The sequence below is a fragment of the Tachypleus tridentatus genome, chromosome 1 (assembly GCF_004210375.1).
Source record: "Tachypleus tridentatus isolate NWPU-2018 chromosome 1, ASM421037v1, whole genome shotgun sequence".
NCBI lineage: Eukaryota > Metazoa > Arthropoda > Merostomata > Xiphosura > Limulidae > Tachypleus > Tachypleus tridentatus.
In genome coordinates this window covers 58,792,404-58,905,778 of record NC_134825.1, presented here as the reverse complement: position 1 = coordinate 58,905,778, position 113,375 = coordinate 58,792,404, and the positions used below count along the sequence as shown (strand labels likewise).

At 33.0% G+C, this 113,375-nt stretch overlaps 2 protein-coding genes across 3 annotated transcripts; one reads left to right on the top strand and one right to left on the bottom strand.

Moving 5' to 3' along the window:
* The first annotated feature begins 47,038 nt into the window (after window positions 1–47,038).
* On the top strand, window positions 47,039–70,913 carry LOC143249512 (nuclear envelope phosphatase-regulatory subunit 1-like). Of its 2 annotated transcripts, XM_076499504.1 has the most exons (7): window positions 47,039–47,279; window positions 57,040–57,111; window positions 60,071–60,144; window positions 63,809–63,918; window positions 65,268–65,322; window positions 65,777–65,835; window positions 70,744–70,913. In XM_076499504.1, exons 1-6 carry the CDS (start codon window positions 47,252–47,254, stop codon window positions 65,816–65,818), a joined length of 381 nt encoding a protein of 126 aa, XP_076355619.1. In that variant the 5' UTR covers window positions 47,039–47,251; the 3' UTR covers window positions 65,819–65,835; window positions 70,744–70,913. The 2 variants fall into 2 exon arrangements, with proteins under 2 accessions (XP_076355619.1, XP_076355612.1); XM_076499497.1 differs by having other exon boundaries at window positions 47,041–47,279; window positions 65,777–70,913.
* Window positions 70,914–79,504: 8,591 nt separating this feature from the next.
* Window positions 79,505–91,052, bottom strand: MED10 (mediator complex subunit 10). Its single transcript, XM_076499483.1, has 4 exons — window positions 90,800–91,052; window positions 87,299–87,382; window positions 86,453–86,555; window positions 79,505–82,334 (listed from the first exon to the last, which is right to left on the bottom strand). Exons 1-4 carry the CDS (start codon window positions 90,919–90,921, stop codon window positions 82,236–82,238), a joined length of 408 nt encoding a protein of 135 aa, XP_076355598.1. The 5' UTR covers window positions 90,922–91,052; the 3' UTR covers window positions 79,505–82,235.
* Between the last annotated feature and the right edge of the window lie 22,323 nt (window positions 91,053–113,375).

Sequence of the window (113,375 nt, the reverse complement as noted above, 5' to 3'; positions counted from 1 at the left end):
GATAAGCGTAAACTAATAAAAATCCTTTTGCGTCTCTTTGAGCTTTTTATGATATTAAAGTTTATTTCGGTAAGAATAATGTGTTAACACAATGTGATATACCACTTTGTTCAGCAACAACAACACAACACGAAGGAAGATGCCAGGAAAGATAAGATAAATCACTTCCGCCGCAGATTCAGCACTATACGAAATTACATGTCCTGTCTACACCTTAAATGTTTTTGTTTTATGTCTGGCTCAAAACTTTGGCAAATATTCTAGTGAAAGATGGCAGAAAACGGGCGTTTCATGAATGACTGCAAGTATTTCTCTTAATCACATTTATTACAGCATCAACCATGGTAACTGTTTAAACAATAAGTAGATTATATAAGAAATTTTATATTATAATAGACCACTGAAAAGCACATATCAAACTTAACAACCGCCTGTGAGCACCACTTTGAAATGTAGTACTCTATCCTTACTCTAATAACATCAGTCTCTTGAATGTGAAACCTTCTATATAACAAATAGTGGTGTGAACAACTCGTTCTGAAAAGCGAAGGTTGTTTAGGTATGTCGAGAATGACGTTATTAGAACTATGTAAAAAAAAAAACAACAAATACAAATATGCACTATTACACCAAGTCACCTTTAACGTTTCGTTTCCATTAGTCGTTAGGAATTCAATGAGACAAAAATATACTTCGACACCTAACCATAAAATAAATGGACCTACATGCATTTGTTACACGTCAAATAAACATGGAAAATATGCGAACCAAGTTGCAGTTTGTTGAGTAAGGTTGTTTTGTTTTTGTTGTAAAATTTCGTGCAAACAACTCGAATGATATTCGCGGTATCCGAACCTAATTCAGAAGTGATAAACTAGAGAAAGGTCAGTTATTAAACAATATCCACAACCAACTCTTGGGTTATTCTTTACCAAAAAAAATGTAAGATTTGACGGTCACGTTATAATACTCCTATGGTTGCAAAAGACAATTTTCGGACAGGGTTTCGACCTCCGCTAGTACAGCGGTATGTCTTCGGATTTACAAAGCTAAAATCAGGGGTTCGATTCCCCTCGGTGGACTCAGCAGATAGCTCGATGTGGCTTTGCTATAAGAAAACACATATATAGACACACACGTGATAGGTTTCGATCCCGCGTCGCGCAAATTATGAATCAAGCACTCTAACCACCAGATAATCTTTGAAGACAGCATTAAGAAGCTGTATATTAATAATCCCTTAAATATCGCGAGACATTTTATGATTAATAAGAAAGTTTAATGAAGCAGCCTGTGATGAAGTGATTCAGTATGTGATCTAGACTAGCAATAGCTACAGAACTCAAGATATAAAGTACAGTGTACAATAATAAATAAGCAATTACATACAGCAAGTTAAATACTTTATTATCATAGAAGTTATATGGATAAACATTTGTAATCTAAAATATTTGAATATCTGTACTGTTTGAGGTATTCAACTGAAAAAATAATGCATTCTAATCTATTTGAAGTAAGATTCATTCCCAAGAAAACTAATACATTTAATTAGTCATAACTTCTTGCCGAGCTGAATTTTAATCTCCATTTAAAGCATAGATAACTTGCTCTTATAGGAAATTAATGTTAATCAAAATATGGAATCACATTTGAGCACAAAAATTTATTCAAAACAGCCTTTTCTTGATGTATGTTTACTGTTAAATACAAGATTACACAACGGGCTCTCGAAAACCGATTTTTTTAGTATTGTGAGCCCTCAAGATTGACCACTGAGTCATTGAAGGATTTTCTTGGCACATAAGTGCATAACATGTAACTGCGGGTTTGAAATAACTGTATATCATTATCCACAATTTTGTTTTTACCTTAATTGTGTTCGAATTTCTTTTACCATTGTTTAAATTCAAAGTGTTGATTAACAGAACAACTGGATAATAAATAAATTAATTAATTAAAAACGAATTCGGCGTAATGTCCTTGCATTATTCACATACCTAAATTAACTTAGGTTACTGTATAGTGAATTAACAAAAAGGCTTAAACACCAAATATATTATGTATACAGTCCACCATTTTAAGAGGTCTAACTGTATTTCTTTAGTTTGCTGACTCAAGCTATGTTGATAAACCTTAAATAGTTTAAACTGCAGTCCAAGACAGAGAATATGGCCAGTCAAGAAATGCATTAAGGTTTTACGTCACAGACTATCTTTTAAATTTGACTTCTGGTGAAAAAGAGTATGTGTGTGTTTTCTCATAGCAAAGCCACATTGGGCTATCTGAGGAGCCCACCGAGTGGAATCGAACCCCTGATTTTAGCATTGTAAATCTGTAGACATACTGCTGTACTAGCGGGGGCATGGTGAAAAAGAATATAATTCTTTAAACACATATGCAAAGTGGGAAATCGTTTAGTTAAGGTTGTAACCCTAGTTTCTAAATTTCATAGTTCCCAAGATAAATGAATGAAACAAAAGAGGTCGTTTTGCAATGCACGTGATGACTATTTCTACATTCACAAATAATTTAGGTTTTTCTTTTGAATGAAGTAAATTCGCCTATACACTTCAGCTTTATACGTAAATATCTTCTCACTTTATAGAAGGTATCCAAAAGTAAGTACTGATATGTGGTCTACAAATTTATGTCTTGCTTTACACAAGAAATATTATAGATTTTCCAAATGAGACAGTAGAGTTCCGAACGAATATCGTATTTTCAACAGGTTGTCAAAGTAAGGATACGATGATTGTTTATTTGGAATAAAGCACAAAGCTATACAATGGGCTATCTTTGTCCTCTGCCCACAGCGGTGTCTAGCGTTGTAAATACGCTGTGCCACTGGGAGCAGGATACGATGAAACGAATAATTCATAATAAACATGTATTGCTCGTCTGAAGGATTTTTTTAGCATCAACACCACACATTTTTTATTGAAATAAAGTCACTTTGAGGTATTTAGTAGCCTTACTTTTTTTTTTACACCACCATCACAAACTTATAATGTATGATTGAAGCGTCTCATAAGACCTCCTTTCTAAGTTTACACGCATTTTGCTCTAAAACCTGAGATTCGATTGCTCGCGGTGAACAGAGGGCAGATAGTTTATTGTGTAGCTTTGCAATAAGTAAAAAAAAAAAAGTTTTATTTTGCCGTCTGTACTGTAACTGATGGAATATAACTCATCACGCGCTTTCAGTCGTTCACTTGTCCACAGTTGAAGTAAACTGACAAACAATGATTTATAAGCACATAAAGGCGGTTTTACTTTACAGAACATGGTACATGTTTCGACAGAACGTTTATCAGCCTTCTGTCAAAACATTTACTATATTCTCCAAAATAAAACCAGTTCGTGATGCTCATAAATTTTTCTTTGTCAATTTACTATCACATTAGCATTATTTGTTTTTATACACAATTGTCTATAGTCATGCTATAAACACTGTTTCAAGCTGTATTTTTTTCTTTTCTGTCTGATATAAACATTTTCGGACTGACTGTTGATAGCCATGTTTCAGTTTTTGTAACACTTTTTGCAAGGTATTGTTCACGATACATTCTAAGCACTTAAAAAAAAATCAGTCAATCATAACACATTCTGACTTCTGGGGTATTCTATGAAATCGCCTCTCGACTGGCCTGTCAGTAGCGGTTACAGTTCTCTTAGTAACAGACGTATCCCTTAGCGATTACTAATGTAATAAACAGTCTTTGAGCAGCCGCTCATATAATAGTAGCAGCCTTGGTTGTTGGGCATGCTATATTTCATAAATTTTTAAATGTTTAAAAGAGCGTTGCACCTCAACTTTGTTTTGCAGCCTAATCATGTTACGAAAATACATCTACGAATTCACAAGGCTCAGACAACCGTCTGACATATAATACGACCTGTCTACTTTGCATATTAAACTCATGTAGTTTTCTACGATTGTGTACAAGGAGAAGGGATGGACTTAATAAAGTGGTCTATCTACCTCTTCTGTATCCTTCAAAAAATAATACAAATGTTTAATAGTATTAATCTCAAAACTTCAATAGCTTCCTATCTGTTTGGTATTACACATGAATTATGTCACGAAGTTACAACATAAAAATATAAATAAATACACTATCATGCATTGGACGCCATTATTAACAGATCTGAAGTTACGCTATATTCTGTGTAATATAATGACTACTAGTACTGCGTTGTCAGTCGATATACACGACAGCTAAAATATCATTTCTTACAAATCTCATAATAAATCGTTTAAAAAGTCTGTATCACAAGTAACATGATATGCAATCTTTAAGTATTCATTAAAATATGCACAACTGCATATTTTTAAAACGGCAACTACGCCTTTGACTATAATTAGTTATTATGAATAGAAACCTTGTATTTTTCCTGATAATTAACTCTAATGCAACAAACAACAAGCTCAACAATCAAGATTATTTTAAATCTCTCTCTCTCTCTCATTTACTAGGAGTTAAGTTTGGTTTTTGTTGAATTTCACGCAAAGCTACACGAGGGCTATCTACGCTAGCCGTCCCTAATTTAGCAGTGTAAGATTACAGAGAAGACAGCTAGTCATCACCACCCACTTGGGCTACTCTTTTACCAACGAATAGTGTGATTGACCGTAACATTATAATACCCACACGGCTGAAAGAGCAAGCATGGTGGGTATGATGAGGATTCGAACCCGCGACCCTCGGATTAGGAGTCGAGTGCCTTAACCACCTTGCCATGCCGGGCCTTGGAGTTGAGTGGACTTTTGGTTGAGAATATTTAGACAGAAGTTATACATAAGTATAAAATCAAATGACGTTTGCAAGCTCAACTTTTCTATGTGGTGTAAAATAAAAAGGTGTTGTGCACATTATGTATGAATATGAGATTCGTAGCATGTATAGCAAATACTTCATACCATCATATTATATACTTCTCGAACAGGTTGGTGGACCTTCTATAAAATTTATCTACTTCATTGCATTAAATTTCAAATCTTGCTTTTTCCTTTTTCAGGTATAATAACTTACCTGTCGTCTCTGGTCAGTTTTAGAACGACTAGAAGGAAAATATCGCTCGTTATAACTGTTAATAGCCCATCTGCTGTGAAGGTTTTTCATTAACTATGCATTCGCATTGACCGTTTTTCTTGTGAGTTTTAATATAAAGTGGATTAACTTCAACTTAGCACTAAATAATTAAATGTTAACTTTTATTTAGATACAGCGTCTCACAAATAAACTCTTAAAATTCACGGCCCTTAAAGTTTTTCATCACGCAATTCACAGTAATGTTTCATTCCCAGTGATGATTTTAATGAAACTTTAAAAGGATTTGGTACGAATGTATGTACATGTGCAACTTATGAATTATAATTCAATGGTGTTAGGTTTCTACATGATACTTTAAGTCTCGTTACTTAGTTTATCATATGAAAATATTTTGAGAAAAGAATTCCAGTCCTTAGCTTCCAGTGATATAAAACTATTTCTATTATTTAGTCTTAACTTCTCTCACAAAATTTATACAGTAAATCATGTATTTGTCTAATTCTTTATTATTTTTTCACTGATGTTTTCTTACAACGTGTCGACTACTTTTTTAACTCTTACAAATTCTCAGTTTATTTGTGTGTACATCTATGCATGTATACCAGCTGAAGTACCCGTCCCATGAACGTTCTGTCTATAGTCAAACACAAAGCTACACAACGGGCTGGCCATCTGTACTCTATCTAACACGAGTGTCGAAATCCAGTTTCAAGTAGAATAAGTCCACAAACATAACGTTGTGTCATTGGATGTCCCCTTGGACAGAAATTATGTAAATTCATAATTAATGAGAGATTATTTTAGGACATGAAGAATTGCTTATATATAATTGTAAAAAACGCAAAAAGTCTATAAAAACTACAAAACGCAAAATATGAAACCGCACATTTGCATGTACCCATGGACACAACAAACCTTCATACCAAATTTGGTGAAAATCCAATAACAGGTATAGAAGTAAAGGTAAAAATCGTAAAACAGAATTTTTTGTATGTATCTCCCTATACACCGAATGAATCTCCACAGGAGGTGACGTAGTTATGTAGACAAACAACAGACGGAGCTACTTATATAGATTCTGCGCATGGTCCCTTGTTAAGGGATTATTAATTTACCAACAGATAAATGCAATAGATATGCTCTGATGTTTTCGACTGCTTTAAATACAAAACTGTATTTTTTATAACAATGTTGTTTTGTATGCTCCTATGAAGCATACTGTTCATCTTGTCAATTGGATTAGAATTATTTCGTATACCCATATGTAATACTGAATTAAATTTGAAACAACTAATACAGCGTATCCACGGTCCTAAAGTACGGATTACAGATTTACGACAACGAACCCTGAACTGTAAACTCTCAGATTCGCAGTCCGAAGATTCTAACCAAACGTTTTGACCCTAATTGTACAAACTACGTCTCAGTTACAGGAAAAAAAAAAATGTGAGTGCCATATGGACAAAAATCATTTAACGTTTTATTTACGCTACCGGTTCCACTGAATAAAAAAAAATAAACTTCTTGCAACAGGCTAATAAAAACGTCAAAACCAAATTACTAATCTGACAACTAATTACACGTAGTTTACGTGTGTTAACCGTTTTATCAAGAAAGAAATATCTTAAATAAAACTCTGCTATGAAGACTTTGTTGTATTATACAGACGTATAATGTTTCTGTACACATATGCATCACGTGTGCACGTGTAATATTTAATGGATATAGTGCTTTGTTTTGTAATATACACACACAAAGCTTTATCACAAGAACTACTTCCAACGGAATGTTTGTTTTTTAATACTTAAGGATTTAGTGATATGTGCTTAATTGAGTCTAGAAAGAACTCCTTTTATGATACAAGAGGGAAGAAAAACGTTAAGAACATCCGGGAAGCATTTAGATTACACAAAGTTATTACTGTAAAACGATCGCGTACACACGAACAAGGAAGTGGTTCACCTAAGACCGTAACATAATAAAAGTGAAAAACTAAAACCTAATAACATTTAGATATGTATGTGAACTATAAATTGAGTCACAATCATTTGAAGTATGTAAGATGTTATTATTATTGTCATTCCCTTTCTTTATTTTAGCGTAAAGCCACACAATGGACTTTCTGTCCATTATGAGGAATCAAATCACGGATTTTTGCACTGTAAATATATAAATTTACCGCTGATCCACTAAGAAATGAGGGATTCGACCCTTAGATTTAGCATAGTAAATCCGCAGATTAATCGCTGACCATCTGGGAGACAGTAACTGAAGTCCGTGTGAATAGGATCAACATGAAATCAATAACTCGTTACATAAAGTTGATTGTGTTAACTGTATGTCAGTCTTGGTTCAACCACTACTTGCAACAAATGCTGGACTTATAATTTATTAGTACTCACGATAATAATAAAACCACGGTAAATCAGAAAAGTTTGTTTTTACAAATTGTTTGTTTTTGAATTTCGCGCAAAGCTACACAAGAGCTATTTGCGCTAACCGTCCCTAATTTGCATTTTAAGACTAGAAGGAAGGTAGCTAATCAGTAACACTCGCCGTGAAGTCTTGGAGTGTTACTGCTTGACTGAATAACGAATCAACGGCCTCCAAAGGTCAGAGCGAATTTTTACAACAAGCTGCAAACCATGAACCAAAAATGTAGAAGTTTACATACAAGTTTTTACTTATTTCTTACGTAAATAACTTAAAGTTATGCACTATATCATGCACTATTTTGAATTATGATACACACTAAGTTTCAGATAGTCCTCTCATGAAACTTCCTATTGGGTAACGTATTTTAGAAAAATTATCTTGAAACTTTTTTGTTTGTGGGAGGCTTAATTTCAACATATTGTTGAAATAATAGATGGCAATAAAAGCGTGTTGATTCCAACGAGATCAATGTTGAAAATGTACCTCACCCTCCCAGCCCTCAACGATCTATAAACGCGTTGCCGAAACATTAAAAAAAAACAAGTAAATACTTTAAATAATTTACATACACGTTCCCAGAGCACAAATAAAAAATCATCCTACTAAGTGGAAAAGCAACAAACAATTCTGGGATACCGAGTCACTTATTTCATAATGAAATAACTAATAACAATATCACATTAAATGCTTGTTTCAAGTTAAGCACAGAGCAACACAAGGCACTATCTGTGCTTTGCCCACCACGAGTATCAAATCCCGAATTCTAGCGTCAAGTCCGTAGACATACCGTTGGACCACTGTGGAGCCAGTTTAAATGCTCTTATTTATTGGCAATAAGGTTTGTTATTTCAAATTAACACCTTCCACACAAGTCAGTCCGGCATCTTGACGTGGATAAAATAAATGAACAGTAATCTAGAAAAAAATTTAGATTGTCTTGATTAAGCCAAAAGGCAACGTTTGGCACTATTTTTATATGTAAGTCACAGATTTAGATCCAAGATCATGAGAGCCAGCATGGAGAAGGTAACTTGTAAAGCAAAATGATGTAGCAATAAAACATGTTTGAAATGTTCTAGATATGGTTATGAATGTTATGATCTATGTGTAACGATTAAGGTTGAGCAGCGAGTCTAGGTTGGATGAGGGAAGAAATTACTCGAAGATACCCCAATCAATTTGACATACCGGATGAAACGGAGATTTGTCAATTAATTACTGCACTGACAGCAAAACATAAAACAATGAATACAATAGTAGCATTATCTTCAAAGAGGAGTCATATACAGGAAGTCATCAATAGTGTGTAAAACTAGACACAGTGTTGCAGTTGAAGCAGATGCATTAGCCATTCTTAAATTAAAGATGCCAATTCTGTGATGATGAGTAAATATAAGACGGATGGTATAATGCCTAGTATGGTGAAAGTACAGTATAATTCATATAGATATCATTAGGTCATATTTTCATCAATATTTAGTTGTTGGGTTGTTTATTCGTGTTAGAAGTTGTGCCCAGCTTTGTTCTTCGAGATTTGTCGAAATAATCCTATATCTCTGGTCTCCAGAATGACCCTTCTGTTGACCATCCTAGGCTCTGTACTCAAAGATGCTGGGTTGGTTCTACGTCAGGTGTCAAAACTGTCTACGAACATGGATATTTTATTTTATTAGCTCATAATGTATGTCTGCTGTTAAACAAAATGTTACACAATGAGCATTCTGTGCTGTGCTCACTGTCAGTATCGAAACCCGAAATCAACTGGTGGCGTTAAAAACCTTCACGTTTACCGCTGAGCCACCAAAGAGCGTTTTCTGTGGTAAACAACAGTTAATAAAGTTCTGATCACGTTAAACATGCAAAATAGTATAAAATGTGTGTGCTTAAGAACGACACAAACTACTGTCTGACACAGCGTGGTGGGTTTTCTATACAGCAATACACTGTAATTTATTACTGATTATTTAACACTTCAACACAAAAAATATTGTTGGTGATATATAACGTCAATGTGAAACACATATTCATATCAATAACACAGGCCTGCGAATTTAAACTTCAGAAAAGTTTTGTTTTTTAATAATAAATTTTCTGTAATTTAGCTACGCAGATTTCGAAAATAATATTCATTTTTTCTATTATGTAAAAATTTTTTTTACAAAAAACCTATTACTAAGATCAAATTATTATTTCGTTTACCACAATGAACATCTAAAACTATTTTTTTATGTTTGAATTCAAGAACAGTCGATATGACTCTCACGTCGCGATTGGTCTAGAGAAATCTACAACCAATGGTTGTCGATATTTTATGCAAAACGAAATGCGATTTCAATTAAGTTAATTCCCTTGTATTATAGGACATATGCTATTTTGTGAAAAAATCTGTATGTAATGGAGAAAAATTGATATTTTCAAATTACTGTAGAACATGTAAACATTAACACAAAACCACTGTAGACCCGTGTAATATCTTCACTCTCATATGCTAAGAATGTATATGCATAATTATATGAGTAATTACTTTTCAACACACTTCTTTGGTTTTTATTGCAGTATTTACTATTTCTGAAAAATTGCAACAAAATATATATTTAAATTTATCCATAACACATTAATAGCGTTAATAGTGACAACAGTATAATGGATGGAAAATATAGTCCCCAAACCCTGTACACTTCACTTGTAAGCGTAATAGTTTATATAGCTTATTTAAATATATATTTTGCTGCAATTGTTCAGAAATACTAGGTATTGAAATAAAAACCAAGGAAACAACGTGTGGAAAAAATTAATTACCAGTATAATTATGCATACGCATTGTAAGTGTAAAAATGTATTTTAGTAATCCTTGCTTCCTCAAATTCCTTTGCACCACAATATATTAGGTTGTCCAGAAATAAATGTCGGAATTCTCACGATAACATTTAGAAGCTGAATACCGAGTAAATTATCTTTGGTGTTTTCACTTACAAGATGTCTTAATTGTCTGCTGTTTCAACTCTACTCAGAGTAAGTTTCGCAACCCCTAAGGCAGCATGGACAAGAAGGACATTCGTCTGTTCTTCCTCTACGACTTCAAACTTGGACGAAAAGCTGCGGCAACTACACAGAACATCAACCAGGCATTCGGCCATGAATCTGTTACTGGACGTTATAGTTCAGCGTTGTATTCAAGGGTTTCGACATGGAGATGAAAGTCTTGAAAACCAAGAAGGTCGTGGAAGGAAGTCATCCTTAGATGAAAATACATTAAGGGAAGCAGTTGAGACAGACCCTCGCACAGCAGAAAAAAACTAAGCAAAAGCAAATCAAGTATTGCCAACCACCCAAATGCGATTGGAAAGACGAAAAAGTTCGATAAGTGGGTTCCGCATGAGCTGACTGAAGATCAACAAAATCGACGTTATGAGACCTGTCAAGGATGACGCTCCAAAAATTGGATGAACTGGGAATCGAGGTTCTGCCTCATTCATCTAATTACCCTGATCTTCTCCTACAAATTTTCATTTTTTTCAAGCACTTCGTAACTTTTTAAACAAAAACAATTTCAAAACCAGGCAGCTGCAGAAGAAGCTTTCAGTGTGTTTATTGATCATATAAACTCTGATTTCTAAGGCAGGGGCATAAACAGCATCATTACACGTAAGCAAAAGTGTGTTGAAGCAAAGTGTGCTTACTTTGATTAAAGCATGTTTCACAACATTGGTTTATACTTTTCCAAACTTTGCAGTTAAGAAACGACATTTATTTCTGGACAATATAATATTTAAATAACATATTTTGTTGCACTTGTTCAAAAATGCTAAATATTGAAATAAAAACCAAAGAAGCGTAGAAAAAATAATTACCTCTAGAATTAAGCATATGCATTATAAATGTAGTAATTTCTGTTTGCTGATCTTTGCCTCCTCTAACGCCGTGGTGCCTTAATTATTTTGTTTTTCATTCTCAATTCATGATTCTTTGTTTTTTGTTGATACTAAACAGATTTTCGTGTGTACGAGGTAAAGATAGTGTGCAACAAGTTCAGTTGTACGGTTCAATGGTTCAATCTGAAACGATTGTTTCTATTATTACACTGTCGAATGCTTTTCAGTTGAGTTTGCAAGGATCTGGAACAAGTTAAAAACTTAGCGTGACATAGCAACTGCTTACACATTAAAGATGCAATAATGTTACCCGACTTCTATAAAGCGTATCTGATCCATAGTGTCGAGCACTATATTTAGACAAATAAATGTTGGATCCAGGTTAGAGAAATGCTCAGCTTCCTTTATGATCACAGCTCCAGCCTGCCCATAATCTTCCGAGTCTGTTGATTTTTGTATTATGAAATGAACTTATAGGCTGCCAGTTGGATAGGATGGAAATAAATACAAGCAATCTATGAAAATATATAGTCCTAAAATCCTGCACATTTCAGATGTTAGTAAGGATAACTATTACAAAGCGTCTTTGTCGTACTTACTCTTCAATATATCAGTGGTTTCTCACCTTTTAGGGGTAGCTTACAAGACTGACAGCAATTCATTTGCACACAAGAAACGTATGGATGAGAATCCTGACTTGTTAATCTACCATAATCGTTGACAATTCTTCATTGGTTTCAACTGCATTATCAAGGTCCTTGAGAACTTATTAGCAACAACTGTACACCAAGTAAGAAGGGAAAACTGTACATATTTCTTCATTTGTTTTACTTACGTTATGGAACGTATGTTTCCCAGTATAATTCCTTAATCTTCTGAACCATTCCTTTTTGTTTGCTCACAGTTCTACGTTTACCAGTGTTCTTAGTGAGGATGGTTCAAGGCATTATCTAGACAGTTAAAGATAACGAAGTGAGGATATTACAATCTTCTGATTATTTGCAAGAACTCTTTCTGATAAAATCCAAAGTTTTATCAATTTACTCACTAGTGTAAAATTCAATTTTCACTTTAACGGCTTTCAGAAAAACTGGTTCAGAAGCTACAAATATCAAGCTGATTAGAAACGATTTCTTTCACTTCAGTCCCTCCATCTGACAACAGTGTAATTGTATGTTAAATAAGTATATGTCCTTTATATACATGTATGTAAAGCCTTGACAAAAATATATCGTTATCTCAAATGTTATGAACTTTATCCAAATAATCTTTAAACTTAACACATCTGTATATACAAGTCCACACGACTAGTTCATTCACTTAGCTGTAATGTAAAGGTCTTTAACAAACAATTTAGCAGTATTACAGTGATTTTGATCTAGTAACTGTATGAAAACTAGACACAGACAAAAAAGTATTCCAGTTTTTTGCATGATCACATATTTAAAAAAATACCTATAAAACACACATATCATTTATTGTTTCAATTGATTCATTACAACATGGCTGCACATTTACATATTGAGCATCCACTAATAATACAGCAATATAAATGTTAATTATAATCCCAGAGGGTTTTGGGACACTTCTCTTTTGAGGCCTCTGACTATAATTAAAATAGGAAATGATAACACAAAAAACAAAATAAGAATCATTAGTTCAAAAGAAACATGAAACATAATTTGAATATTTAATTTGTATATATAAACTGAAGCTCTAAATTGTATCTGTGTGTGTGTGTGTGTGTGTGTGTGTCACATTTCGGTTTCATTAGATGGCACATAAAAACAAATTACAAAATTTAACAGATGGAAAAAGAGCAAATATGTAAATTTGAGGCCCAATATGAGCTTGAGGCCCTGGCCAAGTGATCATCCTCCCTCCCAACTTAAAATGTGTCCCTACTCCCCCTAAACAAGCAAATAAAAGAATCAACTGCAAAAATACGTTTTTAACGTTATCTTAATAAGAAATTAAATATACATTACGTCCAGGCTACAAGTACACATTACTGCGGTCATTTCTATAGCTTACAGTAAAATATTTCAAATGCACTCCAACAAGTACCCGAGTTCGAGCTCCCATGTCTCCTAAAGTCAATTATTGATATAAAAAATAAGTCACCTCCCTCTTTGTGCAAGGTTGTTTAACTTTTGCAAATCTTTACAAAACTAGCTTTCTTCTATTCATCATGAACATGCTACCAAAGTCTAACACTAATGGTAAGAAGGATTAAAAACATGAACAATCCGAACAAACACTTCTAGAAACATCAGACAAATTGCTACCTACATTCTGTTGAAAGTATTGGGCGTAAAAACATACACACCTCTTCAGGGTGTTTCAGTAACAAAAATTCTTATCAGTCAGAGTAACATTGCGCACAACGATGAGAACTTAATCAAAAATTAACCACGCTATTCACGCCTCATTATTGTTACAGATGCTGTTTCCGTCGTATAATTTTATTGAAAAAAATTAATTGAAGTTGAACACATTAAATAAAATACGTAAATTATATATATATATACACACACACACACACACTTTCTATTATAAACATCCTCTGATTTCTATAATCACATTTTCTATACACAAACTTCAATCATTTTGTGTAATTCTATAAATCAACTTGTTTCCCCGTGTTTATTGTTCATTGTTTCGTGATGCATAGTTCCTCCCATACAATGTAAAATAACCATAGAAAGTTGAATAGGTTTTCATTACCAAGTATTTATATGCGTTTTGAAGATTTCTTTTTTATTATCGCACATCGAAAAATATATCATAATAAACCACGAAACTTTGTTGATTTTTCAAAAAAAAAAATGCCTTCACTTCAAGTCTCTATCCCTGTATCCCAGGGATCCTTTTAATATGTTAAGTTTTTAATTTTGTTTTGTTTTTTTCATTAAACTGTCATTTATTACAAGTTTGGATTTGATGCTTTTAACAAAGCCATTCCTTTTGATTTCATTTTGCTCGACTGTTTAAATATTAATTTTCTATACATACATATATTTACGAGAAGTGTTAGAATACTGATTATTCTTATAATTGTGAAGTTTGAAATATAGAAAACATGTTTACCAAGGGTACTTACAGGGTGGCCAGTAAGTCCCTACCCATCTTATGTATCCAGTGTATCTGTGTGCTGTTCCTCATTCATGCTGCGTAATATTATGCGACGTCACGTTCTGCGAGACATTTTCCTCAACATAGCAGGGGTTATTGTTCCACATGCCGCGCTAACAGCTGCCTTCAAATCATTATTAGTATTATAACGTTGTTATAATAACATATGGATGGGTAGGGACTTACGGGCCCCCCTGTAGTTATATTTAGGATCATTTGTTACTTGGCATGACGTCAAATGAACGTCAATAAAATGTCATCTCTGAAATCATTATTCTGAGGTAAACTTTAATACAAATGTAGTAAAATATAACAATACTATCCAATAAATTAACTTTAACAGAGAGTGCAAGTTTATGAATTTGATCAACCTTGATTTGACCTTTATGTCATTAATGGTACCAAATACGCCATTGAGACTTTGATTTACCCTATATATATAGAAAAAGATGACATGCATCTATTAAAAATGTAGAAGGCCGGTTTAGAATAATGACTTTATGATATAGTTGAAAGCTAGCGAAATATTAGCAACCAGCGGTTTGTGTTAAAAATTACGTTAACTGCAGATACTTTCCCAACAGTTCTCTTACTTTGACCATTTCGGCTTTTAAAATAAAACTTTTAAAGTATGACTGTACATATCTTCACTGTTCTTTTTATCTACCTTGCAAAATGTTAGTACGATATATTATTATGTTTAAAAATAATAAATGAAGCTGTTTTGTTTGTTTTTGAATTTCGCACAAAGCTACTCGAGGGCTATCTGTGCTAGCCGTCCCTAATTTAGCAGTGTAAGACTAGAGGGAAGACAGCTAGTCATCACCACCCACCGCCGACTTTTGGGCTACTCTTTTACCAACGAATAGTGGGATTAACCGTTACATTATAACACCTCACGGCTGAAAGGGCGAGCATGTTTGGCGCGACGGGGATGCGAACCCGCGACCCTCAGATTACGAGTCGCACGCCATGCCGGGCCAATAAATGAAGCACATGTTAAAAATGTGAACGTTTTCCACACATGCATATGCTTGTATACACACACACGCGTGTATATAGGCTTATTTTCGATGATGTAATTTGGATATCAGCTGTAAAGCGCTTGACACTAAACAAGTTTGTGGGAGTAGGCCTGAAAATGTTCTACATCTGACATTAGGAAAATCGTACACATTTTTGGAATACCGAGAGATAACAGATTATTAATACAAGAATCAGTGATGTAGTCAGTTTGTTCTGTTTCCAGTTTGTGATAGATCGGTATATATATTAAATGAGTATTGTGATACATTTGTTTGCAATCTTTCAGTGAAGATTTAATGAAATATTTGGATTCATGTTAATTTTCTCATATATTCTGTTACTTGAACGGTCAGCCATGAAAATTTACAAGTTTTCGTCTTGGCACAATTAGTATTCCTAAATCTACAAGCTATATTCTTGTGAAAACGATAAGTAAGAAATAGACTAATTACTTATCGTACGGGGACCAAACTTTAAATTATTTTCATCAGGTAAATAAAAGGAACCCGCCGAAGAAAATAATGACGTTACAACAATATGTACGTGTTTAAGCCCTAAATACGTGTTCTGTGTTAACGAATCAGACATATGTTCATGTATACCAAATAAGGTAAATTTTCGTTCCTGTTTTACTCTTAATATGATAAAATATAACCCAAGAATAGACATTACAATAGCTAATATATTAATATACATATTATATATATAATTTAACTCTCATGTTATTTTATAAATCATTAGGGTTTCGTAGCGAGCCAATCGCAACAAATGATGAAACTGTGTATCACAGGTGTATAAATTAGTTTTATATTACTCATTTTAAGCGTAACAATAAACACTAACACGACCGTAGTCTTGCACTACGCACTGTTATAACAAACATTGTCTAGATTGTCTGAAATGTTAGCGTTAGACGTTATGAGTAAGCCGAGTTACAAAAAACAACAATCCGAACTAGGGAAAGTTAATTTTCATCTTTTAAGGCATACACATTTTAAAGTAACACAGTAAAAACTTCGTGAAACAATAACCTGATATTACTGCAATCTCACATCTCCATTTAACCAAATGATTATTATGTTTGTGCTTTAAGGCAAAGCCACATTGGGCTATCTGCTCTATTCATCGCTGAGATTCGAATCCCAGTTTTTTGCATTGCAAATACGCAGACCCACCAGGGTCTCCAAATGAATATCGACATTACAAGTTTCCCAACTAACAAATATTTCAACATCAAACATTAGAAAGAACGTCACTAAGTGACTAGCCATGAAAACTGAGCTCATAATAACATGCGCACGTCTTCCTTACGCCAACCTCATCATGCTCTGAAAGACGCATTTGATACTGATTTCCATACAAAAGGTCAAAGAGCATTTACAACAGGCCGATGGGTTCTGTACGCCAATAACATCGTCTATTAGTTCCACATAGCAAGGCTGTTCTTAACTTCCAGTATAATATTATAGTTAGTTCTTTATCAAATTACAACGCTAAAATCAGGGGTTCGATTCCCCTCGGTGTGCTCAGCAGATAGCCCGATGTGGCTTTGCTATAAGAAAAACACAAACACACTCTTTATCAAATGTAACACGAAATTGATTAAATGCACTAAATGGAAACTATCTCATGCCCAACATAACCGTATACAACTAAGTATACAGAAGAGAAAAAAACAAACAAACAAGGCAGGTAAATACAGATGTAGGTAGAATTATAAAGTAACAAAAAAATGTGTAATTAATCCGATGAAATGCCACCTTAAACCATTTTTACTTTAACTGTATGGTTTGATCCAAACAATCGTGCATAGCTAGGTGGTTAAATCATTCGACTCGTAATCCGAGAGTCGCGTGTTCGAATCCCCGTCACACCAAACATGCTCGCCCGTTTAATCGTGAGGACGTTATAGTGTGACGGTCCATTCTACTATTCGTTGGTAAAAGAGTAGCCCAAGAGTTGGCGATGACCAGCTGCCTTCCCCCTCGTCTTACACTGCTAAATTAGGGACGGCTAGCGCAGATAATCTTTGTGTAGCTTTGTGCGAATTTCAAAACAAACCAAACAACCATATTATATCAACCTATTGGCACAGTCGCTGCAAACAATGCTGATCTATTTCACGCTCTTGTCAATAAAGACGCACAATTTTGTATAATAATGCTTTAACTGAAACCACCTCTATACGTAAAATTAAACAGTCATACCCACGTTATATACGTGTGTGCCTATTTGGTATTAACCAATCGAAATTTTTCGTACAAATTCGGTTGAAAATACATGTCGCCGCCTAACTACCAAAGGGACCGATCCCTAATCTCTATTATTATGAACTTTTAAGCTTCCCGCTGAACAGGCACAAACTATACAAAACAAGGATTTAACCACAATTTTTATCACTTAAATGTACTTATACAGTATTATGTAAAATAAAAAGAAACGTTTCCAGCTGTTACGTAGCTCTGTGAAGTAAAAAAAGAGTAATAATGACTTTCGAAGGATGTCATTAGACAAAAACAAAATTAAATAAATGCGGATGGTTATATTTCTACTTAGTTCATTATACTACGTAAAAACATTAAAATTGTTACTTCTACGATCTTTGCATCTGTAGAATTAAGCTGATGAGCTACTATAGCATCTTTTAAAAAGAAATGACCTTAAACCATTAGTTATTTTATTACGCTTCTCATTTCATAGGTTTTCAAACTTAAATCAAAATATTTAAAGCTTTATCTTTTTTTTTTTTTTACAAATTTTTTTGCGTTGATTTATCGCCAAGATTGGAGCCATTATTTACTTTAGCTTACACGATAAACATCATTCATTTGAGGCATCCTCAGCTGTGTTCTTTGCGAATCTGTAAGTTTGGTATCTAACGTGGCAGATAAAAATCACCTATAATGGTACTGGAAAGTTCTAATGTTATGAAATCTATCATTCAGCCTCTGCACGCATCTTGTGGTCCTCGTATAATTTAATATGCAAGTTAATTGACTAAACTTCTTTGTAGCTTCCACAGCAATAATACAGTATTTATTTCATAAACTATAATATATTAACTTGCACTTTCTTCTTGATTGGTAGAAGAAACAAACATCCAAAAAAAAAAAAGGCTGAGTTGACTCCCATTTATTTGTTCATGTTCACGCATCACTCTACGTGCCAATTATCGAAGCACGTGTCGGTATTAACTTGAATGAACATCGAGAAAGATTTCCTACGTACAAACAAACAACATTGAAGCCGGATAGTGATTTACTTATCTTTCCTTACAGGCAAGAAACAAAGAGAGATTCTTGCACAGAAAAATGTTTTTAATGTGTGAACATTTCTATTTGCTCAACAAAAAGCTAGCATAATCCTTATACAGAAAAGTCAAACTAGAATAATGGAATTCAGAACGTTCTAACTAACTTAAAATTAGAGGGTTGAACTAGAGAAGTGTAAGATGTATCGTGATGTTGAAATGGGTTATTAAGTACTGTGCTATTAAAAGAGAGTATAGCTTATCTTCATTACGAAGTTCGTGCTTCACTGCGGATGTTCTTACAACATTTTTTATAATTATAACGTATCATTTAACTCCGATGTTCATTTCTGATAGAATAGATCGATATGAGCAAAAACTTTTATAATTGGAATTTTCAATATAAACTGCACCTTTTGCGTATGTGGTCTAAAAGGAGAACCCTATGGAACATGCATAGTTGTTCTTGATGTTTAATTACTGACCACATCAAAGAGCACCACTCACTACCATAAGGGCTTTGCTCGACTCTTTCGACCAAATAATGGGACCTATTTCCATTTTCATATCCTGTACAGAGCTGAATGTGCGGAGAGAGTTCGTCGGATTCATGTCTCGAACCTTGGATCACATCATCCGCAACTAAACATAAAAATCACTAAACCAAACAAACTAAAATGCAATTTGTATGTGGCTTAAAAAAACATACATAGTTTTGTTTGTTTGTCAATAAAATTAATGGGTTATCTATTCTGCGTACATCACAGGTATGACCCCGATTTTTATCGTTATAAGCCTTTAGACTTACCACTCAGAAACTGGGATGCCCAAAAAATATTAATGAAAAAGTAAAGTAAACATTTACAAGTTAATGTTTCAATAGTTAGATTGCATATTTATTTAAGTTACACTTAATTGAATTATTACTCCAGCGTGTTTCTAAAATAACTATTAAACATAAATATGATTTCCAAATGGTATGATAAATGATATCACATGCAATTATCGTGTAAGGTCAACAATTTCAAACAAACGACCGAACAAACAATAAGAACAATATTAATACACACTTGCACATATCCGTACATATTAAATATAAAAAAAATCAACTATATAATATTTTCTTACAACCTTCCCATATATTCATTTTCGAGTAGTTTATGTAAGCCTTAAAATAGAATACAAACTATTTCAAGATAAAGATAAAATAAATCATTTATATTAATCAAAATGACCTACATGTAATTTAGATGTGTTTGTTGACCACTACCTGAGGTATTTATTAGAGCAACATCCCATTGAGTTAACTCCCGAATCAATCGTAGGAAATAAGAGTTCGGAGAGTATTAGGTGAAAAGAAGCACGTGAAAATGGACATGGAATTTAATCATAAATAATCTAGTATATATGATCACATTATTCGCGAATGAATATGAAGTAACATTCACAATAAGTTTGATTCTCGCTTGTTAAAGACGTAATCAGAAGAGTTTATGCACAAAGTTACTGATTAAAAACGAGATGGGTTCAGTATTAAATTAACGAAGAAAATAGTTTGAATAATAAATTCATTATGAAATTATATTCCTCTTTATCAGTAACATCCTGCATCGTCTGATAATACACATTTAACTGTTTAACGTTTATTACTTCTTACAGCTTTCGAAACTTGTTTTTTTTTTTTATTGTAAATCGTTAAATGGAAAGTTACCTTAAACGAGTTTGTTTCAGACGTCTCGCCACGTTAAATCGAAAAGACAAACTGTTTGTTCATCATTTACTATGATAAAGTTGCGTTACAATATATATCTATTTTTAGACACCACTACAGCAATGTAAATAGTTATTAACTAAATTAAAATTAATAACTTGCTGCTGTTACATATTGTACTTTACAATATACATTTTTTTTCATGTTTCGATATAAAAGAGGAATTAACTAAGAAATATTTGAATACTTTTTGAAAAGACACACGATGTACAATGAATATTTTTTCTTTTATCATTTCACAAGTTAAATATATACGTTAAGCAATTCCATGTATATGCAAATAACAGAAGTAAACGTGGTTTGTTTTGAATTTCGCGCAAAGCTACTCGAGGGCTATCTGCACTCGGTAAATGTGAAAATGAATTGATCATACAAGTGGATAAGACACTGCACTCATAATCCGCGGGTTTGAATCCCCGTCGCACCAAACATACTCGCCCTTTCGGTCGTGAAGGCGTTATAATGTGACGGTCAATTCCATTATTCGTTGGTAAAAGAGTAGCCCAAGAGTTGACAGTGGATGGCGATGACTAGCTGCCTTCCCTCCAGCCTTAAACTGCAAAATTAGGGACGGCTAGCGCAGATAGCCCTTGTGTAGCTTTGCGCAAAATTCAAAACAAACTAATCATTTATCGCATATACACGAAACTCGCATTAAGTTTACTCCATTTATTTCTTGTAGCTTCCACCTGTCTACGTATAAGAAAAGCAAACTGACAGTTTAGCCCTAAATCAGTCAGTACCACACCATTCTTCTCCCGCTGAGGTCCATTAACTTGGACCATTATTCTTAATCAATTCTTACTGCTGTTTATATCTCAGGATTAATTTTTCTAATTAAAATATATTTTACAGAACAAGAGATTGCACTCAATTTATTTAAGTGGTATAAGAATCGTACTCCCAAATTATCTACAGGAGCGTCAGTTTTCTCCCCCACCCCACTTCGAATTTACAGGATATTATACAATTATATACAAGTTGTTCGAAGTTTTCTTCACTAATGAATAAAAATATACACTTTTTCACGTATCACCCTTTCCCACTTTAACAAAGTAATGCAATAGGTTGATGACTGATGTAATCACGAACGTTCTGTTAGTTTTATATCTTCTTTGTTATCACGTTTTAGTAAATATCTGATAGTATTTGCTAAATACATTACTTTTTTACGATTCTACATGAATTGCAAATGTAATACTGTTTTTTGTTGTTTTTAAAGTTACATATGCATGTCGATGTATCTGAATTCCCTGACGTTATGTCTCTGATAAAACTTGACTCTTCCTCCCTTCCAAAGTTTTCCGAAATTACGCCCCAAGATATATTTAACAGTATGAGTACGTGATGTTTGGATTTGCTTTCAAGACAGATTTTGAACGAACATTTCAACTGATAGCTTTCTATAAACTATTAAAATGGCCTAATTTCACGTGAACTTAGGTTAACAATCACTGCAATTTCTTACATCTTAAAACATATTATGAATTTTATTAACAAAATTTTGTTAATAAAAGAGAAATAGAAAAGTTGTAAACTTAACCAAAGGAAATACCTTATCTTTATCAAATCATATATTACAATATGCTTGTTAGTAAATAAGAGTGCGCTAAATCTGGACAAGATACGTATATCCATCAGATCGTTCCTTACTCTCTCAACTGATTTTATATCTTATTTCACGTATAATTTAACACAATACAGTTTGATAATCAAAAGAAACAATACCTGTATGTTTCTGAAATACACATAAGAAAAATAAAGAGCCTGTAGAGTAAAAACAGCAATGGAATATTTACGAACAAAAGTGATACAGAAGCATTCAGCCATGAGTACTAACAACTACGTAGTGAATCAGTTAAAAACACAAAACATTGCCATAGAAAATAAAAACGACAAAGTGAGAACTTGTATGATGCACTAGAACTTTGTATTCATGTTCTTTGGTTTATTCAGAATATGTTTTATTATTTACATGTCGTTATGCACTTTATTAATGTATGATTGGGAAGTATTGTTTCAAATGTCCTATAATACCTTTACAATTTAGACAAGTTGATTAATTCCATTTTGATACTCTCAGTATTTTTACATAACCTAATATAGCCTCAAGAATATTCACACCTCAAATATTTGTAGGCTAAGCAGAGTGTTCCATTAGTTCCTTTATCAAGATATTGCTTCAATACATCTAATGTATGCTTACTTGTGCAGAAACTGTCTACTTCTCAGCATTCAATGTGCCATCAATTCCATGTAGAACACTTACACCATTGGTTGAGATGCAGTTCCAAATTTGTATTGATCTGTCACCACACTTCACTGCAAGTAGACAATGATACCAGTCTATTTTTCACCTCCAAACAAATTGTCAAAGATTGTTGCCACATAGTTCAAACTTGGATGTATCTGTAAAGACCACCCATCTCCAGTTTTGCTCATTCCACTGTTTGTGGTTCAATGCTCAGTTAAATATTTTTAGTACAGTTACCTTTGCTCAGCAGTAGTTTCTAAAACTTTGCATCCAAGTCCATTTTGTACTAATTAGTATCTCACCATTCTTGAGGGAGCATTCACAACTGTATTTAAAGCAAGTTTGTTGGTAAGATCTGCATTTGACCATCGTATTTTGTAAAGAACATACCCAGAGATACTTAGCACAAATTTTGTAGTTCACATTTTCTACCTCAAAACTTCTATTATTAAGACTATTAGTTTCACACTCCTCTTAATTATGTCTTTCATACAGTATCTATTGTAACATTTTTTCATAATTTTGCACTTGGAGAATTCTTGGGCACACTAAAGTTTAATTTCTACATGTTTATAACACAGTCCTTCAGTCTTGGGAGCCATGACTGAGTTAAAATTTTATTAAATCAAACACACTTTAGCCAGCTTGTACTTTGTATAGGTTTCATATTCGTATGGTATTTCCTGACTGTTTTTATAACAAAAAACAATTGTGTAAACTACAAATTAACATATACCTCTACTTGGTCCATTGTCAAAAAAAAAAAAAGAATAAGGCATGAACGTTTTGCTTTTCATAGACATTTTTACTTATTGTTTTCATAACGTTTTAACCATCTATATAAAAATATGTCACAGCAAATTGCCTAATGCAACAGTACAGTGCCACTACTAGAATGATAAACAAAACCAAGATTTCACATTCGTTTTTAAACTGTATTGTATTGTGCTGAACATCTTCCCATAATATAACAAGGGAAATTATTGAATAAAGTGTCCAAGTGCATAATTTTAAAAAAATTTAGATCTTGCTTGATCCCAAGACATTTTTTATCATCTTCTAAACTTTTGTTGTTTTATTGTTAAACAAAAAGCTCTACAGTGGGTTATGTATGCTGAGCCCACAGCAAGAATCAAGCAATTTATTTTAGTACTGTATGTCTCAAAGATAGTTGGTAAGCCACTGGGAGGGAGGCTATCTTTACAACAACTCTACCAAAGTAATATAAAGGCCTGTTTTTTCAAATATGACTGTGCATCTTTGTTCCTCTTAAAAAAGAAAAGAAAAAAAGATATAATACACATACAGTCAAATATAAAAAGTGTTTAAGGAAGTGTTTAAATATACTTCCATATTTTCTGGTGCACATATGGTTGATGCTTTCTGGTACAAACTTTAATCATTTTTCCACTGCATCTTCCATCTTAGAATTTCATTTACTCCAAAAAATACCACCAATACATTTATTATTAAACACACTACAATTTCTTCAATCAATCTTTTGATGATTTAATTTATTAACTGATATACCATCTCTTTCAAAAAACAGAATATAAATATTTTGAAAATTTGAGTCCAGTATGCTTTTTAAAATTACTACCTAAGCAAGTCAGTTTTGTTATAGCTTCCCAACTTTCCAAGCAGAAATCTAAATGGTTTAAATCTATACAACTTACACAATACAAAAAATGTATATACCCCAACATTGCTGTTTCAAAGTAAAAACAATAATCTTTATAAATTAAATAAGAATAACATTTTCACTCAGAGTTTGCAAACAAACAAGATAGGTACCTTACTGTAAGCCTTAATATTGATACTCTTATATTACTACCAAGTTAAATATCTGCTGAAAATACAAGAATAAAAATGTAATTTAATTGTTTAGATCACGTTACATATGAGACAAAACTTATAATAAAAACCACAATTTAATAAGAGTCTATGCTTAGTTTAATGTTTACTTTGCCAGCCTACCAACAAAAATGGCTTGATATATTGCACCTAAACCTTGTATAAGCCAAAAAACATCACAACTCTAGGGTAATGGTTTTCAAACCAGACCCAAAATTTGAGTGGTTTCGAATATTTCACTATTCTTCTTTATTCTCCTGATGAAGAATAGTGAGCTATTCAAAAATTATAATTTTTATATACTAAAAATATATTATCAGTAGGTACTCACCTCATCTCACAAAATTACCTATTCTCATTTAGTGTCGTCCTCTATATGAAAACTTTTTATTTAAGCATGTCACAAGATTTACACTCCCTCTCTATTGGAATTACTATATTACAACATGTCTCTTATGTAAATTATCATGTATATCCTCTTAACCCATAGGAGCATGATATGCTCAAATAATGCCTGTCATTTTCTCTTCACTCCTCTACTGAACTTATCACTTCAAAGCTTGGCAAAAGGTATCAGTACTAGAGAAGTGTGGAAGAAGGGTGGGAAGAGGATGCAAGTACCTTTCAGAAATGTAATTTCAGTATGACAAAATTATTACTTCTCATTCAGTACTCATCTCCTCACAAGATTAGCTAGAATCCCACATTGAGGAGGAGGAAGGACCAGTGCAAGAGAACGAAAGAAATATTCCATAAAGAAACCAAGAGATACCTCTGAAAATAAAAGATATAGATCCAAAGATCAGAAGAGGGAACCACACCACTTCTGAGCTAAGTACATTCTTTGCCCATATGTGAAATGTATAAGGCATAAATTAAGAAGAGCACATCAAAGTGGGAGAGAATGTGGTAGAAAAATGATCCTAACCAAAGCAAGCAAAGGCAACTCAATTCCTCCAGAAAAAAAAGCACATAAACAATGATACATTCCTGGGTGCAGAGTGGCTAGAGCATAGGAGGCCATATTTGGCAATTCAACAACATTCAAATTCTCTTTCCAGGGTAATACTGACATTCATGTGAGGGAAGGATGAGGATCACACCATCTTCACCTCAAATACAAGAATAGGGGATTACAACCTGCACCAATTCCTAGGTTTGTCACAAAGATTATTTCTGATTTATTGATCCAGAAATTGACATCTGGTATTGAAAGGATGTGTGGTACAGTAAAGGACAGAACTATAACAAATCACATGTGCCACAACACAAAGTAATTGGAAGAGGAAGACAGACAACCCAAACTTGTCTAAGGAATCACCATGGTTGGTTCATTCTAATTAAAAACTTCCTGGTGGGATACAAACACCTATACAAGGGTAAAATGAGGGTTCTTAACTGAAGGGGTGGGCTGCAATTTTACATCTCAACTCGAGTGTTAATGTAAATGGTATCAGGAGACCACCTATAACAGTAAAGTGACAATTCAACACCTTTGAAGACCAGTTCTCATCTACACCAGCAGAATACCACTGCCCTATTCTTGACTGAATGGTTATAACCATATTTTTGTGAAACCCATTCAGAAGTGTGCCTCCACAATGAACCACCCCAGTGGCTTGAAACTGGAAATTTGTTAAGACTTGCATACTCACTCCACTTGCAAAAGGAGGGTGATAATGTAGTGGAGAGTCCAGAAATAACAAATAGGTTATCATGGAACCTTATTTTAAAAAGCAGACCATACCAAATTATTCACTTGAGGCATGGCAGTGATGAGTGGTAATCCCCTTCTGCTTTACCTATACAGTCCATGAGTGATACGTTTCAGACATGTTTATGAAGCAAAAGTATTCACCATCAAGTTATCTTGTGGAACACCATATCAACAGTGAGCATAAGAAACCATGGAAGGTAAACTTTAAGTCAATATGACCATACAGTGTGGATTTAAAGTATACCTGGTCAAGCACCACTCACCACAGAGAAAGGGGTCCATGGGAGAAAGAGGTAAGAAAGGTCCCTAAACAGAAAGAAAGTATAAATAAAAACTTACCAGTTAGAATCACACCAAAGTCTAAAGAATGGCCACAGGTGTTAGAGAAAACCACAATATGATGCAGACAGTACAGAAAGAAAGACAGGAAAGAACAGATCAATTAAATCAAATGGCAGACCTAATTGGAAAGGATAAAAGATGAAAGATCACAATGGGAGGAGGACTGCCATGGGATAAAAAGGTAGCAATATAGAATATATAACAATGAATGGCCATGACCAGACACAGAAGCTTATACAAATCTGGTCAAAAGTAAAGATGTTATATAGAAGGAAGGACGATATGAGGAAGAACAACTCTCCAAGCTGTCAAGGTCTTTAAAAATAGAAAAAGAGGAATGATCTGGATAAAGGATAGATAGGTGAGAACATGTACATGAAACATCAATGGCAAACAAATCCAACCATCGACATCCTGGCTAAGAGAAGAAAAAAAATTTTAAGGAACAAATGAAGCAAGGTTATTGAGGAAAGTGGTAAAGCAAAGGAATGTAGTACCACATTAATGTGACAATCCAAAAGGCTGACGTATCTGGAAGGAACACCTGGGCAAAGTAAGAACAAGGGTAGTATATGCCCTATACTATCAAGAAAAAGTTGCCTGATATCTAGAAAGCGATGAGACCAAAACACACAGTCAAAGAACAAAATGAAAAGTTCTTCCACACAAGACAAAGTAAATTTCTCATCAGAAAACCCTGTTAGTAAATCTACAGCAGAAGACTTTCCAACTGCATTGATATATATCCATAGAAGACAGCCAAATGTAACTAGCTAAACTAACTAACTTCAAATCCAGATATTCTTACCATGGAATGGGCAAAAGGTAGGTAAAAGCTGTATAATGTATACATTTGGATGTAAAATATGAGTTTGAGATTAACAAAGAAGGGAGGGAGAAAGTGGGGATTGCAGCAGTTATTGTAACCTTGGAAAACAAGGTTGAGCTGGTCAATAGGAAGCAATTAGGAGGACCTGACAAGGAATGAAGTGGACAACAGAAATCACATGATGAAGCAATCGTATGTAAAGGTACACAAATACACTTGTGTGACCAAATCCTGGCTGAAGGCAATGGCTGCAAAAGACTATAGATGTGATACAGAAGACCAAAAGAGGGGAAACTTGGTATGAGACCTATGACAAAGGCATCCACTTGGGGAAAACCCTACCAATGGCAAACATTGCTGAAAACAAGTAGATCTAATGCCCATTCCATTGGACAGTTCTGGTTGAGACAAAAAAAAAATTACACTATGCAATAAAATTTTTTACTTTTTCTTATTCCTGGGCAGAAAGTGTTATTTCCCAATTGCTTATGCCTAAAAGTAAAGGGAAAAGACAAATTTTTCATGTCAAACTTTGCTTATATGACCTGGGTAATGATATTTTCAAATTTACCCATTTTCCAGAACATCCCAGGTAAAACTTAAGATTTTAAGAATTTTCTATAATAAGTATCCATCTCTTTCCCCTGGCTCATTCGGTGCACCTCAAAGAGGAATACAACAGTGGAAAGACCTTGCTAGAAGCCTTGAAGTATGATGAGTATGGCTGGGAGGTTATGGGAGACTTCAAAATTGTGGCATTCCTAATAAGTCTCCAAGGAAGCTTTACCAAGTTTCCCTGTTATCTTTGCCCTTGGGAAAGCAGGGGCACTGCAGCACACTACAACAGGAAGCACTGGCCACAATGGACAAAGTTCTCTGTGGGGAGACACAATGTCAAGTATGAGCCACTAGTGGACCTCCAGAAGGTGTTGTTCCCACCACTGCACATAAAATTGGGTCTTATGAAACAATTTGTCACAGCTCTTGATAATGAGTCTGCAGCCTTCAAGTCCCTCTGAGACTTCTTCCTTAAGCTGTCTGAGGCAAAGGTAAAACAAAGCTGATGTCTTCATTGGATCACAAATAAAGAAGATTCTGGAGTGCACAGAATTCCCTAAAAAGCTCAGTAGGGGAAAAAAAAAAAAGCTTGAGGCAGCTTTATTGCAGTGGTTCAGGGCTTCTTGAGCAATCACAAAAGCTGAAAAAATTATGCGAAACTGGTTGAGGCTCTGGTGAAGAACTATGGCAAAATAGGCTGCAGGATGTCCCTGAAAATTTATATTCTTGACACTCATCTTGATAAGTTGAAATACCACTACTTTCATCGTTTCTTTACTGAAGAAATTTGCCTGTTTTTACATAGAAAATAAGTTAACTTCTAAATTTCATTATCCAGGCCACAAAAGCAAAGTTTGAAGGTAATAATAGCCATTTTCTGTACTTTTACAACATAAGCAATTAAGAAATAACACATACTGTCCAGGAACAAAATTTGTGTTACACATTGTTATGCTCAACCAGATTAAAAGCACCCATCAGGACATGCTACAAGGCAAATGTGGTGTGTGTGTGGGCTCAGTATAATAGTCCCACTGTCTAAGAACACAGATCTCTAGCCCAGGTGCCTCTCAGTAGTTTGTACATGCCACCACTGTAGAATAACATGCATTAAACATCCCCAAAGAATGATGAGCAAAAACAGGAAAGTGATGCAAAGCCAAAGATGAAATGCAGGCTAAAATGTAGAAGAAAGGAAGAAAAAATTAAGGGTACCTGCAGAAAACCCCTCAAAATTTCTGTGAAGAGCCTCAAATAGGAGATGTATGGAAGAAAGAAACCATAATAGTGTGGTTAGGGTAAGACATAGGTAAGAATATTGGACATGAGTAACTACCATTTGATTCAGGAGCTGAGTCCAAAATAAGTAACAAGGAATGTAATACCTGCTGATCTAAAACCAAATAGTCTGCACAATGGTAAGAAAAGGCAAACTTATCAGAAGTCTTCCTGGATGCATCATGCCGATTCCCTCACTTAATTGCAAGATAAGCTGAAAAGTATGTACCAAAATATCAAGGGAGTGAGGACAACCCAAAAATGGTTGGGATACTTGTTCCTGCAAGAAGGAAAAGCAAGGTGAATAAATGATAGGTGGAAAGGAATAAAACATTGTAAACTTGAGAGACAGAATTAGGCCTAGGTGTTTCTTCAGCTTGTGAATGAGAAGAAATGGCAAATTCTTGAGGCAGGAACAGACACTCAAAGTCCTCGTCATTTTGCACAGGTTTAGTCAATTCAAGAGAGGACAAAGGTTGACCCAAGTAATGTTCAATCTCCCAACATATAAAAGATAACAGATCCACCATAAGGTCACCCATAACAAAGATCCAAGAAAAAAACACCAATTGCTGGTGTGACCCCCCAAAGTGGGAATGTGAGCTTTGTAATTCACTATGCAAGAAGAGATTCATAAAATTTGGGTGCAGAAATATAGTAAAAAGAATAAACTGATGAATATTAATATGTGAATTGGTGGAATGAGTTAAAATAAAGTTGAAAAGTAACCACTCGTGTGTAAAAAAAAATACTTGTCACACTGGACACAATACACACGTAAAAGAGTACATCTTAACTCAAGTGCTGCCAAACAAGAAATGATAATTCAGTAGAAGGAATCACATGCATCATGTGAGCATATCGAGTTGCTATTGGCTAAGAGGTGATGCATAATGATTTACATGAGAGATATGTTGGAATATTGGGGAGAGCAGAAGGCTTATGGCACATGTAAAGAAAAGATTTGCATATAGAGAGCAACATTGAATGAGATTAGCTAATCCTAAGAGAGCTAAATATCATAGGGTTTTGGGTCTTCTTTGAAAACCATTACAAGTTTTCTCTGTTATCCTATATGTTAATGTTTCAATCAAAATAACTCTAGTGTAAACCAGCCAATAATAAGAGAGCATTAAAAAGCTGTAACATGTAAGTACTCAATGCTTTGTACAATATACAATTAACATCTTTAGGGAAGCAACCCCTATACTACATAATTAAGTGAAAGGGTAAAAAGAAAATCAATACACACACACACACCAGAAAATTTAACTATATGTATTTGTGGAATAACTACCTTAAAAGACGAAGATTTATTTAAATCAACATTTTAGATACGTTTTATTTCAAAAGGCTGTTTTCTGCTGGTAAGATGTTAAACATAGTTAGTGTGGGTTGTTTCTCAGTCTAAGCATATACTTGCCCATTTATATGCAGCAAAGTTAGTTAAAGAAACTAACAATGTTCATTACATTCTCAAAAAAATTTCCATGACAATCTCTAGCTGCAATTTAGCATTTTATCTCAAACTATATTGCAAGCAAGTAGTCAATAGCTGCAGTAAATCATCATGTACCTCACCAACTAGCTGATAAATATGTTTACTCTCATTACAATGTATAGGACTAACCACAATGTCAAGTAACCCTTTGCCCATAGTTTAGCATAAAAGGCCATCAAACAAGATAATTAAACAATTGGGAATTTAAAAACTGACAAATAGAGATTGTAAAAAACAAGGCTGGAGATACTGTAAACATCATTTACTCAAACTATATATCCATGTTTTGATTCCATTAATTGTAATTCTAGGTGACAGTATGAAGCCAAAGTATGAGTTTGTTGTTTGAGTAAATAATTTATATAATATCCCTAGCTTTGTTTACTTTTGCAGTTTTTTTAAATTTTCAGTTCATTTGTTTTCCTTAATAATAAAAGAAAATCATAATTTCGATATTTTATTACAATTTACAGCTTATGTACTTGATAGATTGTACCCAGCATGCAAAATGTCATACCTGTTTTAAAACTAATGTTACTGTGAAGCTGTAACTTGTAATAGAAATATACCTTATCTCTAACTAAACTAAACAAAAAAACACTAATTTTAATTAATTGGTTATTTTCACTACAATCAATTTACTCATGATTTTAATTAATCAATTGTTGAAGTAATTACATACAATAACAATCAGAAATGCTAATTTCAATTAATTGGTTAGTTTGTGCAACACAAACTGATGTAATAGCTGTTCATAGGTAATCCATTATATTAAACAAGTCATTGAAATCTAAATTTGAATATTATCTAATGCTTAAACATAATTTTATTTCAAGTTGGTTAAAAAAAACAGTTTTTAATGTTTAAAACAATTTTGGTTATTATTTAATAATTTAATATTCTCATTAATATTTTTACTTGTGAAAATTATTTTACATTAATAGTTTAGTGTACAGAATTAGGACTAACCTAAATCTTATGCCATATTACTGAATAATGATCAAAATTAATAACAGTGATCGTACTATACTGTTGATTCAATGTATTCTAATAATTACAAGTTTTAATTTTCCTTTGTATTGATTTATTGCATTATCTACTTCTTGTCATATTATATATATAAATATATGGCTTCATTAATTTATACTATTAATGTCATTTATTTTGACTAAGTCATTAATAATATACATATGTACTATATATTATTTTGCAACTTTTCTGAACTATATTAAAATAATGCTAGAACATCCTCTTAGGAGTTACACACAATGAACAAGATTTTTTTCTATTTATTTTGAAACTCCAATCTAACCTAAGGGTATTTAATTTACATGGTAAAAAATACTGAAGGTGTTTAAAATTTCATGCACAATGCTTACATGTATGTATATAGAATGGCACAAATTAATTCTAGATGGATAATTTCAAACTAGATCGAAACTAAAGGAACCTGTCTTTCATATTTAAGAAAACAGAATAGTTTGACATAAACATCTGAATTTATCTGTCAAAATGACCCAACTCCTGACATGTTTGACCTGTGGAAATTGTACAATTGTGAAATACTTTACATAAATTCTTTGCATATGCATGATTAAAATATATATATATATATATAATTGTTAATTTGATAAATGCTTTCTTGAACTAAATTACCAATGGTAATAATACTGAAGTTATGCATAATTTTCTGTTCTTCATTTTTACAGCTCTAATAATTGGTGTAAAAGAATTTACATTTAAATGTTTTCACAAAGAAAGGAAGACATGGCATTTTTTATACTTATTAATTATTTGAATCCCTGAAATTCCCCAAAACAATCACCTGTATCTCAAGCCGTATGCAATTACGTACATTATCTTTCACGAGTGTAATTCTACACTTTTTTTAAAGAATACACAGACATTACAAAATACCTAGAGAGGGTGAGAAAAAAACTGCCCCTCCTTTAAAATGTTGTTAATTTGTTATATATTTTATTAAATAACAGAAAATTGTATGAAACTATACATTTTTTGAATGCACTCAATGAGCTGTATTCAAATATGATCTTGAATCCAGTTTTAACACTGGTTTTTGTAATGGAATGGCCAGGTCAAACACTTGATTTCAATCTGACTGAAAATTTATGGGCTGAGTTAAACTGTTTAACAAAATATTGCAAGCAAAACATGGAAGATGAACTTTCTGAATTCTCAAAAAAGGATAGAAGTCAGTCACTTGGAAATATCTGCACACACTTACTGAAAGCATGCCATGTCAATGTGAAGCAGTACTGAAATCTAAGAAAATGATGGCTAAATATTAACTTGTAAAACTGGTTTGTGCTATTTTGAGTTTCATTTTTGTGTTAAATTATTGCAGAAAAACTTGTTTAATCATTTTGTAGGCTAATTGAAATAAGATCTAAAAAACTACAGCAGGTGCACAACATTTAAGAGAAAATTTAACTAAAATCATGTAAAGGTTAGATATTTATAAAAGCCAGTATTAAAAATAGTTTTGCATATTTTTTGTTATTGAATAAAAGATATAACAAATTAACAACTTTGTGAAGGGGGTACACTTAATTTGTCAACACTCTTTATATTCCAGCTTTCCTTGATTACTGTAACAAAAAGGAGAAAAAGGGCAAGTTTATCAGGCTGTATCATTTATAAACACAAAATGTGCAGTACATTTTAAATTAAACTAACAGAGCATCCTTCAGAAGATAGTGCATCATACAAGTACACTTAGACACACTTGCACCACCTTCCTCTTTTTCTTCACAAATATAGAAATAAAGCACACAGTAGTTGATCTGGCATGCAGAAGCATTAAAACATTAGTATCATTCCAGCTGAAGTTTATCCCAAACTAAATTATATGGTAAATCGATTCTACAGCATAGGAATCCCAATAATATATAAAGTTTGGTTGATCTTTCTACCACTTTGTTATTTTCCATTTGGTATTTTAATCTGAACACAACTTTACAACCTACAGGCTAAACAACTAAATCAGAGCCTTCCAAAGTTCAAAAATTGCCTTCCCTAATTTATAGCTTCTGACCAGAGGAAGATCAAACAGTTAGCAGCACCTGATGCCTATTTGACTATGTTCAACCAACTGGCAGAAATAACACTTTCACAATGTACCCACAGTTGAAAATGCAGAGCAAATTCAATATACAGTCTGCTACATAAATACAAAACCCAAACTTTTTCTGGAAATACACAATTTTTGTAAAGGCCTTGACATTAAATTACAATCCAAATACCTAAACCATCAGCTTAGAAATAATACTAATGTTTTACATATTCTGTTTTAAAGAATATGCAGTCAAACAAGTGCACACACAAAACTTATCCACTTACTTGTAATCACTGTCCGATACAAAGTATTACTGAAAAAAAAAGTTAAAAAATATTAATTTTGTGCATTCTGCAGAAATGTTTCATAAAAAAGTTAAGTATATATACACCCACACACATATATATGCATGCATCAGTTCAGGCCAAGTCCATGTCATTACAATTAATACTTCATAGAAGGCAGTAAGTTACATTCATTATGCAGAATCTACAGATTAGCCTATGTTTAAACAAATACTAACAAAAAACTAACTTAATTTAGAAATAATGCTCACTATAATGCTCTCTCAGAACATTTTAAAAACTCTTTCATACCAATCTGTTGTCTTAAAAATACCAAACAACAAAATAAACTAAAATTGCAGGGTTTAGTTTATGAACACACCACTGAAAATTTTTACACACTGCAGCACTTTCCACTGTTTGGCAAAAATCTGTTAAACAATTTTCTTGTTGAGCACATACATACAGAAGCCCATCAAACTTTATAGATATTTACATTCATATAGCCTCAACTAAAAATATCTCACATGCTATGTCGAAATGAGCTCAGGCAAATATTTTTTGAAACATGAGGATACCTAAATTACCTTGGGTAAATCATGGAAGGGAGTTAACTGAAAGTGGAAGTAGATTACTTTTTATGATAAAAGTTCTGGAAGTCAAGTACTGGTAATATAAATAATAAATATTAATTATAAAAATTTGTCCATCATATAAAATATTGTATTCAATTTTTTAAAAAATCAGTGCAAGTAGCAAGTTAATTTGATAAAAGTTAATTTCTTTCCTGATGTAGTATAGTTCACTTGTTTAAAAAACAAATAACTATTTAATTATTAAAAAAGACATAAATGATGTTAATATCTACAGAAGGATTAAAATCGATTTTGATCAGTTACATTCACTTATATACCCTTGAGAACATGATCGAAGAATAAAATGCTTCCTTAAGTATTAAATACTTTTTCTTGGGAATTTTTTAAGCTATTTTCTGAGCACACATTTTAGAATTAAATGTGGTTTTTCAAAGCTGACTCTGTATTACGAGTGAAAATCAGGCAAACATATTTGTAGTTGTCAACTCACTGAAATCACACTACCTTATTAACTTTATTAATAAATAACATGAGGTTTAAAAGTATCTGTTGAAATAACTGATAAACAAACACTCATCCACTCAAACATGATACCACTATTCATCTCACTGAGGGTTCATTTAATATCCAACTAGAAGAGTATTTTCAAACTGATTTTAGGGCTACATGGTAAGGATTTGATAAAAGAAAAATTTGAGAATAAAAAAACTAAATATAATCTTACACATGCTACCATAATTTTAAGAGAGCAGATTTTTATTTTTCAAGTACATTTAAAGACTGACAGTAAAACTCCATTTTCAAATATTGTAAAAATTTTCAAAGCTTTTCAAAGATCAGTAACAGATGGTGCATGATTTTTTATTAACCTCTCCCAGTTAATAGAAAAGTACTTGTCAGAGCAAAAGTTAATTTGTTTCTTGGAATTTTGTGTAAAGCTACACAAGGGCTATCTTCACTAGCTGTCCCTCATTTAGTAGTGTAAGGCTAGAGGGAAGGCAACTAGTCATCACCACCTATCGCAAACTCTTGGGCTACTCTTTTATCAATGAATAGTCACATTATACGCTTCCATGACTGAAAGGGCAAGCATGTTTGGTGTGATGGAGATTCAAACCCGCAACCCCTAGATTACAAGTTGAATGCCTTAACCCACCTGGCTATGCCGGGCCCAAAGCAAAAGTAACTTCACTAAAATCTGTACAAGTCCTAAAGTCTAAAAACATAGAGGAAAACATGATTTACACCCTCAAACTGTTTCTTATATATACAGAAACAACTTCATTGTTTTATTCTCTTTCAAAGTCTAATGAGGATTAAGTTTATGTGTTGAACTTTAATTACTTAAAGTTTTCATATTTCAGGTTCATATCTTATTGATACATATCACCCATATTTCCACAACATCATAAGTTATGATCATTCTTTACAGTATAAGCTTTATATTTCATGGAAAGAATAATATCTCATTTAGGTACCATTCAGTGGTGGCCCCCCCCCCCAATATTGTTACCTACATATATTGTTTCTAATTTATAATAATGAATTATTAATCAGAGTACGAGTTTCCAATGAAAACTGCATTGAAAATGCAGTTCAAAATAGCACACCTTTCTGAAATGTACCTTGGTATTTACATTATTATAATTTACCATCTATACTTCATATTGATGGCATTTTGGAAAGCCCCTCCACAGTTTACCTCAGCCCCCCCCCAACTAAATATCCTGTTGCTACCCCTGGTACCATTTAATTTTCTGTGTACTTACACCATTCAAATTAACAATTATAAATCAGCTCCATGCTAAGTAATAAACTGTTAAGTCCTTTAACAAAAACCTATAAAAAAAGTGTATATACTGAAGTACATTTATAATTATCATTGAAAATCCTTAAAACTAGACATAATTAAATGATAAAGAGCTTTTTTGGATAAATACCACTCTTAAAACACAATATATATCAAGTGAGATAAGTGTCAGTGACTTCAAAATGGTGTGTGAAATCACAAGAACATCTCAAATCATTACCCTTATTACCTCTTATAAAAAATACACACCTCAGCCTTTCACTAGTCTCATTAACAAAAGATGTCATTCAAAAAAATTCCAAACTATTTGTAACTTAAGTTTTTAAAAATAAATTGATTTTCTGTCCATAAGTCTCTAATTTTCTTAGACTTTAAGCAATAAATTTAAACATCTATTTTTATAATACTAAAATATTAAACTGACAAAAATTATCTCAAAACATCTGTCTTGAAGCCAGTATAAGAACATTACCAACAAGTGGATAACACAATGTAGTTGTTTACTGGTTTTAGAATTCAAGGTCATCAATCACTCTTCTGATTTTTAAATAAGCAGGCATAACTCCAAACAACACCCTGCCCTCCAGTGGCAGAGAAGTAAATACAAGGAGTCGCATCACTAAAAATCCTGGTTTTGATATTTATGGTAAGCACAGCACAAATATCCAATTCCATAGCTTTGTGCTTAAAAAACAAACTTAAACATCCATAACTGTCAAGAAATTTCACTAAGTCAATTATTTAGTAAATATGCAACTGAAACGACTGTTTGAATTAAGCATTTTAATTCAACTCACCACATACATGATTAAATAAAAGAAAAACATTTTTTCATTTCTAATTAAACCGATTTGTTCAAGGACAGTTTAATGAAATAGCTGATGATGTATAATAAACGTACATGCAGTACCTCATTTATATAAAAAAATACAGTTACATACAGTGTAAATAAATCCAAATGTCAACCATCTGTTCAGTACAACAACCATAAGCTAGATTAAAGACTTGCTTTTCAAACTATACTACAATGTGCTAGTTACACATTTTACTTAATAATAATTAACTTTGCAAAAAGAAAATTTATAAGGGTAGAAAGGAGTCTTTTTTGTAAGGAGTCATGTCTGTGTTTCACACTCAAATGATGGAATGTGTATTCATTTTTACTTCAAACAGGTAGAGGATGTATCACAGTTTGTTATCTTCAATTTTGATAGCATGTATAAATTAATAAAATTATTGAAATTACAAAATATTCTTACAAACACATTTGGCACTAAAGACCTTTTCTTTGTCGAAAACTTCAAAGTGAAGCAAATAACATGTGCATGTGAACAAGTATATCTACCATGTAATAATAAAAAAGTAGTTCATACAAAGCAACTAAGACAATCAATGACTTGCATCATTTGAACTTTGAGATAGCCTCTAGATATTTTTAGTTCCATAAGATAAAAGTATTACAGTCTAGATGGTTAAGGCAAGACAAACCAAAAGTTGCTCATATATGTGTCACAATGGTACAAAATATACATCAGCAGTTTTGTAATGTCAGTACTGTACGTAATAATTTGCTTTCTTTGAATGTATTTCTATAGATACATTATACACATTATTGCTACAAGTTCTTAATATACACATTCAATACTCCTTTCCTGTGAAGCATAAAATGTACAAGGAAAGCAATTATTTGAACATTGTTTTTTAATATATACATCTATACATACTATGCAGATAATCCCAAAGTCACTGTAAGTATAAACAGAAGAACTTAATAGATTTGTATTGTTAAATGCCTATATACTGTTTAAAACAATATTGTAGTCAAGTAAAAAAAACAAAACAACAACAAATTCACAGATATTTCAAAGTATTTTAAAATACATTTACAGTGCAAGTGCCTCTGGCAATTTGAAGATTGAAAGTGGTTTTCAATCTTTTATGAACTGAGAAACAGTTACGATTAAACAAATTTCACAGACCCCTTCATACAATACTGAATTTTCAAGGTACTTTCAAATTACATTGCAAAGCAATGTACTTTGTACTTCACTAGCTATAAAATTAAATCATACACGTTTTCCAACCATCTTGTGGAACTGCTCGAAATATCTGTGCAAAACTACAATTGGAAACCACTGACATAGACGACTGAAGCAGCATATGAAAGGAGATTTAAAGAATACCATTACTTCACTTCAAAGGGCTTATGAAAGTCATTTTCAATAGATAAGAATGCCAACTCTAAATAAAGTTTTTATGCTTATGTCAACTGTTAAAATCGAATATACATGGACTTCAAAACTGGATAAAACATACCTAATTTGCCTTTAAAAAAGCTTTAAATTTATTTTAGTGGTAAGTTATTTTATTTTTGTATCTGTAAAACTAATAATTAGTTCAATAACAAATACCTAATCAGTTGGAAAATATGGACAGTTGAAAGACCTTTTTAAGGTAAAGAGCCCAAGATTTAATACAAAACTATAAATTCAACCAAACAAGTGATCTATACAATAAAATTATATATTCTTTAGATTTGTATACAATATTTCTGTAGTTACAATTTTAATTTGTTCTACCACTAGTAACAGCACACTGTTTCAGTGCATTAAGGTACTGATCAAATGGAACATCAAAATAATTTTAAGGTAATTCTCATCAAAATCATAATTCAAATACACCCTACATGCATTAACTTGCACTTATTATACTCAATTAATCTGCAATGTATTCACCCAATTCACTAAATTATCTAAATCCTGTTGTACAACAACATTTCTCACACAGCAACATCCAAAATACTAATACTATTAACATATTTTAGTCACTTATTGACCATGCCTTGACCTACGACCTTCACATAAATCAAAAACGTACTCCACTTATAACATCAATCCAGTTCGAGTGAACTCCATACACAACAATCCCTCTGCTTTCTTCCGTCATACCAATTTTCTATCCAATGAGCAAACATATCGCTCACACCTAGAGCTATTTTTTAAAGAAGCTTTTCATTTTGCATCATATCAAATATTTTTGAAAATTTACATACAAAAATCCACACTTCTACCATTATCTAAATAAACAAAAACCAATTCAAATAATGCCGAAAGATTAGTAAAGCAAATTTTTGTGTCGTTAGAGGCATAATAGCTAGGCTACCTAGGGTTTCTTTAAAATAATTGTTAAATGTGTATTTCATGTAGATGTGATATTTCCATGGGAATCAGAAACCGACATGTAAGCATAAGACCAAGTACATAGTTTTTTTCTTTTTAGAATTTATATGCTAAGAGTGAATAAATCGAATTTGATCAAAAGAAAAATGTTGATGCAGTTGATTCAGTTTGAAATATACAAAAAAAAAAAATTCACTTATGAATAAAACCAAACACACGTGGTAAAGTGATCGTTTTGATGTGTTTGTGTCTTTGTTTTCTTATAGCAAAGCCACACCAAGCTATCTGCTGTGTCCACCGAGGAGAATCGAACCCCTGATTTTAGCATTGAAAATCGGAAGACTTACCGTTATCCCAGTGGGGGACTCGTTTTGATGAATGAACACAAATATCTGTTAACCATATGATATGCAGCTTTATGTATTTCATATTCTAGTTTAACCAATAACAAGAGAACCCCTTCCTGATAGATATGTGTGTGTGTGTGTGTTTTAAAATAACTATATCCTGTCAATGCTTTGTCGCAATGATGTATTTGAACTTTGCAATAATCACAAAGAAAATAATGACCAATGTTCTTGCTTTGTACTTAATTAACATGCTCGCCCTCCCAGCCGTGGGAGCGTTATAATGTGACGGTCAATCCCACTATTCGTTGGTAAAAGAGTAGCCCAAGAGTTGGAGGTTGGTGGTGATGACTAGCTGCCTTCTCTCTAGTCTTACACTACTAAATTAGGGACGGCTAGCACAGATAGCCCTCGAGTAGCTTTGTGCGAAATTAAAAAAACAAACAAACAAACAAAATTCACCTCTTCCACACTCAAATTAACAGAAACTGGGAAAATACAATCATTTAATTACATGTGGTAAATTCAGGTTATCCCTTTTATAACTTTATTATGACATTTCACACAACCTAACATAAATTAAGCCCTTTCAGAAAAAAAAAAACACACAAAAAAACATATGGTAGTTTGTGTAAGAGTTGCAGATTTTGCGAAACCCTTGTAGAAAGAGGAACACATTAAAAATCTTACTTTTCAATAAAATAGCTACCACTTTGCAAGGGTTATCACACGAAAAGCATAAACTAAAGAAATGTTGGATAACAAACAATTTTTCTGTGTAGCCGGTGCCGAATGGTCAACTTCGAGGTTCAAGAAAAAGAGATCAATGTTCAGAAGACTAATAAGGAATGTCGGAAGTTTTCGTCAGACAGTCAACAACGCATTACATCACAGTGTGAACACTGGAGGTACCCACTCTAGATAAGTTCAACAATAAGCAATCATGCAAATAAGTATTGCAGTTGGGACGTCATTTGAAAAGAAGAGTAACAGAGTCGGTTGACCCACAAGATCAGGGAAAAACCCTCAAATGGAAGTTTCCGTAAGACATTTCTAACCAGACTCACTAACTTAAGTATGTAAATTACGCCACAGCATAAGGCCCGGCATGGCCAGGTGGGTTAAGGAGTTCGACTCGCAATCTGAGGGTCGCGGATTCGAACCCCCGTCGCACCAAACATGTTCGCCCTTTCAGCCGTGTGGGTGTTATAATGGCACGGTCAATTCCACCATTTGTTGGTAAAAAGAGTATCCCAAGAGATGGCGGTGGGTGGTGATGACTAGCTGCCTTCCCTCTAGTCTTACACTGCAAAATTAGGAACGGCTAGCGCAGATAGCCCTTGTGTAGCTTTGCGCGAAAGTCAAAAACAAACAAAAACTTCTATTTCTTAAAAAAATGTCAAAGCAACAAATTCTACAAAACAGGAATTTCTCTAAAGCCATATTTAACCTTGAAGAACCACAGATTCTTGTAAAGATGGATGGAACTAAATTATCATCTACAAAACAGCATCCCAGAGAAGGTTAGGCTTAACAGATTGAAGTATTGTTACAGTTGTTACACTGAATTAGCTTCTGATGTATGTAAGAGCTTTGAAGTTTATAAGAATATTTTTCCAGAAGCTCTGTATCTGTCATATGCGTACATTAGAGTAAAGCTATCTATTCTTGTTGGCGAAATGCTTAGAACTGACATCACTATAAGCAGTAGTACTTGTTACAGAAAGAAAAGGAAACACGCCTCCTTAAAAAAAAAACTGTAAAGCTGCTCGTTTTTGTCTTTTTTACCAAAATGCTCAAAGTCTTCTTCTTCCGTTCAAAGTGACATTTTATTCCAACAGGTCCCAAGTTATTGTACCTTTCTGATTTATTTTTTCTTCTCTGAACAGGTTCTCAATGTATACATGATAGAGTCGTAGAGGAACCTAACAGTAAGAATCAGAGATGATAAAACTGTAATCGTTATCAACATAAAGATAAAAGTTCAGTGAAAAATTATTACTGAAAATCTGTTCCTATGAGAATCATTTATATAGGTTTGTTGTTTTTTTTTCAATTGGTAGAATGCAATCTGGATTTTCATGGAACATTAAAAACTTCATGATCTTAGCATTAGAAGTCTTTTCGTCATTCAAGTTGAATTTCTGGCAAAGTTTGAATGAGCACTTGAAGCACATGGAGAGAAGGAAAATTGCGTATCATTACCTCAGTAACAATAAACAGAACTAAATAGGAAGAAACATCCTTCATGCTAGTGTTACAAAGGTTAGTCAAGCAAAATATTTTGGTGGGATTACGTACAGCACACCTGAGGTTCACCACACTGACCAATTATCAAGTATAATGTACATCGTTGAATGCAAATTATCCATAAGTACGTTAGTTTGGGAACATTTTACTGAATTATTTTCTGTTAAGCCAGCTACAGATGAGGATCTACGTGACACACTTTTAGACCATTTATAGAAATTAACAGATTATACTGATGGCTGCAAAGAGAACTATTATAACAATAGAAAAAAATATAAAGTGATAAATGCAGGGTGTGCGATAAGGAATGCTGGATATTAACAAAATAACATTGTTTATTTCTTGTGGCAACCGTACCCAAAATCTAACTATATTGGATGCTGCTAAATCATTTGTGTTGTTTGTAATATTTTGGGAAAACTACCAGCCATGGATTAACCATTAAGCAAAATAAGCACGTATTTAGGGCACCAAGGGAAGAAGAATACCACAGAGTTTTCCCTAGCTATCATGCCTTTAATTTTTTCACTCCCACACTCAACTTTAGTCGATTGTTTTCGTAATTGTCCTTACCTGCCGTGTTCGACTTTACTCTGCATTGTTTAAATAAAAGTTTTCTTTGGCTCGGTGAGTGAATAACGTTTCGAGAAACTACTAAACTATGAATGTGAAGTAAGAAGTCGTTGATTTGCGAAAGATTACTGTAAAGAGCAGTACAAAATGTTGATAAAACTTCAGTTGAAAGATAATCGTATGTTATGATGTCTGACCTTGAAGATGAAATATTTTTCTCAATCATTCTTTTTGTTGTAGCTATTATGGGAAGTAGAACAGTTTTGTTTTACCTTTTACTACTTTATTCATTCACATTTACAGAAAAATTAAAGTATAATACCACAGAAACATAAGTCAAATGAAATGGTGACAGATGTGTACATAGACGTGACTAGCTTTGTTTCTTTCGGCTTCTGTTTTCGTATGTTATATTTAGGTTATTATCTTGTTTGCTTTTCACTGAAGCTTCTCTTAGTCGTAATGTTTTTGGCTTCAAACAACTTGCTGTAAAAACCCGTCCTTTGTGTGTGAGTACATGTTTTGAAATTTATCATACCAAGAAAAATTTTAGAAATGAATGTCACTGTAGCAATACCACCGTTCATTGATTACATATAACCTATAAGAGTATTTGGGTATGTATATACTCCCTTGTGATTATGTAATTATATAAACAGATCTGAAGCTGAGATTTACTTAGCGAATAAATAGCCAATAAAATTTTGTCAAATATTCTTAGACCCAAAAATTAATATCACAATTATATTCTCCTTACTTCTTCCTTGATCTTATCTAGGTCATAATGGCCCGACCTTCTGATGATATTTTTTATGAAACGAACAATCCGAGTCAATAACGACAAACTTTTAAGTATAATTCGACTATTTTGCGACTAGAAATTCAGATCAGTCAGTGTCTTCTATTACATTTCTGAAAGGCTGGGAAAACAATTGACTGGTCGGCGCTGTCTGAAGGCGATAATTCGATCGTTTAGGTTAAATTACGTAAAACTTCGACATGTACGACAACATGATTCTTAACATTATGTATACACTATACTACTGTTAGTAGTAAAGTACTGTGGCACCGTGGTCATACAAAGATACTGTAAAGAATCGACAAATCAACAAAATCAATTTAGGATTGTCTGAAAAAGTGCATGAACTGAACAAGTTCATGAGAGCAAGATTAATACTAAGTATTAGGCTTAACGTGAGTGGCCTCAGTTGCAATGTATTAACATTAGGCCTAACGTTAGTGTTACTATCTAAGAACTGGGAGACAATAACGTTAGGCTTAAATACTGTTACTAGTTCAGTGCAAGTACACTAGAAACGCTACCTGTATTGTAGCCTGGAATAAAAGAAGTGGACTATTCCCAATTTAAAGCCGTCGTTTTGAATTTGCCTTCGCATCCAGGCATGCAGATAGTTTCAAACGTATGCCTATTTTGTTTATGTATGATTTGTTGACTCATCAAAAGCCCCAAGTCAAACTGAGTTCAACTGAAAAGCAATACCGGTGAGGAAATGGCAAACCACGTATTGCAGTACTTATGTAAAGTTTGCAAACTTAAACTTTCAAAATGTAGGAAAAGACTCAATCTTACGATAATGCTGCTGAAATGTTTGGGCGTTATAAGGGGATGCACCAAAAGATTTTAAAAGAAAATAAATTTCCCACATATGTGCCTTGTGCAGCTCATTTACGTAGGTTGAAGTGCTGTTGACTGCTGTAAAGTGGCAATTAATTTTTCTCTGCAATGCATTTTGCTTTATACAATTTGTTTCAGCCTCAAACAGCCGGTGGGAAAATTTTAAAGTTTGTCTTCGAAATGAAAGTGTGTTAAAATCCCTCTCTGATACCAGATGGGAGGCACATGCTATGGCAACAACAGCAATTTTGAAGTCCTTCTTTTAAGATTTTGAAAGCTTTAGAATGTCCACTTGAAGACCAGTCACAAAAAAGAGACACTAGAAGAGAAGCAGACAATATTGCAAATAAGATGGAAGAGCTAGAATTTGTTTTAATGTTGACCATGTGGAATGGGGTTTTACAAAAGTTTCATAAAGCAAGTCAAGTTCTGCAAAATAAGGACATGAACTTAAAAACGTGCATACCTGTATCACCACTTTCTTCACAATTATGGACAAACTAGAAACTCAGATGAGAAGAAGAGGAGAGGTATACAAAGAAATAACAAACAGATTTTCTTTCCTAAGTGATGTGCCAAATGATGTCACTTCATCTCCTGAAACTGAAAGGTACTTTCAGTGTTACCAAAAGTTAATTGATGCTTACCCAGAGGACTTGGACACTAATCTCTCTGCCGAGCTTCAGCAGTTTCACTCATATGTGCGCCATATGTAAAACTGTAAAAACCAGATTCAGTCATGCTGAACTTTATAAAATAATTTCAGAAGCCAAAATTGAGTGTGTGTTTCCAAACGTATACGTTGCGTATATTTTTAACATTAGTGGTCACAAACTGCACGGCTGAGCGCTCATTTTCTCAACTCAAGCATATTAAAAATCCCAACAGAACAACTATACGGCAAGACAGGCTGGATGCCTTGTCTCTGCTAAGTATAGAAGCAGATTTTTTACGCCAAATTAGTTTTGAGGACTTCATCAAAGACTTTGCAATTAAAAAATCTAGAAGAAAACTTTTTAAAATTTAAATAAATATTAATGTATAAGTAAATAATTTGCTTACAGGGTTTTAAGTACAAAGTGAGAATTTTTTTAATAAAAGGGTTTTGAGTAAATTTTTCATTTTTGTTAACATCAAAGTGAGAATTGTTAACTCAGAGCGAAACAATATACAGTAACAATAATTCTTTTTAATTAACATTAATCAAATAAGTGATTTCCCTCATTATTTCTAAATAAAAGTCCTCAGTCATTGCTTGATTTTGATCCTTGCCCAATCTGTTAAATAAATACAATAAAAATGATTTAATGTAGTTGTAAGGTCTAATCTGGAAGAAAACTGAAGAAGAGTTATACATTTTCAAACTTATATTTCACTTTCAGCACTTGCTGAGTTTTGATATTTTGTCAGTTAAGCAATGGAGGGGGCCGAGGGGTGCACTATTGTCGGGCTGTGCTTAGGGCCCTTAGTACTACAGTGTATTTTTTGTTACCTTCAGTTCCACTTTGTGCTGGTCCATAGTCAAACAACTCAAACTTACACAGTTTGCTGTCTTTGCATTTAATAATTCATTTCTTAGATGCTTTATTCTGTGAGTGATATATTTCTGTTTCATTCACTGATATTTTCCTTCACTTCACATTTGTCTATATCAATTTTGTCACTACAAACTTGCTTTACTTTTTAAGTTTTGTCATTACAACTTCTAAATACTTCCACAATTTTATTGCTTTAAGCTCTCTGTACATTTTCAATAACCTCGTCAGTCTTTATAAATCAGTTTTATTTCAGTTTTTCTTTGAATAATACATTTCTTGCTTTTAATTAATCTCTTAAATTTTTCTTGGTCCCCTTCAATTTATCTATAATTATCTTCTTAATATTTTTTAAAATAATTTCGTCATTTTAAGTAGTGCTTTGCTCTCATTCTTTGATCTCGTAGTCGTAATTTTCAATAGTTGAGGGCTAGTTTAACTTCTATTTTATTTTCAACAAAATAATATTCCACTTACACCAGTGTTATATCGTTGTTAACAGGTTTCTTTAACTTATCAGAAAAACAACATATCTGTCCGTATTAGGTGTTGAAAAATATGTTCCGAGGAAAACGCTGAGATTTATTTTTTAAAAAAGTGGAAAAAGAACAAAAAATAAATAACAAGTAGTATAGAAGAATAAAGTCCCTTTACAAGAAGCAAATAAATAAAAGTAGTATAAAGAATAAATGAAAAACAATAATAACTCACATATAAATAGTTTGGAGGTGAGTTTAGGTTATTAACATTTTAAGTTTTATCATTTTCACGATTTAAATTTTCTATGGTGCAAAATATAAAATATGCTTACGCAATCGTAATTTAAGCAAATAACATGACCATTGTAAAATTGTATGACATGTACGTTATTATAGTTTACAAAAAATCTGAAGTAATCTTTAACTTTAATAATGCCTTATAAATTAGACATAATAATGAATATATATATGTCTTTACTAAGTAGAATTTTTTGAGCGATTAAAGAACTTTATTTATTCTAAAGATAGCCCTCGAGTAGCTTTGCGCGAAATTCTAAAACAAAAATTTATTCTAAAGAAAGCCGCTAGAGAGCAATACTAACTTTAATCATGTCGTTAGAGCAGACAGCATGTGAAGGTGAGTTACTGTTCAGTTTAAAGTAACTATAATTAAACGTGAGAGATTTTTTATGCTGTTAAAATTTTCATTTTCATGTTCTGTTTGAATACTTTTAAAATAAATTATTATTTTGTATGTTAATATTTTAAAAATAAAAACGTTATCGCTTGGCCCTTGCGTGTTTCTTCTATTAGTATCATTACTGGTAGTAAGAAGTATCACTAACAGTTGATTACCCAGTTCTTAATTTGAAGTAACAAGTAAAGTTCCAGTCACCCGAAGTTTTATTTTCTAACTGGCCCTACTTGGTTAGGCCTAAACAAATCTAACTCTGAGTGTTGTGACCATTTTCTTGTGATTCATTAACTTTAGTATATTGTTATTAATATTACTACTAACTATCAGTCTTATCAGTATTAGTATTGCATACCCCTTCAGAGCACGTTCAATTCATTTAGCTAGAAATGCTTTAAGTCAGTTATTTCAAATTAATTTGTACAATGTGTACAAATTGTACTATTAAAGTTAAGTACTCATTGTATCATAATGTATTATGATGTCAGATATAACCTTCATTCGTTACATCTCAAAGTCCAAGGAAACTGTTGAAATATAAAGAAATTTAAAATTTTGCTGAAGCTGAAAATGTAAAAAAATATCTTCTCACAGTTGCAATTTCTCATGATAGTGGCGTGCTTTTTCAAGAATGATAGATTGATTACATGTTAAGAGTTTAAGTAAAATGTAAGGTTGAAGTTCTAAAATGTTTAAGAAATTTATTTGTGGCTGCATGTTATATCTTACTACAGTAAGGAATAATGAAATAATATTGAAGTATAGAATCATGTTATATGTGATTACTGTTACCATAAAAATAAAAAGACTGTGTTATATACATTGTTTTACAGAGTCGATGAAATTGTTGGGCAGCAAATTTAAAGATTTGCAGTTGTCCATAATGTACACATGTAATTACACATTGAAATGCTGAAGGTAAACTCTTGTGGCCTATGTTAGATTACAAAATTAATTTGGAATAAGTTATTTTGCTAGAGGATGTCCAACAACAACCACAAAAGAAAAATGATATACATGTATGTATTACTTGTCTACATATCCATGATTGAGAAGCTTTACTGCTATCATTTGGTCATTTTCTTTCCTATCTCTATAGCTGATATTTGGAATTTAACTGGCTAAAACATCTGCATGCTGTTAATGTCAAAATTTTAATACAGTATTGTGTTTATTAGAACACCCAAATACATGCAATAATAGTATATACATGCTACGATACAATTTTAATTCGAATAGCATGAACGAATGTTTCATCACAGAGGAATTATTAACAATGTAGTTTACAGTAAAGAACACTATAATAAATATCACTAAGTGTTATTTGGTAGATATTAGTAACTAGTTAGGTTAAACTCTTAAAATATCAAGCGAATAAAATTAATGTATGATACAGATTTGTGACATTCCATTCATAATCCTCCAATTTCCAGTTTTTATCTATGATGATAATTACTTTCATGGATTATAAATTTAATACCAGTATATGCCTAAATACAATTATAATGCATCCAACAGAATACTGAGCTTATAGGTCCTAAAGGAGTGAGGTTAGTTTCTTAGGTTCATTTTTCAGTGTGAGAGTGAATTATTGTATAGGCTTCATTTGAGCAAGTTAGGTAGTACGGTGTTTGAAGAAACTCGAAATATTTCTTTAAAATTGTTCAAACTTCTATAGTGTTGAGGAAGTTTGAGAAATTGAAAATAAATAAACTGATAGAGTAGCTGGAACAGCAAAGAGTTTCAAGTTAGATTTAGAGCATAATTAAATAATAGTTTAAGAAATAAACCTCTTAAATTGAAGATAGCAGGATACAAAAGGTCCCTCATGAAAACTATAAGAAAGAGACAAATGGAATTTCTAGGACACATCTGTAGGAAGAATGGGATAGAGAAACAGATGCTATGTAGAAAAATAGAAGGGAGGAAAAGCAGAGGGTGTCAAAGAACTAAATATTTCGACAGCCTCAATAACTATGTCACCAAGAACTCAATGAGCAACATCGAGTTGATAAGGAGGATTGACAACAGAGAAATCTGCCATGCCATGGTCGTCGATGTCTGCCGCAGATTTGACACATGAAGAAGAAATTGAAGATAAAAGTAGTAATTCAAGAATAAGCATACTTGCTATCATTATAATGTAATGAGTATTAAGAACAAAATCAGTAAATGTGTTAATACCCATACCAACCATCCTGAGATACAAAATGAGTTTGGAATTCAAGTTGAAATGAGAATTACTGAAACATAGTTAGATGTTCAGATTACAGGCTATTTCATAATGACATATATATATATATATATAATCTATTTTAAAAAGAGATATTTGTTAAAAAGGATGAGATGCAGCCTGTTTGGGATGAAAACAGAAATTGTAGTCTTGATTTTGTATCTAGATGGGTTACAGTCAACATCAAGGGCTTCCAGGAAAGAAAGTTTCTGATTAGCATTTGTTATAGGCTACCTTATCAGGTAGATGGTATCAATGAGAAATTATATAATGAGGTAGGTAAGGATTGTTGCTAATCAGAATACTTCATTTGAATTATCATAATTTTGATTTCGCATTGAATATAGGTGGGAACCCTTTCATTAACATGGCTGAAAAAAAACATCTCAGCTTATTGGTGGATAAATTATTCAGATCTTTAAGGCTAGTGCTAGTGGTAAAGGCAATAGAATATCAGGTGCTATTTATAGAATTATTTATGACAAATTAAAACAGATAATTATTTTTCTATGAATTGCTAGTGAGGCCTCAATTGGTATATTGAGTACTGTTTTAGTCTCTATATAAGAAATAATATTGGCTTCTATATTAGAAAAGAATAAGAAGCCTATTAGAATGCTTCTGTTAATGGAAGGATTATTTTATAAGTTTAGAGTAAGATCTGTTAACTTCTGTTAAGCAGGGTAAGAGATGATCTTATCAAAGGATACAAGAATTTTGTGGAATATGGAAATTTGGAATAAGTTCCTCTGATTTCTCAATGTGCAAGACTGGGGAAATTCAGGCTATGTTCTAGTTAAGACAGTTAAATTTTTTAACAGGATGCTTAGCATATGGAAGGAATTAATCAGCTCTTTCTGAGAGTTTGCTTTATTTCTGTTCTTGTTTCCTATCTTAGTTTAACTTTCTTTTTGAAAATGTTCTGTATAGTTATAAATTTGTTCCCAGTCTTCTTAAGTTAATCAGATAATTCTTTTATCTCTGATTTTTCTCATGGTGTTTTATCTAAGCTTTTGATTATTCAAGTTAATCTAGTTATAGGATGTTCAAGGCCAGGCATAGCCAGATGGGTTAAGGCATTTGACTCGTAATCTGAGGGTCTCAGGTTCAAATCCCCATCACACCAAACATGCTCACCCTTTCAACCATGGGGGCATTATAATGTGATGGTAAATCCCACTATTCGTTGGTAAAAGAGTAGCCCAAGAGTTGGGGGTGGGTGGTGATGACTAGCTACCTTCCCTCTGGTCTTACACTGCTAAATTAGAGACAGCTAGCACAGACAGCCCTTGTGTAGCTTTGTGTGAAATTCAAAACAAACAAACAGGATGTTCAAAGAATTATTTATGCTTCTTGATCTTCCACACAATTTTCTGTAATAAGTCAAAAACATACTTATGAATTTTGTTTTGGTCAGTAAATTTTCTGACATAGTGTTTGCTGTCTAGAGAACACCACTAGAGCTAGGCAATTAAATTATCTGTAAACAGCAATTACATTGATTGGTGTCACATAAACTAATAAATTGATCAAAATTATGATTTAATTGATTAAATGTAATTGGTGTTTTTGGTTGTTGCTGCTTTTAATTATTTCAATAATTAATCAAAATTACAATTAAAATGATTGTCATAGAAATAATTGACAAATATAATTTAAGGTTTCTAATTACCCATTTTCAATTATTTCATGTATCCAAATAATTGAAATATTGTTTTTGTTTTTTGAGCACAAAGTTATATAATATTGTCTGTTCTCTGTCCAATTTTAGTCTTAAAAGATTTTTTTTTATATTATTTGTTTGGTTTCAGTGACTTTGCTAGTTTTGAACTGTTCAATGAATGTAAGGCAACTGAATAGCAGCACTTGCTGCAAACATTTTATTTTTGTATAAACAAGGTTTAAAACTTTATCAGGGCTCATGTTTAATGTTTTAAGGAATTAATCATGATGCCAAAGTATGCATTTTTAAGTCCCATCTCTATAGCTCATTGTAAAATGTACTCTGTAGTGAAGGTTATCATAAAATTAGTAAATTGAATAATGAATGTTTTGTAAATCTACAGAAAACTAGAGATATCAACATAATTTATTTTGTTGTGAACTTGTATTTCATGAAAAAAAAACAAGTTGAACTAACTTTTAACCCCCTTTAAAGCAGTATCCTTTCCTAATCATAATAAATAATGAATAAGAAATCATTGGATCACTGTCAGTGTAAGTTGTTCTTGTTCCCATATAACCCATTACCATCCAGCTGGCACATATTTGCCAATAAAATGTCTAACACTTTTGTTAGAGAGATAGAGAAATCACACAATTTATATTACTACTAACTTTATAGCAATTGGTTCTTTATATATATATATTCTTATCCTGAAACAACTTTTAATTAGTCACTGATGAATTTAAATCTGTAATAAGCAAAATCCTTAAACTAGCAGCATGTGGAAAATGTGCAAATAGCTCCAAAATTGTTTAGTTGGCAATTAGTTAAACTTAGTGTCCTTTCCTAATCATGATAAATAATGGAATCTACAGTTTGTAGCTGTTGCCACATTGTCATTGCAAAAGTACTTTGTACTTACAAATAAGAGCCTACCCATGACAGACCAATGTTGTCAAAAGATAATCATCCAAAGTTAAACATTTCTTGATTGAAAAAAAAATGAAATGTTGATTATCAAAAAATGAATGTAACAGAAAAAAAGGCAGTGGGACTATGAACATTAAAAGAAAAAAAAGAGGAAAATACATTTTGGAGGGTGAGTGGGAGAGGGATAATAACTGGTTACACTATGATGAAAATGGTGTTATAATATTTTGTAAGGTATGTCAAGAAGAAAACGTGAATCTTAAAAACTATTAGTAGGTTATTAGCAATGAAGAAAATGTGAATCTTTAAAAGTTGTGGTCTGTTAGCAGCAATAACCCATAATTTTTCATATTAAATTTACCAATCATAGGTAGGTATCTAGCCCTATTCATCAGGCAAGTATTTAACTTGAATCTGGTCATTGTACAAAATTTATGATTGTTCCATTGTTTTGAAGTTATTTAATTTTTACTGAAAACATATCTCTTAAAACATAAACCAAAATGTGTGTGTTTGTATATATTTTTATTTCATCACTTAAGACCAATACCATTACTAGATATAATAGATCTAAATCTTTGGATTTTACATTGGTATTTTTTCATCATGCAATTTATGCTTTTAATAACTTATGTGATGCAAATGTTAAACGTTTACACACAAAATGACTGGCAAACATAGTAAACCAATTATGGCAAGGTTGTGTTGAGTGAGATTAGACTGTTAAGTTTTGTGTGTGGAACTCCTACTTTACTTAAATAACCTCTAATGCCTTCTAGCACCATATGGCAGTAACATATCTTTCCACAAGTGTATTTCTTTTATTTATGATTATTATTTAGAATGTTTCTCTGGTGCTCAGTGCAGAATATTTTTATGAATCAATTTCACAAGCCATTTAGTCATGAGCTGCTTTAAAAATTCACATTTTAGTCATAAACAATGAAACTAAATCAATAATTATGCCTCTGATGTAATCAATGCCATAACCCAAACCATCAAAGAAACAATTTCTAGCAAAATAAGAAATTCTGACCTATGATTCTGGAAACGTACTCTTGAAATTCATGTATTAATAATTATCCACTGATGACTCAGACATGACTTCATTCAAGCCCATGACATTATGCTTAAACCACTTATCTATGCCATGAACATAACCTTATTAAGAACTTTGTATTACAACAACCATATTATAACTTTGAAAAATTCTGCCTGTTTAGTAGGTAAATCCAAATGCAACCCTTCCAAATTCTGGCAGAATTTTAAATCTATCACCAACAACAAATCAAAAAACATCATAAATATAGTTCATTATAATAACACTGCACTACCAATAACAAACAGTATGAACTTTGTGTCTTTGTATCTTTAAATCTAACTTTGTTTGACACACATTTCAACAAGTTAAATAAACACATTTCTAATAATCAACAGAAAACAGGCAACCTAAACTACCAAGCTAGATGTCGGAAAGGCCTTTGATTCAGTATAGCATAGTGGACTTTGCTGTAAACTAATTGATAATTACATACTCATCCCTACTGTATATTGGATATCCAGTTTTCTTACCAACAGAACAGCTAAAATTGAGATCAACTGTTACCTCTAACTTTTCATGTTTGAAACCAATGTGTGTCCTCCAAGGGTTAGAGTTAAACATAACATTATACAGTGCTTTTGTTAATGATATATCATTACTGTTTTAAACTATACACTTGCATTTCAACATGCAATTTTTAGGGCCCAACTATCACTCAGTGCAGTGTCTTATTGGTGCAACAAGTGGTATGTAGCTCTTAGACCATCTAAATCTTGAACTGTATAGCCTTTTTTAGAAAACAAATAAAACTAGAAAAAGCTGTGTAATCTCCAATTAACTCTTAACAACTCAAGCACTGATCAGGCAGAGTTTTTTGCACCTGATCAGTGAAAGTAGGTATTCATATTTCCCCCCATAACAAAATTATTTTCACTGGGTCTGTTGGTTGTGTCCTGAGAAGAACCTCTTTCCTTCATATTCTATATTCAAAATGTAAATTACATATTTATGAATTAATTCAGCTAAAACTATTTAATCTTTTTTGCCATCAACTTTAATAAATTGAAGCCCATGTAAATGTTACTATCTTTGCTACTTTTTCATATGTTTATCTCTTAAAAAGAGTTTTATTAATCAATTGCTTTAGACCCTAATTATCACTTTTTTGTATACAATTTATGTTAACTTTGAACTGGATATCCTTGATACAGTCTTGGTTTCTTCAATTTTCATACTTATTATATCAGTGTCAACAGCCGCATTTCACATTCAAGCCTTCAAATACAGCAAGCAGCCTTCAGTTGCAGTATCAACCTCTTTCAGCAAATTTCCTATCTCCAGCTCTCTGTCTTGGTTTATCTTTTAATTTAAGATCAGTGAATTTTCTTGTTCTGTTTCTTCTGTGGCACTTGAGTTTAATGAATATAGACATTTAAAAGAAAAATTATTCTGGTTCATTTTGCTCTTAAGGAAAACTGATTTATACTGAAATATACATTACCTATTTTCTCTCCATTACCTCATGCTTTCCATCATCTAGCAGAAAGAGTGCTTAATCTTACAAAGAAGTTAAACCCAGATCTTTGTTTTTCATTTCTCTCCAATAGTGCTAGTTGATGTCAAAATTTCATTTTATCTCCACTCAATCAGTTTTTTTTTTTTTCAAGATACAGAATACTCATAAATCGTTGGAATCTTTCTCTAGAAGGATTGTTGAATATCCAGGAAATTTATGTACAAATATATTCACATTCTAATTTTTCTGAATTTCACCTCAGTTTATAAGAATCAAGTTTTTAATACTATATATGCATTTCATTGACCACAAGCAAGTAATGTATGTTAGTTATTTGTACATTTTCTCACCTTTCTCTGTTTGACATTGTATATTGTTGGTAGAGGACCTACACCTGATCTGAAAAAAATATTAAATATACATATTTAAGTGAAAAGCAGGTGAACGAAGAACTGATGTTGTTTAAAATTGAATGCTGTAGATGGTCATGGTATAGAATTTTTGTATTCAGTGTGACCAATTGTATTCTATGGAATAAAACTAAGTGCTAAATCTAGCCTCAAATACTGTTTTTAGTAAAATAGCATATATATAAATGTTAGAAAATGTTTGTATGTATGTATGTGTATGCATATACATTATATAGTACTGAAAATTAAAGAAATGGGTATGATATGTAAATATTTATGGAATTGCACTCTCTTCATTGTATGAAAAAATGGAATACACCAGGTTGTAATTGCATAATGATGATTTACACTGTGTTTGGCTGTCATTCAACTAATTGCACAATATCATACCACATAATGATTTTTAAAAGTACAAACATGAATACTAAACCCAACATTTATGGTCCCCAGAGCAGAAATGCGACATGGAAAATGTGCAGAATTCAAAGTTTGGACTTGTGAAGCTTATTTCATGTGACATCATTAAGCAAAGTTTACATTTTAGGAACAGATGTACTGAAACTCAGAAGAAGGTACGTGAAACAAGTGTTGTTGATAGTAGAATCAGTCAAGGTGGAAAGCCTAGACTCTTCGAGCATGTTAGATACACAGCAACCAAGTAGAAATCTTACTAGTGATCTAGCTGTGAGTACGGGTATAAATAGAAAGAAACTTCCAGAAAGTATGATACATATTAGCATGAAATAGTCTTAATGGATATACTGCTGCTTCAAAATACTGCTGGGATGGATAACTATATCAAATCAATGATGGGCCTAAGACCTCAAACAGTTGGTTAAGCAAAACTGGAAGAGGTGATTTTTATAGATTAATCCAAATATAAATTAGTAACTGTTAACAGTAGTTTGATTGATGGCAGAAGGAAGAATGATATCGTAGTTAATGTATAATTTCTGTAGTTAAATATGATGGAGTAGCAATACAAATATAGGTTGCTTCTCAACAAGTAATATTGGAAATGTAGACAAAATTGATGGTACTCTGACTGCTGACAAGTGTAAGCTCAGTTTTATCAACTGTGTCAATCACCCAGGAACAAGGGCTGAGATTCATCTTCCAACAGGACAGTTATCCTTATGCACTCAGCAAATGTAGTAAAAAAAACACATGGAAGGAAAGAGATGCTAGTGGAACACTTCCAACCATAACTTGGTCTGTACAGAGCCCTGTGGATCAAATGATGTGACTGAATATTGGAGATTAAGTAATACAGGACACTTGGAATAATATTTCTTAACTATACAATGATAAACTTAAGGTAGTATAAAAATAAGGTCAACTGAAATACCAATTCAGTGTACAGCTTAGTTGCTTTTATTTTATGTACGTTTTGTAATAACGTATAGAATAAGTTGATTGTTCAGTTACATATATTCATTGTCTGTGACTCATGTTTGTGCATGTACATAACTGTTTCCATGACTGTACCTAAACATCTATTTACACATGAGCATCAGTTTCAAGTTGGAAAAATATTCAACCCTACAAACAATTTAATTATAATTATGCAAGACAAACACAGTTGTAGTACAGCTGCATAAAAGGTGTTAAAAACTTGGAGTATCCACAGTATCCAAAAGGTGATGGGGGATGTTCTATATCATTTCCATGTCCCAGTTAAAAACTGTTATACTGAAGAATAATTACAATATACTGAGGCATAAAACTTGAACACTTAAACCCGCAATGTCCGAAGAGAATCTACTATTTACCAATTGCAGCTGTGTTGGGGGATGGTAGTACCCTGTTATAGCCTTATATACTTGTTATTTCATCTTTAGGTATTTTTACATTAAATTTTCAATATGTTTTTTCTAACGAACTTGTAATGATTTTAATCTGACAGATTTGAAAGCATTTGAAAGAAGATTGACTGAAGTTATTGCATATTTACAACCACAAACGAAAAGATGGAGAGGCAAGTGGTATTTTATTAAGTTTAAATTCTGTAAGTGCTATATAAAAATAAACCCATATGTTTACAACTTGAAATAAAAATACAAGAACCTATCTTGAGACAGAAGATCATTTGACCATCAACTTTTATATCTTCCTAATTTTCCAGTATTATTTTCATACTTTCATGTTGATACTTTATTTTTAATTTAACATAGTTAAGATTTCCACTCTTTTTCTTGTACACACTATAATAATATAATTCTTTAAAAAATAATTAGCTTAAAAAAGGGAGAATTCAAGAAGGCCTATAGCTATAGCTAGGCATTTAATTCATGTAATTGATTATCTGTCAGCATTAATGACATTGTTTAGTGTCTTGAAATAATCTATTAACAGAATGTGAACAGTGGAGAATGGCTGTTACCTATAATTCTAAATATATATATATATCTTATATTTACACAAAATTTGTCAAGCTTTTAGTCAAATATACAAATCCACTGTATGCAGAAAATTAAATGTATTACCAAACTATTTGAACTCAAAATATGTCTGTGGATTGCAATGTGAGTCTGACTCAGACTCTTAAGAAGTTAAAATACGAGGTGACGTTTATGGGAATAATATAAATATTATCATCTATCCAACAATTTAAACATTACATTACATTGACATAACATCTAGAACCTTTAAAATGTATATCTGCAGTATTTTTCAATATCCATGAATGTTGTGTCTGATATTTTTTCTACCATGAAATGTCACTGTCACCAATTTAGGGTAAAATAAATAGTTGATAACTTTCACATCAAGTAGATAATACAGTGTTGAATAGCATGCATTTATAATGTTGTAATTTGTTTAATTTAGATGTCAGCTGGAAGATGCATCATATCTAATACAAGTGCATATTATAAATTGTTTCCTGTAGTTTCATTCATCTTGTCTTCAAACATATTTATTTTAGATTTTTTGTCCTTTTTCTCTTGTTTTTTTTAATATTCTGTCTATTTCTATTGATCTTGTGTTAACAACTTAATCATGCCAACTAATTATTTGGTCTTATTTTTTGATGTCATGGTCTCATCTTCAATCTTTAATGTTATATTTTATGTTCATCAAAGAGATTATCCTGCTCTCTCACCAAGTGCTGTGACATTGTTTTTTCATTGATGGATTCTTTTAAATTATCTGTTGCACATAAACTGTAATGTATTGGTTTATTTCTTCCTTTAATATCTCTACAAGCTTGAACATATTTGCTCTTTAGTATACTGTTGTATGCCTATATTAAAATGAAGTTAGCTGACATAAAGTGGCTTGCTTGTCCAAAGTACTGTTAATACAGTGACTAGTTCATTTTATCTAAGAATAATCCTACTTCTTGTCCATCTTTCAACTCAGTCTTCACCTAACCTAATGATGTTTCACAGAATGTCACATTTATAATTTACTGTTATAGATATTTCTAGGATTTGATTGATCTTAATGCAATATTCTGTCTGGCTAATATGTGAATTAAACAAATTACAATGTTATAAGTACATCTTGTAACAATAGTTATGGATCTTGTGAAAGCTAAGTTTTATGATAGTAGCAACTTCTCAAAGGATAATTTAATTCACTTTAAATTTATTAATAGTACAATTTATGAATAAAACGTTTTACAAGTAGTTTAATAGTTCATGTTTTAACAAAACTTCAGTTACATTACAACAAAAAATAACATTGGCATGTAATTTAAACCTTTTTTACATTATGGTATCAGCAGTAATTTAGAGTTATACTATGTTAATTTTACTATAAACTAATTAAGACTATAGTTTTCTTTTAAAACAAACTATTTTCTGCTTTTTCTTGTGAAGCAACAAACTTTTATAGTACTATTGAAAAATACATTTGTGTCTTTAAGAATTAAATGCTGAAGTTGAAGTCCTCTAAAGGTTGAATAATAAGAGATTTGATTTTAATAGGGAATTTAATTCTAATTCTATATTTATAATATCCAGAATCTCGCATAATTAATGGTTGAAATATTGAACCAAGAAAACAGTAGGACTGGAGGGGTTTTACTGACTTTGATGTAAATGTGAAGCTAGGTAATTAATTTTAGTCAACATATTCAATTAGAGTAGTGTAAAATAGTCATTTATTATTTTCAATTATTCAGTACTTAAAATTTTGTCATTACATTTCTTCATTATTACTTTCAGTTAATTCAAGTTTGTTCAACTTAACTAATGTCTCGATTCATGAAAATAATTAACTAATCAAAATTAGGGTCTCCTGTTTCTATTTTTTGTGCTTATTCCAACTGTCCAAGTAATCAAAATATTGCTAAAAAAAAGGTCTATGAAAACCTTACAACACAAAATATGAAACTGCAAGTTTGCATGCATCTTCATACGGATCCAACAAACCTACACAATGAGTTACTTCATCTTTAGCAATATAAGTTTTTCTATTCATCTTGTAATAATAATTCATTGACTGAATGTAATCAGTCAGTGAACTTGTTGATTAATTGTTCAGTAAATTAAAGTGCTTACCCACCTGTACTTTGGTGTAACACATAACTCTTGTACATACATAGTATTTTTAGATGACTTCCAAAGTGGAAATTTCTTTCCTGTGAAGTTCTACATTGTTTTTATAACATGGTAAAGTCTAATCAGTATTCCCAGGCCTTAAAAATGAATTTTAGATTTTTTTCTTAGTTTTCTTAATTAGTTTAAATTGTATTCTGAATATTGAGTAGAGGTAATAAGGATTTTATAGAAACTGTTTACAGAACTAATTTTGGACTGTGTTAAACTGTATGTACAATTTAAGTTAACAGTGCTGTGAAGTTTCTAGGAATTGTTAGTATTTTCTTCTATATAATATAATACATGTATTTAAAGATAATCTAAGGACTCCATTGCTAAGTAATATTTATAACACTGGTGTTGGACTTGATTTATTTGTATTTTCAACAGTAATCCTTTTCATCATTTCAACTTGTACAGCTATTGGAGCATGGCAGTGGCTTATGGATCCTCAGACATCTGAGGTAATGATAATTTATATAAAGGAAGTAAAATAACAGAAGACAGTTATTATTTTATGAGAAGCTTGAGGCTTAAAGTGCATGTTCTGAAATAGCCTTTTATATTTCTTCATTATAAATTTTATCTTGTTTTTCTTGTTCTTTTTAACTCAGTTGTAATTTAGGAAATTTAAAGTATGAAGAAAAATTGTTCAAGGAGTTTTCTGTTAGAATTATTTTTCAATTATAAGCATAGCATTTACATGTGTAGTTGTTATTTATTACATCTTATGAAATGTGGATTTTATTTTATCAATAGTTTCATCCCAAAGCATGACTATTGATAATTAATCTTTTTTTATCTTTAAAAAAAGTTCATATTGCTCTCTTCTAAATAAGAATAATATCACTGTGTACTGTTTTACTGTACTATTTTCTTATTCTTATAAGAAGGTACTTGTTCATTTGACAAGTTAGTTTCAAACTGTGTACATTTATATGTATTTTATAAGTGTATGCACCTGCCGTCACAATATTACTTAAAGTATTATTTAAGTATTGCAAGAGTTTTGTATTTTGCTGATGTGTCCCTGTTTTATTAAGGACCATACCTGTCTTTATTAATAGCCATAGCCTGGATGGGATTGCTGACAGATTGAGCTTGGTGTAATAGTTGATGTACCAGGTTTCAGTTGAAAGGTCCAAATTTGAGCAGTGGTGTAATTGAACAATGTCTACACTTTTAGCTGTGAGCACATTGTAGAAATGACAGTTAATCCTGTATTTTGTTCAAAGAACCAGAGAAAGCTTATATGGTAGTAGGTACTACTGACTGATTTGTAGTTCTTCTTGTGGTCAGTATATTAAAATTTGGTATAGCCATACATGAATATTGAGGATCTCTTGACCTCTGTTCATTCCATTTGCTAAATAGGTGTCTTTCAGGTTGATAATTCTAGTTCCTATTGCTTTAAGTTGTTGGTACATATTTAGTGGAATAGCTTGCTATGACTGTTGCACAGTATCTCCTGGTGTAATGAGTTTTTGCAATTTATCTTGTGTGTTCAAGACAGTGTTTCAAAATTTTAAGAGTAATTTAATTAGGTTGAGGTATGGGTTCTGGGTTCACAAGATAAGATTTTAGATATTTGTTTGAAATCAATTTTGCACATGCAATGCAGTATAGAATTGTTCATTATCTTGATTAGAGTTATAGTCATTCCTAGGAAAATTCCATCATTTCTGGCATTTCAGTACTGTCCAAAATATTGCACTATAACAAGACTGGATTAGTAACCTAACATTTCACGTGGCATCAGATTCAAACCGATTAAAGCTCAAATCTCTAAGAAACAAAAAATTATTAGTAAGAATCATTAGTACATACATACATTAGTTTCATGCTGTTTTTCACCATAGCTTTGCTTGAGATACCACTGGATTTAAGTCCTTGCATTCATACATGTGATGAATCTTTCATAGGTTACAACTCATCTGTTACATGCTGGCTTGTAATGGTGAACTTTTATTAAAGTTTTGAGTGATGGACTTAATGAAACCTCACCTCTACATGCAGAATAGCTAAATCTCTAATGCATCTGCCTAGTAGATTTTGATGCCACTAATCTTGAGCTAACTCCTGTATGAAAAACATGTTTAATGTAAATTTTTATTAGTGCATGATGGTGTCATGGTGCATGGTGGGCAAACATAACCTCATTATGCAGTAACTTTCCCTTAAGCACTTTTGCTTGAAGTAACTTCATTCTTTACATTGTCATTTTTAGGATGTGTGTTTTTAAAATCATTAATCAGTTACATAAAATTTGTGATAGTTTGTGAAACTGGTTTCTTTCATCACAATAGAAAAAAAAATGTTTTCCTCCTGATCTATTATCAATTTTAAAGTGATGGTATCTTCCACTTTGTTCTGTGATAGTTAAGATGATCCAAACATAGTACCTATATTTATTGTGATTGCTGGGGGATCATTGTCTATGGAGGACACAATAGTCATTTTTTGATATGTTGTGGTCTCCTTCATGCACATGCCATCAGTTTGGCTAGCATTCTTTATCTCCTATTTTCATATGATCTGGATGATAGTTTATCTGGTTAGTTCTCCTATCATGGTTTTATCTGGACACAGATTTATGAAAATCCTCACCTTTCTAATCACTTCCTTGACATGACTTTGTAGGTGTTTTTTTCCTTTTGATTCCCTCCCACATATTTTACTACATAAAGTTCATACTTAAGACTACTTTCCTCTTTCACCTGACATTAGGGTCTATGCAGATTCATTTTTCAAACAACTGCACACTTGTATTATCACATCTAGCCCTCCTTGTTCACTTGACTCTTTTGTTCTGGCTTACATTTGTCAGGTCTGGCCTGTTTGTCTTTCTTCATTTTCTTCCAGCCAATATGGCTAAGTGAGTTAAGGCGTGCGATTTGTAAACTGAGGGTTGTGGGTTCACATTCCGCTTCCACCAAACATGCTCACCCTTTCAGCTGTGGGGGCATTATAATGTTACGGTCAGTTCCACTATTCGTTGGTAAAAGAGTAGCCCAAGTGTTGGCAGTGGGTGGTGATGACTAGTTGTCTTCCCTCTAGTCTTACACTACTAAATTAGGGATGGCTAGTACAGATAGTCCTCAAGTAGCTTTGTGTGAAATTCAAATACAAACAAAAACAAAAACATTTTCTTCCAGTGGAAGGGTTATTCAAATTCTCACCCACAGTCCTCTTTACCTCCTCCAACTTTTCCATTTTGCTTTCTACTCTTTCTGTTCCCTTTTATCTTCAGTGCATCAAGGATGTTGTCTCAGATCTATTGGCCAAAAGCATTATTGAGAAGGGGTTTAACTGTACACCTCATTATTCTTATGATTTTCTGGTCCCCAAGAAGGCTGGTTATGTTTTGATTAGCTACTCATCATCCATTAATTTTTTGTGGAGATTTCATTTCCCTTCAGTGGTTCCTTTCACCCAGGCTATGGTTACTGCAAAAAGGAAGTTATGTCACTCTCCTACTGGTGGAGGACTGTTGTCATATGATTACATTATCATGCACTAACACAGTTCACATTAAATATGATTTTAACGTGGGAGTAAACTCAAAACTAGTGGAATTTAAATCTTATAAGCAGATGCATTAAGAATCAAGATATTCTGTGTGTGTGTCTATCAGAAATGCATTAAAGTTTAGGAAAATGTTAATGTTTCAGTTCATAACATTTCTCATTCATGTAGGCTGAGCAGTGACTAATTTAAAGTGACCAGTCAATGTTCTACATTGGTTCACCAGTAGTTTTCCATTTACTAAGCATGTTTCTCACAGTGAATTTTGGTATGGATAGATAGGCTGAAATACTTTGAACACACATACTGTCATGTTGCATCTTATAACCATTCCTCATTGAAATACTTCTTGTTTTCCCTTTGCATCTTTATTCTAGCTGGTTGTCCTTCATAAACATATGGGATAGTGCATCTTAGAATTCGCTGGATATACATTGGTGTTAGCCCATTATTAGCTAGAGGTTTGCTGTCACAATATGTTTAATCATGTAATAAGAACAGAATAAATATTTATCAGTTTTTATGTTTCAGATTTTGATTATATAAACATTATTTAGTCATTCTGTATAGTGTCATTTTTTAAATGATATTTTAATTTTACAGGTTAGCTTTTGCCAGTCTTTGATGAATCATATGTTTTTTACCATAAGTAGTATCATTCTTGTAATACTCTTTCTACTTGGAATTCATAAACGAGTTGTAGCACCTTCAATGTATCCTTTGGTGATGTTTTAATGTAATTAAGTGCTAATTCCTATTTTAAGAGTACATGCACTTACTGGTTTTGTATCTTATATGTATGAGGTAGGAGGATTTTTTTTTTTTTTTTTGCAAGATTATCATATAGTTTACACATGCCTTTTTCTTGTACACATGTGGAACTTTGCTAATGAAAATTTCAAGTTTAACATACCAGTCATTTATTCATCTTTCTGGTACAAATAATAAATGTAGAAAATGTGTGTTTACTGAGTTAACTAAATTTTAAAACAAATAATTAATATAATGAGCTAATTAAGGGTGGCCCTTAAGTTACACTTAAATATTTTTTTTTACTTTATGGATAATAGCCAACTTACAGTATCAAAACTTGTTGATTCTTTCTCAGTCTGTGTGCTATGCACATGTTGTGTTTCCATAGATTTGAAGAGTAATCTTAAGTTGATTAAAGTTTAGAATTGTTATTATACTGCTTTGGAGTAATAGAGTTTTTGGCCACTTCTTGTTATGTGGTTTGCTAATTTTTCTGTGTTATGTGTAAGTCATAAAACAGACTCATTAACTGTAGTTTTATTAATGAGTTTTGTTGTATCACTGCATAATTTTCTAGAAGTTTCTTTCAAGGTTTCTAAGGTTTATTTTTATTTCATTATTGACTAAAAATAGTATTTTTTTTATAAAGATAGTGATCAGACTTCTATGTACTGTAGGTCTTATACTGAACAATTTCTTCTTATTAAGGAGTTCTTATAATTGTTTTAATATTTTTCATTTCTAACAAAATTTATAAAACACTCTGTGACGTTACCATGTACATTGATTTTTTTATTGTTACATAAGAAAATGTTCATTTAGGTAGTTTCCCACCTGCATAAGATTTTAGTTTCATTGATATGTTTGACCAGATCATTTATTGAATCTTCTTTGCATAAAAAAGGTGTTAATTAAAGCAATCATCTGCCAGTACCACCATATAGAAGTGAGTCACTCCTTTAACCCAAACAAGAGGAAACAACAGGTGAAATATTTATTGAATCTTCTTTGCATGATATTTAACCTGTTGTTTCCTTTTGTTTGGGTTAAAGGAGTGACTTATTTCTGTATGGTGGTCCCAGCAAGTGATTGCTTTAATTAACTCCTTTTTTACATTGTGTGCAATTTTTGGGCAACTGTTTTTTTTATTTTGATATGTGTATTGCAAAGAAATTTCCTTTGCACATACTAGAAAAAATCTATAACACATTCTTACATATTTAACAATCTTACATTTACCTTTTCAGTATTCTTATTAGTTTAGACAAAAGGTTTTGTGAGATGATGACTTTCCTTGATATGCTGTCAGTATTGTATCTAGAGGAAGACAAGTATTGGGTGATTTTAACATGTCTTGTGATGATGTAAGTAAAAAACAAAATGTTTACTCTATTCCTTTTTATATTTTGAATACCTTGGATAGGTAAATTTGCCTAACTGAATGTATACAAATAAAATGTAAGTTTCACAAACACAACTTTATGTGGGATAAAGATCCAAATTAGGATATTTCAGAAAAAACTGCATAAAACAACACATCACAACTGTATATTGTTAACAACAATGTTGAAATTGTAAAATATGTTCTTATAAGAGATTAATTTATAAACTTAAATGGTTTATCAGCACCAAAGTAAAGAAATTATAGATTTGTATTTGATTAGCAAAAATATTTGAAGAATTTTTCAGTTCCAGTTTCCTTGTGAAATATTAACCTGTATGTATAAATAAGGTTTTAAAATACAACACATTTTTATGTTCGTTTAAGCTGGGTATGTTTTACTTTATTGGTAAACATTTTATAATCTTTGTTTACAGAGTGGAAGATTGATTTTAAAGCCACGCCCCACAACGTCATGACAAGACATTCCACTGATGTATGTTAGGAGTATGAAATAAGGTTTACCAAAGTTATTGGTTTGAAAAAAGAAAATTATCAAGATTTCATCATTAGTTATTGTTATTTTGTTTAATAATGTTACAAATTTTTTAGTATCATTAAGAATATACAAGGTATTGTCAAAGAATCTATATCACTAAGAGGGTTTGGTCTATCAGTCAAAAAAAGTGTAATTATACTAAGCAAAGCACTCCAAGCAGCAGGTTTGGTACTGATGGCTGTTGAAGCAGGCTGCTGTATAAATGGCTTTTGCATGTATATATACACACACAATACACTTGTTACTTACAACAGTAAAAGCTAACAGAGTGAGTGACATTGTTCTCAGTTTGTGTAATAACTGTACATACTATCATTTGTAATACATTTTCCTCATTTAGAATTATGATGATTACTTTATTTCCTCCAAGTATTCCTAATATTTAATTTTATAATGCACTTTACTTTCCCAACACTTAGCCACACAGATAAATCATTTGTCAAGATTATTTTATTTTAACAACATAAAATATTCATTATAAAGAGATAGAGGAATATAACTTTCACAGTAGTCTTTGTATTTGTCATATATTTAAACAAAAGAAATGTAGAAATGTGTACTGCAAAATGGGTAATATTAAATAGATTTTAATGTTCATGCCATTTCAGGATGGGATGCCCTTCTAGTAGTTTTAAACTTTAATGGAACAAAATATTTGGTATTTCCAAATGCACCCAAACATGCACCTAAAGTTATGGAAGAGAATATCATTTATTCCTTTTAGGTAAATGGTGAGAAACCAATAGATGAGTTTATTTTTGTCTTCATTGTCTTTCTTTTCAGTATTGATAAGTAATGGAGTGCCGTTATCCCAAAGTGACAAATGTTCTGGTCGTGATCATTGTAATTTTTGTCAGAGGTTTGTCTGGATCACAATTCTGGTTGTTATGGCTACGTTTACATGTTTGTTCAGATAACACTTTACCTGTTTTTCCTCAGTATGAACAAGTAATGCAATAAACTAATTATTTGGATGTACAGGTGAACACCAGTTTGTGTATGATATGGATTTGGGTCCAAGTACCAAAGTACTGATGTTGATCTAATGATATATTGCGTTCTTAACATGCATAGCAATATGTACCACATTGAAGATGAGTAATTTCTTCTTGTTTCTTCAATCATCCATGAATCAGTATATATTTTAGGCTTATAAGTATCTTCCAGAGTTGTCATTTTAAAGCATTCTAGAATTATTTTTAATTATATTAGAAACATGAATGTTTTGTAGATGACACATCAGCATTATGTTTACTTGATTCTTACAATTATTATTCTTGCCTTCAGTTGTACTACAGAAGTATGGCTGATCTGTGCAAGCTTAGTTGATAATATCTAAAGAATAGCCCTTAATAATGTGAAAACCTGGCTCTGAAACTATGATTTTGTAATGGAATTTTAGTGAATGTGAGAATGATAGTTGTAATCCAGGAAATAATGGAAGTTGGTAGACTTATAATCAAATGTTAAAATGATATTCTTGAGTAATCAAGGTAATAGTGATGTCAGTGAAGTTTGCTGAATAATTTGAAATGTTGCTTGTGTAGTGAAGGATTGGATGATAGTTCTTAACAAAATTTATAAAATTATGTAATTTGTCTATGCTTGAAGTTTAAATTTCAATAATGTTAATATTCTGTTGTTGATATAATACAGGCACATAACCATCATAAGTTTGAAATGTGTTTTGCTCCATTTAGTCTAGAAACAGGTTATCAAATGACAACTTCATCATGGTACCCAATGGTTGCACCTTGTTTTTGTAAAATGAATTATTTGAAAGAAAAAGTAGTTAATGTCAAAATAGTTCAGCTAGTTTTACAACTACTTGTTGTTAGTTGAGGCAGAACTTCAAAATTTTAGACTCGTGGTATGGCAGTTGATGTTCAATATGAATAATAGTGGATTAAGTAGTAGTTTCGTAAATTTCATTAAACATTTAAAGAGTTTCGGTGTTGTCTTATGTTGAAAGAATGTGTACTAAAAATTTCATGATTTAATTTAAAAAGCTAGAGATTAATTCTGTAAGACAGTTAAATACAGAAACTACAGGTCTTGTCTCCTGGAGTTTTCAGCCTTTTGTGTATCTTAGGTAAGATGTAACACAAGGATATGTTTGGTTCTTCTGTGGTCAGATTTCTGACATTAGGTTGGAGGTCTTCAACTTTTATTAAATTGTTTATAATCCTGACATGTATACATGTCCTTATTCAATATGACTGTAATAATACCTTTGTACACAGGTTTGACAACAATGTCATGTCTATGTTGAAGTTCAGTTTTTCTATTCTATGGTAACATTATGTTTAAGCATGCACTTAACAGATAAATTTATTCTGTTAATTATCTCTTGACATTTCTTGAAGGAATTGAAGAATTTTCTTGGCTAGGTGTCCAGATGTTATTGTATCTTTTAAATAGAATGAAAGCATATTTGTTTAAGGAAGGATATCATTGTCACTGTTAGATGAATTTTTTTCTGCATTTAGTTGTTGTTGTAGACAATTTTACATCAGAGAAACAGGTCAAACATTGTTTGAATGAACAATAAATGGATCCGTAACATTGACTGTGATCCAGAGAAACCGGTGGCTAAAAATTCAAGTGATCACAAACACAAAATTATCCACTTTAGAATACTGGCCCTTTGTAATTCAAGAGAAAGAGAAATAAAATGAACAGAAATTTGTTTATCAGCCTGTCACAATTCACCTGAAGGGAATAAATGACATATTTTTTATTATGATTTACTTTTGAAAGTATGCATGCATATATACATACATACTTATAAACAAGCTGGCATCTTTTTTTTTTTTTGTAATGATGTATACAATAAGAATAATATCATTGCTTAGAGTGATGGGGCTGGGATACAATGTACTTACATAGGTGTCATTGAACATGAATATCTGAATGTATGCTTAAACAAAGTAGGAGTTTTTTAGTACCATTTAGCCAATTAACGTTATGCATGTGCAATGTGCCTTTTCTCTGTTTCTTGGGTTTCTCTAACCATATGTAAATTCTGAGATCTATTCAATTACTTCTTTTTATTGCAGAAAATACTATGGAAACATGTTTTCTGGTCATTGTATGTACTAAACACCTGCAAGTATTTGTATTGATAGGTTCATTGTTCAGGTCAGGTGGTTAAGGGCACTTGATTCACAGTCTGAGGGTTGCAAATGCATATCTCTGTCCTAACAAACATGCTTTCCCTTTCAGCTGTAGGGGTGTTATAATGTGATAGTCATTCCCACTACTTGTGGAAAAAAAGAGTAGCCCAAGAGTTAGTTGTGGGTGGTGATGACTTGTTGCCTTCCGTTTGGTCTTTCACTGTTGAATTAAAAATGGATGGCAGAAAGCCATTGTGTCGCTTGGGATAAAATTAAAAAAACAAACAGTCAAGCATGTACTGATGTAGGTCTGTTGTATGATGATAATTTTAAAATGTTTCATGTTTGATAATTCTTCCAATATCTTGTGATTCTTGGTAATTATCAACTGTTTTACTTTACAGGTAATCCTATGTTTCAACATTAATACAATTGAATCACTTTTGTATTCATATGTTTCAATGTACTTTATTAGTGACTGACATGTTTATGCATATATCTGTTTTATAAGCTTTGAAAAACATTAAATGCAATATGGAATAATGCATGTGTTTATCCATGTGCTTGCTACAAATTTCAAGTATCTGAACGTAACACCTCTTTCTTTGTGATGGTCAATTCTAATGATACATGCAAATTTTTTGAAACATGTACCATTAAATGTAACCATGAAATATTATATACTAAAACATAAACATTACACAACTAATAGATAAAACTGATTGTAAGCTATAAACTCCCAAACATGTCAAATTATACAGTTTAATAGGCTGCTTCACATGTGTCAGCAAGCCAAACATCAAACACTGAAGTAAAGACTGTATTACACTGGTTAAAATAGGGATTGGACTGTCTAAGTGATATAGAATCATTGGTATTGTTTCATGAATACTGGAGCAATTTTGTTAGTTTAACTCTGTTAAAATAATTTGAAAAAGAAATTTCCCTCTTTTTACCTTTTTGTCAAATTGTAAATATAAAATTATGAGTATTTATATTTCAGCAAGCACTTTTGTTTGTCACTCATGTTTTCAGTGTTCAGTTTGGGAAGTTTGAATGAAGGCTAGTTTAATGAAATTTTCATTTTGAATCTGAGTGGCATGAACTCTTTATTTGTTATATCTACAATACTTAAAACATCATGGAGCTATTATAATAAATTTCAAAGCTTTCTATACTCACTTTCTGATGTGGCATACACTTGATCATGCAACTAAACCCAAAATTAGTGTTTCTAATCTTAAAAAGATTAAAATTTGTTTTTAAACTGCATGAAGTACTGTGAAATATGTTTGTATACATAACAAATATGGTAATTGTTCAAAAATGCATAAGTTCTAGGTGCTGATTATAAGGTTGAAATAAGTTCTAGTTTGTTACTCAGTTCTGCAAACTTGCTACATTACAATGAAACGTAGCTCCCTTCCCTCGCTAGTACAGCAGTAAGTCTACGGATTTACAAAGCTAAAATCAGAGATTTGATTCCCCTCAGTGGGCTCAGCAGATAGCTCAATGTGGCTTTGCTATAAGAAAACACACACACACACAATGAAACATTTATTTAAAAATTAGTTGTATATTTAAAACTTACTCCAAATGATTATTGGGTTTTAATAAAAATTCATGTTTTCAGTTTAATGTTGATTCTTTAAATGGGTATGTCACGAACAGGAATAAATCTAAAGTGCTAGTTAATTGCCCTAAGAACAGCTGTCTTATTTTTTTGTAGGATAAGTACATATGTGGATGTTTTCAAGATAGTTAATCCAGTGAATACTCAGCTTTCCATGTGAGAGTTTGGATAAAGAAAAAATACTTCTGTGCATGTAATGTAAGGCTAATTTTCCTTTGGTACAGGGTGTAAATATTTATACAAATAAAATGGCTTAGAAAAACGTTTTTTTGGTATGTCATAAGAAACTTATAATAAATGAAATATTTAATTTTTTTTAAGAACCATTGTATGAAGTACAATAACTCAGCAGTTTGGAAAAATTAATGTAGAGGTAAATAATTTTAAAGTTGAAAGTTCAATTTATGATAAATAAAAATGGTAGCATTGCATACTGACATGGAACTGTGATGTTAATTTTTTTTTTTAGAAGGACAGTAATTTCTTTTTAAAGCTTCAGCCCCTTGGATACAAGTACATAAAACTGTGAATCAAAATAGTTTTATTAACTTCAAAAGGAAATTTTATATTTAGATTATTTTTTTTCTGTATCATGTGATACTTGTTTACTCCAAACTGCACAATTTAGATAATCTTTCCACCTTTGTTTGAATTTCTGAGTTTGAATGCAAATAATAGAGCTTGTAGATTGGAAGAGAAGTTGGAGGCTATCCTAATTAAAATTGAGGCAATAGATAAAGAGAAGTGTAAATAGTAGGAAATGACAGCAGGATACCAGGAGGAGCTTAAGCTTTTATATGCAAGGGATACATCAGCTAACAACTTTCAGTAAATTAAGAGTACTATTAGGGTAAAAAGTAGTGACTTTAGTTATAATGACCCTATTCTGTTGAGCAACAAAATTCATCCCTTGGGTTCTGTAGATGAGGAACTGTTGGAGAACCCGACCCTCAGGATTCAGTGCAGCAGCAGCTAGGCCATGCCGGGCCTAGTAGATGAGGAACTGTTGGAGGGAAGGAAAACTAAAGGGTCAGAAAAGGATGTGGATGACAGGGAAGCCATAGGTGATTCCTTGACAAGGCATGTGGGTAGAATAGTCTTCAATATAATTAACAGAGCAGAAGATATAGATAAAGGGGGCTAGCAGGGATGCAGTTTTGTGGTGCTTGTAGGGACTAATGATGTGTGGAATGGTAAGTCAGAGGAGCTAATTAGTAAGTACAAGGAATTGATAAAGGCATTTAAAGTGAAAGGACATAACTTTATTTTGTCAGGGATATTGTGCATAATTAATTGTGGGTATGAAGTTATAAGTAGGTTACTAGGGCTAAATTCTAGGCTTAGGTTAGTATGTAAGGATGAGCATATTGACTGGTTGGACTTGCAGGATCAGTTCAGTGGGAGCTTTTTGGAATGAATGGTTTACATTTAAATAGGCTAGGGGTTGGCTTGTTTGCTGAGGCTATTAATTCAGAGGTAAGGGAAGTTTTGAACAGTGGTAAGGGCCAAGAAAAACGAAATCCAAAAAGAGTAAGAGGCATAGAAAAGTTTAGTGTAGGAAATGAATATGGTATTAGTTATAAGGATAGACTTAATTGTTACTGTTGTGTGATAATAAATAAAATAGATGACTTTAGAGCACTGGTAGGGTAAGAATGGAGGATTTTAATATAATGGGAATAAGTGAAACATCATTAAACAGATGATTTTGATGACATAAGTTACAAGTGGAGTTCAGTCAAACTGTATTAATGTCACAAGTGGGGTAACCTCAAATCTCAATGTTGGAACCTTTGCTCTTTTTGATTTACATCAATGATGTAAATGAAGGAATGGACATCAAATTAAATTTACAGATGATATTAAGGTCTTGGATGTTGCTAGCTGTGAAGAGGATGATGTTGATTTATAAAAGGTTTCAAATCATTTAGTGAGTTGAGCAAATAAATGGCAGATGGATTTTAGTTATAATAAATGCAAGATAATGCATGTGGGTTATAACACAAATTATCAGTATAATGTGGATGTGAAGGAAAGGATCGTAGTGTGATAGTTGATCTGAAGCCACCCAAGCAGTGTCCTGTTGCTAGTGGTAGGGCAAATTAGATTTTAGGCAGTATCTATAGAAATATTCAACACAAGTCTAAAGAGGTTATAATTTCATTGTACCAGTTACTGATTAAGCCACATTTGAAATATTGTGTTCAGTCATGGGCTCTTTACTTGTTGAAAAGGGTTACTAGAATGGTGTTTGGGATGGAGGGGTTGTAATCTTAAATTGCTTCCTCTTGAAAACAAAATAGTTAGGGGGGTTGGTTGATTGTTTGGTGTTTATTGGCCCAAAGCAACTAGGCTATATGCACCAAACAACTGGTAAAGAAAATAATTAAAATATTTAAAAAGGAATCATATTGAAACAAAACAAAGTCCAATTTTTGAAATAAAAACTTAAGAGTTTAAAAGGCTAATGGCTCTTAACTTAAAAACACAACTGAAGTGGACAGATGTCACCATTGCCAATAACACTGTCCAATGCTAAGAGTGAACTCATGGCAAAAATATATCTGAAATGGTGCCATTACTCTTGATCTTAACAACAGCATGACAGTAAATTGTGGGCTATTGTGACTTGAATGTCACACAGACCACAAATTGGTGCATCAGTCCCACATAAAAGAAAATTTAAAAAACTGTGAACAATGTGTAGCCTAGCTGAGTCAACTTCCTCCTTCTGATCTTTACAGAATCAAGATATCCACAGAGTAATAGGTTTTAACTGGAAAGGCTTGTTATCAAGTTGCTCACTCCAAGTCGACTGCCAAATGGCACAGAGCAGAGCCTTGAATACAGGACCATAGTCCATTTATGGGACAGACATGGTAGTGATAGCACCAGAGCAAACAGATGTAACTGCAGTGTCAGCAAGCTCTTTCCCACAAATATTGACTTAGCTTGGTATCCAGAAAAACTGGATAGAAGTAAACAATAAGGAGAAACAGGCTAGTTAGTTTTTAATATTGATGAGAACAAAGTGAAAACTAATGTGAAGCAATTCCAAGGCCAGTAGAGAGCTAAGTGAGTCAGTATAAATAGTACAGTTCATGTACTGCACAGCTTCTTTGTGATCCAGGGCAAGAGAAATGATATACAATTAGGCAGTAAACACAAACTGTAGATGGGATTATGTATGCAACCACTGAACTACAACACACCATAGCAGAGCCTATAGAGTCACCTGATTTCAAACCATCTATATAAATGAGAATGGAAAGATTATTCAAAAGATGTTCAGCAAATACAAGACAGTACTTCACAGTTGAGTATTCACCTTTTTTGAGATGACTCAAAGAAAGGTCACGTTTGGGGATGACAATAAGCCAGGTGGGATGGGCTGACCAGAGGATATAGCAGTGTCATTCAAGAATAGACCCAAATCATTCAACTGTGCTTGGATACAAAGACCATAAGGAACACTGACAGATTGTATGTTCTGAAAAAGCATGGTCCACTGATGAAGGAAAACAACCCCAGGTGGGATGCTGTGGTAAGAACCAAAGTTTTGAAGTACACAGTAAAGAGAGTTGCAAATGGTGGAGATGTAGAAGAGGTTCATGAGATTCTCTGTACAAACTCTGGACTGGAGAAGAGAGGATCCAAGCAAGATGAGCATTAACCATCCTCTCTATGATTCTACAAAGACAGCTCATGAAAACAATTGGACAGTGCTTTGAAGAAATCTTGGGATCCTTCCCAGGTTTAGAAAAGGGGAGGGCAACAGCATGGCATCAAGCATCAGGAAAAACATTCTCCTGTCAGATCTGGTTAAAAATAACCAAAAGAATAGCAAGTGAGGCAGGAGAGAGATGGCACAACATATTGTAGTAAATATTATCAGGTCTTACTGATGAAAAGTAAGCTTGATTTCCACCAGCATAAAGGGGCAATTATAGTCATAGAGAGAATCAACCCAAAAGGAAAGAGGTGAAGGTGATCACTCTACCCATGTCATGATGGCTTAAAAGGTGGGAGGATAAAGGAGAAACACTAGATGCATGAAAAAATCTTTTACCAAGGGTATTGGCAATGCCATGGACATGAGCATCTTCCTGGCCATCAGAGAGCAAGGTTGATGGGGGGCAGAAGCATACTGTCCACTGACCTTTCAAATCTTGTCCCATATGACTTTGGAACTAGTGGCAGAAGAGATACCACATGTGTATTTAATCCAAGATTCCATCTAGCTTTAATGTCTGACCTGCCAAGCACTTGCATGAGCCCACTGGAAAGCAATGCAGTTTAAAAGTGTAGGATACTTATGAAACATATCCCAGAGCCAATTTTGAGCCTTCTGTGCCACGTGGCAGGAAATATTCCACCATGGACAAGGATATCTTGGAAAACGTGTTAAGGTTTTAAGAATATACTAAGCAGCTGCCTGGACAATACAGTCAGTCATTGCTTCCAATGACTTACAGACAATGGCAGGATCAAGTTCTGAGAAAGCAGTGAAAGAGGACCAGATGGCCTGGTCCAACTTCAATGGCCAGTCTACTCACAAAATGATAGGAAAATGATCACTGTTCCATGGGTCATGGTCAACCTTCCAAGAAAAGTAAGAAAAAAGTGAAGGGGAGCAAATAGTGAAATCAATAGCAGTAAAAGACTGGCGAGGTGCATGTAAGTAAGTATAAGAATCAGTATTGAAGAGAGAAAGGTTTTGATCTGAGAGCAGGTGCTCTGTGGAACAACCCTTCCCATCAATATCAGCACCATCCCAGAGGAGATTATGTCAGAGCATCAAGGTCTTACTGATCATAGATTTCTTCAGAAGCCAAGTAGAGAGAACAAATGGTGATGGTAGGACTCAAGGAAAGACAGATGACTTCAGCTTCCAAGGGTGTATCTGGTAATGACAGGGTGAGCACATGCTGATCAACCAGTACTAGTCTATCATACAATCTGCCATTTCTGTACAAAGAAAACTGCTGAAGGGTGACTGCATCAGCAGGTTTAGGAATGTTTACTGTAAGGAGAGAGAGACACAGGATAGTCAGATTCAATAAAATCCTTAATGTCATCTATATTCAAATGAAAACCCTGATAGTTCCACTGTATCAAAGTGGCCATTTTTATTTAATTGGAGGAAAATGGGATAGGGAACCCTTCTGTTTTTACCACTTTATTTTTCTTCATTGGATGGAGATCTATTGACCTCCATGGATCCTCCCCTATGTTGAATAAGGCAAGTCTCTCTGTGGATGAAGACTCTAGTTACTGAGGGCATGAAAGAATAATTGTTTTGCATCTCAGGATTGCAGAAGAAGATGGACTCATGGAAATGCCCAAAGTTGAAGTCAAAGGAAATGGACCTGGACAACAACTGGAAGGAGTGGTGAGGACAGAGATGGAAGTAGATGTAGATTCATCAACTCTTTTAACCTTGAAGGGCAAAAGACTCTTCAGATGCTTTGCAAAGGACTCGGCTGGAGGCACAGAGAGATTTGTCTGCACTTCCATTGTGGCAGTGGAACAGAGTGCATGAGTATATGCCTGAGATGGAGTGGGGGACAATAACTTCAAAGCCTCTGGATAGGAACTTTTGTTTATAGTCTTCAAGTGATGCATCTCTTTCTCCTCCACCCACTTAGGGCAAGAAATACAGTAAGAGGTGTGTGAACCATTACAGTTAACAGTGTGGTTCCAATTCACACTCGGGCATTGTGGGCTTTGCCACCACAATGAACACATTAAAGAACCACAACATGATGTCTTTGGGTGACCGAACTGTTGACACTGGAAACATATAAGAGGGTTGAGAATGTATAGTTGTACCTTACAATTCAGATAACCTGTTTTGACTGTGGCAAGAGGATGTGGTGATGTAAATGTCAATATCAGAACATTATTAGGCATCATAATTCCATCTTTGTGAGTGAATATTCAATACACTGCAAAAATGCATTGGCTGAAGAAACCAGCAAGGATGCCCAACTTGGAAATCTCTCTCAACTATAACTCCTCTGGAAGAATTCAAAGTGGCATGGGAAGTAACCTCAATGAGTATATCTCCAATGGCCTTCAATTTCAAGAGGAATTTGGTATGTATTGGTGAAGATGTTTCCACCAAAATGTCTCGGAGCACAACTTCTTTATTGATTTGGGGGAGCCATCAAGCTCTTCTAATACTTTTTGAATAAAAAAAACAAAACAGAGACATCCTCCCTAAGGATTTTTTTGGATATGGAATGCATTATTAGAAATTGATGTACAAAATCTGATTGTGATGGTGACTGCACAACAGAGTTGTCCATGCATGATTGTTTTCCAATAATTTGTTTCTTCATGAATGGGGATATTTATAATAAGGCAATACATTTCAGTGCCTACTGACCCCATCCACCATGAAGCCCTATGAGGAGATGCACTAAAATGCCAAACAAGGACATTGCAGCAATACCAGGGTTTTGTGAGCACTATACCCAAACACCAGCATCAGTCACAATGCCTGTTGAAAAGTCCAACACTGGTATTCGGTTGATCCTTAATCCAAGTGGACCAGTTAACTGACCCTGGGGAGACTCTCCCAAGACTGCCCAGCTATGGGAATTTTATCTCAGTGGCAAATCACTATGTTAGTCTCAGCAAAATTTAGATATATTTGTAAGTAATTCAGTTTTAACTTTGTTTCAATACTTTTGTAGCATTAAAACTTGCTATATTATTATAACTAGCTAGGTTGGATATATATTGATCCCAATGTGTTTTTATAAAATCTAATAACATTATATTTACTTGTTTCCTTTTTCTTAGTTATACTTTTTCCTCCAGTAATACCAAGTGTGGGATGTTCATGTACTCAATTTGATTTTATTACTTACCAGAATCCTTACCAACCTACCCTCTAATCTTATTATATGCTCAAAGTAGTGCATTGTGTGTTATATACAGATAAATAGCTCAATAATTATCAATTACAATTATTGCTAATAGGCATTTTAAATCAGCACTATTAAATAATAATTTAATGCATTTCTATTCCTGGTTTGCCATCTGGCTATAATGAATTAAAGCTTGTGGTAATAGTGTCCGAAATGCACTGGAGATATCCTATCTATCAAGCAAAATGCCAAAGTTAAACAAGCTGACCATCATGGAAAATCTAAACAATGGTGTGGAGGTGAGTGTTTAAGGCTACAACATTTCACCTCTGCACCACTGTTTTGATTTTCATTGATGGTCAAGTTTTTTAACTTTGGTGTTTTGAAGTTTGTTTGATAGGTGAGATATTCTCAATGTTTTTTGGGTGCTATCACAACAAGCATTAATCTATTATGACTATATATAACACACTAGGAACAGAAATGTATTAAATGATTATAGATATATACATACATACAGCCTAGTATTCCAGATTCTATTATGATTCAGTCCATAAACTTGAATATAGTGATTGAGGTAGAATTATAAGTACAAAAAGCTTCAGTTTTGCTCAACCAGTTCTGTAAAATAATAATTGTTAATGTTAAGACATTTTAAAGGTTGTTTTGAAGGGGTGATTTTTTTGGCTACCATTTTTTTAAATCACAATCCTTACTTAATGATCATTATTGATATAAAGTAATCTAAATATATAGCTTCCAATAACCCTGTTTTACTGAGATATAAACAAGAAAGTCTCAACTTGCATGCCATACTTTCCTATCACACAGTATCTATCAAAAATGTCAATTTTTTCTGATGTGTTTACTATTGAGTTACTTATAGCCAATAGGTTATAATTTACTGATTTACATATAATGCTAACTCATCCTTTAGAAAACAGTTAAAGTCGCTATCATCAAATTCAGCTCACAGATAAGGTAATTATTTTTAATAATGATAGCTCAGTTAAAAAAATTTATATGATAATGATTATTGTACATATTTTGTGTTTTAAACTAACCATTTCAAATAAAAGATTTAGTAAAACATAGAACTTTTATGAACATGCGTCTTCAACTGTAAAACCCACAAATAAGTAAAACATTTTTAGTGTTTTATATTCTTATTAATTGCCATAAAAGTGACTAAAATGTAGAAATTAGACACTGAAGTTATATAAAAAGTATTCTTTACAAGGTATTCATGCAAAAAGCTTGAGCATTACATAATCCAATACTGCAACCCAAGTTATGTACTTACTGGGTGATTTCAAGCTTGCTACACAGGTTGAGTAGTCAAAGTTCTTAAAGCATTGAAACAATACAATTACATGATAACAAACTTTATAAACCTAAGGGTGTTCAGGATACATTGTTACAATCTGTGGTCAGGCTTCAAAGAAATTAATTTTGTTTTTTATGGTGTTACAAGATTGTTTAAAGGATCTAAATCCATATGGTGTTAAGATATATAGAATAAGACAAAATTCAAAATTTTACAGAAAAAATTTCTTATATTCATTTAAAAGGTTTAGAGGTTATGCAAATGAAATATTAAAATCACTTTACACTTAAGAGTTCAGAGAAAAATCTTTAGTGAACCATACTTAATAAAAATAATTTTACTGCAAAAGACTCGTACTAAATGCCAAATTTCATGGAGATACTCTAAATTGAAAATTATAGTATCTATAATTTTATAATTACTCCGTAGTTGCAAGGTTGGTTGAACCAATGAAGCCTATTTAGAGAGGGTTAAAGGTTTTCTCAAAATTCTGAGATTTATGCTTACTGTAAAAGAACTACTGATCTTTTGTGTTGAGAAAAACAAACAAAACTAGATTTATCAGAAGTTGCTGAACAGCATGTATGGTCAAGAGTAATTATTACTGAGAAGTTTGGACATAATTATATAAAAATATTCAGAACCAAAGAGGTTAAAAACCTGTACCACTTTATTAATAAGCATATCATTGTAGGACTGAATGAAAAGAATAATAGATTTTTTTAATTCTTAGAATACATGTATTTTGATAAAAGTATATTGGCAGCTACAGATGTACAGCACATATTTACAGAAAGAAATTACTAGTAACTTAAATAAAGCATTACAATATTATACATTTGTAAATTACTTTAGTTTCATGTTTGGTTTGCAAAGCACGTTCCATACCTTCATGATACTTCATGGATGCCAAAGAAGTATTTACATAGTTAATTAATACATTGCATATATTTTCAAACAGTACTTGCAAGCCAAAAATTAAAACAAAGCAGACTTTAAAAGAAACAATGCTTTAACTAAAGGCAGAAAAACAACTGTTAATGTTATTTTTTGAAAACAGAACTACTTGAAAATATTTTAATATGAAAACTTTGGTATTTTAATATTAAATTTTACTCACTTCAAAGTTTGTTATTCCAATATTTCAATTATGCTGATACTACTTGCATAAAAATGTATTTGCTTCTAACCCTGGTAATAAAGTTGCAACTCATCAAAAGAATGTAATGTTTTCTTAAAATAGTTATAATTAACTGTTCTGCAGTACAGAAAATAAACAGTTGAAGATTCAAACAAAATATACATCATTTCCATAATTAGTGCATATAAGGCATAAACTACAGTTTGGAACAAAGCACAACATACACCAGTCTCTTATTCACAGGCTGATTGACCTTCGTAACTTTTAAGTCTCCTACTCATCAACAAAGCTTGTGTACCTACTTGAATAGCCACCTACTGTCATACATGGAAAACCAACTGTTTGACACCCACATAACTTTGTGAACATTTTTTTTTTCACAGTTGTGTTTGTTTTAACTCTTGTAGTATAGATGTTTATACTGTCAGAAATGGTTTACTGAAAAAATTCTGTAAACCTGCTACACCTTAAATCTCCAAAGTAAGATTAAGCATATCTCTAGAGAGAATAGTACTTGTCTTCATTGTCATGAACTTGTGTATCAATTTTCAGGACTGTGTTAGCAGTTATCTCTGTTAAAGATTGAACAGCTCTTCTTGCAATACTACAATTGGTAACGATAAGTTCATTTTTTGTTTTTACTTCATACATAAAAACACTTACCAGTAATGCTGCAAAAAACATTAATTCACTCCACTGGACTTGCAACCCCGATTGTAAACTCCAAGAATATATAGAACTTGGCAGTAACTATCTGTTACACTATTTTCTTTATTCATAGTTATGGTTCTGGTAAAACAGGACAGCAGCAATGTAAAAATGGCTTTGTTGCAGTCTGTTTTGTGTTTCTTAAATTTCACATTGTGTTGAAGATGATCTAGTCTGATAACAAGATTTATGGTATTTTCCTTTATAAGCTTATGTTTTAATTACTGAGGCATAGCTTTAAAACTTCATCATTGCATTGGTCTTCAAGTTTCATAATTTTCCTCCTACCTGATAGTTTCTTCTCTTACTCTCCACAACTCAAGAAAGTATGCCATTTAGATCATTTTTCTGCATAATTTGGCTTGGAACAGGTGCAGAAGAATCAGACATTTGTAACTTAATAGGACTGTCTTCTGACTTGTAGATGATGACTATCAGTTTTTATGCCACTTAGTCTGATACTCAAGAAGATTCTTAAAATCAGACAGCAAATGCTTTTTCAAATCTTCATCACTACAGATATCCAAACTATGCAGACACCTTTAGGAGTACTGTTTCATAGTCTTGCTTTTTTAGTCTTTTCCCTTTACCTTGACAAAATACACATTTTTCCAGTCTGTTGAAATCCTACTTTTCTTCATAAGGAAAAGCTATCTAACGACAGAGAGTTCTTTCATTCTAGGTAAAACTCAACTGGCTATAATTTAAAGGAATTGTACTTGCCACAGGAGCCATGGGCTGGGGCTACTCTTCACAACATCCAGTATCACAGTACAAAATAGTGAAATAAGATCACATGTTTTGGTATATATTTTATTACTAGTCAGGTATGTAAGTATTAGATTAAAATCACATTGAGAAAAGTCACTACCTAATTAGAGCTTCAAAGGAATGACAAACAGGACTTATGCTTAATTTAATGTAAACTCTACCATGCTTAATCCAACTTTCTTTTATTAGCTTCAAGCAAAAATGATATGGCCACTTGAAAGAATATTTAAAAAAAAATAGTTGTCAGGACCAGACCACAAACTCAATTTCTAAAGCTTTATTCTAGAATGGCTATCAAAGTAAGATATGATCATACTGAAATTTATTATTAAATTGGACCCATGGTTAAACCATTTTAAGGGATGGGTGACATACAATAAACCTGTTATGGGATATAACTCAGATTGATTTGTATAGATTGAAGTCATGACACTCATTCTAACAAAAACTCTCACTATTAAGAAAATATACACATTTCAGGAAATTACTCTTTCTACAAATAATGCAACCATTACAAAAACTAACCCAATAAACAGTCACTTATAAATTTTACAGTGAAGAGCTTTGTTTAAAAGTTATTTTTCCTTTGTGAATAAATATACTCCAAAATAAAGAGTATTGACTTTTTACTTTTGTAAAATATATTAGCAATTCAATCATACTTTTGGTATATTTACAGCTAAATTATGCAAACAAGACTACAAAGCCTTATATTCATTGAATGCTTTTTAATTAATGAAGATTAAAAAAAGGAGTCTTCAGTTTAAGAAGAAGGTCTTTCATCACCTCGAATAGCTCGATATTTTGCCATTTCATTTGGAAATATTTTGCTGAGTTCCACTAAAAGTAAAGCTTTGAATCTCTGAAAAAGATAATTAAAATATTTACAATCTTAATATCACTGTACAAAACAAAACATACAATGTACCAAAGACAGCCTCCACCTTGAATTCAATACAATTTTTATGAAAGATAACTAACAGTTAAATATGTATATATTAAGAAATTCTTAGACATTGCACAATTAAACTTTTTTGAAAGTAAGTGAGATGAGACATGCTTGAAGGTTTATTTTATATTTCACTATATAATATTAAAGACAGAAAAATTCCAGTATCATAATTCAGTATCAGTTAACCATTATGTACAAAGAGATTCAGCTTAGAAGAAATGAATATTACCAGAACACAAGGACTCGCAACAGCAAAGACTGTTAAAATGATGAATAAACAAGTCTTATAGAAGATATATAATAAAAACACAATAGGAAGATAATCTATGCCTTGTAATTCTTCACCAATAGTTGTTCTTTAGCTGCATGAAAATTGTGTAATTTTTTAGTGTTCTCATTATGTGTTGGGTCTCCCCATGTTTAAACTCTCATAGTTCAGTATTATGAAAACAAAATTTCACTCTTTTTTCTGTTTCTGTAAGTATACTTAATTTTACAGACTGACTTTAAAAGTTGAACTGCTTTTTCTTTATGTATTATGAACAGTCAAGTGTGTCAGTTCACTGTTGAAAACTTAAGAGCAAGATAAAAATTAAGTTTTAGTTTTGTTAAGTCCCTCACTGAGACGAAATGATAACTAAACTGGTATAACAGAACTGTAAGCACAGGTACACACAAAACTGAAAAGAAATAGAACCAAATATTCCTGTGCTAAGAATATCTTGTAGCTTTTGTTTCCACAAGACTGCATACAACAGGCTTTCTCAACATATTTGTGGAATTTCACTTTGGCCCAACTTCACTTTTTTATACAGAATAGTAATTTTTGACAGATTTAGAGTTATTAGGTATGTGTTTTGTGTTAATTTCGAAAAATGAGTAGACATGAACCTCTAAGAAAGTCTATTTACTTCCAGGATCATGTCACATTGATTTTGTTCTAACAAGAGACATACATTATTTTTGTAGTAAACAACTCAGTTAAGAAATAAAAAATTATTTAGAACAAGGATCTATAAATCTACATGTGTATACAAGTTAGTATTTTTCTGCATAAACATTTTAAAACCATAATACAAGCTTAATAATAACCCTCATGAATCATATCCACTTAGAAACTTAAAGTACTGTGAATCACATTTGGGTGACATGGATATAACAACATACTGTGCATCAGTCAGATGTGAGTGACATTGTACATTACTGTAAAACCATGTCACTCACATGTGAACAACAAGCAAGCAAAAGTGTTAATAAAAATCATCACAAACAAATAAAATTTTAATTTTCCTAATTTAAAGATCTTTCCACTACTTGCACACATGAATTCTGTATCTTTCTAGGGTTCCATGTAAATAAAGTTGAACTTAAAGGCAGAGTTGTCATGCTAAACCAGTGTCAGTTAATGGCAAAGATAAATTTTCTTCAAGATACAATTAGTAAATAAGATTGAAATAAATTATGAAAAGAACAAGAACACATAATTCAATAAAAGAGTAATTTCAGGAAAGCATTTTGAGAACCATTAACCAACTTGAAATTGCATAGAATTTATTGATCACAAAATAAAACAATAAAGGATGGTTGGAATACCATCAAATAGATAAAGATACAAAAAATCCACTATTCTGTTTGTCTGAATTTTGAAGAATAAAGAAACACTGGTAATTCAACAAGCACCATGAAAACAGGACATAAAATCACCACATTTGAGAAAAAGAAACAACCAAGAACATAAAGCTCAAATATAACTGCAAACTGAATAAGAAAGTTAAAAGGACAGGAGAAAAAAACAATAAATGAAACTGAATAAGAAAGTTAAAAACAGGACATAAAATCACCACATTTGAGAAAAAGAAACAACCAAGAACATAAAGCTCAAATATAACTGCAAACTGAATAAGAAAGTTAAAAACAGGACATAAAATCACCACATTTGAGAAAAAGAAACAACCAAGAACATAAAGCTCAAATATAACTGCATTCATAGAAAATGCAAAATATATCTTAAAAGAACATAAAGCTCAAATATAACTGCAAACTGAATAAGTTACATATCAGTAGTTAGAATAATATTATGATAGAGTACTGACTTCACCATGAGAACCATGACATTGTAGTTTGCTATAAGGATAATAAAAGCATGCTTGAGGAATCAAGTAACTTCCTACATTTATGTTAATGAACAAATTAATTAAAAATATTCACTGTATTATAAAAATACATGGCAGTAAGTTTTATGAACCCCCAAGTCTTCAGTATAAATTAGTTACATGTATATTTTTATTTTAATAATTAGTTTTATTCAACATTTTGGGTACTAATCTCTCACCATTTTATACCAAGGTGATTATGTACACTGCTACCCATAACAATGACTGATATAAGTATTTAAACCAGAAAAATGCAGAAAGGTTGAGAATAGGTGTCTAAATCAACCATATATTCATGTTACATAATAAAAGAAGAGAATACACTTTGAACTATTTCAAGTTAAAATTTATTGTTATACAAACTCATAATAATAAAAAGGACTGGATATTTTACATTTATTCTCTTCACATATTTATACTGGATAAAATAAATTAAGATATCATTAACTTACTGGCATACATTTCACAAGCTGCAAAGTTGTAACTCAAAGTATTACTGGTAGTCAAAATAGAATCTAAGTAGAACTTCAAATTTAGTTAAAATTTCACTTCATCATGCCTACAAAATTTCACGTTCTTACAACTTCTTGCATAAAAATTTGGTAATATCACAGAATTCTTATGCAAAATGGCTTTTCTCTGAGATATCATTGATTGAATACTTACAAGTTTAAAAAAAAACATTTATACATAGAATTTCTAAACATCCTTTGCCATATATTGGTAAATATTCTTTGAATATAAAACATCACGTGTGAAATAGTTTGTAGGATATATCCTTGAGTACAACTGAGACGTGTTTTTAAGCCTATTGATTATAAAATGTTTCTATACTTAAGGTTAATATTCCTTCACTAAAGTCCCCATATCTTGTTTATAAATTTACTTGTCATAGTTTACAGCATGGTTATATAGGTTCTACTGAAAAGAAACTATTAAACTGCATAAAGGCAGGTGGAAATTTAAAATCCAAAAATTCATCAAGTATATTGGAGTATGCCTTGAATGAGTGTAATATAGGTATTCACTAAAACTGCTTTATGTTCTTTGCAAAGGCTAATGATGCACACACAGCCTCTATATAGAGCTTATTCGTACATAAAATGAGACTAGAGACCAAGTAAATTTTGCTTTTAAAGCAATTTTGGTTGTGTAACCATTATTGTTTTGCTATCAAAAAATTTAAATATTATCATCAAATATTTAAAATATCAGCTGTGACAGATGCACTAACCTGTACAATATTAAGAGTGGTGTTTTCTGTAATGTAAGTTGTATAGATGAAAACCTAAAAAGCCATTATTAGACCTCTTGTTTCTACCACTGGACCTGATTTTATTCAAACATACAATAACGTTCATCACCAGCTTGTGCACATTATCACTGACTACCCTGACAAAGAAACTTGTGAGAGAACACTGGGTGACACATTCTCTGCTTAACCCCATAGAACACAAACCTGGGACTTGCTTAAGGAATGGAATCTGTACATTCTTTCATGCATCAGCCAGCAGCTTTCTTGGTGAAAAAAATATGGAAACACTCTCCAAAATCCATCTGGAGGCTCACATACAGTGTGCAGTAACTTTCTAGGACTCATGGTGAATATAAACATTCTTAGGACATTTTTATATCCTTGAGTTACTGCAGATACATCACATGTTAGGAGACATTTGAAGAGGAATTTCATTATCACAGCTGGTATGTTATGATTTTATCTTACACACTCAATATAAATTTCACCTCAGTTAATAGTTTGTTATAATATATAAAATATAGACCAAAAACCTGTTGATCCATAATGCATTTTAAGGGAAAATATAAAAAATAAATGTGGTGAAATAAATAATACACAAACTTCTATATAGAACTTACCCTATATATATCAATTTTTCCTTTCACTTGTTCATTTTTTGCTAATGCCTTTTCCATGCAGTCCTTAGTGAAAAACTGTGGATTTCTTCCTTGGTCAATATAGCTATGACAGTTAACAAATAATAAAGCCAATTAATTAATCAAATACAAACCAAGTTAAATATTGTATAATTTAATCTTAATGACACATCTATCCAGAAAAAATAATTCTGTTACGGTAATGCAACATGTTATCTATATTTGAAGATTACTAAGTGTTACATAATAAGCAAATATGAAGTAAACATTTACTTGTATTACACATATGGAATGCTTAGCACATTGTGATTTCTAATATTTCACATAATGATAATGAAGCTACAAGCAAATTCTGTTAGTTATTGTAACAATGATAATGTATGACAAAAAATATTTAAAACAAAGTGAAAAAAAAGCATTTCACAGACATATATTTTTGAAGAAAATGTGTATACAAAGCCTTCATATTGATTTTAAGCATTCAAAGTTTTAACTTTTTTTGACAGATTGAAAACTTATTTATACTTTATTTTGGAAAAATAACAAAATTTAAAATAATCAACTGACATTTCAATTAAGATTGGGTGTTTCAAGGTGTTGTGAGTAAAAATTATTAACAGCATTCGAAACACACATGTAGTTGAAATACTATTAATTTACTTTTGTATAAGGGTTTGTGTGTGTGTTGCAAGGTAACAAAGACGACATATGGGACTAGGATTTCCTGACTGAGTGCTAAAGTTCATTTAACAAACTCAAATTTAAATTAGGGTTCAGAATGTTTTTGAGTGATCAAATTTTGTTTAAAAATATATAAAAATTACTTACTCAAAAACTTCCAAAGGTATTTGAATATCTTGAATATGGGACTTTGACTTGTCAATTTCTTGCATTAAAGTCACCATTTGGTTTCTGTAAAACAGACATGATGGATCAATAAAAAAACAAAAAAATGAGAGTATAAAACAAGAAGTAACTCAAGTTTACTTACTCGTTTGTAAAATACTTAAAGTTTTGTACACATTTATTGTCTCTAATTCTGGTTTCCCTTCTATTCATGTGCAGAAAATTCTAATAGTTGGGAAAGTTATACAAGAATGCAAGTAGAATGATTCTTGGTTTAAAAAAGTAGTGATAGAACACTTGAATTTACCAATATGAATAAAATTAGAAACAGCTATTAAAAACACAATACAAGAGAAACAAGGTAAAAGAAAGATAATTTTGTTCATTAGGTTCCCCTTACTCACAATGTCAAACAAGCAATATATGAAGTATAAGTTACAACTCTAGTTCTTCATATAATTAAATACATGTAGTAACTCAATGTAGCATCATACAAAAACTCACAGGCCAATTATTAAATAAGCTTATAAATTCGACTTAAAATGCAAAGTATGCAATTTGGCTTCTAAAGTTTAAACCTATTAATTTTGTTGTTGTTAAGCGTAGAGCTACACAATAAGTTGTGCCATGTCCACCATGGGTATCGAAAACTAGATTTTGGCATTGCGAGTCTACATGCTGAGTCACTGAGAGCAAACCTATTACTGATTTCTGAACTTTGAACATTATTCTTTGACCTCTCTAATGAATGGTAAATGTTTTCATAACTTAAAATCACTTAAAACAAGTATTCTCTCTACACTTTTTCCATTATATTAATGTACTTCAAAAAACAAGAAAATAAAACAACCCAGAGTACTTCAAATGAGGTTTCATCAGTCATTTAAGTGGTTAAGATAACATCTTTTCTCTTATGTGAAAAATTTCTAGAAATAAATCCAATACATTCAAGTCCTCTTATTTCACAATACTTTTTATACAAGAAAATTACATAAAATTACATCTATAGTATGTGTATCGAATTCTCCAATTTCAAAAAATGTCCATTTAACATAGCTCTTTGCTTAATACCACTGAGCCAATTTTCTATCTACTTTTTTAAATTTTTCAACAGTTTCACAATCATGTAATTTACTAATTAATCTGATTTCTTAAAAAAGCTTAATAAAATGTAAAAATAAGGTATAGAACACCAACTGGGATGCCTTCACCTAAAACTTTCACAAATAACTACAAGATGTTGGAAAGACAAAATCTTTTCTACCATCGTGCTAAGTCTTGTTAGCTAAATGCTAACATTTGTATTAATCATATAAATGAGTTGTGATAATACCAAAGAGATTTCAACACTTTACTAACAACTTATAACTGAATTAAAAGAATTATATATGTAAATGTCGTTTTCCACATCCATCTCTTACTTTCTTGAAAAAATATAAAGAGAACACATTGATTAATTTCTAGTTGCCAGAAATTTTCCAATTGTCAAGAAACTTTGTGATAAAACAGTTAAAATCATCACTTAGCCTTAACAATATTTTGGTTTTTATCTTTAGATAAACTATAGTAATTTTCATTCTTTCAGCAACATTTATATACTTGAAAACTTGGTGTTTTCATTAATTGATACCTTATGACAATAAAAGAATGTCTGTTCCTTTAATGCTGTTCTGAAACACCCATCCTTGAGAAAAATAACAATTAAAACACACCAATTATTTTTTAGGAAATAACCGATTTCCCCAATTAAACTCTTGTTTTGTGTAGGCCTCCATAACTGCTGAAGGCAACTCAATCCATAAGCCAATCACTCTGTTAGTCAAATAAAACTGTCTTAAAGGAACGTTAGCTTGTATTTTTCCATATCTCAAACTTGTGTTTTTCATTACGTTGTTCAGAATTAAGTAAAACAAAATAAAAAGTCTTTACCCTATAGATCTCTCAGATAATACTAAAACCTTAAATACAATGTTGTTTTATCCACCACTTTTTTTTTCTGAAGAGAAACTAATTTAACAGATATTAAGCTATCAACATAAAAGAGCCCTTTATTTCCTTCTATCTTCATAATACCCATCCACCAAACATTTTCCAATACATCAATGTCTCTTTGTATATGAGAAAACCAATATTCCAAGTAGCCTAACTAGTAATAAAAAAGCCAAGTAGCTACATATCCAGCATCAACTAGTTTAGTATCTACTCAAGACAAAATTAACTGCTACTCACCATAATACACATAGCAGATTTTTCTAAATATTGTAAGTTTAAGATTGATTTTTCTCAAAGCAAACAAAGAACATTATTTTTGTGTAATTTTACATAAATGAAGTAGTCACAAATTCTTCCATACATGTGATTACATTTTTTTAATATTTGAATTCTACTTAGTGATTAAATTTCAAAAGATTTATCAACTTTGTTTTCAAAAAGCATTTATATACCATTTTTGGAATCCTTATACAAGTTTTAATGAAATACCATCTAAATAGGTGTTCATAAAAAAATTGATTAAAATTTGGAAAATCACTAATCAACCAAATTTTGTGTTCAGTATAACTTTTGATCCCATGAACTGATCAGGCTGAAGATTATATTTCTGCATTTTGCTTGCAACAATCTTATATACTGATTGTGCTGTAAATCAGAGATACTGTCTGTTGGGTAACTGTAATACATCTAAAGTGTACTATTAATACTTTTGTGGTAATACAATCTTTTTCATCTTCCTTGACTAACGACTTTCACACATGTTAAAAGATGCTCTACCAACTGAACTAATGGATTAAGTTAATAGCAATTCTAATAAGAAACTTTTTAACACTTCAAAAAAACCACATTTTTCCATTTTCATTATTAAGACCTGTCCTCAGGCAATATCTTAGACGTTATGAGCTGTGGGATGACTATTAGCTGGGTAACAGTTTTTTTCTGCAGTAATCCTACTTTTGTATCTGCACTCAGGTTCATACCTGAAACCTCTCATAATCATATGTAAAATACATTCTCCATCAATGAAACAAAACTAGAGTTAGTGATGTCGAGAAACCCACTTGTTGAGAAATTTATATGCAAAAACGGCTCGTTTGGGTTGAGAAAATATTTTACATAGAAGAGCGAACAAGGTTTCGACCTTCTTCGGTCATCATCAGGTTTGCATATAAAAAACTAGAGTTAACCCACTAACAGTTGCTAGAAGTATGGTAAGTTGATTAAAACTTCTTTAGTACTCAAACTACAACATTACTACAACCACTAAATCTTCTATTAAGTTCTAGTTGTACAAGAACTTAGAAGTAGAAGTACCTTTAGTTTGGTTGCGTTGGGTGGATTATATCAATAGACATGTGACACATATGACCTAGTTCTAAGCAGATAATCTTACTGTTTTGAAACTTTACTCTGCAATTGGTATACTACCAACGACACACTTAAATGTTACAACTTACGGTAAAAACAAACTAAAATTAAAAGTAAACCTACATTTTTTGGTTCAAAACTGTCTGGCCTTGAGGTTGGAAATCACCTACTATGATACCTATTTGTCGCACATTTTCGATAAACTTTTCTAGACTACTTTCCAAGTTCACTAAAGGCGAAGACATTTCATAAAATTAAAAAATATATATATTTGCACAAAATAACTTTTTTTTTCTTGTTAAGTATCTTGAAAACTTACTATTCACTTGTACGTTAAACCTCTACAAGAAGTAATATAAGCCACCTGCTGGCAAAAAATACGAAATGTATCTTACCTTTTCCAAATTCTTAAAAAGAAAAAGAAAACCCTGTTATATTAGCAAAATTAATGTCAGTCAACTAATAGCTTTCTATTCTACTTCGTGAATTTACGTACAACTACTCTCCTTTGATATAAAATACTTTGTATATATATATTAACATATTAAAATAAGTAATCAATAAAGTGAAGTTAAAGCAAATTGTTTGGCAATTACGACACATCCAAATAAACAGCCCGGCATGGCCAGGTGATTAAGGCACTCGACGCGTAATCCGAAGGTCATGGGTTCGAATCCCCGTCGCACCAAAATGCTCGTTCTTTCAGCCATGAGGACGTTATAATGTTACGCTCTATCCCATTATTCGTTGGTAAAAGAGTAACCCCGAGAGTTGGCGGTGGGTGATGATGACTGGCTGCCTTCTCTCTAGTCGTAGACTGCTAAATTAGGGACGGTTAGAGCAGGTAGCCCTCGTGTAGCTTTGCGCAAAATTCAAACCAAACTCAAACAAACTAGAAAGATCGAGAATAATATATTTTTTTCCCTGATATTTGCGCAAAGCCACTCAAAAGCTATTGGTGCTAGTCGTCTCAAATTTTGAATTGATAGACTATATATATAGGAAAGCCAGAAAGCTAACTCTTTGTTATTATAAAAAAATTAAAATAATGCTAATTTTTATCTATCAAATTTTCATAAATTCTAAATTTCCTCATCACTTGTTACATTATCCATCTCATTTCTTTAAGGAAGTTGAGAAATCCATTAGTGATGCAAAACTGCAGTCTTACACTGCAAAATTAGGGACGGCTGTCGCAGATAGCCCTCGTGTAGCTCTGCGCGAAATTCAAAACAAACCAAACTAGCGCTTCTAAGTTAATCACTAATAATGCCAATCAATTCAATTTATATCGTTTGGGAAGAGCAAGTTATAATTCTTTTTAGACAGAATTTTGTAAACGTTGCGATACATGATTTTCGATAAAGATAATTTATCAAGAATTGCACTTTTATGGCATTGGATCTTTTCGTGCATATCTGGAGTACCTAAGTTTCTTTATATGGTTTAAACATTAATATATGCAGACTTAACTGCACTACCACATGTTGCAGGGGAAAAAAAACAACAAAAAATTAGGCCTTTCTGTATATAATAATGTTTTTCTGATTCTTAGTAAGCCTAACACGAATACTTGCTAAACTGTTTTCCTTCAAAATAACATTGCTTTTTTATCTCGTCACCTCTCTTATCAGTTTTTACCGGATAGTCATAACTTTCCAAAAGTTGGAAGTAGTGTTGCAAGAATCCAAGTCCTCCAGTGTCTGTCAGTTGACGTCTTTTTCTGGCAAGTACAACAAAGGTTTGGAATTAGTTTATTCTAGTTTTAATATTTGGAACTCTAAGCAGATATTATCAGTCGTCAACTGAAGTAAAATAGTAAAATAAGTGATCAAACTCAGCAATTGGATTAAGTATAGGAATAATGTAAATTTCTGAAGTCAAAAATCGAAAGAATGGATAGTTCCTCAAACAAAGGTATATCATGTTCTATACTGTATTCTGCATGCAGCACATGGATTGGCGACAAGCTTGTAAATGAAGAGCCATATTAAGTTCAAAATCAAAGTGTGAACAAGAAACACAAACTGACAGACATAAAATACATGGATCTGTTCTAAATGCTTGGGATCTAAAATGTGTATAACATTTAACTCCATTTACTTTATAAATCAATTAGACAAAGTAATATAACTAGCGAAATATTCGTATTCATTTTGGACCATTTTTTTAAATCTGGGAACTTGTAAGCATTTATAATATCGAGTTTGGAACTCGTAGTGGCTAAGTGCTAAGCTTCTTTGTTTCTAGTTAAACACGAGGTTATGCTATGCACAATCTGTGCTACATCCTGCTCGAGAATCGAGTAACGAGCCTCCGTGCTTATCAATCCCCCCAGCCTCACCACAACAGTGTTTCCGGACTTACAACGCCAGAAACTGGATTTCGATACCCGTGGTGAACAGAACATAGATACTCTTAAAGTGACAGAAATCATGTAACTTATGGTATACAGATATTCTAGTAATAAAACACATTTATCAACTAACATCGTATGCGGTAAGCAATCATGACAAGAATCTGTTTATACTTACAACAGAATGCAGTAGTGATGAAACATTCAATAACTAAAAATCTGATGAGGAAAGTAAATAAGATGTGTGGCACGTAAGATATCGATGACATTATAAATAAAATAACACAACTATATTTTACCTTTACTGCAACACAAATGATATGTTTGGTATCAAAGAGTCTGACAAATATACTTTAAAGACACAATGCTCAAATAGGTTTGGAGGAACTTATGATTTTATACACTATAAGAAGAAGTCAGATGTTATAAAGACTTTGCTTCACTGACAGCATTACGTCAATGGCGGCAAAACAATGCATTACACAATATAAGAGACAACGCTGAAGGACTTTTTAAAAAAGAAATTGATTTATTAGGACAACAGGACATGTATAATATATAAAAAATCATTTAACATTGACTTATTTAAAAAACGTCTTGTATGTCGAACTAGTATTTGTTGATGGATTGAATAACTCACAATAGTTGATTTTGATTCAGTTTCATTATACAAGCTAAAGTAGTCTGTTTGGTCGGTTGGTTGATTTAGTGTTTTATGGCACAAAGCAGCAAGATTATCTGCGCCAAACATCCGGTAAAAAGATAAAAAAAAATTTAGTAAAATTCATAAATGGAAATTAAGGTAAAACAAAACAAAGTTTAAAAACATAAATAGCATAAAACCAATGTTTACATCTAGTCTACAAGGTTAAGAAAAAAACTACAGTAATGTGTGTGTTATGTGTTTTTCTTATAGCAAAGCCACAGCGGGCTATCTGCTCAGCCCACCGAGGGGAATCGAACCGTTGCTTTGAGGGGAATCGAACCGTTGCTTTTAGCGTTGTAAATCTGGAGACATACCGCTGTACTAGCGGGGGACAACTACAGTAATACAAGTTGTAAAGAACTTTCTGTGACATAATTGTAATTGTCATAACTTGTCAGGAAGACTAACAGGTAAGTTTTGTTTTGTTTTGGAATTTCGCACAAAGCTACACGAGGGCTATCTGTGCTAGCCGTCCCTAATTTAGCAGTGTAAGACTAGAGGGAAGGCAGCTAGTCATCACCACCCACCGCCAACTCTTGGGCTACTCTTTTACCAACGAATAGTGGGATTGACCGTCACATTATACACCCCCACGGTTGGGAGGGCGAGCATGTTTAGCGCGACGCGGGCGCGAACCCGCGACCCTCGGATTACGAGTCGCACGCCTTACGCGCTTGGCCATGCCAGGCCCAACAGGTAAGTACAAAAAACCACCATTAGTCACCTGAAGTTGGCCTTTCCAGTCCTGGTTCAGAGTTATTTGATATTACGGCCATCTAATTTCAAATCGCACTAGATGGACTTTGATTCTTAAAAGGGAATCACATTAAGAAAATTCTAATGTATAAATTAAAAAACTTAAATAGCATTAAAAGGATTAATGGGCTTTAAAACACTAAAAACATTTCCAAGGTGGACAGTTTCACCATCACCAATAACACTGTCTAACGTTATGGACAAAGCTTGGGACAGATCATGTTTAAAATGGTGCCGTAAAGAAAGTAAAATGTGGCTTATTGTGATCTGAGTGTTACACAGACTACACAATGGTGCATCAGTTACAGATAAAAGAAAATGATGAGTTAAAAAACTGTAACCAATGCGTAGTCTAGTTAAAACAACTTCCTCTTTCCGATCCTTACGGAAGCAAGATGGCCAAAGTCTAATATAGAGTTTTATTTGAAAAAGCTTGTTTTCGCGGTGCTCACTCCAAGTCGACTGCCAGCTGGCAATGAGCCGAGCCTTGAGTACAGGACCATAGTCCATGTATAGGACAGGCACAGCAGTGATAGTGCCAGAGCAGATAGATTTAGCTGCGATGTCGGCGAGTTCGTTCCTGTGAATACCAATGTGGCCTGGTATCCAGAAAAACTGGATAGAAGTAGATGTTAAAGAGAAATGGGCCAGTCGGTTTTGAATAGCGGCGAGAACAGAATATGAACTAATGTGAAGCGATTCCAAGGCCAGTAGAGAACTAAGCGAGTCAATATAAATCATGTAGTTTGAGTACTGCTTAGCTTCTAAGTGATCCAGGGCAAGAGAATTGGCGTACAGTTCAGCACTGAACACAGAAGCTGTAGAGGAGATTCTGCGCGCAACCAACGAACCACAACAAACCATGGCAGAGCCCACACAGTTACCTGATTTCGAATTATCTGTATAAATAGGAATGGAAGGATGGTTCGAAAGATGTTCAGCAAATACCAAACAATATAAAGTGTCTGCTTTTCAATTTCGCGCTAGCCTTCCCTAATTTAGCAACGTAAGATGAGAGGGAAGACGGTTAGTCATCACAACCCTTACTCTGTTTTATTAACGAATGGTTGGACTGACCGATACGTTATAATTATAAAACCCCTATGGCTAAAATGGGGAGGATGTTTGATGGGACGGGAATTTGAAATGGATAATGAAGTATTTAACTCTGGATTACAAACCGAGTTTTTAAAGGTTCTGCTAATATGATATAGTCACAACCTTATGTGCACTAACAACATACAAAAACCACGTTCTACGATGTAGAATAAATAGCGGTCCTCGAAGACTTTAATGAGGGTGTTACATTTGTTCTTCTAGAAAAACAGAACTGATGACATTATCCAGAAAATATTCATTAGCTATGATGCTAATGTATCTTACAATGCGTAGGCCAGAAAAATTTTCCAACCAAATAAATAATCACTGTAGTTTGTATGTTCATAAAACACTGCGACAAAAGTTGCAAACTATTGAATGTGAAACAGTTCAAATTGATGTGTATGCTTCACACTTGAGACAGAGACTAATGAATAAACGATTAGGAAGCTTCCTGGCTTGTAAAGAAAATGAAGCCCATGATTCAATGAATATTTTAAAACGTAATTAGCACAGAAAATTCATCTAGGTGCTCCACCTTTCGAATTGACCTTAGCATCGACGTTAATATATACATAAAAAAATTATGTATATTTCGAACGCAAACAAAGTGAAATGATTGGACACTTGATCTGTATGTTGGTGAAACATTTACGAGGCAGGTGCTTTGACAAACTTATAAGACAAATAGAAAAGATAAAATAACTGAAAAATGGGGATCAAATGCGGTTGATATAAAATTTAAAGATATCCAAATGTTATATAACTTAAATACTAGTGATGAAATGAATAACATAGAAAAGATTCGCCTTTAGTTTCACTTGCAAGTTAACTTGAAGTCAGTGCGGGACATCTGTGTTGTTTTTGTATACACTTTGCTTAAAGGTTTATAGTCTGTATGCATACATATCAATGATGTACACGGGCACTTCAGCCATCTGTGACAAGAACCGGTGAATGGCTATTCTGGTGGTGATGGCACAATTATTCCACTGTCTGTAATGGACAGAATATATTATAGGCGTGGGCTAATCTCAAAAAAGTAATTAGAAAGATGTTAAACTCCGTATAATAAACAATCTATGTCTTTAATAGAAAATCCCACCGATTATCCATTAATAGGTAAATAATTGCTGAATATTGGTGGTGATCACGGTTGTATAAAACATTATGCTGTCTGTAAATACTTTCAGAAACAAACAAACAAAAACATTCACAGCACTGAGAATCAAAAAGAGAGTTAATTAAAGACATTATCGTTAGAGCAAAAAGAAAACTCGCTTGACTCAGTACATTTTGTGTTCTATACTTAACAGATAACTAAAATGTTTATAAGAAAACAATATGGAATCAATGTGTACAGTGCACGAGCTGAGTTCATAGTGATCCTGATATAAGGATTGATACTACTGAAGTATATTTGTATCCTTCTTGTTGGTAACGCTCTCAATGACCGCTATTTCTATACTTAAAATAAAAATGACAAATATACTATATTTAAAACAGTTTACATGTATTTGAAAATTAACAAAAATATTTAGGTGTTTCGTTGGTTTTAACATTTATGTATTTCTGCTGGGTTTTTTTCTTCTAACAAACTTGAAATGAGCTATTTGCACGAGTCGTCCATGAGTTAGCAGTATAAGATTAGAGAGAAGGCAGCTCATAATCACAATCCACTGCCAACTTCTGGTCTACTCGTTTCCCAACGAACCCAACGAGTCGAGTGCCCTAACCACGTGGCCATATCGGGCTATTTATAGGTTTACGAAGCGAAAATTCAGATTTCCATACCAGTGGCTGGCAGACCATAGACACGCCATAATGTAGTTTTGCACTTAATAAAAGTTAAATCAAATCTTAAAATCAGTAAGTGCATCATATCTTCTACAAACTGTTATTTCAATTAAAAATAGACAATGGTTGGATCAATATTACTGTTAAGGTATGTGACGGATTCTGATTTTTTCTTCTCAAGTCTTTTAAATGTATGAAAAGCAAGTATGCAAATAATTCCCTGAATGTTTTCCCTTTTTAATTTAAATATTACTTCTGAGAAAACAAATTTGCGTTAAATTATAGGTATGATAACGGAACTTAATCTGGGTAGAATGGCGACTTGACATGTGTGTGCAGCCAGTTACGTACAAGGTTTTTTAGACTGTCATTAATTAATGAGACGTCTTCTAGATCTTCCCATGACTGACTTAGTTTTGGAAAAAACCTGAATAAGCTGGAGTTAATATCGCACCTGAGTATCTGAAGAAGAGAGTCGTTTTAGGGTTAAGAAAAAGGACAAGTAGCAAATCATTGATATATTTATGAACTTTTTTAAGTAACAATCTACCTCATTTTTCCTTATTTTTAGTTGCATAAAATACATTTAATTGCTATGATATTTATAATATGTTGGCACATAACATTTAAACTAACATTACAATCAAATATTGTTTTGTTGTTGTTGCTGAGACTGTAGTTTGATAAGATCATTAACAACAGGGTACCCAACTAATAATTCGAGTCATTCTAATCACTGTAAACATCAGTTCTCTAGTGCAAGGACTTGCAACGTTTAATACTACTAATAAGATTTTTTAATACGTTATTTTAAACAATTTTAGTTCTAGAATGTGCAGTTACCTTACATTGATAAAAAGTATTTTATAATGATAAATGAGTGATAGGTCCTATTTTTTACATTTGTGCGTCATTGAGTGATGATACTAAAGTTATCTTATTTTTATCAAAAGGTAAACTTATTCGTCCATCATATGAGATTATTACACTGGAAATTAAAACGAAACAAAGACACCCACTTGTTAGTTTTTGAATTTCGCGCCAAGTTACACGAGAGCTATTGGCGCTAGCCGTCCCTAATTTAGCAGTGTAAGACTAGAGGGAAGACAGCTAGTTATCACCACCCACCGACAACTCTTGGGCTACTCTTTTACTAATTAAAAGTGGGATTGACCATTATAATGCCCCACGGTTAAAAGGGCAAGCATGTTTGATGTGACGGGGATTCGAACCAGCGACCCTCAGATTAGGAGTCGAGCATCTTAACCACCTGGCCATGCCGGCATGTTCTGATAGTCAGGGTGCTCGATTCGCAATCTTGTGCTGGCGGATTCGAGTCCTTGTCACTGAACGTACTCGATCTTTACGGCTAAATTAAACTTTTAATTTTGTCTTGGGTAAGGGTTTGAGACGACAGACAAGGAAAGGCTGAAATGTCAAAATACCCTATAATGAACTTTAAGCTCTTCTATACCCAAAAGAAAGAAACCTCAATTTTTCTAACATCTCGTTATGAAACTATAATCAGAACCTAAACGAACATCAACTTATTGGTTGGGAAATGTGGAAAATATTCATCATTTTTACTTTAGAAATCCTTATTTCGTCACTAGATGCCAACATTCGAAGTCTTCTAAGCGTTTAAACGAGTCTTACAAATGAATTCAATGTCTGTAAATAGTACAAAAACAGATTAACAAATCCTGTTTCTCGTGCACATAATTTTATAAAAGTTTTATAAACTTAGTACAGTAACAATTTAGTAAAAATCATAAATACTAATGAAATTCAGGAAGCTAATGATAAAATACAAAAACGACAATGAATTGTCATTGTTACTTAATAGCATTAGCTTATGCTTTCTAAGCAAACACATTAAATGAATCTGTCTTACTTTATAAATATGCAATATCACTCTTTTAAATTATTAAAACCAGTTTCATGCTGCTCCAGTTTAATTCATATTGAAGTTATACTAATTAAACATGCATAAGGAAAAGATATCTAATAACCCTCACTTTAATATTTCAGGTTTGGTACACGATGAGTAAATATGTACACAATGTTTTAGTTTACATAAACTGTGAATATAATTAACGAAATGGGAGACGAATTTGTTAACTCAGGTCAGCTTAACGACTGCTGCTGATGATGACTTATTTTGGCAATGCAACGCTTAAGAGTTTTGCAAAAGTGCAGAAAATTACTTAGAATTGTGGTGTCATGCGGTTAGCTGCAAAGTAGTTGGTTACACTTGCTAACAACAGAAGGTTCGTGAATTTCTGGATTTGTAATTAATCCTCTCTCGAGAAGCAATTGTAAGGTCTCTTGAAGACAAAGACAAGATACATCGTTGCTAACAGAGATAACATATATTTAATTACAATACCACAACTTACAAAACAAAAGAATAAACTCAGGTATAATGCAACACAACAAACAATACAATGGCCAAGTTATACTGTGCACTCTACAAAGAAAAGTGTGTGTACACTTTAGTAACAGTACGCACTCCCGCTGGTGCACGTTTCACCTCTTGAAATTGAAATTAAAATAAAAAACTGAAAATACTAAATAAGATTAACCCCATAGTTTAGATAAATTATGTTAAGGTAGCGTCTAAATAGTCACTGTGAAATATAAGTTTTTACATAGATTTCAAAATCAGCTCATTTTAGAAACACTTAACAATACTTTCATACATGCTTCTCCTTAAAACATGAAGTAGACTTTATACTGTATACGGTTATGATGAACGTAAAAAAACAACATGAGATATTCTCAAGAATCTTACCAGCTGTGAATAAAAAATGAAAGTAACAGTTCGAATCGAATTTAGTGCAGATAGCCCTCGTGAAGATAAACCTCGTGTAGCTTTCTGTGAAATTCAGAAACAAACAAACAAACATAAATCGAATTTACACAAGGAGATATTTGAACAGGAACTGCACAAACACCACGCACGGGAACTTAAGTTATACGAATCTCGCTGTGTAACATCTAAACAGTATCTCAGATCTTAACTCTCGAGCTCAAACATGGTTTTAAATAAACCAACAAACATCAGTTTTTTTTTTTCAGAATACAAAAGACATGGCTTGTACTTTTTACCTCGCACAGTTAGTAGGAGATATTCTGACTAAGGGCTTGCTGCCTGCAGTTATTAGATAACTCGCTAACAAAAACAGCTCAATTCAGTTAAACCTATGTGCAGGGATTGGGGTCAAAGTGCAAAATACACGACTTAGAGTACCATTCAATATTATTATGGTTATATATTTGACGTCAGATTTGTCAACTATTCATTTTTAACTTACTCTGCTGATGTAGCGAAATCGAATGGCAGAGAAGATTGAATACCAGGTGAAATCTATATAGATAGTAAAAAGAAGTGTAGATATATATTTTACACGTTCATTAAATTATGTAAACGCAATATGTGAACTATGCAATGGACAAAAATATCTTTTGTAGAATAGACTCGTACTTTTTAATAAACACCTGCCATATTTCATGTTGATACGTTAATTAAAATCGGATGCTAAATTGATTATGACGGAAAACAGCTGATTGATCATTAAGGAAATTAAATTATATATACTTTTATTACTATAAAACCTGGCCCAACATAGCCAGGTGGTTAAGGCACTCGACTCGTAATCCGAGGGTCGTGGAGTCGAATCCCTGTCGCACCAAACATGCTCGCCCTTTCAGCCCTGTTGGCGTTATAGTGTGACTGTCAATGCCACTATTCATTGGTAAAAGAGTAGCCCAAAAGTTGGCGGTGGGTGGTGTCTTCTTTCTAGTCTTACATTGCTAACTTAGGGACGGCTAGCGCAGATAACCCTCGAGTAACTTTGCGCGAAATTCAAAAACAAATAAACAAACAATACCATCAAAACTCATTAACTCCAATATCAACTCTCTGAACGAGACACAAAACTCGAGCGTTATCGAACAGTTGACTGTTCTTCTTCAGGAGAATAAAGGGTTATGTTTAATGAGTGTGACGTAATATATAGATTCGAATTGTTTGTATCAGATTTAGTTTTGTGTTAAAAGGGTGTGTAACGTTTATAAGAATTGTTAACTATTTTCTATGAAGTTAAAATCAAAATTAAAATTAAATAACAGCAAAAGGCGGTGGGAAATAGAGAAAATAATAATGTACACTGCTAAAGTAGGAACAACTAACGCAGATAGCCCTCGTGTAGCTTTGCGTGAAATTCAAAAACAAACACTTACCTAAACAATCAGAAGATAAAATGCAAAGATTTGTTAGATAAACAAGACTGTTTAATTTAAGAGTTATTATTTAGTGATGTAATTATGGGTAATTATTTTAAAACTGATAGTTATGTGTGTGTTTTCTCATAGCAAAAACCACATCGAGCTATGTGCTTAGCCCACCAAGGGGAATTGAGCCCCTCATTTTAGCGTGTTTTTTTTTTTAACGTAACTCTATTGGAGTAATTCGCTGCGTATGTAGTAAATTCGAAATTATGGTCGAATTTCTACTCTAATATTAGGTTGGTCCCTGTACATTTGATTATATGTTATTGCTATAAGAAACACAGATAAATGTGTTATGGCTCTCACACTAGTCGGGAAAACTGAAGTTAATAACTTACTTGTCTGCCTCGTTATGACCAAAGGGTTATTATTAAAAACAATATAATTAAAAATAATATTTAAATAAATGGGTGAAATATATTTCTTATGTTAACTAATTCGTTTTCAAATCTAAAACTATAGAAACAATTCCACATAAAATTTTACTCACATTGTGCTAAATAAGCCGAAATAACCCACTATTACCCTGTAAAATTAATTGTCCAGCAATACTTAAATTAAACAAGGCAAAAACAACATTATAAACCAAAGCACTCGCGTCGTTTACAATTTTCCTCTCCTTTAATCTCTCAAATTAAATATAAGTAAAGTAATATACTTAAGAAAGTATCCAATGATATTTTAAACTGCTATCTGATGCAGCATGAGCTGCTGTTTAATCTCCATCGAGGTTTGTTGGGAAGTGTTTTACTCTATCCATCATTGCCACATTACAGTTTGCTACCAATAGTGTTAAAGTTTGATGTCCTGATGCTTAGTGAAAACTGCTGCTACAGCTGATCGAGCCTTCGGCTGTTTTACCTATTACAGGTATATATTATCTTGTGATCATGCATACATATGATTATGGTAGAAATCTCTCTCAATGAAACATCCTCATATAGGGCACTTCTTGGTCCAGGCCAGTTTGTGTTCATGCTATCACGTTTACAAGGGGCTGTATTCAGTAAGGAACAGCTGTACAGCTGATGTGTTAGATGTCGTTGACTTGTCTCAGCTCACCTTCCTTGGCTCCCTAGGTTCTATTGGTGGAGAGCCTGCCAATGATGAGGTATCAGATGATGACAAAATGGGCTGCTTGAGACTGGATGTCAAACCATATCATCGATGCCTAAATTAGCTTCAAAAATATGATAGTATGGCCAATCCAAGTTTGGAGTATCACTGAACCAGAAACTGAAACATTCATTTCTGATTTATTTCATTTTCAGTGATTCTTGTACGTATCTGCAATATAGAAAATACTGTTAAACTACTGGCTGATTCAGAAATTAAGACAGACAGGGTGGTTAAAGACCTTAATTTATAAATATGTGAGAGCAAGTTTGAAAATACAGAATCAAATAATTTGCCTATTCAGAAAAATGCTCAGTTATGACTGTGTATTAAAGTTGTAATGTCCCTGTTACAAAATATTCATCCTGAAAATCCTGTCAAAACAAAGTGTAAAAACACCAAAACTAAACGTGTGGTCGAGCTCTGTGTTTACAGGTTATGTGTGCTCGTATGCATCTTGCCCATAGAACATTAAAACCACTATCTGCAGACTGTATTCAATGCAAATATCCTTGGATCTTGAGCTCGACCAGAACCTTAGCTATCTTTGAAATTATCACAGGAATACCACTGAAGAAGAAAGGTCTACCTTTCGGAAACCCTTGGATGGTAGGGTTTTTATTGTTTTGTGTCATAGAAATAATGGTGATCTGCAACTATCCTGTATTCCACTATCACCTGCTTGAAGAACAGGGTCTTTAGAGGTGGAGAATCCACACTAGTGGCCAGTATAGATTGAGCACTGCATAGGTTTTGACCTTATTTAGTTGACCATCAGAATTCTTTATCATCTACATCTCCCCTCACTAGCGATTTTGTTCAGCAACAAGTTCGCCATAGGAAGAATATCTACACCTCACTCAAAGTGTAACAAATCTCCTATGGCATCACAGCCTACATTTCACGCAGAATTGAGCTTATTCCAACGTGTATTGATAATATATTCAAAAATATTACAATATTCATGATTAAAATATTTCATAAAATAATATACACCTTAAGTTATATTTATCACATTTAGATATACTATTCATGGACTTAATTTTTCTCAAATAATTTCACCTGTCTTACCTATATTTTAGTACTACGTGATTGAAATTCTACCAGCTATAGTTACAAAGCACAGATCAAAGTCTCATGTGGCGTGAGTCTAGTGATACTCTCGTATATTCCATTAACATACATTATCTGTAGAGTACTTTCCTGTAATAAATAAAACATTTTTATTCATATACAGTGGTACTTCGGTTCTCGAACGACTCCCCTCTCGAACAATTCGGCTTTCGAACATATTGTTTGAGAAAAAAAAATGTCTCGGTTGTCGAACATAAACTCGGTTCCCGAACCAAGCTGTCGTGGCCCGAATCCCAGAAATAACCTGACTGATGATTCAAACGACCCTTCGACCATTTTTAACCCACGCTAAGCTTGCCCAAAACATTTTACCCGCACCTGTCGCTCAGTCCACACCCCCGCTAAAATCTGCTGTGAACGTTCTCGTTTTTCTTTTTGTTTTGTTTTTTGTTGTTTTCTAAATATTCTGATTAAATAAGCCATCATGGGGTCAAAGAAGGATAATGAAAGCAGCAAACGAAAAAGAAAAGTTGCCAGAGCCACAATAGAGGTGAAAAAAGATCTCATAGCGAAGAATGAGAGTGGTGTTTGCATGTCTGACCTTGCTACACAGTTTGGTATGGCGAAGTCTACAGTCTGCACCATACTGTAAAATAAAGAGGTCATCAAAGGAGCTGATGTTGCAAAAGGAGTGACGGTGCTTACAAAAAAAAGATCATAAACAATGGAAGAGATAGAAAAACTATTGTTGATTTGGGTAAACGAAAAGAAGTTAGCTGGTGATAGCATTTCTGAGACCATCATTTGTGAGAAAGCAAAGCAATTGCATGCTGACCTCTTGAAAAACACCTGGAACGAGTTCTGATACAAGTGATGTTTTTAAGGCTAGTAGGGGGTGGTTTGAAAAATTTAGGAAGAGAAGTGGCATACATAGTGTGGTGAGACATGGGGAGGGTGCCAGTTCTAACAAAGACGCTGCTGATAAATTTGTTATGGAATTTAAGGACTATGTAGAAGTTGAGGGTTTTATTCCCCAACAAGTGTTCAACTGTGATGAGACAGGCCTCTTTTGGAAGAAAATGCCGAAGAGGATCTACATCACCAAAGAGAAGTCACTGCTATGACACAAGCCAATGAAGGACAGGCTAACTCTATTGTTATGTAGTAATGCAAGTGGGGACTTAAAACATAAGCCTTTGCTTGTGTACCATTCTGAGAACCCGAGGGTTTTCAAGAAAAATAATGTCCTAAAAAATAAACTAAATGTCATGTGGAGGGCTAATAGTAAAGCATGGGTAACCAGGCAATTTTTTATGGAGTGGGTCCATGAAGTGTTTGCCCCAAGTGTAAAGAATTATCTCACGGAAAAACAGTTGTCACTCAAGGCCCTTATTGTGATGGACAATGCATCTCTCACCCACCAGGCGTGGAGGACAGGTTGGTGGAGGAGTACAACTTTATTACGGTGAAGCTCTTGCCCCCTAACACGACTCCTCTCATTCAGCCATGGACCAGCAGGTCATATCGAGCTTTAGGAAACTCTACACCAAAGCACTGTTTCAAAGGTGCTTTGAAGTGACCTCTGACACAGAGTTAACCCTCAGAAAGTTCTGGAAAAAAATCACTTTAATATGCTCCATTGCTTGAGGATCATATACAAAGCCTGGAGGGAAGTGTCTTTGAGGACCATGAACTTAGTCTGGAAGAAATTGTGGTTAGACTCAGTAGCAAAAAGAGTCTTTGAAGGCTTTGAGGCTGAGCCTGTTGTCGAGGATATTGTCTCACTAGGCAAGTGTATGGGCTTGAATGTGAGTGGTGATAATGTGTAGGAGTTGGTGGAAAACCACAACACTGAGCTCACCATGGAAGAACTCCAAGACCTTCAGAAGGAGCAGCAACAGAAGGCAACTGAGGAAGTGTCTTCAGATGAGGAGGAGGAAGGGAGGATGTTCCTAGTTCACTAATCAAGGAAATATGTGAAAAATAGGGAGAGTTACAAAGTTTTGTGGACAAATTTCACCCTGACAAAGCTGTAGCAAACCGCAGCATAAACCTTTTCAATAACAATACCATGTCTTACTGTAGAAAGATTTTAAAATACAGGCAGAATCAAACCTCGTTAGACAAGATTTTAGTGAGAAACAGGTCCAGTGAGTCTCAAGCAGGTTGTAGCGGTGCAAAGAGACAGAAAAGAGAAAGAATCCCAGAAGGAGAGTTACCTGATGTTTTTATGGAAGGCGACTTCCCTTCCAAACAATAATAACCCTCCTACTCTCCACGTTCCTCACCACCATTTACTTACGCCATCAGCTCTCCTCAGCACAGGTAAAGTGCAGTTAAATTTTCATTTATTGTTTTTTTATTGTGTTTATAGTTTTTGTGGTTGACTTTATGCATATAAGTATTATTATACAGGTATAAATAAGCAATATTTTTACTTGAAATGCTTCATAATGCGTAATTTTTGGAGATCTGTAACGGATTAATTTAATTTACAGTATTTCTTATGGGAAAAATTGATTTGGTTTTCGAACAGCCTTCTAGAACGGATTAAGTTCGAGAACCAAGGTACCACTGCATTAACCAAATCAGTAATATTGTTGTTTCTTTGACTGGCCATATAGTTTCTGTCATTCGCTTCCTCCTCAACAGGTGAACTGAGATCATCACCAGTAATCACATCTTAATTAGACACATTGGATTGAATCTCCAACGCCTTGGCTAGCAACGTACTAGAAGTTTATCTTTCATATATAGCTACAGCTTAACCAAATGCTAGACACACTGGCAAACATCTCGTAAGCCAGAAAACCAGTTTGTTTAAGAACTAGGTGGAGACCAGTCAAACCAGAATCATGCAGTTTAGGTGCTGCAGACATGCCTTACTCCCACACTGGAAGATCATCCCTTTGATAGTCTTGTTTTATTACGTCATTTGGTAGATAACTTTCTTTTCTAATTTACAGCATGCAAATTGATGGCTGTACTCAGCTATTTACACTGTGAAAAATGCAATCACTAATATGTAAGACATATACAAACAACTTCAGTAAACATAAGTCTTCTAGTAACACTGAAAAATATCTCCTTGCTGCTCAACACCTTAATCAATTCGGTCGTTACATTAACGATGTTATTCTCACTGGTATTTAAACAGGATTAAAAATTAAAGCAGATAGAGAAATAAAAGAAGCTTAGTAGATTACTAATGTAATCACCTTTCGGAATTAATATAAATCCTGGAATCATTGGTCTTCATTCATTGGTTTTATCTCTGGCAGAAAAATAATATTTAATCTTTGATTTTTTATGTGATGTGAATGTTGAATTTCCTAAAACTTATTATTTGTTTAACATAATTTTTCATATCTGTTTTTATAAATTGATTAGTGCAACATATCTTTTTCAGTCAGTCTCCAGCTGTCACTTTTATTTTATTTAAACGTTTAGGTTTATATACATTGACATTTCTAATACAAAATATCCCTAACACCTTTTCACATACACTCTTGCTGTTGGCTACATTCTGCCGGAAATGAGAAGCTTGAAACAGTACACGGAGAAATAGACATTTTCTGGAAACCTGGATGATCTTCATGATGTCACTAAACTTCCTTTATATTTTTATCATCATTAGATTATACCATTGTTCCCAATTTGCCCCTGAAGAAGAAAAGTCTACCATTCGAAAGCGCTCGGGTTATAGGGTTATTGTCTATTACCATCTTATAGATATTACTACAAAACTTTGAATCAATCATTTCATAATGGGTTGGGTTCAGTTTCAAACAGTTACAATATTTCAGAATTCACTAAGTTGTTTCTCTATCCAGAATATGTCTGAAAAAACTTTGCTGATGTAGACATAAGCATACATGTACCAGTTTCATCTTTAATCCTACAGGCCATATCTGTTTTAAAAAATCGAGTTTTCTAACATTAATGTTGAAGACAATTTGTTTAATGGGATTTGCAGGGCCTATTTATTTGTGATAGTGAGTAATGCTTTTTTTTTAACCTGATCAAGCAAAAGATCCAACAAACACATTAAAATATATTAATTATAAGATCACCAAAACAATGACACTCAGTTTGATCTAGATTTTTGCCGCAGTCATCAACTATTAGTCTCATGTAGTGTTTCAACTTTAAGAAGCACTTGTGACAAAAGGAGCCATAGCATAACAGCAAGTGTCATCCATTTCCACTTCAGTTGCTACACCAATGAAGAAATATCACAGCAAGAATTGCTATTGTTCACCGGTTATAGTTGCAAACCAACAATGGGGACTTTGATAGGTGTTTATAACCCGTTCTACACCTATCTGTTTAAGTCTCGCATGCTAAGTTAACAGCAGAATTTAGTGGCATTTATATGCGACATCAGGTCTGCAGTATATTGTATTTATATTGTTCTATTTTGTGTTAAATTAAGCACAAAGCTACACAATGGGCTATCTGTGCACTGCCCACCACGAGTATCGAAACCCGGTTTTTAGCATTGTATGTCCTCAGATATACCACTGAGCCACTGGGGGGCAGTATATTGTAACATAATAAAACACAGTTTTGAAGCTGTGTTTTTAAGGACTTTTAATACATTAACTTTGTTTGAATTCATGGAAAGAATTCCGGAGGATATAGAAACCTGTGTGAGTGATTTTTCAGTGAATTTTTGTTTTAAGCTGTGTGTAAGATCTAATAATACCGATATTAAGAAAAGATAGCTGTATGTTATTCTTGTGTTCAATGGTGAATTTTATGTTAAAGCAAAAGGAGTTTGCGTGTTCAATAAAAAATGTGTATGTGTTTGGTAGAAGTGAAACATCCAAGAATGTTGTTTACATATCTGTACCAGTACAAGAGAGTATGAAGTGTGAAATGTACGGTTTGTACTTCGATTTGGATCATAAATATGTTGGTGAACTGATGTTTTTCATACTTAATCGATTTCAAGGATGTTTCTGTTCTTAAAAGTGTTTGTTTCTTTTGAATTTCGCACAAAGCTACTCGAGGGCTATATGTGCTAGCCGTCCCTAATTTAGCAGTGTAAGACTAGAGGGAAGGCAGCTAGTTATCACCACCCACCGCCAACTCTTGGAATACTCTTTTAACACTGAATAGTGGGATTGACCGCTACATTATAACGCCCCCACGGCTGAAAGGGCGAGCATATTTGGCGCGACGAGGATGCGAACCCGCGACCCTTAGATTACGAGTCACACGCCTTAACACGCTTGACCATGCCGGGCCTTCTTAAAAGTGAAGTTGGTATTTGTAGTTGTGAAACAAGAAGCGCATTGTGGCCATTACGATAGAGGTCTTTCCTATTTGTGTTCTTTATTTCATTGTAATAACTGGTTTGAATTTCGTGCAAAGCTTCACAAGGCCTATCCTCGCTAGTCGTCCTTAATTTAACAGTGACCGACTAGAAGGAAGGCAGTTAGTCATCACCACCCACCGCCTAATCTTGGGCTACTCTTTCACCAAAGAATAATAAAATTGACAGTCACACGGCTGAAAATAAATATATATTACATTTGATCACAAAACAATTTTGATAAGCCTTTCTCAAACTACAATTACTTTTAACACCCAAAAGTCCAAAAGGAAACGTCCAACATACATAATAGTCAATAAAATTGCAGCAGTAACGTGGAAGTTCCAAATAGTTTCAGCCGCACATGTTCTGGTGGTTATGGCGTAGGACTTGCAATAAGAGAGTCGCTGTTTTGAATCGCGTCCCCGAACTTGCTCGCTCTTTCGCTGTAGAGGCGTAATAAGATGACATTCAAATACACTTTCTCTCGGTAAAAAGTAGTCCAAAAACTTACTGTGGATAATTTTAAATATCTTTCTTCCCTCTAGACTATCATTTGTAAATTAGGAACAGTTACTAAAGATAGCCATCAAGTTGCTTTGCGCGTAATTAAAATAAACAAACAGTTCTGTATCAGTTTTCTCCCCTTCTCCTAAGACATAAAATAATGTTCACCTTAGTGCAAAGTTACATCGAGGGACCAGAAACAAATTATTGTTATTCATTTGTTGCCGTCTGTACTAAAAAATATTGATTTATAGATCATTTGGAAAATGCTTAAAAAGAACCAACTTGAATTGAAACTTCACCCGTACACGGTTACTATGTTCACATAGCATCATCCGGGAACTTGACAGGTCGATATTTAAATCACGTTCCTACTGTTTTCTGTTATATATCCATACTGAGGAAAGTATAAGACTATTTGAAGTGTAGAAAACGATGACTACAAGATAGGTGGTAAAACGTAAGTATAACATTGCTAGTCTTACATAGCCACGATATTGCTAGTCTTGCACAGACACCACAACATTGCTAGTCTTACATAGCCACAACATTGTTAGTCTTACATAGCCACAACATTGCTAGTCTTACATAGCCACAATATTGTTAGTCTTACATAGCCACAACATTGCTAGTCTTACATAACCACAATATTGTTAGTCTTACATAGCTACAACATTGCTAGTCTTACATAGCCACAAGATTGCTAGTCTTACATAGCCACTACATTGCTAGTCTTACATAGCCACAACATTGCTAGTCTTACATAGCCACAATATTGCTAGTCTTACATAGCCACAAGATTGCTAGTCTTACATAGCCACTACATTGCTAGTCTTACATAGCCACATCATTGTTAGTCTTACATAGCCACAATATTGCTAGTCTTACATAGCCACAACATTGCTAGTCTTACATAACCACAACATTGCTAGTCTTACATAGCCACCACAATATTGCTAGTCTTACATAGCCACAAGATTGCTAGTCTTACATAGCCACTATATTGCTAGTCTTACATAGCCACAACATTGCTAGTCCTACATAACCACAACATTGCTAGTCCTACATAACCACAACATTGCTAGTCTTACATAGCCACCACAAGATTGTTAGTCTTACATAGCCACAACATTGCTAGTCTTACATAGCCACTACATTGCTAGTCTTACATAGCCACATCATTGTTAGTCTTACATAGCCACAATATTGCTAATCTTACATAGCCACAACATTGCTAGTCTTACATAACCACAACATTGCTAGTCTTACATAGCCACCACAATATTGCTAGTCTTACATAGCCACTACATTGCTAGTCTTACATAGCCACCACAATATTGCTAGTCTTACATAGCCACAAGATTGCTAGTCTTACATAGCCACTACATTGCTAGTCTTACATAGCCACAACATTGCTAGTCCTACATAACCACAACATTGCTAGTCCTACATAACCACAACATTGCTAGTCTTACATAGCCACCACAAGATTGTTAGTCTTACATAGCCACAATATTGCTAGTCTTACATAGCCACAACATTGCTAGTCTTACATAGCCACGACATTGCTAGTCTTACATTGCCACAAGATTGCTAGTCTTACATTGCCACAAGATTGCTAGTCTTACATAGCCACAACATTGCTAGTCTTACATAGCCACAACATTGCTAGTATTACATAGCCACAACATTGTTAGTCTCACATAGCCACAAGATTGCTAGTCTTACATTGCCACAACATTGCTGGTCTTACATAGCCACATAATTGCTAGTCTTACATAGCCACAACATTGCTGGTCTTACATAGCCACAACATTGTTAGTCTTACATAGCCACAAGATTGCTAATCTTACATTGCCACAAGATTGCTAGTCTTACATAGCCACATCATTGTTACTCTTACATAGCCACAACATTGCTAGTCTTACATTGCCACAACATTGCTGGTCTTACATAGCCACAACATTTCTAGTCTTACCTAGCCACAACATTGCTAGTCTTACATAGCTACATCATTGTTAGTCTCACATAGCCACAAGATTGCTAATCTTACATTGCCACAAGATTGCTAGTCTTACATAGCCACATCATTGCTACTCTTACATAGCCACAACATTGCTAGTCTTACATTGCCACAACATTGCTGGTCTTACATAGCCACAACATTGCTAGTCTTACATAGCTACATCATTGTTAGTCTTACATAGCCACAACGTTGCTAGTCTTACATTGCCACAACATTGCTGGTCTTACATAGCCACAACATTGCTAGTCTTACATTGCCACAAGATTGCTAGTCTTACATAGCCACATCATTGTTAGTCTTACATAGCCACAACATTGCTAGTCTTACATAGCCACAACATTGCTGGTCTTACATAGCCACAACATTGCTAGTCTTACATAGCCACAACATTGCTAGTCTTACATAGCCACAACATTGCTGGTCTTACATAGCCACAACATTGCTAGTCTTACATAGCCACAACATTGCTAGTCTTACATAGCCACAAGATTGCTAGTCTTACATTGCCACAACATTGCTGGTCTTACATAGCCACATCATTGCTAGTCTTACATAGCCACAACATTGCTAGTCTTACATAGCCACAACATTGCTATTCTTACATAGGCACAACATTGCTAGTCTTACATAGCCACAACGGTAGTACTGAATGTATTTTCTTGCATATTCGACACTGAACTAGAATGTAATTTTGAAAGGTCTTGTGTGCAATTATTTTTAGTCGTTTTCACTCTAAAAAGTGTTCAGTAAACATCAAATTTTGCCATAAACTTTTATATTTCATTTATTTCTTAACAATAAAAGTGATTTTTTTCTACGCATCTTGATTTCGTTATGTTTCTGAGCAGAAAATGTTTTACCAGAGTTAATGTTGTGTGCTCGTTATGCAAGAACGTTCTCATATTTTGCTGTTATTTTAAACGCCAGAATTGCAATATTGGCTTTTAGAGTTAAATTAGGTCAGTTATAAGTTATTAGACGAGTTAATTAAATGTTCATACAATTAACTTGTATTCATTATTCAAATGATCAAAATTTCCATTTTTCTGATTAAGCACACCAGACTAAGATATGGAATTTGACTCATTTTTTTTAAGTAGCAAGTTGCATACCTTTGGTGAAAGCTCAACAGATCCAGTGAAAGTCTGTGAGTTAGAGTAAACTATCAATCTGTAATGGGATTTGTTTCTGAAGTTTTTATAATGTCTTTTAATTGTCTCATGTTAAAGGTTTCGCATATTATCTTAAGAAAACTACACTCCTCCATCTTTTTTGTTTTTGAAACTCACAATCTGCGGGTCGCAGTTTTGAATCTACGTTTCACCAAACACGCGCGTCTTTTCTGCAGATAGGTCACTATAAGAAACGGTCAATCCCACTATTAGTTGATAAAAGAGTAGGCCAAGATTTGGCGGTAGGTGTCGATGACTAAGTGTTTGCCCCCCACTAATACAGCGGTATGTCTCCGGATTTACAACGCTAAAATCAGGGGTTCGATTCCCCTCGGTGGGCTGAGCAGATAGCCCTTTGTGGCTTTGCTATACGAAAACACACACACACACACACACAAACTAAGTGTTTCCCTTCTAGTCTTTCACTGTTAAATCAAGGAAGATTAGCGCAGGCAATTTTCGTTCAGCTTTGAACGGA

Excerpts from the sequence above, each read along its gene's own strand:
- MED10 (XM_076499483.1), bottom strand. The coding sequence starts at position 90,921 with ATGTCTTCGCCTTTAGTGAACTTGGAAAGTAGTCTAGAAAAGTTTATC. Across the intron at positions 87,383-90,799 it reads ACAGTTTTGAACCAAAAAAT|AAACCAAATGGTGACTTTAA; the intron begins GTAGGTTTACTT and ends TCTGTTTTACAG. Across the intron at positions 86,556-87,298 it reads ATACCTTTGGAAGTTTTTGA|CTATATTGACCAAGGAAGAA; the intron begins GTAAGTAATTTT and ends TAACTGTCATAG.
- LOC143249512 (XM_076499504.1), top strand. The coding sequence starts at position 47,252 with ATGTCGTTAGAGCAGACAGCATGTGAAG. Across the intron at positions 63,919-65,267 it reads CGAGTTGTAGCACCTTCAAT|TATTGTATCTAGAGGAAGAC; the intron begins GTATCCTTTGGT and ends ATATGCTGTCAG. Across the intron at positions 65,323-65,776 it reads TTAACATGTCTTGTGATGAT|AGTGGAAGATTGATTTTAAA; the intron begins GTAAGTAAAAAA and ends CTTTGTTTACAG.